Source organism: Lasioglossum baleicum, unplaced genomic scaffold (assembly GCF_051020765.1).
Source record: "Lasioglossum baleicum unplaced genomic scaffold, iyLasBale1 scaffold0027, whole genome shotgun sequence".
NCBI lineage: Eukaryota > Metazoa > Arthropoda > Insecta > Hymenoptera > Halictidae > Lasioglossum > Lasioglossum baleicum.
In genome coordinates this window covers 154,968-299,146 of record NW_027469087.1, presented here as the reverse complement: position 1 = coordinate 299,146, position 144,179 = coordinate 154,968, and positions in this window count along the sequence as shown.

The window sequence follows — 144,179 nt, the reverse complement described above, 5'->3', positions numbered from 1 at the left end:
CCAAGCTGGACATTCTTCCAGCGTATGCCGCGCAGAGTCCTGGGCCTCCTCGCAGTGGTGGCACTGCGATCCTCCCAGTGCCAGTTATGAACACACAGTTTGAGGAAACGGCGGTATGAAGGTAATTTAACTTATGCGCATGCATTGCTGCAACTTGTGCTGTATAATTTAGAATTTTTGTTACCGCGCCATCCGATTTTTATACATGTGCAAATACTCGTACACGCTGCATTGTATTTTTTTCCGCACGCGACAAGGAGGGGACAGAGGCGTGTTCCGGCTCGCGTCTGTCCCCTCCCCCCGTCCCACCCCCCTGGTCGACCCGCATAAAACTTAAAAATATGATAAAATAAAATATAAAATCAATAAATGAAAACGTGTATAGATAAAATAGATAAAATAAAAGCCAATAAATAAATAAATAATAATAAGTAAATAAATACAATGGACAAAAAACAACAAACATAAGAAGGGGGGGCAAAATAAAGGGGAATAAAAGATAAAGATAAAATTTATAATATAGAATAAAATGAAATATCATAAAATAAAAGGAGGGGGGTCGACCGGCAGGTCGCAACTTTGTAGTGGGGGGAGGGGATTATTGCTCCACCTCGCCCCCCGCGACATGCCCACCCCGGGGGCGCCTTAACGGCCAGCCCCCCTTGCCGGCGGTGGAAGTACTAATTCGTCCCACCGTCACCATTACGTCTGCGGCCGCTTACAGGGGGCCGTCGGCCTCGTCGGGGTTGCCCCGTCGATGCTAGCCTCCTGGCGGAGAGGGGGTCGGCTTCCCTCTCCCTCTCCGCAGCCTCCTTCTGCGTTATCACAATCTCGCAGAAGGTGGCAAACGCTGCTCTTGACCTCTCGCTGCCGATCATGTGGTCGACCACGACCGGCAACGGGAGGTCCATCCCAAAAACGCACCTTAGGTCTCTGCGCGGCGCCGACCACGCTGGACATTCTTCCAGCGTATGCCGCGCAGAGTCCTGGGCCTCCTCGCAGTGGTGGCACTGCGATCCTCCCAGTGCCAGTTATGAACATACAGTTTGAGGAAACGGCGGTATGAAGGTAATTTATCTTATGCGCATGCATTGCTGCAACTTGTGCTGTATAATTTAGAATTTTTGTTACCGCGCCATCCGATTTTTATACATGTGCAAATACTCGTACACGCTGCATTGTATTTTTTTCCGCACGCGACAAGGAGGGGACAGAGGCAAGTTCCGGCTCGCGTCTTTCCCCTCCCACCGCCCGCCCCCCTGGTCGACCCGCATAAAACTTAAAAATATGATAAAATAAAATATAAAATCAATAAATGAAAACGTGTATAGATAAAGTAGATAAAATAAAAGTCAATAAATAAATAAATAATAATAAGTAAATAAATACAATGGACAAAAAACAACAAACATAAGAAGGGGGGGCAAAATAAAGGGGAATAAAAGATAAAGATAAAATTTATAATATAGAATAAAATGAAATATCATAAAATAAAAGGAGGGGGGTCGATCGGCAGGTCGCATCTTTGTAGAGGGGGGAGGGGATTATTGCTCCACCTCGCCCCCCGCGACCTGCCCACCTCGGTGGCGCCTTAACGGCCAGCCCCCCTTGGCGGCGGTGGAAGTACTAAGTAGTCCCACCGCCGCCATTACGTCTGCGGCCGCTTACATGGGGCCGTCGGCCTCGTCGGGGTTGCCCCGTCGATGCTAGCCTCCTGGCGGAGAGGGGGTCGGCTTCCCTCTCCCTCTCCGCTGCATCCTTCTGCGTTATCACAATTTCGCAGAAGGAGGCAAACGCTGCTCTTGACCTCTCGCTGCCGATCATGTGGTCGACCACGACCGGCAACGAGAGGTCCATCCCAAAAGCGCCCCTTAGGTCTCTGCGCGATGCCGACCACGCTGGACATTCTTCCAGCGTATGCCGCGCAGAGTCCTGATCCTCCTCGCAGTGGTGGCACTGCGATCCTCCCAGTGCCAGTTATGAACACACAGTTTGAGGAAACGGCGGTATGAAGGTAATTTAACTTATGCGCATGCATTGCTGCAACTTGTGCTGTATAATTTAGAATTTTTGTTACCGCGCCATCCGATTTTTATACATGTGCAAATACTCGTACACGCTGCATTGTATTTTTTTCCGCACGCGACAAGGAGGGGACAGAGGCGAGTTCCGGCTCGCGTCTGTCCCCTCCCACCGTCCCACCCCCCTGGTCGACCCGCATAAAACTTAAAAATATGATAAAATAAAATATAAAATCAATAAATGAAAACGTGTATAGATAAAATAGATAAAATAAAAGTCAATAAATAAATAAATAATAATAAGTAAATAAATACAATGGACAAAAAACAACAAACATAAGAAGGGGGGGCAAAATAAAGGGGAATAAAAGATAAAGATAAAATTTATAATATAGAATAAAATGAAATATCATAAAATAAAAGGAGAGGGGTCGCCCGGTAGGTCGCATCTTTGTAGAGGGGGGAGGGGATTATTGCTCCACCTCGCCCCCGCGACCTGCCCACCTCGGTGGCGCCTTAACGGCCAGCCCCCCTTGGCGGCGGTGGAAGTACTAAGTAGTCCCACCGCCGCCATTACGTCTGCGGCCGCTTACAGGGGGCCGTCGGCCTGGTCGGGGTTGCCTCGTCGATGCTAGCCTCCTGGCGGAGAGGGGGTCGGCTTCCCTCTCCCTCTCCGCTGCCTCCTTCTGCGTTATCACAATTTCGCAGAAGGAGGCAAACGCTGCTCTTGACCTCTCGCTGCCGATCATGTGGTCGACCACGACCGGCAACGAGAGGTCCATCCCAAAAACGCCCCTTAGGTCTCTGCGCGGCGCCGACCACGCTGGACATTCTTCCAGCGTATGCCGCGCAGAGTCCTGGGCCTCCTCGCAGTGGTGGCACTGCGATCCTCCCAGTGCCAGTTATGAACACACAGTTTGAGGAAACGGCGGTATGAAGGTAATTTAACTTATGCGCACGCATTGCTGCAACTTGTGCTGTATAATTTAGAATTTTTGTTACCGCGCCATCCGATTTTTATACATGTGCAAATACTCGTACACGCTGCATTGTATTTTTTTCCGCACGCGACAAGGAGGGGACAGAGGCGAGTTCCGGCTCGCGTCTGTCCCCTCCCACCGTCCCACCCCCCTGGTCGACCCGCATAAAACTTAAAAATATGATAAAATAAAATATAAAATCAATAAATGAAAACGTGTATAGATAAAATAGATAAAATAAAAGTCAATAAATAAATAAATAATAATAAGTAAATAAATACAATGGACAAAAAACAACAAACATAAGAAGGGGGGGCAAAATAAAGGGGAATAAAAGATAAAGATAAAATTTATAATATAGAATAAAATGAAATATCATAAAATAAAAGGAGGGGGGTCGACCGGCAGGTCGCATCTTTGTAGAGGGGGGAGGGGATTATTGCTCCACCTCGCCCCCCGCGACCTGCCCACCTTGGGGGCGCCTTAACGGCCAGCCCCCCTTGGCGGCGGTGGAAGTACTAAGTAGTCCCACCGCCGCCATTACGTCTGCGGCCGCTTACAGGGGGCCGTCGGCCTGGTCGGGGTTGCCTCGTCGATGCTAGCCTCCTGGCGGAGAGGGGGTCGGCTTCCCTCTCCCTCTCCGCTGCCTCCTTCTGCGTTATCACAATTTCGCAGAAGGAGGCAAACGCTGCTCTTGACCTCTCGCTGCCGATCATGTGGTCGACCACGACCGGCAACGAGAGGTCCATCCCAAAAACGCCCCTTAGGTCTCTGCGCGGCGCCGACCAAGCTGGACATTCTTCCAGCGTATGCCGCGCAGAGTCCTGGGCCTCCTCGCAGTGGTGGCACTGCGATCCTCCCAGTGCCAGTTATGAACACACAGTTTGAGGAAACGGCGGTATGAAGGTAATTTAACTTATGCGCATGCATTGCTGCAACTTGTGCTGTATAATTTAAAATTTTTGTTACCGCGCCATCCGATTTTTATACATGTGCAAATACTCGTACACGCTGCATTGTATTTTTTTCCGCACGCGACAAGGAGGGGACAGAGGCGAGTTCCGGCTCGCGTCTTTCCCCTCCCACCGCCCGCCCCCCTGGTCGACCCGCATAAAACTTAAAAATATGATAAAATAAAATATAAAATCAATAAATGAAAACGTGTATAGATAAAGTAGATAAAATAAAAGTCAATAAATAAATAAATAATAATAAGTAAATAAATACAATGGACAAAAAACAACAAACATAAGAAGGGGGGGCAAAATAAAGGGGAATAAAAGATAAAGATAAAATTTATAATATAGAATAAAATGAAATATCTTAAAATAAAAGGAGGGGGGTCGATCGGCAGGTCGCATCTTTGTAGAGGGGGGAGGGGATTATTGCTCCACCTCGCCCCCCGCGACCTGCCCACCTCGGGGGCGCCTTAACGGCCAGCCCCCCTTGGCGGCGGTGGAAGTACTAAGTAGTCCCACCGCCGCCATTACGTCTGCGGCCGCTTACATGGGGCCGTCGGCCTCGTCGGGGTTGCCCCGTCGATGCTAGCCTCCTGGCGGAGAGGGGGTCGGCTTTCCTCTCCCTCTCCGCTGCATCCTTCTGCGTTATCACAATTTCGCAGAAGGAGGCAAACGCTGCTCTTGACCTCTCGCTGCCGATCATGTGGTCGACCACGACCGGCAACGAGAGGTCCTTCCCAAAAACGCCCCTTAGGTCTCTGCGCGGCGCCGACCAAGCTGGACATTCTTCCAGCGTATGCCGCGCAGAGTCCTGGGCCTCCTCGCAGTGGTGGCACTGCGATCCTCCCAGTGCCAGTTATGAACACACAGTTTGAGGAAACGGCGGTATGAAGGTAATTTAACTTATGCGCATGCATTGCTGCAACTTGTGCTGTATAATTTAGAATTTTTGTTACCGCGCCATCCGATTTTTATACATGTGCAAATACTCGTACACGCTGCATTGTATTTTTTTCCGCACGCGACAAGGAGGGGACAGAGGCGAGTTCCGGCTCGCGTCTTTCCCCTCCCACCGCCCGCCCCCCTGGTCGACCCGCATAAAACTTAAAAATATGATAAAATAAAATATAAAATCAATAAATGAAAACGTGTATAGATAAAGTAGATAAAATAAAAGTCAATAAATAAATAAATAATAATAAGTAAATAAATACAATGGACAAAAAACAACAAACATAAGAAGGGGGGGCAAAATAAAGGGGAATAAAAGATAAAGATAAAATTTATAATATAGAATAAAATGAAATATCATAAAATAAAAGGAGGGGGTCGACCGGCAGGTCGCATCTTTGTAGAGGGGGGAGGGGATTATTGCTCCACCTCGCCCCCCGCGACCTGCCCACCTTGGGGGCGCCTTAACGGCCAGCCCCCCTTGGCGGCGGTGGAAGTACTAAGTAGTCCCACCGCCGCCATTACGTCTGCGGCCGCATACAGGGGGCCGTCGGCCTCGTCGGGGTTGCCCCGTCGATGCTAGCCTCCTGGCGGAGAGGGGGTCGGCTTCCCTCTCCCTCTCCGCTGCCTCCTTCTGCGTTATCACAATTTCGCAGAAGGGGGCAAACGCTGCTCTTGACCTCTCGCTGCCGATCATGTGGTCGACCATGACCGGCAACGAGAGGTCCATCCCAAAAACGCCCCTTAGGTCTCTGCGCGGCGCCGACCAAGCTGGACATTCTTCCAGCGTATGCCGCGCAGAGTCCTGGGCCTCCTCGCAGTGGTGGCACTGCGATCCTCCCAGTGCCAGTTATGAACACACAGTTTGAGGAAACGGCGGTATGAAGGTAATTTAACTTATGCGCATGCATTGCTGCAACTTGTGCTGTATAATTTAGAATTTTTGTTACCGCGCCATCCGATTTTTATACATGTGCAAATACTCGTACACGCTGCATTGTATTTTTTTCCGCACGCGACAAGGAGGGGACAGAGGCGTGTTCCGGCTCGCGTCTGTCCCCTCCCCCCGTCCCACCCCCCTGGTCGACCCGCATAAAACTTAAAAATATGATAAAATAAAATATAAAATCAATAAATGAAAACGTGTATAGATAAAATAGATAAAATAAAAGCCAATAAATAAATAAATAATAATAAGTAAATAAATACAATGGACAAAAAACAACAAACATAAGAAGGGGGGGCAAAATAAAGGGGAATAAAAGATAAAGATAAAATTTATAATATAGAATAAAATGAAATATCATAAAATAAAAGGAGGGGGGTCGACCGGCAGGTCGCAACTTTGTAGTGGGGGGAGGGGATTATTGCTCCACCTCGCCCCCCGCGACATGCCCACCCCGGGGGCGCCTTAACGGCCAGCCCCCCTTGCCGGCGGTGGAAGTACTAATTCGTCCCACCGTCACCATTACGTCTGCGGCCGCTTACAGGGGGCCGTCGGCCTCGTCGGGGTTGCCCCGTCGATGCTAGCCTCCTGGCGGAGAGGGGGTCGGCTTCCCTCTCCCTCTCCGCAGCCTCCTTCTGCGTTATCACAATCTCGCAGAAGGTGGCAAACGCTGCTCTTGACCTCTCGCTGCCGATCATGTGGTCGACCACGACCGGCAACGGGAGGTCCATCCCAAAAACGCACCTTAGGTCTCTGCGCGGCGCCGACCACGCTGGACATTCTTCCAGCGTATGCCGCGCAGAGTCCTGGGCCTCCTCGCAGTGGTGGCACTGCGATCCTCCCAGTGCCAGTTATGAACATACAGTTTGAGGAAACGGCGGTATGAAGGTAATTTATCTTATGCGCATGCATTGCTGCAACTTGTGCTGTATAATTTAGAATTTTTGTTACCGCGCCATCCGATTTTTATACATGTGCAAATACTCGTACACGCTGCATTGTATTTTTTTCCGCACGCGACAAGGAGGGGACAGAGGCAAGTTCCGGCTCGCGTCTTTCCCCTCCCACCGCCCGCCCCCCTGGTCGACCCGCATAAAACTTAAAAATATGATAAAATAAAATATAAAATCAATAAATGAAAACGTGTATAGATAAAGTAGATAAAATAAAAGTCAATAAATAAATAAATAATAATAAGTAAATAAATACAATGGACAAAAAACAACAAACATAAGAAGGGGGGGCAAAATAAAGGGGAATAAAAGATAAAGATAAAATTTATAATATAGAATAAAATGAAATATCATAAAATAAAAGGAGGGGGGTCGATCGGCAGGTCGCATCTTTGTAGAGGGAGGAGGGGATTATTGCTCCACCTCGCCCCCCGCGACCTGCCCACCTCGGTGGCGCCTTAACGGCCAGCCCCCCTTGGCGGCGGTGGAAGTACTAAGTAGTCCCACCGCCGCCATTACGTCTGCGGCCGCTTACATGGGGCCGTCGGCCTCGTCGGGGTTGCCCCGTCGATGCTAGCCTCCTGGCGGAGAGGGGGTCGGCTTCCCTCTCCCTCTCCGCTGCATCCTTCTGCGTTATCACAATTTCGCAGAAGGAGGCAAACGCTGCTCTTGACCTCTCGCTGCCGATCATGTGGTCGACCACGACCGGCAACGAGAGGTCCATCCCAAAAGCGCCCCTTAGGTCTCTGCGCGATGCCGACCACGCTGGACATTCTTCCAGCGTATGCCGCGCAGAGTCCTGATCCTCCTCGCAGTGGTGGCACTGCGATCCTCCCAGTGCCAGTTATGAACACACAGTTTGAGGAAACGGCGGTATGAAGGTAATTTAACTTATGCGCATGCATTGCTGCAACTTGTGCTGTATAATTTAGAATTTTTGTTACCGCGCCATCCGATTTTTATACATGTGCAAATACTCGTACACGCTGCATTGTATTTTTTTCCGCACGCGACAAGGAGGGGACAGAGGCGAGTTCCGGCTCGCGTCTGTCCCCTCCCACCGTCCCACCCCCCTGGTCGACCCGCATAAAACTTAAAAATATGATAAAATAAAATATAAAATCAATAAATGAAAACGTGTATAGATAAAATAGATAAAATAAAAGTCAATAAATAAATAAATAATAATAAGTAAATAAATACAATGGACAAAAAACAACAAACATAAGAAGGGGGGGCAAAATAAAGGGGAATAAAAGATAAAGATAAAATTTATAATATAGAATAAAATGAAATATCATAAAATAAAAGGAGAGGGGTCGCCCGGTAGGTCGCATCTTTGTAGAGGGGGGAGGGGATTATTGCTCCACCTCGCCCCCGCGACCTGCCCACCTCGGTGGCGCCTTAACGGCCAGCCCCCCTTGGCGGCGGTGGAAGTACTAAGTAGTCCCACCGCCGCCATTACGTCTGCGGCCGCTTACAGGGGGCCGTCGGCCTGGTCGGGGTTGCCTCGTCGATGCTAGCCTCCTGGCGGAGAGGGGGTCGGCTTCCCTCTCCCTCTCCGCTGCCTCCTTCTGCGTTATCACAATTTCGCAGAAGGAGGCAAACGCTGCTCTTGACCTCTCGCTGCCGATCATGTGGTCGACCACGACCGGCAACGAGAGGTCCATCCCAAAAACGCCCCTTAGGTCTCTGCGCGGCGCCGACCACGCTGGACATTCTTCCAGCGTATGCCGCGCAGAGTCCTGGGCCTCCTCGCAGTGGTGGCACTGCGATCCTCCCAGTGCCAGTTATGAACACACAGTTTGAGGAAACGGCGGTATGAAGGTAATTTAACTTATGCGCACGCATTGCTGCAACTTGTGCTGTATAATTTAGAATTTTTGTTACCGCGCCATCCGATTTTTATACATGTGCAAATACTCGTACACGCTGCATTGTATTTTTTTCCGCACGCGACAAGGAGGGGACAGAGGCGAGTTCCGGCTCGCGTCTGTCCCCTCCCACCGTCCCACCCCCCTGGTCGACCCGCATAAAACTTAAAAATATGATAAAATAAAATATAAAATCAATAAATGAAAACGTGTATAGATAAAATAGATAAAATAAAAGTCAATAAATAAATAAATAATAATAAGTAAATAAATACAATGGACAAAAAACAACAAACATAAGAAGGGGGGGCAAAATAAAGGGGAATAAAAGATAAAGATAAAATTTATAATATAGAATAAAATGAAATATCATAAAATAAAAGGAGGGGGGTCGACCGGCAGGTCGCATCTTTGTAGAGGGGGGAGGGGATTATTGCTCCACCTCGCCCCCCGCGACCTGCCCACCTTGGGGGCGCCTTAACGGCCAGCCCCCCTTGGCGGCGGTGGAAGTACTAAGTAGTCCCACCGCCGCCATTACGTCTGCGGCCGCTTACAGGGGGCCGTCGGCCTGGTCGGGGTTGCCTCGTCGATGCTAGCCTCCTGGCGGAGAGGGGGTCGGCTTCCCTCTCCCTCTCCGCTGCCTCCTTCTGCGTTATCACAATTTCGCAGAAGGAGGCAAACGCTGCTCTTGACCTCTCGCTGCCGATCATGTGGTCGACCACGACCGGCAACGAGAGGTCCATCCCAAAAACGCCCCTTAGGTCTCTGCGCGGCGCCGACCAAGCTGGACATTCTTCCAGCGTATGCCGCGCAGAGTCCTGGGCCTCCTCGCAGTGGTGGCACTGCGATCCTCCCAGTGCCAGTTATGAACACACAGTTTGAGGAAACGGCGGTATGAAGGTAATTTAACTTATGCGCATGCATTGCTGCAACTTGTGCTGTATAATTTAAAATTTTTGTTACCGCGCCATCCGATTTTTATACATGTGCAAATACTCGTACACGCTGCATTGTATTTTTTTCCGCACGCGACAAGGAGGGGACAGAGGCGAGTTCCGGCTCGCGTCTTTCCCCTCCCACCGCCCGCCCCCCTGGTCGACCCGCATAAAACTTAAAAATATGATAAAATAAAATATAAAATCAATAAATGAAAACGTGTATAGATAAAGTAGATAAAATAAAAGTCAATAAATAAATAAATAATAATAAGTAAATAAATACAATGGACAAAAAACAACAAACATAAGAAGGGGGGGCAAAATAAAGGGGAATAAAAGATAAAGATAAAATTTATAATATAGAATAAAATGAAATATCTTAAAATAAAAGGAGGGGGGTCGATCGGCAGGTCGCATCTTTGTAGAGGGGGGAGGGGATTATTGCTCCACCTCGCCCCCCGCGACCTGCCCACCTCGGGGGCGCCTTAACGGCCAGCCCCCCTTGGCGGCGGTGGAAGTACTAAGTAGTCCCACCGCCGCCATTACGTCTGCGGCCGCTTACATGGGGCCGTCGGCCTCGTCGGGGTTGCCCCGTCGATGCTAGCCTCCTGGCGGAGAGGGGGTCGGCTTTCCTCTCCCTCTCCGCTGCATCCTTCTGCGTTATCACAATTTCGCAGAAGGAGGCAAACGCTGCTCTTGACCTCTCGCTGCCGATCATGTGGTCGACCACGACCGGCAACGAGAGGTCCTTCCCAAAAACGCCCCTTAGGTCTCTGCGCGGCGCCGACCAAGCTGGACATTCTTCCAGCGTATGCCGCGCAGAGTCCTGGGCCTCCTCGCAGTGGTGGCACTGCGATCCTCCCAGTGCCAGTTATGAACACACAGTTTGAGGAAACGGCGGTATGAAGGTAATTTAACTTATGCGCATGCATTGCTGCAACTTGTGCTGTATAATTTAGAATTTTTGTTACCGCGCCATCCGATTTTTATACATGTGCAAATACTCGTACACGCTGCATTGTATTTTTTTCCGCACGCGACAAGGAGGGGACAGAGGCGAGTTCCGGCTCGCGTCTTTCCCCTCCCACCGCCCGCCCCCCTGGTCGACCCGCATAAAACTTAAAAATATGATAAAATAAAATATAAAATCAATAAATGAAAACGTGTATAGATAAAGTAGATAAAATAAAAGTCAATAAATAAATAAATAATAATAAGTAAATAAATACAATGGACAAAAAACAACAAACATAAGAAGGGGGGGCAAAATAAAGGGGAATAAAAGATAAAGATAAAATTTATAATATAGAATAAAATGAAATATCATAAAATAAAAGGAGGGGGTCGACCGGCAGGTCGCATCTTTGTAGAGGGGGGAGGGGATTATTGCTCCACCTCGCCCCCCGCGACCTGCCCACCTTGGGGGCGCCTTAACGGCCAGCCCCCCTTGGCGGCGGTGGAAGTACTAAGTAGTCCCACCGCCGCCATTACGTCTGCGGCCGCATACAGGGGGCCGTCGGCCTCGTCGGGGTTGCCCCGTCGATGCTAGCCTCCTGGCGGAGAGGGGGTCGGCTTCCCTCTCCCTCTCCGCTGCCTCCTTCTGCGTTATCACAATTTCGCAGAAGGGGGCAAACGCTGCTCTTGACCTCTCGCTGCCGATCATGTGGTCGACCATGACCGGCAACGAGAGGTCCATCCCAAAAACGCCCCTTAGGTCTCTGCGCGGCGCCGACCAAGCTGGACATTCTTCCAGCGTATGCCGCGCAGAGTCCTGGGCCTCCTCGCAGTGGTGGCACTGCGATCCTCCCAGTGCCAGTTATGAACACACAGTTTGAGGAAACGGCGGTATGAAGGTAATTTAACTTATGCGCATGCATTGCTGCAACTTGTGCTGTATAATTTAGAATTTTTGTTACCGCGCCATCCGATTTTTATACATGTGCAAATACTCGTACACGCTGCATTGTATTTTTTTCCGCACGCGACAAGGAGGGGACAGAGGCGTGTTCCGGCTCGCGTCTGTCCCCTCCCCCCGTCCCACCCCCCTGGTCGACCCGCATAAAACTTAAAAATATGATAAAATAAAATATAAAATCAATAAATGAAAACGTGTATAGATAAAATAGATAAAATAAAAGCCAATAAATAAATAAATAATAATAAGTAAATAAATACAATGGACAAAAAACAACAAACATAAGAAGGGGGGGCAAAATAAAGGGGAATAAAAGATAAAGATAAAATTTATAATATAGAATAAAATGAAATATCATAAAATAAAAGGAGGGGGGTCGACCGGCAGGTCGCAACTTTGTAGTGGGGGGAGGGGATTATTGCTCCACCTCGCCCCCCGCGACATGCCCACCCCGGGGGCGCCTTAACGGCCAGCCCCCCTTGCCGGCGGTGGAAGTACTAATTCGTCCCACCGTCACCATTACGTCTGCGGCCGCTTACAGGGGGCCGTCGGCCTCGTCGGGGTTGCCCCGTCGATGCTAGCCTCCTGGCGGAGAGGGGGTCGGCTTCCCTCTCCCTCTCCGCAGCCTCCTTCTGCGTTATCACAATCTCGCAGAAGGTGGCAAACGCTGCTCTTGACCTCTCGCTGCCGATCATGTGGTCGACCACGACCGGCAACGGGAGGTCCATCCCAAAAACGCACCTTAGGTCTCTGCGCGGCGCCGACCACGCTGGACATTCTTCCAGCGTATGCCGCGCAGAGTCCTGGGCCTCCTCGCAGTGGTGGCACTGCGATCCTCCCAGTGCCAGTTATGAACATACAGTTTGAGGAAACGGCGGTATGAAGGTAATTTATCTTATGCGCATGCATTGCTGCAACTTGTGCTGTATAATTTAGAATTTTTGTTACCGCGCCATCCGATTTTTATACATGTGCAAATACTCGTACACGCTGCATTGTATTTTTTTCCGCACGCGACAAGGAGGGGACAGAGGCAAGTTCCGGCTCGCGTCTTTCCCCTCCCACCGCCCGCCCCCCTGGTCGACCCGCATAAAACTTAAAAATATGATAAAATAAAATATAAAATCAATAAATGAAAACGTGTATAGATAAAGTAGATAAAATAAAAGTCAATAAATAAATAAATAATAATAAGTAAATAAATACAATGGACAAAAAACAACAAACATAAGAAGGGGGGGCAAAATAAAGGGGAATAAAAGATAAAGATAAAATTTATAATATAGAATAAAATGAAATATCATAAAATAAAAGGAGGGGGGTCGATCGGCAGGTCGCATCTTTGTAGAGGGGGGAGGGGATTATTGCTCCACCTCGCCTCCCGCGACCTGCCCACCTCGGTGGCGCCTTAACGGCCAGCCCCCCTTGGCGGCGGTGGAAGTACTAAGTAGTCCCACCGCCGCCATTACGTCTGCGGCCGCTTACATGGGGCCGTCGGCCTCGTCGGGGTTGCCCCGTCGATGCTAGCCTCCTGGCGGAGAGGGGGTCGGCTTCCCTCTCCCTCTCCGCTGCATCCTTCTGCGTTATCACAATTTCGCAGAAGGAGGCAAACGCTGCTCTTGACCTCTCGCTGCCGATCATGTGGTCGACCACGACCGGCAACGAGAGGTCCATCCCAAAAGCGCCCCTTAGGTCTCTGCGCGATGCCGACCACGCTGGACATTCTTCCAGCGTATGCCGCGCAGAGTCCTGATCCTCCTCGCAGTGGTGGCACTGCGATCCTCCCAGTGCCAGTTATGAACACACAGTTTGAGGAAACGGCGGTATGAAGGTAATTTAACTTATGCGCATGCATTGCTGCAACTTGTGCTGTATAATTTAGAATTTTTGTTACCGCGCCATCCGATTTTTATACATGTGCAAATACTCGTACACGCTGCATTGTATTTTTTTCCGCACGCGACAAGGAGGGGACAGAGGCGAGTTCCGGCTCGCGTCTGTCCCCTCCCACCGTCCCACCCCCCTGGTCGACCCGCATAAAACTTAAAAATATGATAAAGTAAAATATAAAATCAATAAATGAAAACGTGTATAGATAAAATAGATAAAATAAAAGTCAATAAATAAATAAATAATAATAAGTAAATAAATACAATGGACAAAAAACAACAAACATAAGAAGGGGGGGCAAAATAAAGGGGAATAAAAGATAAAGATAAAATTTATAATATAGAATAAAATGAAATATCATAAAATAAAAGGAGAGGGGTCGCCCGGTAGGTCGCATCTTTGTAGAGGGGGGAGGGGATTATTGCTCCACCTCGCCCCCGCGACCTGCCCACCTCGGTGGCGCCTTAACGGCCAGCCCCCCTTGGCGGCGGTGGAAGTACTAAGTAGTCCCACCGCCGCCATTACGTCTGCGGCCGCTTACAGGGGGCCGTCGGCCTGGTCGGGGTTGCCTCGTCGATGCTAGCCTCCTGGCGGAGAGGGGGTCGGCTTCCCTCTCCCTCTCCGCTGCCTCCTTCTGCGTTATCACAATTTCGCAGAAGGAGGCAAACGCTGCTCTTGACCTCTCGCTGCCGATCATGTGGTCGACCACGACCGGCAACGAGAGGTCCATCCCAAAAACGCCCCTTAGGTCTCTGCGCGGCGCCGACCACGCTGGACATTCTTCCAGCGTATGCCGCGCAGAGTCCTGGGCCTCCTCGCAGTGGTGGCACTGCGATCCTCCCAGTGCCAGTTATGAACACACAGTTTGAGGAAACGGCGGTATGAAGGTAATTTAACTTATGCGCACGCATTGCTGCAACTTGTGCTGTATAATTTAGAATTTTTGTTACCGCGCCATCCGATTTTTATACATGTGCAAATACTCGTACACGCTGCATTGTATTTTTTTCCGCACGCGACAAGGAGGGGACAGAGGCGAGTTCCGGCTCGCGTCTGTCCCCTCCCACCGTCCCACCCCCCTGGTCGACCCGCATAAAACTTAAAAATATGATAAAATAAAATATAAAATCAATAAATGAAAACGTGTATAGATAAAATAGATAAAATAAAAGTCAATAAATAAATAAATAATAATAAGTAAATAAATACAATGGACAAAAAACAACAAACATAAGAAGGGGGGGCAAAATAAAGGGGAATAAAAGATAAAGATAAAATTTATAATATAGAATAAAATGAAATATCATAAAATAAAAGGAGGGGGGTCGACCGGCAGGTCGCATCTTTGTAGAGGGGGGAGGGGATTATTGCTCCACCTCGCCCCCCGCGACCTGCCCACCTTGGGGGCGCCTTAACGGCCAGCCCCCCTTGGCGGCGGTGGAAGTACTAAGTAGTCCCACCGCCGCCATTACGTCTGCGGCCGCTTACAGGGGGCCGTCGGCCTGGTCGGGGTTGCCTCGTCGATGCTAGCCTCCTGGCGGAGAGGGGGTCGGCTTCCCTCTCCCTCTCCGCTGCCTCCTTCTGCGTTATCACAATTTCGCAGAAGGAGGCAAACGCTGCTCTTGACCTCTCGCTGCCGATCATGTGGTCGACCACGACCGGCAACGAGAGGTCCATCCCAAAAACGCCCCTTAGGTCTCTGCGCGGCGCCGACCAAGCTGGACATTCTTCCAGCGTATGCCGCGCAGAGTCCTGGGCCTCCTCGCAGTGGTGGCACTGCGATCCTCCCAGTGCCAGTTATGAACACACAGTTTGAGGAAACGGCGGTATGAAGGTAATTTAACTTATGCGCATGCATTGCTGCAACTTGTGCTGTATAATTTAAAATTTTTGTTACCGCGCCATCCGATTTTTATACATGTGCAAATACTCGTACACGCTGCATTGTATTTTTTTCCGCACGCGACAAGGAGGGGACAGAGGCGAGTTCCGGCTCGCGTCTTTCCCCTCCCACCGCCCGCCCCCCTGGTCGACCCGCATAAAACTTAAAAATATGATAAAATAAAATATAAAATCAATAAATGAAAACGTGTATAGATAAAGTAGATAAAATAAAAGTCAATAAATAAATAAATAATAATAAGTAAATAAATACAATGGACAAAAAACAACAAACATAAGAAGGGGGGGCAAAATAAAGGGGAATAAAAGATAAAGATAAAATTTATAATATAGAATAAAATGAAATATCTTAAAATAAAAGGAGGGGGGTCGATCGGCAGGTCGCATCTTTGTAGAGGGGGGAGGGGATTATTGCTCCACCTCGCCCCCCGCGACCTGCCCACCTCGGGGGCGCCTTAACGGCCAGCCCCCCTTGGCGGCGGTGGAAGTACTAAGTAGTCCCACCGCCGCCATTACGTCTGCGGCCGCTTACATGGGGCCGTCGGCCTCGTCGGGGTTGCCCCGTCGATGCTAGCCTCCTGGCGGAGAGGGGGTCGGCTTTCCTCTCCCTCTCCGCTGCATCCTTCTGCGTTATCACAATTTCGCAGAAGGAGGCAAACGCTGCTCTTGACCTCTCGCTGCCGATCATGTGGTCGACCACGACCGGCAACGAGAGGTCCTTCCCAAAAACGCCCCTTAGGTCTCTGCGCGGCGCCGACCAAGCTGGACATTCTTCCAGCGTATGCCGCGCAGAGTCCTGGGCCTCCTCGCAGTGGTGGCACTGCGATCCTCCCAGTGCCAGTTATGAACACACAGTTTGAGGAAACGGCGGTATGAAGGTAATTTAACTTATGCGCACGCATTGCTGCAACTTGTGCTGTATAATTTAGAATTTTTGTTACCGCGCCATCCGATTTTTATACATGTGCAAATACTCGTACACGCTGCATTGTATTTTTTTCCGCACGCGACAAGGAGGGGACAGAGGCGAGTTCCGGCTCGCGTCTGTCCCCTCCCACCGTCCCACCCCCCTGGTCGACCCGCATAAAACTTAAAAATATGATAAAATAAAATATAAAATCAATAAATGAAAACGTGTATAGATAAAATAGATAAAATAAAAGTCAATAAATAAATAAATAATAATAAGTAAATAAATACAATGGACAAAAAACAACAAACATAAGAAGGGGGGGCAAAATAAAGGGGAATAAAAGATAAAGATAAAATTTATAATATAGAATAAAATGAAATATCATAAAATAAAAGGAGAGGGGTCGCCCGGTAGGTCGCATCTGTGTAGAGGGGGGAGGGGATTATTGCTCCACCTCGCCCCCGCGACCTGCCCAGCTCGGTGGCGCCTTAACGGCCAGCCCCCCTTGGCGGCGGTGGAAGTACTAAGTAGTCCCACCGCCGCCATTACGTCTGCGGCCGCTTACAGGGGGCCGTCGGCCTGGTCGGGGTTGCCTCGTCGATGCTAGCCTCCTGGCGGAGAGGGGGTCGGCTTCCCTCTCCCTCTCCGCTGCCTCCTTCTGCGTTATCACAATTTCGCAGAAGGAGGCAAACGCTGCTCTTGACCTCTCGCTGCCGATCATGTGGTCGACCACGACCGGCAACGAGAGGTCCATCCCAAAAACGCCCCTTAGGTCTCTGCGCGGCGCCGACCAAGCTGGACATTCTTCCAGCGTATGCCGCGCAGAGTCCTGGGCCTCCTCGCAGTGGTGGCACTGCGATCCTCCCAGTGCCAGTTATGAACACACAGTTTGAGGAAACGGCGGTATGAAGGTTGTAGCAGACCTGTACAGCGGGCTCAGTACAGCTCTGCTACTAACGCGAAGACTCGCGTATTGCCGAAGCACGCCGAACAATCCCGACCGAAACCGAACCCGCAACGCGCGATGTCACGCCTCGAAACCAGGCGCGACATATCGCTACGCACCTTCCCGCGCTTTCGCGCCTCGAGACAGACGCCGCGTAACGCACCGCAACCCGCGCACCCCGCAGTAATCACCGAATTTGCCTATAAAAGGCAGCGCGGAAGGCGACACGCTCTCTCTCCGAGTCCAGCAGGCGAGCCGCTTGGTCGACTGGAACCCTGGTAAGCGCCTTACCCTGACGAGCCGTCCAGACCCTGATCCCGACCGTTCCTGTTCCCCGTGCAACGCGCCGTTGTATCCCCGTCCGTTCAACGTGCCGTCGAACGAATCTTCCGTTTAACTTCGCGCCGAAGTTCCCGTCGCCGTCTCCACGTGCCGTCGAGACACCTTTTGCAACGCGCCGTTGTATCCTCGCCCGTTCCACGTGCCGTCGAACGAATCCGTTAACTTCGCGCCGAAGTTCCTGTCGCCGTCTCCACGTGCCGTCGAGACACCTTTTGCAACGCGCCGTTGTATCCTCGCCCGTTCAACGTGCCGTCGAACGAATCCGTTTAACTTCGCGCCGAAGTTCCCGTCGCCGTCTCCACGAGCCGTCGAGACCTCTTTTGCAACGCGCCGTTGTATCCTCGTCCGTTCAACGTGCCGTCGAACGAATCCGTTAACTTCGCGCCGAAGTTCCCGTCACCGTTCCCACGAACCGTCCTGACCGATTCCGAATACCTGTTGCCGCGAGCCGCCGGTTCCCGTATCCGAGTAAGTCGACGAGCCGTCGCGGGAAATCCGTACCTGCCGCGACGAGCCGTTTTCCGTCGTCGACCGACAGATCCGCGAACCGCGAATCCGCGCGCGTGCACCCGCGAACGCTATCAGCAATCTTCGCGAACCGCGGCCCTGTGAGACGTAAAAGTTACGTCGCGGGTTCCGTTTATTTCATACCTCGCCCGAACTACCGTCTCCCGTCCGCTTCCCTCGCCGCGAACCCTGGCTCGGCGAGCCATTCAGCAACGAGGAAGAGATCCGGTTGTGACGAAAGTACGGACTCGTTACAAGGTAATTTAACTTATGCGCATGCATTGCTGCAACTTGTGCTGTATAATTTAGAATTTTTGTTACCGCGCCATCCGATTTTTATACATGTGCAAATACTCGTACACGCTGCATTGTATTTTTTTCCGCACGCGACAAGGAGGGGACAGAGGCGAGTTCCGGCTCGCGTCTGTCCCCTCCCACCGTCCCGCCCCCCTGGTCGACCCGCATAAAACTTAAAAATATGATAAAATAAAATATAAAATCAATAAATGAAAACGTGTATAGATAAAATAGATAAAATAAAAGTCAATAAATAAATAAATAATAATAAGTAAATAAATACAATGGACAAAAAACAACAAACATAAGAAGGGGGGGCAAAATAAAGGGGAATAAAAGATAAAGATAAAATTTATAATATAGAATAAAATGAAATATCATAAAATAAAAGGAGGGGGGTCGACCGGCAGGTCGCATCTTTGTAGAGGGGGGAGGGGATTATTGCTCCACCTCGCCCCCCGCGACCTGCCCACCTCGGGGGCGCCTTAACGGCCAGCCCCCCTTGGCGGCGGTGGAAGTACTAAGTAGTCCCACCGCCGCCATTACGTCTGCGGCCGCTTACAGGGGGCCGTCGGCCTCGTCGGGGTTGCCCCGTCGATGCTAGCCTCCTGGCGGAGAGGGGGTCGGCTTCCCTCTCCCTCTCCGCAGCCTCCTTCTGCGTTATCACAATCTCGCAGAAGGAGGCAAACGCTGCTCTTGACCTCTCGCTGCCGATCATGTGGTCGACCACGACCGGCAACGAGAGGTCCATACCAAAAACGCCCCTTAGGTCTCTGCGCGGCGCCGACCACGCTGGACATTCTTCCAGCGTATGCCGCGCAGAGTCCTGGGCCTCCTCGCAGTGGTGACACTGCGATCCTCCCAGTGCCAGTTATGAACACACAGTTTGAGGAAACGGCGGTATGAAGGTAATTTAACTTATGCGCATGCATTGCTGCAACTTGTGCTGTATAATTTAGAATTTTTGTTACCGCGCCATCCGATTTTTATACATGTGCAAATACTCGTACACGCTGCATTGTATTTTTTTCCGCACGCGACAAGGAGGGGACAGAGGCGAGTTCCGGCTCGCGTCTGTCCCCTCCCCCCGTCCCACCCCCCTGGTCGACCCTCATAAAACTTAAAAATATGATAAAATAAAATATAAAATCAATAAATGAAAACGTGTATAGATAAAATAGATAAAATAAAAGTCAATAAATAAATAAATAATAATAAGTAAATAAATACAATGGACAAAAAACAACAAACATAAGAAGGGGGGGCAAAATAAAGGGGAATAAAAGATAAAGATAAAATTTATAATATAGAATAAAATGAAATATCATAAAATAAAAGGAGGGGGGTCGACCGGCAGGTCGCATCTTTGTAGAGGGGGGTGGGGATTATTGCTCCACCTCGCCCCCCGCGACCTGCCCACCTCGGGGGCGCCTTAACGGCCAGCCCCCCTTGGCGGCGGTGGAAGTACTAAGTAGTCCCACCGCCGCCATTACGTCTGCGGCCGCTTACAGGGGGCCGTCGGCCTCGTCGGGGTTGCCCCGTCGATGCTAGCCTCCTGGCGGAGAGGGGGTCGGCTTCCCTCTCCCTCTCCGCAGCCTCCTTCTGCGTTATCACAATCTCGCAGAAGGAGGCAAACGCTGCTCTTGACCTCTCGCTGCCGATCATGTGGTCGACCACGACCGGCAACGAGAGGTCCATCCCAAAAACGCCCCTTAGGTCTCTGCGCGGCGCCGACCAAGCTGGACATTCTTCCAGCGTATGCCGCGCAGAGTCCTGGGCCTCCTCGCAGTGGTGGCACTGCGATCCTCCCAGTGCCAGTTATGAACACACAGTTTGAGGAAACGGCGGTATGAAGGTAATTTAACTTATGCGCATGCATTGCTGCAACTTGTGCTGTATAATTTAGAATTTTTGTTACCGCGCCATCCGATTTTTATACATGTGCAAATACTCGTACACGCTGCATTGTATTTTTTTCCGCACGCGACAAGGAGGGGACAGAGGCGAGTTCCGGCTCGCGTCTGTCCCCTCCCACCGTCCCACCCCCCTGGTCGACCCGCATAAAACTTAAAAATATGATAAAATAAAATATAAAATCAATAAATGAAAACGTGTATAGATAAAATAGATAAAATAAAAGTCAATAAATAAATAAATAATAATAAGTAAATAAATACAATGGACAAAAAACAACAAACATAAGAAGGGGGGGCAAAATAAAGGGGAATAAAAGATAAAGATAAAATTTATAATATAGAATAAAATGAAATATCATAAAATAAAAGGAGGGGGGTCGACCGGCAGGTCGCATCTTTGTAGAGGGGGGAGGGGATTATTGCTCCACCTCGCCCCCCGCGACATGCCCACCTCGGGGGCGCCTTAACGGCCAGCCCCCCTTGCCGGCGGTGGAAGTACTAAGTAGTCCCACCGCCGCCATTACGTCTGCGGCCGCTTACAGGGGGCCGTCGGCCTCGTCGGGGTTGCCCCGTCGATGCTAGCCTCCTGGCGGAGAGGGGGTCGGCTTCCCTCTCCCTCTCCGCAGCCTCCTTCTGCGTTATCACAATCTCGCAGAAGGAGGCAAACGCTGCTCTTGACCTCTCGCTGCCGATCATGTGGTCGACCACGACCGGCAACGAGAGGTCCATCCCAAAAACGCCCCTTAGGTCTCTGCGCGGCGCCGACCACGCTGGACATTCTTCCAGCGTATGCCGCGCAGAGTCCTGGGCCTCCTCGCAGTGGTGGCACTGCGATCCTCCCAGTGCCAGTTATGAACACACAGTTTGAGGAAACGGCGGTATGAAGGTAATTTAACTTATGCGCATGCATTGCTGCAACTTGTGCTGTATAATTTAGAATTTTTGTTATCGCGCCATCCGATTTTTATACATGTGCAAATACTCGTACACGCTGCATTGTATTTTTTTCCGCACGCGACAAGGAGGGGACAGAGGCGAGTTCCGGCTCAAGTCTGTCCCCTCCCCCCGTCCCACCCCCCTGGTCGACCCTCATAAAACTTAAAAATATGATAAAATAAAATATAAAATCAATAAATGAAAACGTGTATAGATAAAATAGATAAAATAAAAGTCAATAAATAAATAAATAATAATAAGTAAATAAATACAATGGACAAAAAACAACAAACATAAGAAGGGGGGCAAAATAATGGGGAATAAAAGATAAAGATAAAATTTATAATATAGAATAAAATGAAATATCATAAAATAAAAGGAGGGGGGTCGACCGGCAGGTCGCATCTTTGTAGAGGGGGGTGGGGATTATTGCTCCACCTCGCCCCCCGCGACCTGCCCACCTCGGGGGCGCCTTAACGGCCAGCCCCCCTTGGCGGCGGTGGAAGTACTAAGTAGTCCCACCGCCGCCATTACGTCTGCGGCCGCTTACAGGGGGCCGTCGGCCTCGTCGGGGTTGCCCCGTCGATGCTAGCCTCCTGGCGGAGAGGGGGTCGGCTTCCCTCTCCCTCTCCGCAGCCTCCTTCTGCGTTATCACAATCTCGCAGAAGGAGGCAAACGCTGCTCTTGACCTCTCGCTGCCGATCATGTGGTCGACCACGACCGGCAACGAGAGGTCCATCCCAAAAACGCCCCTTAGGTCTCTGCGCGGCGCCGACCACGCTGGACATTCTTCCAGCGTATGTCGCGCAGAGTCCTGGGCCTCCTCGCAGTGGTGGCACTGCGATCCTCCCAGTGCCAGTTATGAACATACAGTTTGAGGAAACGGCGGTATGAAGGTAATTTAACTTATGCGCATGCATTGCTGCAACTTGTGCTGTATAATTTAGAATTTTTGTTACCGCGCCATCCGATTTTTATACATGTGCAAATACTCGTACACGCTGCATTGTATTTTTTTCCGCACGCGACAAGGAGGGGACAGAGGCGAGTTCCGGCTCGCGTCTTTCCCCTCCCACCGTCCCGCCCCCCTGGTCGACCCGCATGAAACTTAAAAATATGATAAAATAAAATATAAAATCAATAAATGAAAACGTGTATAGATAAAGTAGATAAAATAAAAGTCAATAAATAAATAAATAATAATAAGTAAATAAATACAATGGACAAAAAACAACAAACATAAGAAGGGGGGGCAAAATAAAGGGGAATAAAAGATAAAGATAAAATTTATAATATAGAATAAAATGAAATATCATAAAATAAAAGGAGGGGGGTCGATCGGCAGGTCGCATCTTTGTAGAGGGGGGAGGGGATTATTGCTCCACCTCGCCCCCCGCGACCTGCCCACCTCGGGGGCGCCTTAACGGCCAGCCCCCCTTGGCGGCGGTGGAAGTACTAAGTAGTCCCACCGCCGCCATTACGTCTGCGGCCGCTTACATGGGGCCGTCGGCCTCGTCGGGGTTGCCCCGTCGATGCTAGCCTCCTGGCGGAGAGGGGGTCGGCTTCCCTCTCCCTCTCCGCTGCCTCCTTCTGCGTTATCACAATTTCGCAGAAGGAGGCAAACGCTGCTCTTGACCTCTCGCTGCCGATCATGTGGTCGACCACGACCGGCAACGAGAGGTCCATCCCAAAAACGCCCCTTAGGTCTCTGCGCGGCGCCGACCAAGCTGGACATTCTTCCAGCGTATGCCGCGCAGAGTCCTGGGCCTCCTCGCAGTGGTGGCACTGCGATCCTCCCAGTGCCAGTTATGAACACACAGTTTGAGGAAACGGCGGTATGAAGGTAATTTAACTTATGCGCATGCATTGCTGCAAGTTGTGCTGTATAATTTAGAATTTTTGTTACCGCGCCAACCGATTTTTATACATGTGCAAATACTCGTACACGCTGCATTGTATTTTTTTCCGCACGCGACAAGGAGGGGACAGAGGCGAGTTCCGGCTCGCGTCTGTCCCCTCCCACCGTCCCACCCCCCTGGTCGACCCGCATAAAACTTAAAAATATGATAAAATAAAATATAAAATCAATAAATGAAAACGTGTATAGATAAAATAGATAAAATAAAAGTCAATAAATAAATAAATAATAATAAGTAAATAAATACAATGGACAAAAAACAACAAACATAAGAAGGGGGGGCAAAATAAAGGGGAATAAAAGATAAAGATAAAATTTATAATATAGAATAAAATGAAATATCATAAAATAAAAGGAGAGGGGTCGCCCGGTAGGTCGCATCTTTGTAGAGGGGGGAGGGGATTATTGCTCCACCTCGCCCCCCGCGACCTGCCCACCTCGGGGGCGCCTTAACGGCCAGCCCCCCTTGGCGGCGGTGGAAGTACTAAGTAGTCCCACCGCCGCCATTACGTCTGCGGCCGCTTACAGGGGGCCGTCGGCCTGGTCGGGGTTGCCTCGTCGATGCTAGCCTCCTGGCGGAGAGGGGGTCGGCTTCCCTCTCCCTCTCCGCTGCCTCCTTCTGCGTTATCACAATTTCGCAGAAGGAGGCAAACGCTGCTCTTGACCTCTCGCTGCCGATCATGTGGTCGACCACGACCGGCAACGAGAGGTCCATCCCAAAAACGCCCCTTAGGTCTCTGCGCGGCGCCGACCACGCTGGACATTCTTCCAGCGTATGCCGCGCAGAGTCCTGGGCCTCCTCGCAGTGGTGGCACTGCGATCCTCCCAGTGCCAGTTATGAACACACAGTTTGAGGAAACGGCGGTATGAAGGTAATTTAACTTATGCGCATGCATTGCTGCAACTTGTGCTGTATAATTTAGAATTTTTGTTACCGCGCCATCCGATTTTTATACATGTGCAAATACTCGTACACGCTGCATTGTATTTTTTTCCGCACGCGACAAGGAGGGGACAGAGGCGAGTTCCGGCTCGCGTCTGTCCCCTCCCACCGTCCCACCCCCCTGGTCGACCCGCATAAAACTTAAAAATATGATAAAATAAAATATAAAATCAATAAATGAAAACGTGTATAGATAAAATAGATAAAATAAAAGTCAATAAATAAATAAATAATAATAAGTAAATAAATACAATGGACAAAAAACAACAAACATAAGAAGGGGGGGCAAAATAAAGGGGAATAAAAGATAAAGATAAAATTTATAATATAGAATAAAATGAAATATCATAAAATAAAAGGAGGGGGGTCGACCGGCAGGTCGCATCTTTGTAGAGGGGGGAGGGGATTATTGCTCCACCTCGTCCCCCGCGACATGCCCACCTCGGGGGCGCCTTAACGGCCAGCCCCCCTTGCCGGCGGTGGAAGTACTAAGTAGTCCCACCGCCGCCATTACGTCTGCGGCCGCTTACAGGGGGCCATCGGCCTTGTCGGGGTTGACCCGCCGAAGCTAGCCTCCTGGGGGTGAGGGGGTCGGCTTCCCTCTCTCTCTCCGCTGCCTCCTTCTGCTCTATCACAATCTCGCAGAAGGAGGCAAACGCTGCTCTTGACCTCTCGCTGCCGATCATGTGGTCGACCACGACCGGCAACGAGAGGTCCATCCCAATAACGCCCCTTAGGTCTTTGCGCGGCGCCGACCACGCTGGACATTCTTCCAGCGTATGCCGCGCAGAGACCTGGGCCTCCTCGCAGTGGTGGCACTGCGATCCTCCCAGTGCCAGTTATGAACACACAGTTTGAGGAAACGGCGGTATGAAGGTAATTTAACTTATGCGCATGCATTGCTGCAACTTGTGCTGTATAATTTAGAATTTTTGTTACCGCGCCATCCGGTTTTTATACATGTGCAAATACTCGTACACGCTGCATTGTATTTTTTTCCGCACGCGACAAGGAGGGGACAGAGGCGAGTTCCGGCTCGCGTCTGTCCCCTCCCCCCGTCCCACCCCCCTGGTCGACCCGCATAAAACTTAAAAATATGATAAAATAAAATATAAAATCAATAAATGAAAACGTGTATAGATAAAATAGATAAAATAGAAGTCAATAAATAAATAAATAATAATAAGTAAATAAATACAAAGGACAAAAAACAACAAACATAAGAAGGGGGGCAAAATAAAGGGGAATAAAAGATAAAGATAAAATTTATAATATAGAATAAAATGAAATATCATAAAATAAAAGGAGGGGGGTCGACCGGCAGGTCGCATCTTTGTAGAGGGGGGAGGGGATTATTGCTCCACCTCGCCCCCCGCGACCTGCCCACCTCGGGGGCGCCTTAACGGCCAGCCCCCCTTGGCGGCGGTGGAAGTACTAAGTAGTCCCACCGCCGCCATTACGTCTGCGGCCGCTTACAGGGGGCCGTCGGCCTCGTCGGGGTTGCCCCGTCGATGCTAGCCTCCTGGCGGAGAGGGGGTCGGCTTCCCTCTCCCTCTCCGCAGCCTCCTTCTGCGTTATCACAATCTCGCAGAAGGAGGCAAACGCTGCTCTTGACCTCTCGCTGCCGATCATGTGGTCGACCACGACCGGCAACGAGTGGTCCATCCCAAAAACGCCCCTTAGGTCTCTGCGCGGCGCCGTCCACGCTGGACATTCTTCCAGCGTATGCCGCGCAGAGTCCTGGGCCTCCTCGCAGTTGTGGCACTGCGATCCTCCCAGTGCCAGTTATGAACACACAGTTTGAGGAAACGGCGGTATGAAGGTAATTTAACTTATGCGCATGCATTGCTGCAACTTGTGCTGTATAATTTAGAATTTTTGTTACCGCGCCATCCGATTTTTATACATGTGCAAATACTCGTACACGCTGCATTGTATTTTTTTCCGCACGCGACAAGGAGGGGACAGAGGCGAGTTCCGGCTCGCGTCTGTCCCCTCCCACCGTCCCGCCCCCCTGGTCGACCCGCATAAAACTTAAAAATATGATAAAATAAAATATAAAATCAATAAATGAAAACGTGTATAGATAAAATAGATAAAATAAAAGTCAATAAATAAATAAATAATAATAAGTAAATAAATACAATGGACAAAAAACAACAAACATAAGAAGGGGAGGCAAAATAAAGGGGAATAAAAGATAAAGATAAAATTTATAATATAGAATAAAATGAAATATCATACAATAAAAGGAGGGGGGTCGACCGGCAGGTCGCATCTTTGTAGAGGAGGGTGGGGATTATTGCTCCACCTCGCCCCCCGCGACCTGCCCACCTCGGGGGCGCCTTAACGGCCAGCCCCCCTTGGCGGCGGTGGAAGTACTAAGTAGTCCCACCGCCGCCATTACGTCTGCGGCCGCTTACAGGGGGCCGTCGGCCTCGTCGGGGTTGCCCCGCCGATGCTAGCCTCCTGGGGGTGAGGGGGTCGGCTTCCCTCTCCCTCTCCGCTGCCTCCATCTGCGTTATCACAATCTCGCAGAAGGAGGCAAACGCTGCTCTTGACCTCTCGCTGCCGATCATGTGGTCGACCACGACCGGCAACGAGAGGTCCATCCCAATAACGCCCCTTAGGTCTTTGCGCGGCGCCGACCACGCTGGACATTCTTCCAGCGTATGCCGCGCAGAGACCTGGGCCTCCTCGCAGTGGTGGCACTGCGATCCTCCCAGTGCCAGTTATGAACACACAGTTTGAGGAAACGGCGGTATGAAGGTAATTTAACTTATGCGCATGCATTGCTGCAACTTGTGCTGCATAATTTAGAATTTTTGTTACCGCGCCATCCGATTTTTATACATGTGCAAATACTCGTACACGCTGCATTGTATTTTTTTCCGCACGCGACAAGGAGGGGACAGAGGCGAGTTCCGGCTCGCGTCTGTCCCCTCCCACCGTCCCGCCCCCCTGGTCAACCCGCATAAAACTTAAAAATATGATAAAATAAAATATAAAATCAATAAATGAAAACGTGTATAGATAAAATAGATAAAATAAAAGTCAATAAATAAATAAATAATAATAAGTAAATAAATACAATGGACAAAAAACAACAAACATAAGAAGGGGGGGCAAAATAAAGGGGAATAGAAGATAAAGATAAAATTTATAATATAGAATAAAATGAAATATCATAAAATAAAAGGAGGGGGGTCGACCGGCAGGTCGCATCTTTGTAGAGGGGGGAGGGGATTATTGCTCCACCTCGCCCCCCGCGACATGCCCACCTCGGGGGCGCATTAACGGCCAGCCCCCCTTGCCGGCGGAGGAAGTACTAAGTAGTCCCACCGCCGCCATTACGTCTGCGGCCGCTTACAGGGGGCCGTCGGCCCCGTCGGGGTTGCCCCGCCGATGCTAGCCTCCTGGGGGTGAGGGGGTCGGCTTCCCTCTCCCTCTCCGCTGCCTCCTTCTGCGTTATCACAATCTCGCAGAAGGAGGCAAACGCTGCTCTTGACCTCTCGCTGCCGATCATGTGGTCGACCACGACCGGCAACGAGAGGACCATCCCAATAACGCTCCTTAGGTCTCTGCGCGGCGCCGACCAAGCTGGACATTCTTCCAGCGTATGCCGCGCAGAGTCCTGGGCCTCCTCGCAGTGGTGGCACTGCGATCCTCCCAGTGCCAGTTATGAACACACAGTTTGAGGAAACGGCGGTATGAAGGTAATTTAACTTATGCGCATGCATTGCTGCAACTTGTGCTGTATAATTTAGAATTTTTGTTACCGCGCCATCCGATTTTTATACATGTGCAAATACTCGTACACGCTGCATTGTATTTTTTTCCGCACACGACAAGGAGGGGACAGAGGCGAGTTCCGGCTCGCGTCTGTCCCCTCCCACCGTCCCACCCCCCTGGTCGACCCGCATAAAACTTAAAAATATGATAAAATAAAATATAAAATCAATAAATGAAAACGTGTATAGATAAAATAGATAAAATAAAAGTCAATAAATAAATAAATAATAATAAGTAAATAAATACAATGGACAAAAAACAACAAACATAAGAAGGGGGGGCAAAATAAAGGGAAATAAAAGATAAAGATAAAATTTATAATATAGAATAAAATGAAATATCATAAAATAAAAGGAGAGGGGTCGCCCGGTAGGTCGCATCTTTGTAGAGGGGGGAGGGGATTATTGCTCCACCTCGCCCCCCGCGACCTGCCCACCTCGGGGGCGCCTTAACGGCCAGCCCCCCTTGGCGGCGGTGGAAGTACTAAGTAGTCCCACCGCCGCCATTACGTCTGCGGCCGCTTACAGGGGGCCGTCGGCCTGGTCGGGGTTGCCTCGTCGATGCTAGCCTCCTGGCGGAGAGGGGGTCGGCTTCCCTCTCCCTCTCCGCTGCCTCCTTCTGCGTTATCACAATTTCGCAGAAGGAGGCAAACGCTGCTCTTGACCTCTCGCTGCCGATCATGTGGTCGACCACGACCGGCAACGAGAGGTCCATCCCAAAAACGCCCCTTAGGTCTCTGCGCGGCGCCGACCAAGCTGGACATTCTTCCAGCGTATGCCGCGCAGAGTCCTGGGCCTCCTCGCAGTGGTGGCACTGCGATCGTCCCAGTGCCAGTTATGAACACACAGTTTGAGGAAACGGCGGTATGAAGGTAATTTAACTTATGCGCATGCATTGCTGCAACTTGTGCTGTATAATTTAGAATTTTTGTTACCGCGCCATCCGATTTTTATACATGTGCAAATACTCGTACACGCTGCATTGTATTTTTTTCCGCACGCGACAAGGAGGGGACAGAGGGGAGTTCCGGCTCGCGTCTGTCCCCTCCCACCGTCCCGCCCCCCTGGTCGACCCGCATAAAACTTAAAAATATGATAAAATAAAATATAAAATCAATAAATGAAAACGTGTATAGATAAAATAGATAAAATAAAAGTCAATAAATAAATAAATAATAATAAGTAAATAAATACAATGGACAAAAAACAACAAACATAAGAAGGGGGGGCAAAATAAAGGGGAATAAAAGATAAAGATAAAATTTATAATATAGAATAAAATGAAATATCATAAAATAAAGGGGGGGGGTCGACCGGCAGGTCGCATCTTTGTAGAGGGGGGAGGGGATTATTGCTCCACCTCGCCCCCCGCGACCTGCCCACCTCGGGGGCGCCTTAACGGCCAGCCCCCCTTGGCGGCGGTGGAAGTACTAAGTAATCCCACCGCCGCCATTACGTCTGCGGCCGCTTACAGGGGGCCGTCGGCCTCGTCGGGGTTGCCCCGTCGATGCTAGCCTCCTGGCGGAGAGGGGGTCGGCTTCCCTCTCCCTCTCCGCTGCCTCCTTCTGCGTTATCACAATTTCGCAGAAGGAGGCAAACGCTGCTCTTGACCTCTCGCTGCCGATCATGTGGTCGACCACGACCGGCAACGAGAGGTCCATCCCAAAAACGCCCCTTAGGTCTCTGCGCGGCGCCGACCAAGCTGGACATTCTTCCAGCGTATGCCGCGCAGAGTCCTGGGCCTCCTCGCAGTGGTGGCACTGCGATCCTCCCAGTGCCAGTTATGAACACACAGTTTGAGGAAACGGCGTTATGAAGGTAATTTAACTTATGCGCATGCATTGCTGCAACTTGTGCTGTATAATTTAGAATTTTTGTTACCGCGCCATCCGATTTTTATACATGTGAAAATACTCGTACACGCTGCATTGTATTTTTTTCCGCACGCGACAAGGAGGGGACAGAGGCGAGTTCCGGCTCGCGTCTGTCCCCTCCCACCGTCCCACCCCCCTGGTCGACCCGCATAAAACTTAAAAATATGATAAAATAAAATATAAAATCAATAAATGAAAACGTGTATAGATAAAATAGATAAAATAAAAGTCAATAAATAAATAAATAATAATAAGTAAATAAATACAATGGACAAAAAACAACAAACATAAGAAGGGGGGGCAAAATAACGGGGAATAAAAGATAAAGATAAAATTTATAATATAGAATAAAATGAAATATCATAAAATAAAAGGAGGGGGGTCGACCGGCAGGTCGCATCTTTGTAGAGGGGGGAGGGGATTATTGCTCCACCTCGTCCCCCGCGACATGCCCACCTCGGGGGCGCCTTAACGGCCAGCCCCCCTTGCCGGCGGTGGAAGTACTAAGTAGTCCCACCGCCGCCATTACGTCTGCGGCCGCTTACAGGGGGCCATCGGCCTCGTCGGGTTGCCCCGCCGAAGCTAGCCTCCTGGGGGTGAGGGGGTCGGCTTCCCTCTCCCTTTCCGCTGCCTCCTTCTGCGTTATCACAATCTCGCAGAAGGAGGCAAAAGCTGCTCTTCACCTCTCGCTGCCGATCATGTGGTCGACCACGACCGGCAACGAGAGGTCCATCCCAATAACGCCCCTTAGGTCTTTGCGCGGCGCCGACCACGCTGGACATTCTTCCAGCGTATGCCGCGCAGAGACCTGGGCCTCCTCGCAGTGGTGGCACTGCGATCCTCCCAGTGCCAGTTATGAACACACAGTTTGAGGAAACGGCGGTATGAAGGTAATTTAACTTATGCGCATGCATTGCTGCAACTTGTGCTGCATAATTTAGAATTTTTGTTACCGCGCCATCCGATTTTTATACATGTGCAAATACTCGTACACGCTGCATTGTATTTTTTTCCGCACGCGACAAGGAGGGGACAGAGGCGAGTTCCGGCTCGCGTCTGTCCCCTCCCACCGTCCCGCCCCCCTGGTCAACCCGCATAAAACTTAAAAATATGATAAAATAAAATATAAAATCAATAAATGAAAACGTGTATAGATAAAATAGATAAAATAAAAGTCAATAAATAAATAAATAATAATAAGTAAATAAATACAATGGACAAAAAACAACAAACATAAGAAGGGGGGGCAAAATAAAGGGGAATAGAAGATAAAGATAAAATTTATAATATAGAATAAAATGAAATATCATAAAATAAAAGGAGGGGGGTCGACCGGCAGGTCGCATCTTTGTAGAGGGGGGAGGGGATTATTGCTCCACCTCGCCCCCCGCGACATGCCCACCTCGGGGGCGCATTAACGGCCAGCCCCCCTTGCCGGCGGAGGAAGTACTAAGTAGTCCCACCGCCGCCATTACGTCTGCGGCCGCTTACAGGGGGCCGTCGGCCCCGTCGGGGTTGCCCCGCCGATGCTAGCCTCCTGGGGGTGAGGGGGTCGGCTTCCCTCTCCCTCTCCGCTGCCTCCTTCTGCGTTATCACAATCTCGCAGAAGGAGGCAAACGCTGCTCTTGACCTCTCGCTGCCGATCATGTGGTCGACCACGACCGGCAACGAGAGGACCATCCCAATAACGCTCCTTAGGTCTCTGCGCGGCGCCGACCAAGCTGGACATTCTTCCAGCGTATGCCGCGCAGAGTCCTGGGCCTCCTCGCAGTGGTGGCACTGCGATCCTCCCAGTGCCAGTTATGAACACACAGTTTGAGGAAACGGCGGTATGAAGGTAATTTAACTTATGCGCATGCATTGCTGCAACTTGTGCTGTATAATTTAGAATTTTTGTTACCGCGCCATCCGATTTTTATACATGTGCAAATACTCGTACACGCTGCATTGTATTTTTTTCCGCACACGACAAGGAGGGGACAGAGGCGAGTTCCGGCTCGCGTCTGTCCCCTCCCACCGTCCCACCCCCCTGGTCGACCCGCATAAAACTTAAAAATATGATAAAATAAAATATAAAATCAATAAATGAAAACGTGTATAGATAAAATAGATAAAATAAAAGTCAATAAATAAATAAATAATAATAAGTAAATAAATACAATGGACAAAAAACAACAAACATAAGAAGGGGGGGCAAAATAAAGGGAAATAAAAGATAAAGATAAAATTTATAATATAGAATAAAATGAAATATCATAAAATAAAAGGAGAGGGGTCGCCCGGTAGGTCGCATCTTTGTAGAGGGGGGAGGGGATTATTGCTCCACCTCGCCCCCCGCGACCTGCCCACCTCGGGGGCGTCTTAACGGCCAGCCCCCCTTGGCGGCGGTGGAAGTACTAAGTAGTCCCACCGCCGCCATTACGTCTGCGGCCGCTTACAGGGGGCCGTCGGCCTGGTCGGGGTTGCCTCGTCGATGCTAGCCTCCTGGCGGAGAGGGGGTCGGCTTCCCTCTCCCTCTCCGCTGCCTCCTTCTGCGTTATCACAATTTCGCAGAAGGAGGCAAACGCTGCTCTTGACCTCTCGCTGCCGATCATGTGGTCGACCACGACCGGCAACGAGAGGTCCATCCCAAAAACGCCCCTTAGGTCTCTGCGCGGCGCCGACCAAGCTGGACATTCTTCCAGCGTATGCCGCGCAGAGTCCTGGGCCTCCTCGCAGTGGTGGCACTGCGATCGTCCCAGTGCCAGTTATGAACACACAGTTTGAGGAAACGGCGGTATGAAGGTAATTTAACTTATGCGCATGCATTGCTGCAACTTGTGCTGTATAATTTAGAATTTTTGTTACCGCGCCATCCGATTTTTATACATGTGCAAATACTCGTACACGCTGCATTGTATTTTTTTCCGCACGCGACAAGGAGGGGACAGAGGGGAGTTCCGGCTCGCGTCTGTCCCCTCCCACCGTCCCGCCCCCCTGGTCGACCCGCATAAAACTTAAAAATATGATAAAATAAAATATAAAATCAATAAATGAAAACGTGTATAGATAAAATAGATAAAATAAAAGTCAATAAATAAATAAATAATAATAAGTAAATAAATACAATGGACAAAAAACAACAAACATAAGAAGGGGGGGCAAAATAAAGGGGAATAAAAGATAAAGATAAAATTTATAATATAGAATAAAATGAAATATCATAAAATAAAGGGGGGGGGTCGACCGGCAGGTCGCATCTTTGTAGAGGGGGGAGGGGATTATTGCTCCACCTCGCCCCCCGCGACCTGCCCACCTCGGGGGCGCCTTAACGGCCAGCCCCCCTTGGCGGCGGTGGAAGTACTAAGTAATCCCACCGCCGCCATTACGTCTGCGGCCGCTTACAGGGGGCCGTCGGCCTCGTCGGGGTTGCCCCGTCGATGCTAGCCTCCTGGCGGAGAGGGGGTCGGCTTCCCTCTCCCTCTCCGCTGCCTCCTTCTGCGTTATCACAATTTCGCAGAAGGAGGCAAACGCTGCTCTTGACCTCTCGCTGCCGATCATGTGGTCGACCACGACCGGCAACGAGAGGTCCATCCCAAAAACGCCCCTTAGGTCTCTGCGCGGCGCCGACCAAGCTGGACATTCTTCCAGCGTATGCCGCGCAGAGTCCTGGGCCTCCTCGCAGTGGTGGCACTGCGATCCTCCCAGTGCCAGTTATGAACACACAGTTTGAGGAAACGGCGTTATGAAGGTAATTTAACTTATGCGCATGCATTGCTGCAACTTGTGCTGTATAATTTAGAATTTTTGTTACCGCGCCATCCGATTTTTATACATGTGCAAATACTCGTACACGCTGCATTGTATTTTTTTCCGCACGCGACAAGGAGGGGACAGAGGCGAGTTCCGGCTCGCGTCTGTCCCCTCCCACCGTCCCACCCCCCTGGTCGACCCGCATAAAACTTAAAAATATGATAAAATAAAATATAAAATCAATAAATGAAAACGTGTATAGATAAAATAGATAAAATAAAAGTCAATAAATAAATAAATAATAATAAGTAAATAAATACAATGGACAAAAAACAACAAACATAAGAAGGGGGGGCAAAATAACGGGGAATAAAAGATAAAGATAAAATTTATAATATAGAATAAAATGAAATATCATAAAATAAAAGGAGGGGGGTCGACCGGCAGGTCGCATCTTTGTAGAGGGGGGAGGGGATTATTGCTCCACCTCGTCCCCCGCGACATGCCCACCTCGGGGGCGCCTTAACGGCCAGCCCCCCTTGCCGGCGGTGGAAGTACTAAGTAGTCCCACCGCCGCCATTACGTCTGCGGCCGCTTACAGGGGGCCATCGGCCTCGTCGGGTTGCCCCGCCGAAGCTAGCCTCCTGGGGGTGAGGGGGTCGGCTTCCCTCTCCCTTTCCGCTGCCTCCTTCTGCGTTATCACAATCTCGCAGAAGGAGGCAAAAGCTGCTCTTCACCTCTCGCTGCCGATCATGTGGTCGACCGCGACCGACAACGAGAGGTCCATCCCAATAACGCCCCTTAGGTCTTTGCGCGGCGCCGACCACGCTGGACATTCTTCCAGCGTATGCCGCGCAGAGACCTGGGCCTCCTCGCAGTGGTGGCACTGCGATCCTCCCAGTGCCAGTTATGAACACACAGTTTGAGGAAACGGCGGTATGAAGGTAATTTAACTTATGCGCATGCATTGCTGCAACTTGTGCTGTATAATTTAGAATTTTTGTTACCGCGCCATCCGATTTTTATACATGTGCAAATACTCGTACACGCTGCATTGTATTTTTTTCCGCACGCGACAAGGAGGGGACAGAGGCGAGTTCCGGCTCGCGTCTGTCCCCTCCCCCCGTCCCACCCCCCTGGTCGACCCGCATAAAACTTAAAAATATGATAAAATAAAATATAAAATCAATAAATGAAAACGTGTATAGATAAAATAGATAAAATAAAAGTCAATAAATAAATAAATAATAATAAGTAAATAAATACAATGGACAAAAAACAACAAACATAAGAAGGGGGGGCAAAATAAAGGGGCATAAAAGATAAAGATAAAATTTATAATATAGAATAAAATGAAATATCATAAAATAAAAGGAGGGGGGTCGACCGGCAGGTCGCATCTTTGTAGAGGGGGGAGGGGATTATTGCTCCACCTCGCCCCCCGCGACCTGCCCACCTCGGGGGCGCCTTAACGGCCAGCCCCCCTTGGCGGCGGTGGAAGTACTAAGTAGTCCCACCGCCGCCATTACGTCTGCGGCCGCTTACAGGGGGCCGTCGGCCTCGTCGGGGTTGCCCCGTCGATGCTAGCCTCCTGGCGGAGAGGGGGTCGGCTTCCCTCTCCCTCTCCGCAGCCTCCTTCTGCGTTATCACAATCTCGCAGAAGGAGGCAAACGCTGCTCTTGACCTCTCGCTGCCGATCATGTGGTCGACCACGACCGGCAACGAGAGGTCCATCCCAAAAACGCCCCTTAGGTCTCTGCGCGGCGCCGACCACGCTGGACATTCTTCCAGCGTATGCCGCGCAGAGTCCTGGGCCTCCTCGCAGTGGTGGCACTGCGATCCTCCCAGTGCCAGTTATGAACACACAGTTTGAGGAAACGGCGGTATGAAGGTAATTTAACTTATGCGCATGCATTGCTGCAACTTGTGCTGTATAATTTAGAATTTTTGTTACCGCGCCATCCGATTTTTATACATGTGCAAATACTCGTACACGCTGCATTGTATTTTTTTCCGCACGCGACAAGGAGGGGACAGAGGCGAGTTCCGGCTCGCGTCTGTCCCCTCCCCCCGTCCCACCCACCTGGTCGACCCGCATAAAACTTAAAAATATGATAAAATAAAATATAAAATCAATAAATGAAAACGTGTATAGATAAAATAGATAAAATAAAAGTCAATAAATAAATAAATAATAATAAGTAAATAAATACAATGGACAAAAAACAACAAACATAAGAAGGGGGGGCAAAATAAAGGGGAATAAAAAATAAAGATAAAATTTATAATATAGAATAAAATAAAATATCATAAAATAAAAGGAGGGGGGTCGACCGGCAGGTCGCATCTTTGTAGAGGGGGGTGGGGATTATTGCTCCACCTCGCCCCCCGCGTCCTGCCCACCTCGGGGGCGCCTTAACGGCCAGCCCCCCTTGGCGGCGGTGGAAGTACTAAGTAGTCCCACCGCCGCCATTACGTCTGAGGCCGCTTACAGGGGGCCGTCGGCCTCGTCGGGGTTGCCCCGTCGATGCTAGCCTCCTGGCGGAGAGGGGGTCGGCTTCCCTCTCCCTCTCCGCAGCCTCCTTCTGCGTTATCACAATCTCGCAGAAGGAGGCAAACGCTGCTCTTGACCTCTCGCTGCCGATCATGTGGTCGACCACGACCGGCAACGAGAGGTCCATCCCAAAAACGCCCCTTAGGTCTCTGCGCGGCGCCGACCACGCTGGACATTCTTCCAGCGTATGTCGCGCAGAGTCCTGGGCCTCCTCGCAGTGGTGGCACTGCGATCCTCCCCGTGCCAGTTATGAACATACAGTTTGAGGAAACGGCGGTATGAAGGTAATTTAACTTATGCGCATGCATTGCTGCAACTTGTGCTGTATAATTTAGAATTTTTGTTACCGCGCCATCCGGTTTTTATACATGTGCAAATACTCGTACACGCTGCATTGTATTTTTTTCCGCACGCGACAAGGAGGGGACAGAGGGGAGTTCCGGCTCGCGTCTGTCCCCTCCCACCGTCCCGCCCCCCTGGTCGACCCGCATAAAACTTAAAAATATGATAAAATAAAATATAAAATCAATAAATGAAAACGTGTATAGATAAAATAGATAAAATAAAAGTCAATAAATAAATAAATAATAATAAGTAAATAAATACAATGGACAAAAAACAACAAACATAAGAAGGGGGGGCAAAATAAAGGGGAATAAAAGATAAAGATAAAATTTATAATATAGAATAAAATGAAATATCATAAAATAAAAGGAGGGGGGTCGACCGGCAGGTCGCATCTTTGTAGAGGGGGGAGGGGATTATTGCTCCACCTCGCCCCCCGCGACCTGCCCACCTCGGGGGCGCCTTAACGGCCAGCCCCCCTTGGCGGCGGTGGAAGTACTAAGTAGTCCCACCGCCGCCATTACGTCTGCGGCCGCTTACAGGGGGCCATCGGCCTTGTCGGGGTTGACCCGCCGAAGCTAGCCTCCTGGGGGTGAGGGGGTCGGCTTCCCTCTCCCTCTCCGCTGCCTCCTTCTGCGTTATCACAATTTCGCAGAAGGAGGCAAACGCTGCTCTTGACCTCTCGCTGCCGATCATGTGGTCGACCACGACCGGCAACGAGAGGTCCATCCCAAAAACGCCCCTTAGGTCTCTGCGCGGCGCCGACCAAGCTGGACATTCTTCCAGCGTATGCCGCGCAGAGTCCTGGGCCTCCTCGCAGTGGTGGCACTGCGATCCTCCCAGTGCCAGTTATGAACACACAGTTTGAGGAAACGGCGTTATGAAGGTAATTTAACTTATGCGCATGCATTGCTGCAACTTGTGCTGTATAATTTAGAATTTTTGTTACCGCGCCATCCGATTTTTATACATGTGCAAATACTCGTACACGCTGCATTGTATTGTTTTCCGCACGCGACAAGGAGGGGACAGAGGCGAGTTCCGGCTCGCGTCTGTCCCCTCCCACCGTCCCGCCCCCCTGGTCGACCCGCATAAAACTTAAAAATATGATAAAATAAAATATAAAATCAATAAATGAAAACGTGTATAGATAAAATAGATAAAATAAAAGTCAATAAATAAATAAATAATAATAAGTAAATAAATACAATGGACAAAAAACAACAAACATAAGAAGGGGGGGCAAAATAAAGGGGAATAAAAGATAAAGATAAAATTTATAATATAGAATAAAATGAAATATCATAAAATAAAAGGAGGGGGGTCGACCGGCAGGTCGCATCTTTGTAGAGGGGGGAGGGGATTATTGCTCCACCTCGCCCCCCGCGACCTGCCCACCTCGGGGGCGCCTTAACGGCCAGCCCCCCTTGGCGGCGGTGGAAGTACCAAGTAGTCCCACCGCCGCCATTACGTCTGCGGCCGCTTACAGGGGGCCGTCGGCCTCGTCGGGGTTGCCCCGTCGATGCTAGCCTCCTGGCGGAGAGGGGGTCGGCTTCCCTCTCCCTCTCCGCAGCCTCCTTCTGCGTTATCACAATCTCGCAGAAGGAGGCAAACGCTGCTCTTGACCTCTCGCTGCCGATCATGTGGTCGACCACGACCGGCAACGAGAGGTCCATCCCAAAAACGCCCCTTAGGTCTCTGCGCGGCGCCGACCACGCTGGACATTCTTCCAGCGTATGCCGCGCAGAGTCCTGGGCCTCCTCGCAGTGGTGGCACTGCGATCCTCCCAGTGCCAGTTATGAACACACAGTTTGAGGAAACGGCGGTATGAAGGTAATTTAACTTATGCGCATGCATTGCTGCAACTTGTGCTGTATAATTTAGAATTTTTGTTACCGCGCCATCCGATTTTTATACATGTGCAAATACTCGTACACGCTGCATTGTATTTTTTTCCGCACGCGACAAGGAGGGGACAGAGGCGAGTTCCGGCTCGCGTCTGTCCCCTCCCACCGTCCCACCCCCCTGGTCGACCCGCATAAAACTTAAAAATATGATAAAATAAAATATAAAATCAATAAATGAAAACGTGTATAGATAAAATAGATAAAATAAAAGTCAATAAATAAATAAATAATAATAAGTAAATAAATACAATGGACAAAAAACAACAAACATAAGAAGGGGGGGCAAAATAACGGGGAATAAAAGATAAAGATAAAATTTATAATATAGAATAAAATGAAATATCATAAAATAAAAGGAGGGGGGTCGACCGGCAGGTCGCATCTTTGTAGAGGGGGGAGGGGATTATTGCTCCACCTCGTCCCCCGCGACATGCCCACCTCGGGGGCGCCTTAACGGCCAGCCCCCCTTGCCGGCGGTGGAAGTACTAAGTAGTCCCACCGCCGCCATTACGTCTGCGGCCGCTTACGGGGGGCCATCGGCCTCGTCGGGGTTGCCCCGCCGAAGCTAGCCTCCTGGGGGTGAGGGGGTCGGCTTCCCTCTCCCTTTCCGCTGCCTCCTTCTGCGTTATCACAATCTCGCAGAAGGAGGCAAAAGCTGCTCTTCACCTCTCGCTGCCGATCATGTGGTCGACCGCGACCGACAACGAGAGGTCCATCCCAATAACGCCCCTTAGGTCTTTGCGCGGCGCCGACCACGCTGGACATTCTTCCAGCGTATGCCGCGCAGAGACCTGGGCCTCCTCGCAGTGGTGGCACTGCGATCCTCCCAGTGCCAGTTATGAACACACAGTTTGAGGAAACGGCGGTATGAAGGTAATTTAACTTATGCGCATGCATTGCTGCAACTTGTGCTGTATAATTTAGAATTTTTGTTACCGCGCCATCCGATTTTTATACATGTGCAAATACTCGTACACGCTGCATTGTATTTTTTTCCGCACGCGACAAGGAGGGGACAGAGGCGAGTTCCGGCTCGCGTCTGTCCCCTCCCCCCGTCCCACCCCCCTGGTCGACCCGCATAAAACTTAAAAATATGATAAAATAAAATATAAAATCAATAAATGAAAACGTGTATAGATAAAATAGATAAAATAAAAGTCAATAAATAAATAAATAATAATAAGTAAATAAATACAATGGACAAAAAACAACAAACATAAGAAGGGGGGGCAAAATAAAGGGGCATAAAAGATAAAGATAAAATTTATAATATAGAATAAAATGAAATATCATAAAATAAAAGGAGGGGGGTCGACCGGCAGGTCGCATCTTTGTAGAGGGGGGAGGGGATTATTGCTCCACCTCGCCCCCCGCGACCTGCCCACCTCGGGGGCGCCTTAACGGCCAGCCCCCCTTGGCGGCGGTGGAAGTACTAAGTAGTCCCACCGCCGCCATTACGTCTGCGGCCGCTTACAGGGGGCCGTCGGCCTCGTCGGGGTTGCCCCGTCGATGCTAGCCTCCTGGCGGAGAGGGGGTCGGCTTCCCTCTCCCTCTCCGCAGCCTCCTTCTGCGTTATCACAATCTCGCAGAAGGAGGCAAACGCTGCTCTTGACCTCTCGCTGCCGATCATGTGGTCGACCACGACCGGCAACGAGAGGTCCATCCCAAAAACGCCAATTAGGTCTCTGCGCGGCGCCGACCACGCTGGACATTCTTCCAGCGTCTGCCGCGCAGAGTCCTGGGCCTCCTCGCAGTGGTGGCACTGCGATCCTCCCAGTGCCAGTTATGAACACACAGTTTGAGGAAACGGCGGTATGAAGGTAATTTAACTTATGCGCATGCATTGCTGCAACTTGTGCTGTATAATTTAGAATTTTTGTTACCGCGCCATCCGATTTTTATACATGTGCAAATACTCGTACACGCTGCATTGTATTTTTTTCCGCACGCGACAAGGAGGGGACAGAGGCGAGTTCCGGCTCGCGTCTGTCCCCTCCCCCCGTCCCACCCCCCTGGTCGACCCGCATAAAACTTAAAAATATGATAAAATAAAATATAAAATCAATAAATGAAAACGTGTATAGATAAAATAGATAAAATAAAAGTCAATAAATAAATAAATAATAATAAGTAAATAAATACAATGGACAAAAAACAACAAACATAAGAAGGGGGGGCAAAATAACGGGGAATAAAAGATAAAGATAAAATTTATAATATAGAATAAAATGAAATATCATAAAATAAAAGGAGGGGGGTCGACCGGCAGGTCGCATCTTTGTAGAGGGGGGAGGGGATTATTGCTCCACCTCGTCCCCCGCGACATGCCCACCTCGGGGGCGCCTTAACGGCCAGCCCCCCTTGCCGGCGGTGGAAGTACTAAGTAGTCCCACCGCCGCCATTACGTCTGCGGCCGCTTACAGGGGGCCATCGGCCTCGTCGGGGTTGCCCCGCCGAAGCTAGCCTCCTGGGGGTGAGGGGGTCGGCTTCCCTCTCCCTTTCCGCTGCCTCCTTCTGCGTTATCACAATCTCGCAGAAGGAGGCAAAAGCTGCTCTTCACCTCTCGCTGCCGATCATGTGGTCGACCGCGACCGACAACGAGAGGTCCATCCCAATAACGCCCCTTAGGTCTTTGCGCGGCGCCGACCACGCTGGACATTCTTCCAGCGTATGCCGCGCAGAGACCTGGGCCTCCTCGCAGTGGTGGCACTGCGATCCTCCCAGTGCCAGTTATGAACACACAGTTTGAGGAAACGGCGGTATGAAGGTAATTTAACTTATGCGCATGCATTGCTGCAACTTGTGCTGTATAATTTAGAATTTTTGTTACCGCGCCATCCGATTTTTATACATGTGCAAATACTCGTACACGCTGCATTGTATTTTTTTCCGCACGCGACAAGGAGGGGACAGAGGCGAGTTCCGGCTCGCGTCTGTCCCCTCCCCCCGTCCCACCCCCCTGGTCGACCCGCATAAAACTTAAAAATATGATAAAATAAAATATAAAATCAATAAATGAAAACGTGTATAGATAAAATAGATAAAATAAAAGTCAATAAATAAATAAATAATAATAAGTAAATAAATACAATGGACAAAAAACAACAAACATAAGAAGGGGGGGCAAAATAAAGGGGCATAAAAGATAAAGATAAAATTTATAATATAGAATAAAATGAAATATCATAAAATAAAAGGAGGGGGGTCGACCGGCAGGTCGCATCTTTGTAGAGGGGGGAGGGGATTATTGCTCCACCTCGCCCCCCGCGACCTGCCCACCTCGGGGGCGCCTTAACGGCCAGCCCCCCTTGGCGGCGGTGGAAGTACTAAGTAGTCCCACCGCCGCCATTACGTCTGCGGCCGCTTACAGGGGGCCGTCGGCCTCGTCGGGGTTGCCCCGTCGATGCTAGCCTCCTGGCGGAGAGGGGGTCGGCTTCCCTCTCCCTCTCCGCAGCCTCCTTCTGCGTTATCACAATCTCGCAGAAGGAGGCAAACGCTGCTCTTGACCTCTCGCTGCCGATCATGTGGTCGACCACGACCGGCAACGAGAGGTCCATCCCAAAAACGCCAATTAGGTCTCTGCGCGGCGCCGACCACGCTGGACATTCTTCCAGCGTATGCCGCGCAGAGTCCTGGGCCTCCTCGCAGTGGTGGCACTGCGATCCTCCCAGTGCCAGTTATGAACACACAGTTTGAGGAAACGGCGGTATGAAGGTAATTTAACTTATGCGCATGCATTGCTGCAACTTGTGCTGTATAATTTAGAATTTTTGTTACCGCGCCATCCGATTTTTATACATGTGCAAATACTCGTACACGCTGCATTGTATTTTTTTCCGCACGCGACAAGGAGGGGACAGAGGCGAGTTCCGGCTCGCGTCTGTCCCCTCCCCCCGTCCCACCCCCCTGGTCGACCCGCATAAAACTTAAAAATATGATAAAATAAAATATAAAATCAATAAATGAAAACGTGTATAGATAAAATAGATAAAATAAAAGTCAATAAATAAATAAATAATAATAAGTAAATAAATACAATGGACAAAAAACAACAAACATAAGAAGGGGGGGCAAAATAAAGGGGAATAAAAAATAAAGATAAAATTTGTAATATAGAATAAAATAAAATATCATAAAATAAAAGGAGGGGGGTCGACCGGCAGGTCGCATCTTTGTAGAGGGGGGTGGGGATTATTGCTCCACCTCGCCCCCCGCGTCCTGCCCACCTCGGGGGCGCCTTAACGGCCAGCCCCCCTTGGCGGCGGTGGAAGTACTAAGTAGTCCCACCGCCGCCATTACGTCTGCGGCCGCTTACAGGGGGCCGTCGGCCTCGTCGGGGTTGCCCCGTCGATGCTAGCCTCCTGGCGGAGAGGGGGTCGGCTTCCCTCTCCCTCTCCGCAGCCTCCTTCTGCGTTATCACAATCTCGCAGAAGGAGGCAAACGCTGCTCTTGACCTCTCGCTGCCGATCATGTGGTCGACCACGACCGGCAACGAGAGGTCCATCCCAAAAACGCCCCTTAGGTCTCTGCGCGGCGCCGACCACGCTGGACATTCTTCCAGCGTATGTCGCGCAGAGTCCTGGGCCTCCTCGCAGTGGTGGCACTGCGATCCTCCCAGTGCCAGTTATGAACATACAGTTTGAGGAAACGGCGGTATGAAGGTAATTTAACTTATGCGCATGCATTGCTGCAACTTGTGCTGTATAATTTAGAATTTTTGTTACCGCGCCATCCGATTTTTATACATGTGCAAATACTCGTACACGCTGCATTGTATTTTTTTCCGCACGCGACAAGGAGGGGACAGAGGCGAGTTCCGGCTCACGTCTGTCCCCTCCCACCGTCCCGCCCCCCTGGTCGACCCGCATAAAACTTAAAAATATGATAAAATAAAATATAAAATCAATAAATGAAAACGTGTATAGATAAAATAGATAAAATAAAAGTCAATAAATAAATAATAATAAGTAAATAAATTAATGGACAAAAAACAACAAACATAAGAAGGGGGGGGGGGGCAAAATAAAGGGGAATAAAAGATAAAGATAAAATTTATAATATAGAATAAAATGAAATATCATAAAATAAAAGGAGGGGGGTCGACCGGCAGGTCGCATCTTTGTAGAGGGGGGTGGGGATTATTGCTCCACCTCGCCCCCCGCGACCTGCCCACCTCGGGGGCGCCTTAACGGCCAGCCCCCCTTGGCGGCGGTGGAAGTACTAAGTAGTCCCACCGCCGCCATTACGTCTGCGGCCGCTTACAGGGGGCCGTCGGCCTTGTCGGGGTTGACCCGCCGAAGCTAGCCTCCTGGGGGTGAGGGGGTCGGCTTCCCTCTCCCTCTCCGCTGCCTCCTTCTGCGTTATCACAATCTCGCAGAAGGAGGCAAACGCTGCTCTTGACCTCTCGCTGCCGATCATGTGGTCGACCACGACCGGCAACGAGAGGTCCATCCCAATAACGCCCCTTAGGTCTTTGCGCGGCGCCGACCACGCTGGACATTCTTCCAGCGTATGCCGCGCAGAGACCTGGGCCTCCTCGCAGTGGTGGCACTGCGATCCTCCCAGTGCCAGTTATGAACACACAGTTTGAGGAAACGGCGGTATGAAGGTAATTTAACTTATGCGCATGCATTGCTGCAACTTGTGCTGTATAATTTAGAATTTTTGTTACCGCGCCATCCGGTTTTTATACATGTGCAAATACTCGTACACGCTGCATTGTATTTTTTTCCGCACGCGACAAGGAGGGGACAGAGGCGAGTTCCGGCTCGCGTCTGTCCCCTCCCCCCGTCCCACCCCCCTGGTCGACCCGCATAAAACTTAAAAATATGATAAAATAAAATATAAAATCAATAAATGAAAACGTGTATAGATAAAATAGATAAAATAAAAGTCAATAAATAAATAAATAATAATAAGTAAATAAATACAATGGACAAAAAACAACAAACATAAGAAGGGGTGGCAAAATAAAGGGGAATAAAAGATAAAGATAAAATTTATAATATAGAATAAAATGAAATATCATACAATAAAAGGAGGGGGGTCGACCGGCAGGTCGCATCTTTGTAGAGGAGGGTGGGGATTATTGCTCCACCTCGCCCCCCGCGACCTGCCCACCTCGGGGGCGCCTTAACGGCCAGCCCCCCTTGGCGGCGGTGGAAGTACTAAGTAGTCCCACCGCCGCCATTACGTCTGCGGCCGCTTACAGGGGGCCGTCGGCCTCGTCGGGGTTGCCCCGCCGAAGCTAGCCTCCAGGGGGTCGGCTTCCCTCTCCCTCTCCGCTGCCTCCTTCTGCGTTATCACAATCTCGCAGAAGGAGGCAAACGCTGCTCTTGACCTCTCGCTGCCGATCATGTGGTCGACCACGACCGGCAACGAGAGGTCCATCCCAAAAACGCCCCTTAGGTCTCTGCGCGGCGCCGACCAAGCTGGACATTCTTCCAGCGTATGCCGCGCAGAGTCCTGGGCCTCCTCGCAGTGGTGGCACTGCGATCCTCCCAGTGCCAGTTATGAACACACAGTTTGAGGAAACAGCGGTATGAAGGTAATTTAACTTATGCGCATGCATTGCTGCAACTTGTGCTGTATAATTTAGAATTTTTGTTACCGCGCCATCCGATTTTTATACATGTGCAAATACTCGTACACGCTGCATTGTATTTTTTTCCGCACGCGACAAGGAGGGGACAGAGGCGAGTTCCGGCTCGCGTCTGTCCCCTCCCACCGTCCCGCCCCCCTGGTCGACCCGCATAAAACTTAAAAATATGATAAAATAAAATATAAAATCAATAAATGAAAACGTGTATAGATAAAATAGATAAAATAAAAGTCAATAAATAAATAATAATAAGTAAATAAATACAATGGACAAAAAACAACAAACATAAGAAGGGGGGGGGCAAAATAAAGGGGAATAGAAGATAAAGATAAAATTTATAATATAGAATAAAATGAAATATCATAAAATAAAAGGAGGGGGGTCGACCGGCAGGTCGCATCTTTGTAGAGGGGGGTGGGGATTATTGCTCCACCTCGCCCCCCGCGACCTGCCCACCTCGGGGGCGCCTTAACGGCCAGCCCCCCTTGGCGGCGGTGGAAGTACTAAGTAGTCCCACCGCCGCCATTACGTCTGCGGCCGCTTACAGGGGGCCATCGGCCTTGTCGGGGTTGACCCGCCGAAGCTAGCCTCCTGGGGGTGAGGGGGTCGGCTTCCCTCTCCCTCTCCGCTGCCTCCTTCTGCGTTATCACAATCTCGCAGAAGGAGGCAAACGCTGCTCTTGACCTCTCGCTGCCGATCATGTGGTCGACCACGACCGGCAACGAGAGGTCCATCCCAAAAACGCCCCTTAGGTCTCTGCGCGGCGCCGACCAAGCTGGACATTCTTCCAGCGTATGCCGCGCAGAGTCCTGGGCCTCCTCGCAGTGGTGGCACTGCGATCCTCCCAGTGCCAGTTATGAACACACAGTTTGAGGAAACGGCGGTATGAAGGTAATTTAACTTATGCGCATGCATTGCTGCAACTTGTGCTGTATAATTTAGAATTTTTGTTACCGCGCCATCCGATTTTTATACATGTGCAAATACTCGTACACGCTGCATTGTATTTTTTTCCGCACGCGACAAGGAGGGGACAGAGGCGAGTTCCGGCTCGCGTCTGTCCCCTCCCACCGTCCCGCCCCCCTGGTCGACCCGCATAAAACTTAAAAATATGATAAAATAAAATATAAAATCAATAAATGAAAACGTGTATAGATAAAATAGATAAAATAAAAGTCAATAAATAAATAATAATAAGTAAATAAATACAATGGACAAAAAACAACAAACATAAGAAGGGGGGGGGGCAAAATAAAGGGGAATAGAAGATAAAGATAAAATTTATAATATAGAATAAAATGAAATATCATAAAATAAAAGGAGGGGGGTCGACCGGCAGGTCGCATCTTTGTAGAGGGGGGTGGGGATTATTGCTCCACCTCGCCCCCCGCGACCTGCCCACCTCGGGGGCGCCTTAACGGCCAGCCCCCCTTGGCGGCGGTGGAAGTACTAAGTAGTCCCACCGCCGCCATTACGTCTGCGGCCGCTTACAGGGGGCCATCGGCCTTGTCGGGGTTGACCCGCCGAAGCTAGCCTCCTGGGGGTGAGGGGGTCGGCTTCCCTCTCCCTCTCCGCTGCCTCCTTCTGCGTTATCACAATCTCACAGAAGGAGGCAAACGCTGCTCTTGACCTCTCGCTGCCGATCATGTGGTCGACCACGACCGGCAACGAGAGGTCCATCCCAATAACGCCCCTTAGGTCTTTGCGCGGCGCCGACCACGCTGGACATTCTTCCAGCGTATGCCGCGCAGAGACCTGGGCCTCCTCGCAGTGGTGGCACTGCGATCCTCCCAGTGCCAGTTATGAACACACAGTTTGAGGAAACGGCGGTATGAAGGTAATTTAACTTATGCGCATGCATTGCTGCAACTTGTGCTGTATAATTTAGAATTTTTGTTACCGCGCCATCCGATTTTTATACATGTGCAAATACTCGTACACGCTGCATTGTATTTTTTTCCGCACGCGACAAGGAGGGGACAGAGGCGAGTTCCGGCTCGCGTCTGTCCCCTCCCCCCGTCCCACCCCCCTGGTCGACCCGAATAAAACTTAAAAATATGATAAAATAAAATATAAAATCAATAAATGAAAACGTGTATAGATAAAATAGATAAAATAAAAGTCAATAAATAAATAAATAATAATAAGTAAATAAATACAATGGACAAAAAACAACAAACATAAGAAGGGGAGGCAAAATAAAGGGGAATAAAAGATAAAGATAAAATTTATAATATAGAATAAAATGAAATATCATACAATAAAAGGAGGGGGGTCGACCGGCAGGTCGCATCTTTGTAGAGGAGGGTGGGGATTATTGCTCCACCTCGCCCCCCGCGACCTGCCCACCTCGGGGGCGCCTTAACGGCCAGCCCCCCTTGGCGGCGGTGGAAGTACTAAGTAGTCCCACCGCCGCCATTACGTCTGCGGCCGCTTACAGGGGGCCGTCGGCCTCGTCGGGGTTGCCCCGCCGAAGCTAGCCTCCTGGGGGTGAGGGGGTGAGGGGGTCGGCTTCCCTCTCCCTCTCCGCTGCCTCCATCTGCGTTATCACAATCTCGCAGAAGGAGGCAAACGCTGCTCTTGACCTCTCGCTGCCGATCATGTGGTCGACCACGACCGGCAACGAGAGGTCCATCCCAATAACGCCCCTTAGGTCTTTGCGCGGCGCCGACCACGCTGGACATTCTTCCAGCGTATGCCGCGCAGAGACCTGGGACTCCTCGCAGTGGTGGCACTGCGATCCTCCCAGTGCCAGTTATGAACACACAGTTTGAGGAAACGGCGGTATGAAGGTAATTTAACTTATGCGCATGCATTGCTGCAACTTGTGCTGCATAATTTAGAATTTTTGTTACCGCGCCATCCGATTTTTATACATGTGCAAATACTCGTACACGCTGCATTGTATTTTTTTCCGCACGCGACAAGGAGGGGACAGAGGCGAGTTCCGGCTCGCGTCTGTCCCCTCCCACCGTCCCGCCCCCCTGGTCGACCCGCATAAAACTTAAAAATATGATAAAATAAAATATAAAATCAATAAATGAAAACGTGTATAGATAAAATAGATAAAATAAAAGTCAATAAATAAATAATAATAAGTAAATAAATACAATGGACAAAAAACAACAAACATAAGAAGGGGGGGCAAAATAATGGGGAATAGAAGATAAAGATAAAATTTATAATATAGAATAAAATGAAATATCATAAAATAAAAGGAGGGGGGTCGACCGGCAGGTCGCATCTTTGTAGAGGGGGGAGGGGATTATTGCTCCACCTCGCCCCCCGCGACATGCCCACCTCGGGGGCGCCTTAACGGCCAGCCCCCCTTGCCGGCGGAGGAAGTACTAAGTAGTCCCACCGCCGCCATTACGTCTGCGGCCGCTTACAGGGGGCCGTCGGCCCCGTCGGGGTTGCCCCGCCGATGCTAGCCTCCTGGGGGTGAGGGGGTCGGCTTCCCTCTCCCTCTCCGCTGCCTCCTTCTGCGTTATCACAATCTCGCAGAAGGAGGCAAACGCTGCTCTTGACCTCTCGCTGCCGATCATGTGGTCGACCACGACCGGCAACGAGAGGACCATCCCAATAACGCTCCTTAGGTCTCTGCGCGGCGCCGACCACGCTGGACATTCTTCCAGCGTATGCCGCGCAGAGTCCTGGGCCTCCTCGCAGTGGTGGCACTGCGATCCTCCCAGTGCCAGTTATGAACACACAGTTCGAGGAAACGGCGGTATGAAGGTAATTTAACTTATGCGCATGCATTGCTGCAACTTGTGCTGTATAATTTAGAATTTTTGTTACCGCGCCATCCGATTTTTATACATGTGCAAATACTCGTACACGCTGCATTGTCTTTTTTTCCGCACGCGACAAGGAGGGGACAGAGGCGAGTTCCGGCTCGCGTCTGTCCCCTCCCCCCGTCCCACCCCCCTGGTCGACCCTCATAAAACTTAAAAATATGATAAAATAAAATATAAAATCAATAAATGAAAACGTGTATAGATAAAATAGATAAAATAAAAGTCAATAAATAAATAAATAATAATAAGTAAATAAATACAATGGACAAAAAACAACAAACATGAGAAGGGGGGGCAAAATAAAGGGGAATAAAAGATAAAGATAAAATTTATAATATAGAATATAATGAAATATCATAAAATAAAAGGAGGGGGGTCGACCGGCAGGTCGCATCTTTGTAGAGGGGGGAGGGGATTATTGCTCCACCTCGCCCCCCGCGACCTGCCCACCTCGGGGGCGCCTTAACGGCCAGCCCCCCTTGGCGGCGGTGGAAGTACTAAGTAGTCCCACCGCCGCCATTACGTCTGCGGCCGCTTACAGGGGGCCGTCGGCCTCGTCGGAGTTGCCCCGTCGATGCTAGCCTCCTGGCGGAGAGGGGGTCGGCTTCCCTCTCCCTCTCCGCAGCCTCCTTCTGCGTTATCACAATCTCGCAGAAGGAGGCAAACGCTGCTCTTGACCTCTCGCTGCCGATCATGTGGTCGACCACGACCGGCAACGAGAGGTCTATCCCAAAAACGCCCCTTAGGTCTCTGCGCGGCGCCGACCACGCTGGACATTCTTCCAGCGTATGCCGCGCAGAGTCCTGGGCCTCCTCGCAGTGGTGGCACTGCGATCCTCCCAGTGCCAGTTATGAACACACAGTTCGAGGAAACGGCGGTATGAAGGTAATTTAACTTATGCGCATGCATTGCTGCAACTTGTGCTGTATAATTTAGAATTTTTGTTACCGCGCCATCCGATTTTTATACATGTGCAAATACTCGTACACGCTGCATTGTATTTTTTTCCGCACGCGACAAGGAGGGGACAGAGGCGAGTTCCGGCTCGCGTCTGTCCCCTCCCCCCGTCCCACCCCCCTGGTCGACCCTCATAAAACTTAAAAATATGATAAAATAAAATATAAAATCAATAAATGAAAACGTGTATAGATAAAATAGATAAAATAAAAGTCAATAAATAAATAAATAATAATAAGTAAATAAATACAATGGACAAAAAACAACAAACATGAGAAGGGGGGGCAAAATAAAGGGGAATAAAAGATAAAGATAAAATTTATAATATAGAATATAATGAAATATCATAAAATAAAAGGAGGGGGGTCGACCGGCAGGTCGCATCTTTGTAGAGGGGGGAGGGGATTATTGCTCCACCTCGCCCCCCGCGACCTGCCCACCTCGGGGGCGCCTTAACGGCCAGCCCCCCTTGGCGGCGGTGGAAGTACTAAGTAGTCCCACCGCCGCCATTACGCCTGTCGGCTTCCCTCTCCCTCTCCGCAGCCTCCTTCTGCGTTATCACAATCTCGCAGAAGGAGGCAAACGCTGCTCTTGACCTCTCGCTGCCGATCATGTGGTCGACCACGACCGGCAACGAGAGGTCTATCCCAAAAACGCCCCTCAGGTCTCTGCGCGGCGCCGACCACGCTGGACATTCTTCCAGCGTATGCCGCGCAGAGTCCTGGGCCTCCTCGCAGTGGTGGCACTGCGATCCTCCCAGTGCCAGTTATGAACACACAGTTTGAGGAAACGGCGGTATGAAGGTAATTTAACTTATGCGCATGCATTGCTGCAACTTGTGCTGTATAATTTAGAATTTTTGTTACCGCGCCATCCGATTTTTATACATGTGCAAATACTCGTACACGCTGCATTGTATTTTTTTCCGCACGCGACAAGGAGGGGACAGAGGCGAGTTCCGGCTCGCGTCTGTCCCCTCCCACCGTCCCACCCCCCTGGTCGACCCGCATAAAACTTAAAAATATGATAAAATAAAATATAAAATCAATAAATGAAAACGTGTATAGATAAAATGGATAAAATAAAAGTCAATAAATAAATAAATAATAATAAGTAAATAAATACAATGGACAAAAAACAACAAACATAAGAAGGGGGGGCAAAATAAAGGGGAATAAAAGATAAAGATAAAATTTATAATATAGAATAAAATGAAATATCATAAAATAAAAGGAGGGGGGTCGACCGGCAGGTCGCATCTTTGTAGAGGGGGGAGGGGATTATTGCTCCACCTCGCCCCCCGCGACCTGCCCACCTCGGGGGCGCCTTAACGGCCAGCCCCCCTTGGCGGCGGTGGAAGTACTAAGTAGTCCCACCGCCGCCATTACGTCTGCGGCCGCTTACAGGGGGCCGTCGGCCTCGTCGGGGTTGCCCCGTCGATGCTAGCCTCCTGGCGGAGAGGGGGTCGGCTTCCCTCTCCCTCTCCGCAGCCTCCTTCTGCGTTATCACAATCTCGCAGAAGGAGGCAAACGCTGCTCTTGACCTCTCGCTGCCGATCATGTGGTCGACCACGACCGGCAACGAGAGGTCCATCCCAAAAACGCCCCTTAGGTCTCTGCGCGGCGCCGACCACGCTGGACATTCTTCCAGCGTATGCCGCGCAGAGTCCTGGGCCTCCTCGCAGTGGTGGCACTGCGATCCTCCCAGTGCCAGTTATGAACACACAGTTCGAGGAAACGGCGGTATGAAGGTAATTTAACTTATGCGCATGCATTGCTGCAACTTGTGCTGTATAATTTAGAATTTTTGTTACCGCGCCATCCGATTTTTATACATGTGCAAATACTCGTACACGCTGCATTGTCTTTTTTTCCGCACGCGACAAGGAGGGGACAGAGGCGAGTTCCGGCTCGCGTCTGTCCCCTCCCCCCGTCCCACCCCCCTGGTCGACCCTCATAAAACTTAAAAATATGATAAAATAAAATATAAAATCAATAAATGAAAACGTGTATAGATAAAGTAGATAAAATAAAAGTCAATAAATAAATAAATAATAATAAGTAAATAAATACAATGGACAAAAAACAACAAACATAAGAAGGGGGGGCAAAATAAAGGGGAATAAAAGATAAAGATAAAATTTATAATATAGAATATAATGAAATATCATAAAATAAAAGGAGGGGGGTCGACCGGCAGGTCGCATCTTTGTAGAGGGGGGAGGGGATTATTGCTCCACCTCGCCCCCCGCGACCTGCCCACCTCGGGGGCGCCTTAACGGCCAGCCCCCCTTGGCGGCGGTGGAAGTACTAAGTAGTCCCACCGCCGCCATTACGTCTGCGGCCGCTTACAGGGGGCCGTCGGCCTCGTCGGAGTTGCCCCGTCGATGCTAGCCTCCTGGCGGAGAGGGGGTCGGCTTCCCTCTCCCTCTCCGCAGCCTCCTTCTGCGTTATCACAATCTCGCAGAAGGAGGCAAACGCTGCTCTTGACCTCTCGCTGCCGATCATGTGGTCGACCACGACCGGCAACGAGAGGTCCATCCCAAAAACGCCCCTTAGGTCTCTGCGCGGCGCCGACCAAGCTGGACATTCTTCCAGCGTATGCCGCGCAGAGTCCTGGGCCTCCTCGCAGTGGTGGCACTGCGATCGTCCCAGTGCCAGTTATGAACACACAGTTTGAGGAAACGGCGGTATGAAGGTAATTTAACTTATGCGCATGCATTGCTGCAACTTGTGCTGTATAATTTAGAATTTTTGTTACCGCGCCATCCGATTTTTATACATGTGCAAATACTCGTACACGCTGCATTGTATTTTTTTCCGCACGCGACAAGGAGGGGACAGAGGGGAGTTCCGGCTCGCGTCTGTCCCCTCCCACCGTCCCGCCCCCCTGGTCGACCCGCATAAAACTTAAAAATATGATAAAATAAAATATAAAATCAATAAATGAAAACGTGTATAGATAAAATAGATAAAATAAAAGTCAATAAATAAATAAATAATAATAAGTAAATAAATACAATGGACAAAAAACAACAAACATAAGAAGGGGGGGCAAAATAAAGGGGAATAAAAGATAAAGATAAAATTTATAATATAGAATAAAATGAAATATCATAAAATAAAGGGGGGGGGTCGACCGGCAGGTCGCATCTTTGTAGAGGGGGGAGGGGATTATTGCTCCACCTCGCCCCCCGCGACCTGCCCACCTCGGGGGCGCCTTAACGGCCAGCCCCCCTTGGCGGCGGTGGAAGTACTAAGTAATCCCACCGCCGCCATTACGTCTGCGGCCGCTTACAGGGGGCCGTCGGCCTCGTCGGGGTTGCCCCGTCGATGCTAGCCTCCTGGCGGAGAGGGGGTCGGCTTCCCTCTCCCTCTCCGCTGCCTCCTTCTGCGTTATCACAATTTCGCAGAAGGAGGCAAACGCTGCTCTTGACCTCTCGCTGCCGATCATGTGGTCGACCACGACCGGCAACGAGAGGTCCATCCCAAAAACGCCCCTTAGGTCTCTGCGCGGCGCCGACCAAGCTGGACATTCTTCCAGCGTATGCCGCGCAGAGTCCTGGGCCTCCTCGCAGTGGTGGCACTGCGATCCTCCCAGTGCCAGTTATGAACACACAGTTTGAGGAAACGGCGTTATGAAGGTAATTTAACTTATGCGCATGCATTGCTGCAACTTGTGCTGTATAATTTAGAATTTTTGTTACCGCGCCATCCGATTTTTATACATGTGCAAATACTCGTACACGCTGCATTGTATTTTTTTCCGCACGCGACAAGGAGGGGACAGAGGCGAGTTCCGGCTCGCGTCTGTCCCCTCCCACCGTCCCACCCCCCTGGTCGACCCGCATAAAACTTAAAAATATGATAAAATAAAATATAAAATCAATAAATGAAAACGTGTATAGATAAAATAGATAAAATAAAAGTCAATAAATAAATAAATAATAATAAGTAAATAAATACAATGGACAAAAAACAACAAACATAAGAAGGGGGGGCAAAATAACGGGGAATAAAAGATAAAGATAAAATTTATAATATAGAATAAAATGAAATATCATAAAATAAAAGGAGGGGGGTCGACCGGCAGGTCGCATCTTTGTAGAGGGGGGAGGGGATTATTGCTCCACCTCGTCCCCCGCGACATGCCCACCTCGGGGGCGCCTTAACGGCCAGCCCCCCTTGCCGGCGGTGGAAGTACTAAGTAGTCCCACCGCCGCCATTACGTCTGCGGCCGCTTACAGGGGGCCATCGGCCTCGTCGGGTTGCCCCGCCGAAGCTAGCCTCCTGGGGGTGAGGGGGTCGGCTTCCCTCTCCCTTTCCGCTGCCTCCTTCTGCGTTATCACAATCTCGCAGAAGGAGGCAAAAGCTGCTCTTCACCTCTCGCTGCCGATCATGTGGTCGACCACGACCGGCAACGAGAGGTCCATCCCAATAACGCCCCTTAGGTCTTTGCGCGGCGCCGACCACGCTGGACATTCTTCCAGCGTATGCCGCGCAGAGACCTGGGCCTCCTCGCAGTGGTGGCACTGCGATCCTCCCAGTGCCAGTTATGAACACACAGTTTGAGGAAACGGCGGTATGAAGGTAATTTAACTTATGCGCATGCATTGCTGCAACTTGTGCTGCATAATTTAGAATTTTTGTTACCGCGCCATCCGATTTTTATACATGTGCAAATACTCGTACACGCTGCATTGTATTTTTTTCCGCACGCGACAAGGAGGGGACAGAGGCGAGTTCCGGCTCGCGTCTGTCCCCTCCCACCGTCCCGCCCCCCTGGTCAACCCGCATAAAACTTAAAAATATGATAAAATAAAATATAAAATCAATAAATGAAAACGTGTATAGATAAAATAGATAAAATAAAAGTCAATAAATAAATAAATAATAATAAGTAAATAAATACAATGGACAAAAAACAACAAACATAAGAAGGGGGGGCAAAATAAAGGGGAATAGAAGATAAAGATAAAATTTATAATATAGAATAAAATGAAATATCATAAAATAAAAGGAGGGGGGTCGACCGGCAGGTCGCATCTTTGTAGAGGGGGGAGGGGATTATTGCTCCACCTCGCCCCCCGCGACATGCCCACCTCGGGGGCGCATTAACGGCCAGCCCCCCTTGCCGGCGGAGGAAGTACTAAGTAGTCCCACCGCCGCCATTACGTCTGCGGCCGCTTACAGGGGGCCGTCGGCCCCGTCGGGGTTGCCCCGCCGATGCTAGCCTCCTGGGGGTGAGGGGGTCGGCTTCCCTCTCCCTCTCCGCTGCCTCCTTCTGCGTTATCACAATCTCGCAGAAGGAGGCAAACGCTGCTCTTGACCTCTCGCTGCCGATCATGTGGTCGACCACGACCGGCAACGAGAGGACCATCCCAATAACGCTCCTTAGGTCTCTGCGCGGCGCCGACCAAGCTGGACATTCTTCCAGCGTATGCCGCGCAGAGTCCTGGGCCTCCTCGCAGTGGTGGCACTGCGATCCTCCCAGTGCCAGTTATGAACACACAGTTTGAGGAAACGGCGGTATGAAGGTAATTTAACTTATGCGCATGCATTGCTGCAACTTGTGCTGTATAATTTAGAATTTTTGTTACCGCGCCATCCGATTTTTATACATGTGCAAATACTCGTACACGCTGCATTGTATTTTTTTCCGCACACGACAAGGAGGGGACAGAGGCGAGTTCCGGCTCGCGTCTGTCCCCTCCCACCGTCCCACCCCCCTGGTCGACCCGCATAAAACTTAAAAATATGATAAAATAAAATATAAAATCAATAAATGAAAACGTGTATAGATAAAATAGATAAAATAAAAGTCAATAAATAAATAAATAATAATAAGTAAATAAATACAATGGACAAAAAACAACAAACATAAGAAGGGGGGGCAAAATAAAGGGAAATAAAAGATAAAGATAAAATTTATAATATAGAATAAAATGAAATATCATAAAATAAAAGGAGAGGGGTCGCCCGGTAGGTCGCATCTTTGTAGAGGGGGGAGGGGATTATTGCTCCACCTCGCCCCCCGCGACCTGCCCACCTCGGGGGCGCCTTAACGGCCAGCCCCCCTTGGCGGCGGTGGAAGTACTAAGTAGTCCCACCGCCGCCATTACGTCTGCGGCCGCTTACAGGGGGCCGTCGGCCTGGTCGGGGTTGCCTCGTCGATGCTAGCCTCCTGGCGGAGAGGGGGTCGGCTTCCCTCTCCCTCTCCGCTGCCTCCTTCTGCGTTATCACAATTTCGCAGAAGGAGGCAAACGCTGCTCTTGACCTCTCGCTGCCGATCATGTGGTCGACCACGACCGGCAACGAGAGGTCCATCCCAAAAACGCCCCTTAGGTCTCTGCGCGGCGCCGACCAAGCTGGACATTCTTCCAGCGTATGCCGCGCAGAGTCCTGGGCCTCCTCGCAGTGGTGGCACTGCGATCGTCCCAGTGCCAGTTATGAACACACAGTTTGAGGAAACGGCGGTATGAAGGTAATTTAACTTATGCGCATGCATTGCTGCAACTTGTGCTGTATAATTTAGAATTTTTGTTACCGCGCCATCCGATTTTTATACATGTGCAAATACTCGTACACGCTGCATTGTATTTTTTTCCGCACGCGACAAGGAGGGGACAGAGGGGAGTTCCGGCTCGCGTCTGTCCCCTCCCACCGTCCCGCCCCCCTGGTCGACCCGCATAAAACTTAAAAATATGATAAAATAAAATACAAAATCAATAAATGAAAACGTGTATAGATAAAATAGATAAAATAAAAGTCAATAAATAAATAAATAATAATAAGTAAATAAATACAATGGACAAAAAACAACAAACATAAGAAGGGGGGGCAAAATAAAGGGGAATAAAAGATAAAGATAAAATTTATAATATAGAATAAAATGAAATATCATAAAATAAAGGGGGGGGGTCGACCGGCAGGTCGCATCTTTGTAGAGGGGGGAGGGGATTATTGCTCCACCTCGCCCCCCGCGACCTGCCCACCTCGGGGGCGCCTTAACGGCCAGCCCCCCTTGGCGGCGGTGGAAGTACTAAGTAATCCCACCGCCGCCATTACGTCTGCGGCCGCTTACAGGGGGCCGTCGGCCTCGTCGGGGTTGCCCCGTCGATGCTAGCCTCCTGGCGGAGAGGGGGTCGGCTTCCCTCTCCCTCTCCGCTGCCTCCTTCTGCGTTATCACAATTTCGCAGAAGGAGGCAAACGCTGCTCTTGACCTCTCGCTGCCGATCATGTGGTCGACCACGACCGGCAACGAGAGGTCCATCCCAAAAACGCCCCTTAGGTCTCTGCGCGGCGCCGACCAAGCTGGACATTCTTCCAGCGTATGCCGCGCAGAGTCCTGGGCCTCCTCGCAGTGGTGGCACTGCGATCCTCCCAGTGCCAGTTATGAACACACAGTTTGAGGAAACGGCGTTATGAAGGTAATTTAACTTATGCGCATGCATTGCTGCAACTTGTGCTGTATAATTTAGAATTTTTGTTACCGCGCCATCCGATTTTTATACATGTGCAAATACTCGTACACGCTGCATTGTATTTTTTTCCGCACGCGACAAGGAGGGGACAGAGGCGAGTTCCGGCTCGCGTCTGTCCCCTCCCACCGTCCCACCCCCCTGGTCGACCCGCATAAAACTTAAAAATATGATAAAATAAAATATAAAATCAATAAATGAAAACGTGTATAGATAAAATAGATAAAATAAAAGTCAATAAATAAATAAATAATAATAAGTAAATAAATACAATGGACAAAAAACAACAAACATAAGAAGGGGGGGCAAAATAACGGGGAATAAAAGATAAAGATAAAATTTATAATATAGAATAAAATGAAATATCATAAAATAAAAGGAGGGGGGTCGACCGGCAGGTCGCATCTTTGTAGAGGGGGGAGGGGATTATTGCTCCACCTCGTCCCCCGCGACATGCCCACCTCGGGGGCGCCTTAACGGCCAGCCCCCCTTGCCGGCGGTGGAAGTACTAAGTAGTCCCACCGCCGCCATTACGTCTGCGGCCGCTTACAGGGGGCCATCGGCCTCGTCGGGTTGCCCCGCCGAAGCTAGCCTCCTGGGGGTGAGGGGGTCGGCTTCCCTCTCCCTTTCCGCTGCCTCCTTCTGCGTTATCACAATCTCGCAGAAGGAGGCAAAAGCTGCTCTTCACCTCTCGCTGCCGATCATGTGGTCGACCGCGACCGACAACGAGAGGTCCATCCCAATAACGCCCCTTAGGTCTTTGCGCGGCGCCGACCACGCTGGACATTCTTCCAGCGTATGCCGCGCAGAGACCTGGGCCTCCTCGCAGTGGTGGCACTGCGATCCTCCCAGTGCCAGTTATGAACACACAGTTTGAGGAAACGGCGGTATGAAGGTAATTTAACTTATGCGCATGCATTGCTGCAACTTGTGCTGTATAATTTAGAATTTTTGTTACCGCGCCATCCGATTTTTATACATGTGCAAATACTCGTACACGCTGCATTGTATTTTTTTCCGCACGCGACAAGGAGGGGACAGAGGCGAGTTCCGGCTCGCGTCTGTCCCCTCCCCCCGTCCCACCCCCCTGGTCGACCCGCATAAAACTTAAAAATATGATAAAATAAAATATAAAATCAATAAATGAAAACGTGTATAGATAAAATAGATAAAATAAAAGTCAATAAATAAATAAATAATAATAAGTAAATAAATACAATGGACAAAAAACAACAAACATAAGAAGGGGGGGCAAAATAAAGGGGCATAAAAGATAAAGATAAAATTTATAATATAGAATAAAATGAAATATCATAAAATAAAAGGAGGGGGGTCGACCGGCAGGTCGCATCTTTGTAGAGGGGGGAGGGGATTATTGCTCCACCTCGCCCCCCGCGACCTGCCCACCTCGGGGGCGCCTTAACGGCCAGCCCCCCTTGGCGGCGGTGGAAGTACTAAGTAGTCCCACCGCCGCCATTACGTCTGCGGCCGCTTACAGGGGGCCGTCGGCCTCGTCGGGGTTGCCCCGTCGATGCTAGCCTCCTGGCGGAGAGGGGGTCGGCTTCCCTCTCCCTCTCCGCAGCCTCCTTCTGCGTTATCACAATCTCGCAGAAGGAGGCAAACGCTGCTCTTGACCTCTCGCTGCCGATCATGTGGTCGACCACGACCGGCAACGAGAGGTCCATCCCAAAAACGCCCCTTAGGTCTCTGCGCGGCGCCGACCACGCTGGACATTCTTCCAGCGTATGCCGCGCAGAGTCCTGGGCCTCCTCGCAGTGGTGGCACTGCGATCCTCCCAGTGCCAGTTATGAACACACAGTTTGAGGAAACGGCGGTATGAAGGTAATTTAACTTATGCGCATGCATTGCTGCAACTTGTGCTGTATAATTTAGAATTTTTGTTACCGCGCCATCCGATTTTTATACATGTGCAAATACTCGTACACGCTGCATTGTATTTTTTTCCGCACGCGACAAGGAGGGGACAGAGGCGAGTTCCGGCTCGCGTCTGTCCCCTCCCCCCGTCCCACCCACCTGGTCGACCCGCATAAAACTTAAAAATATGATAAAATAAAATATAAAATCAATAAATGAAAACGTGTATAGATAAAATAGATAAAATAAAAGTCAATAAATAAATAAATAATAATAAGTAAATAAATACAATGGACAAAAAACAACAAACATAAGAAGGGGGGGCAAAATAAAGGGGAATAAAAAATAAAGATAAAATTTATAATATAGAATAAAATAAAATATCATAAAATAAAAGGAGGGGGGTCGACCGGCAGGTCGCATCTTTGTAGAGGGGGGTGGGGATTATTGCTCCACCTCGCCCCCCGCGTCCTGCCCACCTCGGGGGCGCCTTAACGGCCAGCCCCCCTTGGCGGCGGTGGAAGTACTAAGTAGTCCCACCGCCGCCATTACGTCTGAGGCCGCTTACAGGGGGCCGTCGGCCTCGTCGGGGTTGCCCCGTCGATGCTAGCCTCCTGGCGGAGAGGGGGTCGGCTTCCCTCTCCCTCTCCGCAGCCTCCTTCTGCGTTATCACAATCTCGCAGAAGGAGGCAAACGCTGCTCTTGACCTCTCGCTGCCGATCATGTGGTCGACCACGACCGGCAACGAGAGGTCCATCCCAAAAACGCCCCTTAGGTCTCTGCGCGGCGCCGACCACGCTGGACATTCTTCCAGCGTATGTCGCGCAGAGTCCTGGGCCTCCTCGCAGTGGTGGCACTGCGATCCTCCCCGTGCCAGTTATGAACATACAGTTTGAGGAAACGGCGGTATGAAGGTAATTTAACTTATGCGCATGCATTGCTGCAACTTGTGCTGTATAATTTAGAATTTTTGTTACCGCGCCATCCGGTTTTTATACATGTGCAAATACTCGTACACGCTGCATTGTATTTTTTTCCGCACGCGACAAGGAGGGGACAGAGGCGAGTTCCGGCTCGCGTCTGTCCCCTCCCCCCGTCCCACCCCCCTGGTCGACCCGCATAAAACTTAAAAATATGATAAAATAAAATATAAAATCAATAAATGAAAACGTGTATAGATAAAATAGATAAAATAAAAGTCAATAAATAAATAATAATAAGTAAATAAATTAATGGACAAAAAACAACAAACATAAGAAGGGGGGGGGCAAAATAAAGGGGAATAAAAGATAAAGATAAAATTTATAATATAGAATAAAATGAAATATCATAAAATAAAAGGAGGGGGGTCGACCGGCAGGTCGCATCTTTGTAGAGGGGGGTGGGGATTATTGCTCCACCTCGCCCCCCGCGACCTGCCCACCTCGGGGGCGCCTTAACGGCCAGCCCCCCTTGGCGGCGGTGGAAGTACTAAGTAGTCCCACCGCCGCCATTACGTCTGCGGCCGCTTACAGGGGGCCGTCGGCCTTGTCGGGGTTGACCCGCCGAAGCTAGCCTCCTCGGGGTGAGGGGGTCGGCTTCCCTCTCCCTCTCCGCTGCCTCCTTCTGCGTTATCACAATCTCGCAGAAGGAGGCAAACGCTGCTCTTGACCTCTCGCTGCCGATCATGTGGTCGACCACGACCGGCAACGAGAGGTCCATCCCAATAACGCCCCTTAGGTCTTTGCGCGGCGCCGACCACGCTGGACATTCTTCCAGCGTATGCCGCGCAGAGACCTGGGCCTCCTCGCAGTGGTGGCACTGCGATCCTCCCAGTGCCAGTTATGAACACACAGTTTGAGGAAACGGCGGTATGAAGGTAATTTAACTTATGCGCATGCATTGCTGCAACTTGTGCTGTATAATTTAGAATTTTTGTTACCGCGCCATCCGATTTTTATACATGTGCAAATACTCGTACACGCTGCATTGTATTTTTTTCCGCACGCGACAAGGAGGGGACAGAGGGGAGTTCCGGCTCGCGTCTGTCCCCTCCCACCGTCCCGCCCCCCTGGTCGACCCGCATAAAACTTAAAAATATGATAAAATAAAATATAAAATCAATAAATGAAAACGTGTATAGATAAAATAGATAAAATAAAAGTCAATAAATAAATAAATAATAATAAGTAAATAAATACAATGGACAAAAAACAACAAACATAAGAAGGGGGGGCAAAATAAAGGGGAATAAAAGATAAAGATAAAATTTATAATATAGAATAAAATGAAATATCATAAAATAAAAGGAGGGGGGTCGACCGGCAGGTCGCATCTTTGTAGAGGGGGGAGGGGATTATTGCTCCACCTCGCCCCCCGCGACCTGCCCACCTCGGGGGCGCCTTAACGGCCAGCCCCCCTTGGCGGCGGTGGAAGTACTAAGTAGTCCCACCGCCGCCATTACGTCTGCGGCCGCTTACAGGGGGCCATCGGCCTTGTCGGGGTTGACCCGCCGAAGCTAGCCTCCTGGGGGTGAGGGGGTCGGCTTCCCTCTCCCTCTCCGCTGCCTCCTTCTGCGTTATCACAATTTCGCAGAAGGAGGCAAACGCTGCTCTTGACCTCTCGCTGCCGATCATGTGGTCGACCACGACCGGCAACGAGAGGTCCATCCCAAAAACGCCCCTTAGGTCTCTGCGCGGCGCCGACCAAGCTGGACATTCTTCCAGCGTATGCCGCGCAGAGTCCTGGGCCTCCTCGCAGTGGTGGCACTGCGATCCTCCCAGTGCCAGTTATGAACACACAGTTTGAGGAAACGGCGTTATGAAGGTAATTTAACTTATGCGCATGCATTGCTGCAACTTGTGCTGTATAATTTAGAATTTTTGTTACCGCGCCATCCGATTTTTATACATGTGCAAATACTCGTACACGCTGCATTGTATTGTTTTCCGCACGCGACAAGGAGGGGACAGAGGCGAGTTCCGGCTCGCGTCTGTCCCCTCCCACCGTCCCGCCCCCCTGGTCGACCCGCATAAAACTTAAAAATATGATAAAATAAAATATAAAATCAATAAATGAAAACGTGTATAGATAAAATAGATAAAATAAAAGTCAATAAATAAATAAATAATAATAAGTAAATAAATACAATGGACAAAAAACAACAAACATAAGAAGGGGGGGCAAAATAAAGGGGAATAAAAGATAAAGATAAAATTTATAATATAGAATAAAATGAAATATCATAAAATAAAAGGAGGGGGGTCGACCGGCAGGTCGCATCTTTGTAGAGGGGGGAGGGGATTATTGCTCCACCTCGCCCCCCGCGACCTGCCCACCTCGGGGGCGCCTTAACGGCCAGCCCCCCTTGGCGGCGGTGGAAGTACTAAGTAGTCCCACCGCCGCCATTACGTCTGCGGCCGCTTACAGGGGGCCGTCGGCCTCGTCGGGGTTGCCCCGTCGATGCTAGCCTCCTGGCGGAGAGGGGGTCGGCTTCCCTCTCCCTCTCCGCAGCCTCCTTCTGCGTTATCACAATCTCGCAGAAGGAGGCAAACGCTGCTCTTGACCTCTCGCTGCCGATCATGTGGTCGACCACGACCGGCAACGAGAGGTCCATCCCAAAAACGCCCCTTAGGTCTCTGCGCGGCGCCGACCACGCTGGACATTCTTCCAGCGTATGCCGCGCAGAGTCCTGGGCCTCCTCGCAGTGGTGGCACTGCGATCCTCCCAGTGCCAGTTATGAACACACAGTTTGAGGAAACGGCGGTATGAAGGTAATTTAACTTATGCGCATGCATTGCTGCAACTTGTGCTGTATAATTTAGAATTTTTGTTACCGCGCCATCCGATTTTTATACATGTGCAAATACTCGTACACGCTGCATTGTATTTTTTTCCGCACGCGACAAGGAGGGGACAGAGGCGAGTTCCGGCTCGCGTCTGTCCCCTCCCACCGTCCCACCCCCCTGGTCGACCCGCATAAAACTTAAAAATATGATAAAATAAAATATAAAATCAATAAATGAAAACGTGTATAGATAAAATAGATAAAATAAAAGTCAATAAATAAATAAATAATAATAAGTAAATAAATACAATGGACAAAAAACAACAAACATAAGAAGGGGGGGCAAAATAACGGGGAATAAAAGATAAAGATAAAATTTATAATATAGAATAAAATGAAATATCATAAAATAAAAGGAGGGGGGTCGACCGGCAGGTCGCATCTTTGTAGAGGGGGGAGGGGATTATTGCTCCACCTCGTCCCCCGCGACATGCCCACCTCGGGGGCGCCTTAACGGCCAGCCCCCCTTGCCGGCGGTGGAAGTACTAAGTAGTCCCACCGCCGCCATTACGTCTGCGGCCGCTTACGGGGGGCCATCGGCCTCGTCGGGGTTGCCCCGCCGAAGCTAGCCTCCTGGGGGTGAGGGGGTCGGCTTCCCTCTCCCTTTCCGCTGCCTCCTTCTGCGTTATCACAATCTCGCAGAAGGAGGCAAAAGCTGCTCTTCACCTCTCGCTGCCGATCATGTGGTCGACCGCGACCGACAACGAGAGGTCCATCCCAATAACGCCCCTTAGGTCTTTGCGCGGCGCCGACCACGCTGGACATTCTTCCAGCGTATGCCGCGCAGAGACCTGGGCCTCCTCGCAGTGGTGGCACTGCGATCCTCCCAGTGCCAGTTATGAACACACAGTTTGAGGAAACGGCGGTATGAAGGTAATTTAACTTATGCGCATGCATTGCTGCAACTTGTGCTGTATAATTTAGAATTTTTGTTACCGCGCCATCCGATTTTTATACATGTGCAAATACTCGTACACGCTGCATTGTATTTTTTTCCGCACGCGACAAGGAGGGGACAGAGGCGAGTTCCGGCTCGCGTCTGTCCCCTCCCCCCGTCCCACCCCCCTGGTCGACCCGCATAAAACTTAAAAATATGATAAAATAAAATATAAAATCAATAAATGAAAACGTGTATAGATAAAATAGATAAAATAAAAGTCAATAAATAAATAAATAATAATAAGTAAATAAATACAATGGACAAAAAACAACAAACATAAGAAGGGGGGGCAAAATAAAGGGGCATAAAAGATAAAGATAAAATTTATAATATAGAATAAAATGAAATATCATAAAATAAAAGGAGGGGGGTCGACCGGCAGGTCGCATCTTTGTAGAGGGGGGAGGGGATTATTGCTCCACCTCGCCCCCCGCGACCTGCCCACCTCGGGGGCGCCTTAACGGCCAGCCCCCCTTGGCGGCGGTGGAAGTACTAAGTAGTCCCACCGCCGCCATTACGTCTGCGGCCGCTTACAGGGGGCCGTCGGCCTCGTCGGGGTTGCCCCGTCGATGCTAGCCTCCTGGCGGAGAGGGGGTCGGCTTCCCTCTCCCTCTCCGCAGCCTCCTTCTGCGTTATCACAATCTCGCAGAAGGAGGCAAACGCTGCTCTTGACCTCTCGCTGCCGATCATGTGGTCGACCACGACCGGCAACGAGAGGTCCATCCCAAAAACGCCAATTAGGTCTCTGCGCGGCGCCGACCACGCTGGACATTCTTCCAGCGTATGCCGCGCAGAGTCCTGGGCCTCCTCGCAGTGGTGGCACTGCGATCCTCCCAGTGCCAGTTATGAACACACAGTTTGAGGAAACGGCGGTATGAAGGTAATTTAACTTATGCGCATGCATTGCTGCAACTTGTGCTGTATAATTTAGAATTTTTGTTACCGCGCCATCCGATTTTTATACATGTGCAAATACTCGTACACGCTGCATTGTATTTTTTTCCGCACGCGACAAGGAGGGGACAGAGGCGAGTTCCGGCTCGCGTCTGTCCCCTCCCCCCGTCCCACCCCCCTGGTCGACCCGCATAAAACTTAAAAATATGATAAAATAAAATATAAAATCAATAAATGAAAACGTGTATAGATAAAATAGATAAAATAAAAGTCAATAAATAAATAAATAATAATAAGTAAATAAATACAATGGACAAAAAACAACAAACATAAGAAGGGGGGGCAAAATAACGGGGAATAAAAGATAAAGATAAAATTTATAATATAGAATAAAATGAAATATCATAAAATAAAAGGAGGGGGGTCGACCGGCAGGTCGCATCTTTGTAGAGGGGGGAGGGGATTATTGCTCCACCTCGTCCCCCGCGACATGCCCACCTCGGGGGCGCCTTAACGGCCAGCCCCCCTTGCCGGCGGTGGAAGTACTAAGTAGTCCCACCGCCGCCATTACGTCTGCGGCCGCTTACAGGGGGCCATCGGCCTCGTCGGGGTTGCCCCGCCGAAGCTAGCCTCCTGGGGGTGAGGGGGTCGGCTTCCCTCTCCCTTTCCGCTGCCTCCTTCTGCGTTATCACAATCTCGCAGAAGGAGGCAAAAGCTGCTCTTCACCTCTCGCTGCCGATCATGTGGTCGACCGCGACCGACAACGAGAGGTCCATCCCAATAACGCCCCTTAGGTCTTTGCGCGGCGCCGACCACGCTGGACATTCTTCCAGCGTATGCCGCGCAGAGACCTGGGCCTCCTCGCAGTGGTGGCACTGCGATCCTCCCAGTGCCAGTTATGAACACACAGTTTGAGGAAACGGCGGTATGAAGGTAATTTAACTTATGCGCATGCATTGCTGCAACTTGTGCTGTATAATTTAGAATTTTTGTTACCGCGCCATCCGATTTTTATACATGTGCAAATACTCGTACACGCTGCATTGTATTTTTTTCCGCACGCGACAAGGAGGGGACAGAGGCGAGTTCCGGCTCGCGTCTGTCCCCTCCCCCCGTCCCACCCCCCTGGTCGACCCGCATAAAACTTAAAAATATGATAAAATAAAATATAAAATCAATAAATGAAAACGTGTATAGATAAAATAGATAAAATAAAAGTCAATAAATAAATAAATAATAATAAGTAAATAAATACAATGGACAAAAAACAACAAACATAAGAAGGGGGGGCAAAATAAAGGGGCATAAAAGATAAAGATAAAATTTATAATATAGAATAAAATGAAATATCATAAAATAAAAGGAGGGGGGTCGACCGGCAGGTCGCATCTTTGTAGAGGGGGGAGGGGATTATTGCTCCACCTCGCCCCCCGCGACCTGCCCACCTCGGGGGCGCCTTAACGGCCAGCCCCCCTTGGCGGCGGTGGAAGTACTAAGTAGTCCCACCGCCGCCATTACGTCTGCGGCCGCTTACAGGGGGCCGTCGGCCTCGTCGGGGTTGCCCCGTCGATGCTAGCCTCCTGGCGGAGAGGGGGTCGGCTTCCCTCTCCCTCTCCGCAGCCTCCTTCTGCGTTATCACAATCTCGCAGAAGGAGGCAAACGCTGCTCTTGACCTCTCGCTGCCGATCATGTGGTCGACCACGACCGGCAACGAGAGGTCCATCCCAAAAACGCCAATTAGGTCTCTGCGCGGCGCCGACCACGCTGGACATTCTTCCAGCGTATGCCGCGCAGAGTCCTGGGCCTCCTCGCAGTGGTGGCACTGCGATCCTCCCAGTGCCAGTTATGAACACACAGTTTGAGGAAACGGCGGTATGAAGGTAATTTAACTTATGCGCATGCATTGCTGCAACTTGTGCTGTATAATTTAGAATTTTTGTTACCGCGCCATCCGATTTTTATACATGTGCAAATACTCGTACACGCTGCATTGTATTTTTTTCCGCACGCGACAAGGAGGGGACAGAGGCGAGTTCCGGCTCGCGTCTGTCCCCTCCCCCCGTCCCACCCCCCTGGTCGACCCGCATAAAACTTAAAAATATGATAAAATAAAATATAAAATCAATAAATGAAAACGTGTATAGATAAAATAGATAAAATAAAAGTCAATAAATAAATAAATAATAATAAGTAAATAAATACAATGGACAAAAAACAACAAACATAAGAAGGGGGGGCAAAATAAAGGGGAATAAAAAATAAAGATAAAATTTGTAATATAGAATAAAATAAAATATCATAAAATAAAAGGAGGGGGGTCGACCGGCAGGTCGCATCTTTGTAGAGGGGGGTGGGGATTATTGCTCCACCTCGCCCCCCGCGTCCTGCCCACCTCGGGGGCGCCTTAACGGCCAGCCCCCCTTGGCGGCGGTGGAAGTACTAAGTAGTCCCACCGCCGCCATTACGTCTGCGGCCGCTTACAGGGGGCCGTCGGCCTCGTCGGGGTTGCCCCGTCGATGCTAGCCTCCTGGCGGAGAGGGGGTCGGCTTCCCTCTCCCTCTCCGCAGCCTCCTTCTGCGTTATCACAATCTCGCAGAAGGAGGCAAACGCTGCTCTTGACCTCTCGCTGCCGATCATGTGGTCGACCACGACCGGCAACGAGAGGTCCATCCCAAAAACGCCCCTTAGGTCTCTGCGCGGCGCCGACCACGCTGGACATTCTTCCAGCGTATGTCGCGCAGAGTCCTGGGCCTCCTCGCAGTGGTGGCACTGCGATCCTCCCAGTGCCAGTTATGAACATACAGTTTGAGGAAACGGCGGTATGAAGGTAATTTAACTTATGCGCATGCATTGCTGCAACTTGTGCTGTATAATTTAGAATTTTTGTTACCGCGCCATCCGATTTTTATACATGTGCAAATACTCGTACACGCTGCATTGTATTTTTTTCCGCACGCGACAAGGAGGGGACAGAGGCGAGTTCCGGCTCACGTCTGTCCCCTCCCACCGTCCCGCCCCCCTGGTCGACCCGCATAAAACTTAAAAATATGATAAAATAAAATATAAAATCAATAAATGAAAACGTGTATAGATAAAATAGATAAAATAAAAGTCAATAAATAAATAATAATAAGTAAATAAATTAATGGACAAAAAACAACAAACATAAGAAGGGGGGGGGGCAAAATAAAGGGGAATAAAAGATAAAGATAAAATTTATAATATAGAATAAAATGAAATATCATAAAATAAAAGGAGGGGGGTCGACCGGCAGGTCGCATCTTTGTAGAGGGGGGTGGGGATTATTGCTCCACCTCGCCCCCCGCGACCTGCCCACCTCGGGGGCGCCTTAACGGCCAGCCCCCCTTGGCGGCGGTGGAAGTACTAAGTAGTCCCACCGCCGCCATTACGTCTGCGGCCGCTTACAGGGGGCCGTCGGCCTTGTCGGGGTTGACCCGCCGAAGCTAGCCTCCTGGGGGTGAGGGGGTCGGCTTCCCTCTCCCTCTCCGCTGCCTCCTTCTGCGTTATCACAATCTCGCAGAAGGAGGCAAACGCTGCTCTTGACCTCTCGCTGCCGATCATGTGGTCGACCACGACCGGCAACGAGAGGTCCATCCCAATAACGCCCCTTAGGTCTTTGCGCGGCGCCGACCACGCTGGACATTCTTCCAGCGTATGCCGCGCAGAGACCTGGGCCTCCTCGCAGTGGTGGCACTGCGATCCTCCCAGTGCCAGTTATGAACACACAGTTTGAGGAAACGGCGGTATGAAGGTAATTTAACTTATGCGCATGCATTGCTGCAACTTGTGCTGTATAATTTAGAATTTTTGTTACCGCGCCATCCGGTTTTTATACATGTGCAAATACTCGTACACGCTGCATTGTATTTTTTTCCGCACGCGACAAGGAGGGGACAGAGGCGAGTTCCGGCTCGCGTCTGTCCCCTCCCCCCGTCCCACCCCCCTGGTCGACCCGCATAAAACTTAAAAATATGATAAAATAAAATATAAAATCAATAAATGAAAACGTGTATAGATAAAATAGATAAAATAAAAGTCAATAAATAAATAAATAATAATAAGTAAATAAATACAATGGACAAAAAACAACAAACATAAGAAGGGGTGGCAAAATAAAGGGGAATAAAAGATAAAGATAAAATTTATAATATAGAATAAAATGAAATATCATACAATAAAAGGAGGGGGGTCGACCGGCAGGTCGCATCTTTGTAGAGGAGGGTGGGGATTATTGCTCCACCTCGCCCCCCGCGACCTGCCCACCTCGGGGGCGCCTTAACGGCCAGCCCCCCTTGGCGGCGGTGGAAGTACTAAGTAGTCCCACCGCCGCCATTACGTCTGCGGCCGCTTACAGGGGGCCGTCGGCCTCGTCGGGGTTGCCCCGCCGAAGCTAGCCTCCAGGGGGTCGGCTTCCCTCTCCCTCTCCGCTGCCTCCTTCTGCGTTATCACAATCTCGCAGAAGGAGGCAAACGCTGCTCTTGACCTCTCGCTGCCGATCATGTGGTCGACCACGACCGGCAACGAGAGGTCCATCCCAAAAACGCCCCTTAGGTCTCTGCGCGGCGCCGACCAAGCTGGACATTCTTCCAGCGTATGCCGCGCAGAGTCCTGGGCCTCCTCGCAGTGGTGGCACTGCGATCCTCCCAGTGCCAGTTATGAACACACAGTTTGAGGAAACAGCGGTATGAAGGTAATTTAACTTATGCGCATGCATTGCTGCAACTTGTGCTGTATAATTTAGAATTTTTGTTACCGCGCCATCCGATTTTTATACATGTGCAAATACTCGTACACGCTGCATTGTATTTTTTTCCGCACGCGACAAGGAGGGGACAGAGGCGAGTTCCGGCTCGCGTCTGTCCCCTCCCACCGTCCCGCCCCCCTGGTCGACCCGCATAAAACTTAAAAATATGATAAAATAAAATATAAAATCAATAAATGAAAACGTGTATAGATAAAATAGATAAAATAAAAGTCAATAAATAAATAATAATAAGTAAATAAATACAATGGACAAAAAACAACAAACATAAGAAGGGGGGGGGCAAAATAAAGGGGAATAGAAGATAAAGATAAAATTTATAATATAGAATAAAATGAAATATCATAAAATAAAAGGAGGGGGGTCGACCGGCAGGTCGCATCTTTGTAGAGGGGGGTGGGGATTATTGCTCCACCTCGCCCCCCGCGACCTGCCCACCTCGGGGGCGCCTTAACGGCCAGCCCCCCTTGGCGGCGGTGGAAGTACTAAGTAGTCCCACCGCCGCCATTACGTCTGCGGCCGCTTACAGGGGGCCATCGGCCTTGTCGGGGTTGACCCGCCGAAGCTAGCCTCCTGGGGGTGAGGGGGTCGGCTTCCCTCTCCCTCTCCGCTGCCTCCTTCTGCGTTATCACAATCTCGCAGAAGGAGGCAAACGCTGCTCTTGACCTCTCGCTGCCGATCATGTGGTCGACCACGACCGGCAACGAGAGGTCCATCCCAAAAACGCCCCTTAGGTCTCTGCGCGGCGCCGACCAAGCTGGACATTCTTCCAGCGTATGCCGCGCAGAGTCCTGGGCCTCCTCGCAGTGGTGGCACTGCGATCCTCCCAGTGCCAGTTATGAACACACAGTTTGAGGAAACGGCGGTATGAAGGTAATTTAACTTATGCGCATGCATTGCTGCAACTTGTGCTGTATAATTTAGAATTTTTGTTACCGCGCCATCCGATTTTTATACATGTGCAAATACTCGTACACGCTGCATTGTATTTTTTTCCGCACGCGACAAGGAGGGGACAGAGGCGAGTTCCGGCTCGCGTCTGTCCCCTCCCACCGTCCCGCCCCCCTGGTCGACCCGCATAAAACTTAAAAATATGATAAAATAAAATATAAAATCAATAAATGAAAACGTGTATAGATAAAATAGATAAAATAAAAGTCAATAAATAAATAATAATAAGTAAATAAATACAATGGACAAAAAACAACAAACATAAGAAGGGGGGGGGGCAAAATAAAGGGGAATAGAAGATAAAGATAAAATTTATAATATAGAATAAAATGAAATATCATAAAATAAAAGGAGGGGGGTCGACCGGCAGGTCGCATCTTTGTAGAGGGGGGTGGGGATTATTGCTCCACCTCGCCCCCCGCGACCTGCCCACCTCGGGGGCGCCTTAACGGCCAGCCCCCCTTGGCGGCGGTGGAAGTACTAAGTAGTCCCACCGCCGCCATTACGTCTGCGGCCGCTTACAGGGGGCCATCGGCCTTGTCGGGGTTGACCCGCCGAAGCTAGCCTCCTGGGGGTGAGGGGGTCGGCTTCCCTCTCCCTCTCCGCTGCCTCCTTCTGCGTTATCACAATCTCGCAGAAGGAGGCAAACGCTGCTCTTGACCTCTCGCTGCCGATCATGTGGTCGACCACGACCGGCAACGAGTGGTCCATCCCAAAAACGCCCCTTAGGTCTCTGCGCGGCGCCGACCAAGCTGGACATTCTTCCAGCGTATGCCGCGCAGAGTCCTGGGCCTCCTCGCAGTGGTGGCACTGCGATCCTCCCAGTGCCAGTTATGAACACACAGTTTGAGGAAACGGCGGTATGAAGGTAATTTAACTTATGCGCATGCATTGCTGCAACTTGTGCTGTATAATTTAGAATTTTTGTTACCGCGCCATCCGATTTTTATACATGTGCAAATACTCGTACACGCTGCATTGTATTTTTTTCCGCACGCGACAAGGAGGGGACAGAGGCGAGTTCCGGCTCGCGTCTGTCCCCTCCCACCGTCCCGCCCCCCTGGTCGACCCGCATAAAACTTAAAAATATGATAAAATAAAATATAAAATCAATAAATGAAAACGTGTATAGATAAAATAGATAAAATAAAAGTCAATAAATAAATAATAATAAGTAAATAAATACAATGGACAAAAAACAACAAACATAAGAAGGGGGGGGGCAAAATAAAGGGGAATAGAAGATAAAGATAAAATTTATAATATAGAATAAAATGAAATATCATAAAATAAAAGGAGGGGGGTCGACCGGCAGGTCGCATCTTTGTAGAGGGGGGTGGGGATTATTGCTCCACCTCGCCCCCCGCGACCTGCCCACCTCGGGGGCGCCTTAACGGCCAGCCCCCCTTGGCGGCGGTGGAAGTACTAAGTAGTCCCACCGCCGCCATTACGTCTGCGGCCGCTTACAGGGGGCCATCGGCCTTGTCGGGGTTGACCCGCCGAAGCTAGCCTCCTGGGGGTGAGGGGGTCGGCTTCCCTCTCCCTCTCCGCTGCCTCCTTCTGCGTTATCACAATCTCACAGAAGGAGGCAAACGCTGCTCTTGACCTCTCGCTGCCGATCATGTGGTCGACCACGACCGGCAACGAGAGGTCCATCCCAATAACGCCCCTTAGGTCTTTGCGCGGCGCCGACCACGCTGGACATTCTTCCAGCGTATGCCGCGCAGAGACCTGGGCCTCCTCGCAGTGGTGGCACTGCGATCCTCCCAGTGCCAGTTATGAACACACAGTTTGAGGAAACGGCGGTATGAAGGTAATTTAACTTATGCGCATGCATTGCTGCAACTTGTGCTGTATAATTTAGAATTTTTGTTACCGCGCCATCCGATTTTTATACATGTGCAAATACTCGTACACGCTGCATTGTATTTTTTTCCGCACGCGACAAGGAGGGGACAGAGGCGAGTTCCGGCTCGCGTCTGTCCCCTCCCCCCGTCCCACCCCCCTGGTCGACCCGAATAAAACTTAAAAATATGATAAAATAAAATATAAAATCAATAAATGAAAACGTGTATAGATAAAATAGATAAAATAAAAGTCAATAAATAAATAAATAATAATAAGTAAATAAATACAATGGACAAAAAACAACAAACATAAGAAGGGGAGGCAAAATAAAGGGGAATAAAAGATAAAGATAAAATTTATAATATAGAATAAAATGAAATATCATACAATAAAAGGAGGGGGGTCGACCGGCAGGTCGCATCTTTGTAGAGGAGGGTGGGGATTATTGCTCCACCTCGCCCCCCGCGACCTGCCCACCTCGGGGGCGCCTTAACGGCCAGCCCCCCTTGGCGGCGGTGGAAGTACTAAGTAGTCCCACCGCCGCCATTACGTCTGCGGCCGCTTACAGGGGGCCGTCGGCCTCGTCGGGGTTGCCCCGCCGAAGCTAGCCTCCTGGGGGTGAGGGGGTGAGGGGGTCGGCTTCCCTCTCCCTCTCCGCTGCCTCCATCTGCGTTATCACAATCTCGCAGAAGGAGGCAAACGCTGCTCTTGACCTCTCGCTGCCGATCATGTGGTCGACCACGACCGGCAACGAGAGGTCCATCCCAATAACGCCCCTTAGGTCTTTGCGCGGCGCCGACCACGCTGGACATTCTTCCAGCGTATGCCGCGCAGAGACCTGGGACTCCTCGCAGTGGTGGCACTGCGATCCTCCCAGTGCCAGTTATGAACACACAGTTTGAGGAAACGGCGGTATGAAGGTAATTTAACTTATGCGCATGCATTGCTGCAACTTGTGCTGCATAATTTAGAATTTTTGTTACCGCGCCATCCGATTTTTATACATGTGCAAATACTCGTACACGCTGCATTGTATTTTTTTCCGCACGCGACAAGGAGGGGACAGAGGCGAGTTCCGGCTCGCGTCTGTCCCCTCCCACCGTCCCGCCCCCCTGGTCGACCCGCATAAAACTTAAAAATATGATAAAATAAAATATAAAATCAATAAATGAAAACGTGTATAGATAAAATAGATAAAATAAAAGTCAATAAATAAATAATAATAAGTAAATAAATACAATGGACAAAAAACAACAAACATAAGAAGGGGGGGCAAAATAATGGGGAATAGAAGATAAAGATAAAATTTATAATATAGAATAAAATGAAATATCATAAAATAAAAGGAGGGGGGTCGACCGGCAGGTCGCATCTTTGTAGAGGGGGGAGGGGATTATTGCTCCACCTCGCCCCCCGCGACATGCCCACCTCGGGGGCGCCTTAACGGCCAGCCCCCCTTGCCGGCGGAGGAAGTACTAAGTAGTCCCACCGCCGCCATTACGTCTGCGGCCGCTTACAGGGGGCCGTCGGCCCCGTCGGGGTTGCCCCGCCGATGCTAGCCTCCTGGGGGTGAGGGGGTCGGCTTCCCTCTCCCTCTCCGCTGCCTCCTTCTGCGTTATCACAATCTCGCAGAAGGAGGCAAACGCTGCTCTTGACCTCTCGCTGCCGATCATGTGGTCGACCACGACCGGCAACGAGAGGACCATCCCAATAACGCTCCTTAGGTCTCTGCGCGGCGCCGACCACGCTGGACATTCTTCCAGCGTATGCCGCGCAGAGTCCTGGGCCTCCTCGCAGTGGTGGCACTGCGATCCTCCCAGTGCCAGTTATGAACACACAGTTCGAGGAAACGGCGGTATGAAGGTAATTTAACTTATGCGCATGCATTGCTGCAACTTGTGCTGTATAATTTAGAATTTTTGTTACCGCGCCATCCGATTTTTATACATGTGCAAATACTCGTACACGCTGCATTGTCTTTTTTTCCGCACGCGACAAGGAGGGGACAGAGGCGAGTTCCGGCTCGCGTCTGTCCCCTCCCCCCGTCCCACCCCCCTGGTCGACCCTCATAAAACTTAAAAATATGATAAAATAAAATATAAAATCAATAAATGAAAACGTGTATAGATAAAATAGATAAAATAAAAGTCAATAAATAAATAAATAATAATAAGTAAATAAATACAATGGACAAAAAACAACAAACATGAGAAGGGGGGGCAAAATAAAGGGGAATAAAAGATAAAGATAAAATTTATAATATAGAATATAATGAAATATCATAAAATAAAAGGAGGGGGGTCGACCGGCAGGTCGCATCTTTGTAGAGGGGGGAGGGGATTATTGCTCCACCTCGCCCCCCGCGACCTGCCCACCTCGGGGGCGCCTTAACGGCCAGCCCCCCTTGGCGGCGGTGGAAGTACTAAGTAGTCCCACCGCCGCCATTACGTCTGCGGCCGCTTACAGGGGGCCGTCGGCCTCGTCGGAGTTGCCCCGTCGATGCTAGCCTCCTGGCGGAGAGGGGGTCGGCTTCCCTCTCCCTCTCCGCAGCCTCCTTCTGCGTTATCACAATCTCGCAGAAGGAGGCAAACGCTGCTCTTGACCTCTCGCTGCCGATCATGTGGTCGACCACGACCGGCAACGAGAGGTCTATCCCAAAAACGCCCCTTAGGTCTCTGCGCGGCGCCGACCACGCTGGACATTCTTCCAGCGTATGCCGCGCAGAGTCCTGGGCCTCCTCGCAGTGGTGGCACTGCGATCCTCCCAGTGCCAGTTATGAACACACAGTTCGAGGAAACGGCGGTATGAAGGTAATTTAACTTATGCGCATGCATTGCTGCAACTTGTGCTGTATAATTTAGAATTTTTGTTACCGCGCCATCCGATTTTTATACATGTGCAAATACTCGTACACGCTGCATTGTATTTTTTTCCGCACGCGACAAGGAGGGGACAGAGGCGAGTTCCGGCTCGCGTCTGTCCCCTCCCCCCGTCCCACCCCCCTGGTCGACCCTCATAAAACTTAAAAATATGATAAAATAAAATATAAAATCAATAAATGAAAACGTGTATAGATAAAATAGATAAAATAAAAGTCAATAAATAAATAAATAATAATAAGTAAATAAATACAATGGACAAAAAACAACAAACATGAGAAGGGGGGGCAAAATAAAGGGGAATAAAAGATAAAGATAAAATTTATAATATAGAATATAATGAAATATCATAAAATAAAAGGAGGGGGGTCGACCGGCAGGTCGCATCTTTGTAGAGGGGGGAGGGGATTATTGCTCCACCTCGCCCCCCGCGACCTGCCCACCTCGGGGGCGCCTTAACGGCCAGCCCCCCTTGGCGGCGGTGGAAGTACTAAGTAGTCCCACCGCCGCCATTACGCCTGTCGGCTTCCCTCTCCCTCTCCGCAGCCTCCTTCTGCGTTATCACAATCTCGCAGAAGGAGGCAAACGCTGCTCTTGACCTCTCGCTGCCGATCATGTGGTCGACCACGACCGGCAACGAGAGGTCTATCCCAAAAACGCCCCTCAGGTCTCTGCGCGGCGCCGACCACGCTGGACATTCTTCCAGCGTATGCCGCGCAGAGTCCTGGGCCTCCTCGCAGTGGTGGCACTGCGATCCTCCCAGTGCCAGTTATGAACACACAGTTTGAGGAAACGGCGGTATGAAGGTAATTTAACTTATGCGCATGCATTGCTGCAACTTGTGCTGTATAATTTAGAATTTTTGTTACCGCGCCATCCGATTTTTATACATGTGCAAATACTCGTACACGCTGCATTGTATTTTTTTCCGCACGCGACAAGGAGGGGACAGAGGCGAGTTCCGGCTCGCGTCTGTCCCCTCCCACCGTCCCACCCCCCTGGTCGACCCGCATAAAACTTAAAAATATGATAAAATAAAATATAAAATCAATAAATGAAAACGTGTATAGATAAAATGGATAAAATAAAAGTCAATAAATAAATAAATAATAATAAGTAAATAAATACAATGGACAAAAAACAACAAACATAAGAAGGGGGGGCAAAATAAAGGGGAATAAAAGATAAAGATAAAATTTATAATATAGAATAAAATGAAATATCATAAAATAAAAGGAGGGGGGTCGACCGGCAGGTCGCATCTTTGTAGAGGGGGGAGGGGATTATTGCTCCACCTCGCCCCCCGCGACCTGCCCACCTCGGGGGCGCCTTAACGGCCAGCCCCCCTTGGCGGCGGTGGAAGTACTAAGTAGTCCCACCGCCGCCATTACGTCTGCGGCCGCTTACAGGGGGCCGTCGGCCTCGTCGGGGTTGCCCCGTCGATGCTAGCCTCCTGGCGGAGAGGGGGTCGGCTTCCCTCTCCCTCTCCGCAGCCTCCTTCTGCGTTATCACAATCTCGCAGAAGGAGGCAAACGCTGCTCTTGACCTCTCGCTGCCGATCATGTGGTCGACCACGACCGGCAACGAGAGGTCCATCCCAAAAACGCCCCTTAGGTCTCTGCGCGGCGCCGACCACGCTGGACATTCTTCCAGCGTATGCCGCGCAGAGTCCTGGGCCTCCTCGCAGTGGTGGCACTGCGATCCTCCCAGTGCCAGTTATGAACACACAGTTCGAGGAAACGGCGGTATGAAGGTAATTTAACTTATGCGCATGCATTGCTGCAACTTGTGCTGTATAATTTAGAATTTTTGTTACCGCGCCATCCGATTTTTATACATGTGCAAATACTCGTACACGCTGCATTGTCTTTTTTTCCGCACGCGACAAGGAGGGGACAGAGGCGAGTTCCGGCTCGCGTCTGTCCCCTCCCCCCGTCCCACCCCCCTGGTCGACCCTCATAAAACTTAAAAATATGATAAAATAAAATATAAAATCAATAAATGAAAACGTGTATAGATAAAGTAGATAAAATAAAAGTCAATAAATAAATAAATAATAATAAGTAAATAAATACAATGGACAAAAAACAACAAACATAAGAAGGGGGGGCAAAATAAAGGGGAATAAAAGATAAAGATAAAATTTATAATATAGAATATAATGAAATATCATAAAATAAAAGGAGGGGGGTCGACCGGCAGGTCGCATCTTTGTAGAGGGGGGAGGGGATTATTGCTCCACCTCGCCCCCCGCGACCTGCCCACCTCGGGGGCGCCTTAACGGCCAGCCCCCCTTGGCGGCGGTGGAAGTACTAAGTAGTCCCACCGCCGCCATTACGTCTGCGGCCGCTTACAGGGGGCCGTCGGCCTCGTCGGAGTTGCCCCGTCGATGCTAGCCTCCTGGCGGAGAGGGGGTCGGCTTCCCTCTCCCTCTCCGCAGCCTCCTTCTGCGTTATCACAATCTCGCAGAAGGAGGCAAACGCTGCTCTTGACCTCTCGCTGCCGATCATGTGGTCGACCACGACCGGCAACGAGAGGTCTATCCCAAAAACGCCCCTTAGGTCTCTGCGCGGCGCCGACCACGCTGGACATTCTTCCAGCGTATGCCGCGCAGAGTCCTGGGCCTCCTCGCAGTGGTGGCACTGCGATCCTCCCAGTGCCAGTTATGAACACACAGTTCGAGGAAACGGCGGTATGAAGGTAATTTAACTTATGCGCATGCATTGCTGCAACTTGTGCTGTATAATTTAGAATTTTTGTTACCGCGCCATCCGATTTTTATACATGTGCAAATACTCGTACACGCTGCATTGTATTTTTTTCCGCACGCGACAAGGAGGGGACAGAGGCGAGTTCCGGCTCGCGTCTGTCCCCTCCCCCCGTCCCACCCCCCTGGTCGACCCTCATAAAACTTAAAAATATGATAAAATAAAATATAAAATCAATAAATGAAAACGTGTATAGATAAAATAGATAAAATAAAAGTCAATAAATAAATAAATAATAATAAGTAAATAAATACAATGGACAAAAAACAACAAACATGAGAAGGGGGGGCAAAATAAAGGGGAATAAAAGATAAAGATAAAATTTATAATATAGAATATAATGAAATATCATAAAATAAAAGGAGGGGGGTCGACCGGCAGGTCGCATCTTTGTAGAGGGGGGAGGGGATTATTGCTCCACCTCGCCCCCCGCGACCTGCCCACCTCGGGGGCGCCTTAACGGCCAGCCCCCCTTGGCGGCGGTGGAAGTACTAAGTAGTCCCACCGCCGCCATTACGTCTGCGGCCGCTTACAGGGGGCCGTCGGCCTCGTCGGAGTTGCCCCGTCGATGCTAGCCTCCTGGCGGAGAGGGGGTCGGCTTCCCTCTCCCTCTCCGCAGCCTCCTTCTGCGTTATCACAATCTCGCAGAAGGAGGCAAACGCTGCTCTTGACCTCTCGCTGCCGATCATGTGGTCGACCACGACCGGCAACGAGAGGTCTATCCCAAAAACGCCCCTCAGGTCTCTGCGCGGCGCCGACCACGCTGGACATTCTTCCAGCGTATGCCGCGCAGAGTCCTGGGCCTCCTCGCAGTGGTGGCACTGCGATCCTCCCAGTGCCAGTTATGAACACACAGTTTGAGGAAACGGCGGTATGAAGGTAATTTAACTTATGCGCATGCATTGCTGCAACTTGTGCTGTATAATTTAGAATTTTTGTTACCGCGCCATCCGATTTTTATACATGTGCAAATACTCGTACACGCTGCATTGTATTTTTTTCCGCACGCGACAAGGAGGGGACAGAGGCGAGTTCCGGCTCGCGTCTGTCCCCTCCCACCGTCCCACCCCCCTGGTCGACCCGCATAAAACTTAAAAATATGATAAAATAAAATATAAAATCAATAAATGAAAACGTGTATAGATAAAATGGATAAAATAAAAGTCAATAAATAAATAAATAATAATAAGTAAATAAATACAATGGACAAAAAACAACAAACATAAGAAGGGGGGGCAAAATAAAGGGGAATAAAAGATAAAGATAAAATTTATAATATAGAATAAAATGAAATATCATAAAATAAAAGGAGGGGGGTCGACCGGCAGGTCGCATCTTTGTAGAGGGGGGAGGGGATTATTGCTCCACCTCGCCCCCCGCGACCTGCCCACCTCGGGGGCGCCTTAACGGCCAGCCCCCCTTGGCGGCGGTGGAAGTACTAAGTAGTCCCACCGCCGCCATTACGTCTGCGGCCGCTTACAGGGGGCCGTCGGCCTCGTCGGGGTTGCCCCGTCGATGCTAGCCTCCTGGCGGAGAGGGGGTCGGCTTCCCTCTCCCTCTCCGCAGCCTCCTTCTGCGTTATCACAATCTCGCAGAAGGAGGCAAACGCTGCTCTTGACCTCTCGCTGCCGATCATGTGGTCGACCACGACCGGCAACGAGAGGTCCATCCCAAAAACGCCCCTTAGGTCTCTGCGCGGCGCCGACCACGCTGGACATTCTTCCAGCGTATGTCGCGCAGAGTCCTGGGCCTCCTCGCAGTGGTGGCACTGCGATCCTCCCAGTGCCAGTTATGAACATACAGTTTGAGGAAACGGCGGTATGAAGGTAATTTAACTTAGCGCATGCATTGCTGCAACTTGTGCTGTATAATTTAGAATTTTTGTTACCGCGCCATCCGATTTTTATACATGTGCAAATACTCGTACACGCTGCATTGTATTTTTTTCCGCACGCGACAAGGAGGGGACAGAGGCGAGTTCCGGCTCGCGTCTTTCCCCTCCCACCGTCCCGCCCCCCTGGTCGACCCGCATAAAACTTAAAAATATGATAAAATAAAATATAAAATCAATAAATGAAAACGTGTATAGATAAAGTAGATAAAATAAAAGTCAATAAATAAATAAATAATAATAAGTAAATAAATACAATGGACAAAAAACAACAAACATAAGAAGGGGGGGCAAAATAAAGGGGAATAAAAGATAAAGATAAAATTTATAATATAGAATAAAATGAAATATCATAAAATAAAAGGAGGGGGGTCGATCGGCAGGTCGCATCTTTGTAGAGGGGGGAGGGGATTATTGCTCCACCTCGCCCCCCGCGACCTGCCCACCTCGGGGGCGCCTTAACGGCCAGCCCCCCTTGGCGGCGGTGGAAGTACTAAGTAGTCCCACCGCCGCCATTACGTCTGCGGCCGCTTACATGGGGCCGTCGGCCTCGTCGGGGTTGCCCCGTCGATGCTAGCCTCCTGGCGGAGAGGGGGTCGGCTTCCCTCTCCCTCTCCGCTGCCTCCTTCTGCGTTATCACAATTTCGCAGAAGGAGGCAAACGCTGCTCTTGACCTCTCGCTGCCGATCATGTGGTCGACCACGACCGGCAACGAGAGGTCCATCCCAAAAACGCCCCTTAGGTCTCTGCGCGGCGCCGACCAAGCTGGACATTCTTCCAGCGTATGCCGCGCAGAGTCCTGGGCCTCCTCGCAGTGGTGGCACTGCGATCCTCCCAGTGCCAGTTATGAACACACAGTTTGAGGAAACGGCGGTATGAAGGTAATTTAACTTATGCGCATGCATTGCTGCAACTTGTGCTGTATAATTTACAATTTTTGTTACCGCGCCATCCGATTTTTATACATGTGCAAATACTCGTACACGCTGCATTGTATTTTTTTCCGCACGCGACAAGGAGGGGACAGAGGCGAGTTCCGGCTCGCGTCTGTCCCCTCCCACCGTCCCACCCCCCTGGTCGACCAGCATAAAACTTAAAAATATGATAAAATAAAATATAAAATCAATAAATGAAAACGTGTATAGATAAAATGGATAAAATAAAAGTCAATAAATAAATAAATAATAATAAGTAAATAAATACAATGGACAAAAAACAACAAACATAAGAAGGGGGGGCAAAATAAAGGGGAATAAAAGATAAAGATAAAATTTATAATATAGAATAAAATGAAATATCATAAAATAAAAGGAGAGGGGTCGCCCGGTAGGTCGCATCTTTGTAGAGGGGGGAGGGGATTATTGCTCCACCTCGCCCCCCGCGACCTGCCCACCTCGGGGGCGCCTTAACGGCCAGCCCCCCTTGGCGGCGGTGGAAGTACTAAGTAGTCCCACCGCCGCCATTACGTCTGCGGCCGCTTACAGGGGGCCGTCGGCCTGGTCGGCGTTGCCTCGTCGATGCTAGCCTCCTGGCGGAGAGGGGGTCGGCTTCCCTCTCCCTCTCCGCTGCCTCCTTCTGCGTTATCACAATTTCGCAGAAGGAGGCAAACGCTGCTCTTGACCTCTCGCTGCCGATCATGTGGTCGACCACGACCGGCAACGAGAGGTCCATCCCAAAAACGCCCCTTAGGTCTCTGCGCGGCGCCGACCAAGCTGGACATTCTTCCAGCGTATGCCGCGCAGAGTCCTGGGCCTCCTCGCAGTGGTGGCACTGCGATCCTCCCAGTGCCAGTTATGAACACACAGTTTGAGGAAACGGCGTTATGAAGGTAATTTAACTTATGCGCATCCATTGCTGCAACTTGTGCTGTATAATTTAGAATTTTTGTTACCGCGCCATCCGATTTTTATACATGTGCAAATACTCGTACACGCTGCATTGTATTTTTTTCCGCACGCGACAAGGAGGGGACAGAGGCGAGTTCCGGCTCGCGTCTGTCCCCTCCCACCGTCCCGCCCCCCTGGTCGACCCGCATAAAACTTAAAAATATGATAAAATAAAATATAAAATCAATAAATGAAAACGTGTATAGATAAAATAGATAAAATAAAAGTCAATAAATAAATAAATAATAATAAGTAAATAAATACAATGGACAAAAAACAACAAACATAAGAAGGGGGGGCAAAATAAAGGGGAATAAAAGATAAAGATAAAATTTATAATATAGAATAAAATGAAATATCATAAAATAAAAGGAGGGGGGTCGACCGGCAGGTCGCATCTTTGTAGAGGGGGGAGGGGATTATTGCTCCACCTCGCCCCCCGCGACCTGCCCACCTCGGGGGCGCCTTAACGGCCAGCCCCCCTTGGCGGCGGTGGAAGTACTAAGTAGTCCCACCGCCGCCATTACGTCTGCGGCCGCTTACAGGGGGCCGTCGGCCTCGTCGGGGTTGCCCCGTCGATGCTAGCCTCCTGGCGGAGAGGGGGTCGGCTTCCCTCTCCCTCTCCGCAGCCTCCTTCTGCGTTATCACAATCTCGCAGAAGGAGGCAAACGCTGCTCTTGACCTCTCGCTGCCGATCATGTGGTCGACCACGACCGGCAACGAGAGGTCCATCCCAAAAACGCCCCTTAGGTCTCTGCGCGGCGCCGACCACGCTGGACATTCTTCCAGCGTATGCCGCGCAGAGTCCTGGGCCTCCTCGCAGTGGTGGCACTGCGATCCTCCCAGTGCCAGTTATGAACACACAGTTTGAGGAAACGGCGGTATGAAGGTAATTTAACTTATGCGCATGCATTGCTGCAACTTGTGCTGTATAATTTAGAATTTTTGTTACCGCGCCATCCGATTTTTATACATGTGCAAATACTCGTACACGCTGCATTGTATTTTTTTCCGCACGCGACAAGGAGGGGACAGAGGCGAGTTCCGGCTCGCGTCTGTCCCCTCCCACCGTCCCACCCCCCTGGTCGACCCGCATAAAACTTAAAAATATGATAAAATAAAATATAAAATCAATAAATGAAAACGTGTATAGATAAAATGGATAAAATACAAGTCAATAAATAAATAAATAATAATAAGTAAATAAATACAATGGACAAAAAACAACAAACATAAGAAGGGGGGGCAAAATAAAGGGGAATAAAAGATAAAGATAAAATTTATAATATAGAATAAAATGAAATATCATAAAATAAAAGGAGGGGGGTCGACCGGCAGGTCGCATCTTTGTAGAGGGGGGAGGGGATTATTGCTCCACCTCGCCCCCCGCGACCTGCCCACCTCGGGGGCGCCTTAACGGCCAGCCCCCCTTGGCGGCGGTGGAAGTACTAAGTAGTCCCACCGCCGCCATTACGTCTGCGGCCGCTTACAGGGGGCCGTCGGCCTCGTCGGGGTTGCCCCGTCGATGCTAGCCTCCTGGCGGAGAGGGGGTCGGCTTCCCTCTCCCTCTCCGCAGCCTCCTTCTGCGTTATCACAATCTCGCAGAAGGAGGCAAACGCTGCTCTTGACCTCTCGCTGCCGATCATGTGGTCGACCACGACCGGCAACGAGAGGTCCATCCCAAAAACGCCCCTTAGGTCTCTGCGCGGCGCCGACCACGCTGGACATTCTTCCAGCGTATGTCGCGCAGAGTCCTGGGCCTCCTCGCAGTGGTGGCACTGCGATCCTCCCAGTGCCAGTTATGAACATACAGTTTGAGGAAACGGCGGTATGAAGGTAATTTAACTTAGCGCATGCATTGCTGCAACTTGTGCTGTATAATTTAGAATTTTTGTTACCGCGCCATCCGATTTTTATACATGTGCAAATACTCGTACACGCTGCATTGTATTTTTTTCCGCACGCGACAAGGAGGGGACAGAGGCGAGTTCCGGCTCGCGTCTTTCCCCTCCCACCGTCCCGCCCCCCTGGTCGACCCGCATAAAACTTAAAAATATGATAAAATAAAATATAAAATCAATAAATGAAAACGTGTATAGATAAAGTAGATAAAATAAAAGTCAATAAATAAATAAATAATAATAAGTAAATAAATACAATGGACAAAAAACAACAAACATAAGAAGGGGGGGCAAAATAAAGGGGAATAAAAGATAAAGATAAAATTTATAATATAGAATAAAATGAAATATCATAAAATAAAAGGAGGGGGGTCGATCGGCAGGTCGCATCTTTGTAGAGGGGGGAGGGGATTATTGCTCCACCTCGCCCCCCGCGACCTGCCCACCTCGGGGGCGCCTTAACGGCCAGCCCCCCTTGGCGGCGGTGGAAGTACTAAGTAGTCCCACCGCCGCCATTACGTCTGCGGCCGCTTACATGGGGCCGTCGGCCTCGTCGGGGTTGCCCCGTCGATGCTAGCCTCCTGGCGGAGAGGGGGTCGGCTTCCCTCTCCCTCTCCGCTGCCTCCTTCTGCGTTATCACAATTTCGCAGTAGGAGGCAAACGCTGCTCTTGACCTCTCGCTGCCGATCATGTGGTCGACCACGACCGGCAACGAGAGGTCCATCCCAAAAACGCCCCTTAGGTCTCTGCGCGGCGCCGACCAAGCTGGACATTCTTCCAGCGTATGCCGCGCAGAGTCCTGGGCCTCCTCGCAGTGGTGGCACTGCGATCCTCCCAGTGCCAGTTATGAACACACAGTTTGAGGAAACGGCGGTATGAAGGTAATTTAACTTATGCGCATGCATTGCTGCAACTTGTGCTGTATAATTTACAATTTTTGTTACCGCGCCATCCGATTTTTATACATGTGCAAATACTCGTACACGCTGCATTGTATTTTTTTCCGCACGCGACAAGGAGGGGACAGAGGCGAGTTCCGGCTCGCGTCTGTCCCCTCCCACCGTCCCACCCCCCTGGTCGACCAGCATAAAACTTAAAAATATGATAAAATAAAATATAAAATCAATAAATGAAAACGTGTATAGATAAAATGGATAAAATAAAAGTCAATAAATAAATAAATAATAATAAGTAAATAAATACAATGGACAAAAAACAACAAACATAAGAAGGGGGGGCAAAATAAAGGGGAATAAAAGATAAAGATAAAATTTATAATATAGAATAAAATGAAATATCATAAAATAAAAGGAGAGGGGTCGCCCGGTAGGTCGCATCTTTGTAGAGGGGGGAGGGGATTATTGCTCCACCTCGCCCCCCGCGACCTGCCCACCTCGGGGGCGCCTTAACGGCCAGCCCCCCTTGGCGGCGATGGAAGTACTAAGTAGTCCCACCGCCGCCATTACGTCTGCGGCCGCTTACAGGGGGCCGTCGGCCTGGTCGGCGTTGCCTCGTCGATGCTAGCCTCCTGGCGGAGAGGGGGTCGGCTTCCCTCTCCCTCTCCGCTGCCTCCTTCTGCGTTATCACAATTTCGCAGAAGGAGGCAAACGCTGCTCTTGACCTCTCGCTGCCGATCATGTGGTCGACCACGACCGGCAACGAGAGGTCCATCCCAAAAACGCCCCTTAGGTCTCTGCGCGGCGCCGACCAAGCTGGACATTCTTCCATCGTATGCCGCGCAGAGTCCTGGGCCTCCTCGCAGTGGTGGCACTGCGATCCTCCCAGTGCCAGTTATGAACACACAGTTTGAGGAAACGGCGTTATGAAGGTAATTTAACTTATGCGCATCCATTGCTGCAACTTGTGCTGTATAATTTAGAATTTTTGTTACCGCGCCATCCGATTTTTATACATGTGCAAATACTCGTACACGCTGCATTGTATTTTTTTCCGCACGCGACAAGGAGGGGACAGAGGCGAGTTCCGGCTCGCGTCTGTCCCCTCCCACCGTCCCGCCCCCCTGGTCGACCCGCATAAAACTTAAAAATATGATAAAATAAAATATAAAATCAATAAATGAAAACGTGTATAGATAAAATAGATAAAATAAAAGTCAATAAATAAATAAATAATAATAAGTAAATAAATACAATGGACAAAAAACAACAAACATAAGAAGGGGGGGCAAAATAAAGGGGAATAAAAGATAAAGATAAAATTTATAATATAGAATAAAATGAAATATCATAAAATAAAAGGAGGGGGGTCGACCGGCAGGTCGCATCTTTGTAGAGGGGTGAGGGGATTATTGCTCCACCTCGCCCCCCGCGACCTGCTCACCTCGGGGGCGCCTTAACGGCCAGCCCCCCTTGGCGGCGGTGGAAGTACTAAGTAGTCCCACCGCCGCCATTACGTCTGCGGCCGCTTACAGGGGGCCGTCGGCCTCGTCGGGGTTGCCCCGTCGATGCTAGCCTCCTGGCGGAGAGGGGGTCGGCTTCCCTCTCCCTCTCCGCAGCCTCCTTCTGCGTTATCACAATCTCGCAGAAGGAGGCAAACGCTGCTCTTGACCTCTCGCTGCCGATCATGTGGTCGACCACGACCGGCAACGAGAGGTCCATCCCAAAAACGCCCCTTAGGTCTCTGCGCGGCGCCGACCACGCTGGACATTCTTCCAGCGTATGCCGCGCAGAGTCCTGGGCCTCCTCGCAGTGGTGGCACTGCGATCCTCCCAGTGCCAGTTATGAACACACAGTTTGAGGAAACGGCGGTATGAAGGTAATTTAACTTATGCGCATGCATTGCTGCAACTTGTGCTGTATAATTTAGAATTTTTGTTACCGCGCCATCCGATTTTTATACATGTGCAAATACTCGTACACGCTGCATTGTATTTTTTTCCGCACGCGACAAGGAGGGGACAGAGGCGAGTTCCGGCTCGCGTCTGTCCCCTCCCACCGTCCCACCCCCCTGGTCGACCCGCATAAAACTTAAAAATATGATAAAATAAAATATAAAATCAATAAATGAAAACGTGTATAGATAAAATGGATAAAATACAAGTCAATAAATAAATAAATAATAATAAGTAAATAAATACAATGGACAAAAAACAACAAACATAAGAAGGGGGGGCAAAATAAAGGGGAATAAAAGATAAAGATAAAATTTATAATATAGAATAAAATGAAATATCATAAAATAAAAGGAGGGGGGTCGACCGGCAGGTCGCATCTTTGTAGAGGGGGGAGGGGATTATTGCTCCACCTCGCCCCCCGCGACCTGCCCACCTCGGGGGCGCCTTAACGGCCAGCCCCCCTTGGCGGCGGTGGAAGTACTAAGTAGTCCCACCGCCTCCATTACGTCTGCGGCCGCTTACAGGGGGCCGTCGGCCTCGTCGGGGTTGCCCCGTCGATGCTAGCCTCCTGGCGGAGAGGGGGTCGGCTTACCTCTCCCTCTCCGCAGCCTCCTTCTGCGTTATCACAATCTCGCAGAAGGAGGCAAACGCTGCTCTTGACCTCTCGCTGCCGATCATGTGGTCGACCACGACCGGCAACGAGAGGTCCATCCCAAAAACGCCCCTTAGGTCTCTGCGCGGCGCCGACCACGCTGGACATTCTTCCAGCGTATGCCGCGCAGAGTCCTGGGCCTCCTCGCAGTGGTGGCACTGCGATCCTCCCAGTGCCAGTTATGAACACACAGTTTGAGGAAACGGCGGTATGAAGGTAATTTAACTTATGCGCATGCATTGCTGCAACTTGTGCTGTATAATTTACAATTTTTGTTACCGCGCCATCCGATTTTTATACATGTGCAAATACTCGTACACGCTGCATTGTATTTTTTTCCGCACGCGACAAGGAGGGGACAGAGGCGAGTTCCGGCTCGCGTCTGTCCCCTCCCACCGTCCCACCCCCCTGGTCGACCCGCATAAAACTTAAAAATATGATAAAATAAAATATAAAATCAATAAATGAAAACGTGTATAGATAAAATGGATAAAATAAAAGTCAATAAATAAATAAATAATAATAAGTAAATAAATACAATGGACAAAAAACAACAAACATAAGAAGGGGGGGCAAAATAAAGGGGAATAAAAGATAAAGATAATATTTATAATATAGAATAAAATGAAATATCATAAAATAAAAGGAGGGGGGTCGACCGGCAGGTCGCATCTTTGTAGAGGGGGGAGGGGATTATTGCTCCACCTCGCCCCCCGCGACCTGCCCACCTCGGGGGCGCCTTAACGGCCAGCCCCCCTTGGCGGCGGTGGAAGTACTAAGTAGTCCCACCGCCGCCATTACGTCTGCGGCCGCTTACAGGGGGCCGTCGGCCTCGTCGGAGTTGCCCCGTCGATGCTAGCCTCCTGGCGGAGAGGGGGTCGGCTTCCCTCTCCCTCTCCGCAGCCTCCTTCTGCGTTATCACAATCTCGCAGAAGGAGGCAAACGCTGCTCTTGACCTCTCGCTGCCGATCATGTGGTCGACCACGACCGGCAACGAGAGGTCCATCCCAAAAACGCCCCTTAGGTCTCTGCGCGGCGCCGACCACGCTGGACATTCTTCCAGCGTATGCCGCGCAGAGTCCTGGGCCTCCTCGCAGTGGTGGCACTGCGATCCTCCCAGTGCCAGTTATGAACACACAGTTTGAGGAAACGGCGGTATGAAGGTAATTTAACTTATGCGCATGCATTGCTGCAACTTGTGCTGTATAATTTAGAATTTTTGTTACCGCGCCATCCGATTTTTATACATGTGCAAATACTCGTACACGCTGCATTGTATTTTTTTCCGCACGCGACAAGGAGGGGACAGAGGCGAGTTCCGGCTCGCGTCTGTCCCCTCCCCCCGTCCCACCCCCCTGGTCGACCCTCATAAAACTTAAAAATATGATAAAATAAAATATAAAATCAATAAATGAAAACGTGTATAGATAAAATAGATAAAATAAAAGTCAATAAATAAATAAATAATAATAAGTAAATAAATACAATGGACAAAAAACAACAAACATAAGAAGGGGGAGGCAAAATAAAGGGGAATAAAAGATAAAGATAAAATTTATAATATAGAATAAAATGAAATATCATAAAATAAAAGGAGGGGGGTCGACCGGCAGGTCGCATCTTTGTAGAGGGGGGTGGGGATTATTGCTCCACCTCGCCCCCCGCGACCTGCCCACCTCGGGGGCGCCTTAACGGCCAGCCCCCCTTGGCGGCGGTGGAAGTACTAAGTAGTCCCACCGCCGCCATTACGTCTGCGGCCGCTTACAGGGGGCCGTCGGCCTCGTCGGGGTTGCCCCGTCGATGCTAGCCTCCTGGCGGAGAGGGGGTCGGCTTCCCTCTCCCTCTCCGCAGCCTCCTTCTGCGTTATCACAATCTCGCAGAAGGAGGCAAACGCTGCTCTTGACCTCTCGCTGCCGATCATGTGGTCGACCACGACCGGCAACGAGAGGTCCATCCCAAAAACGCCCCTTAGGTCTCTGCGCGGCGCCGACCACGCTGGACATTCTTCCAGCGTATGTCGCGCAGAGTCCTGGGCCTCCTCGCAGTGGTGGCACTGCGATCCTCCCAGTGCCAGTTATGAACATACAGTTTGAGGAAACGGCGGTATGAAGGTAATTTAACTTATGCGCATGCATTGCTGCAACTTGTGCTGTATAATTTAGAATTTTTGTTACCGCGCCATCCGATTTTTATACATGTGCAAATACTCGTACACGCTGCATTGTATTTTTTTCCGCACGCGACAAGGAGGGGACAGAGGCGAGTTCCGGCTCGCGTCTTTCCCCTCCCACCGTCCCGCCCCCCTGGTCGACCCGCATAAAACTTAAAAATATGATAAAATAAAATATAAAATCAATAAATGAAAACGTGTATAGATAAAGTAGATAAAATAAAAGTCAATAAATAAATAAATAATAATAAGTAAATAAATACAATGGACAAAAAACAACAAACATAAGAAGGGGGGGCAAAATAAAGGGGAATAAAAGATAAAGATAAAATTTATAATATAGAATAAAATGAAATATCATAAAATAAAAGGAGGGGGGTCGATCGGCAGGTCGCATCTTTGTAGAGGGGGGAGGGGATTATTGCTCCACCTCGCCCCCCGCGACCTGCCCACCTCGGGGGCGCCTTAACGGCCAGCCCCCCTTGGCGGCGGTGGAAGTACTAAGTAGTCCCACCGCCGCCATTACGTCTGCGGCCGCTTACATGGGGCCGTCGGCCTCGTCGGGGTTGCCCCGTCGATGCTAGCCTCCTGGCGGAGAGGGGGTTGGCTTCCCTCTCCCTCTCCGCTGCCTCCTTCTGCGTTATCACAATTTCGCAGAAGGAGGCAAACGCTGCTCTTGACCTCTCGCTGCCGATCATGTGGTCGACCACGACCGGCAACGAGAGGTCCATCCCAAAAACGCCCCTTAGGTCTCTGCGCGGCGCCGACCAAGCTGGACATTCTTCCAGCGTATGCCGCGCAGAGTCCTGGGCCTCCTCGCAGTGGTGGCACTGCGATCCTCCCAGTGCCAGTTATGAACACACAGTTTGAGGAAACGGCGGTATGAAGGTAATTTAACTTATGCGCATGCATTGCTGCAACTTGTGCTGTATAATTTACAATTTTTGTTACCGCGCCATCCGATTTTTATACATGTGCAAATACTCGTACACGCTGCATTGTATTTTTTTCCGCACGCGACAAGGAGGGGACAGAGGCGAGTTCCGGCTCGCGTCTGTCCCCTCCCACCGTCCCACCCCCCTGGTCGACCCGCATAAAACTTAAAAATATGATAAAATAAAATATAAAATCAATAAATGAAAACGTGTATAGATAAAATAGATAAAATAAAAGTCAATAAATAAATAAATAATAATAAGTAAATAAATACAATGGACAAAAAACAACAAACATAAGAAGGGGGGGCAAAATAAAGGGGAATAAAAGATAAAGATAAAATTTATAATATAGAATAAAATGAAATATCATAAAATAAAAGGAGGGGGGTCGACCGGCAGGTCGCATCTTTGTAGAGGGGGGAGGGGATTATTGCTCCACCTCGCCCCCCGCGACCTGCCCACCTCGGGGGCGCCTTAACGGCCAGCCCCCCTTGGCGGCGGTGGAAGTACTAAGTAGTCCCACCGCCGCCATTACGTCTGCGGCCGCTTACAGGGGGCCGTCGGCCTCGTCGGGGTTGCCCCGTCGATGCTAGCCTCCTGGCGGAGAGGGGGTCGGCTTCCCTCTCCCTCTCCGCAGCCTCCTTCTGCGTTATCACAATCTCGCAGAAGGAGGCAAACGCTGCTCTTGACCTCTCGCTGCCGATCATGTGGTCGACCACGACCGGCAACGAGAGGTCCATCCCAAAAACGCCCCTTAGGTCTCTGCGCGGCGCCGACCACGCTGGACATTCTTCCAGCGTATGCCGCGCAGAGTCCTGGGCCTCCTCGCAGTGGTGGCACTGCGATCCTCCCAGTGCCAGTTATGAACACACAGTTTGAGGAAACGGCGGTATGAAGGTAATTTAACTTATGCGCATGCATTGCTGCAACTTGTGCTGTATAATTTAGAATTTTTGTTACCGCGCCATCCGATTTTTATACATGTGCAAATACTCGTACACGCTGCATTGTATTTTTTTCCGCACGCGACAAGGAGGGGACAGAGGCGAGTTCCGGCTCGCGTCTGTCCCCTCCCCCCGTCCCACCACCCTGGTCGACCCGCATAAAACTTAAAAATATGATAAAATAAAATATAAAATCAATAAATGAAAACGTGTATAGATAAAATGGATAAAATAAAAGTCAATAAATAAATAAATAATAATAAGTAAATAAATACAATGGACAAAAAACAACAAACATAAGAAGGGGGGGCAAAATAAAGGGGAATAAAAGATAAAGATAAAATTTATAATATAGAATAAAATGAAATATCATAAAATAAAAGGAGAGGGGTCGCCCGGTAGGTCGCATCTTTGTAGAGGGGGGAGGGGATTATTGCTCCACCTCGCCCCCCGCGACCTGCCCACCTCGGGGGCGCCTTAACGGCCAGCCCCCCTTGGCGGCGGTGGAAGTACTAAGTAGTCCCACCGCCGCCATTACGTCTGCGGCCGCTTACAGGGGGCCGTCGGCCTGGTCGGGGTTGCCTCGTCGATGCTAGCCTCCTGGCGGAGAGGGGGTCGGCTTCCCTCTCCCTCTCCGCTGCCTCCTTCTGCGTTATCACAATTTCGCAGAAGGAGGCAAACGCTGCTCTTGACCTCTCGCTGCCGATCATGTGGTCGACCACGACCGGCAACGAGAGGTCCATCCCAAAAACGCCCCTTAGGTCTCTGCGCGGCGCCGACCAAGCTGGACATTCTTCCAGCGTATGCCGCGCAGAGTCCTGGGCCTCCTCGCAGTGGTGGCACTGCGATCCTCCCAGTGCCAGTTATGAACACACAGTTTGAGGAAACGGCGTTATGAAGGTAATTTAACTTATGCGCATGCATTGCTGCAACTTGTGCTGTATAATTTAGAATTTTTGTTACCGCGCCATCCGATTTTTATACATGTGCAAATACTCGTACACGCTGCATTGTATTTTTTTCCGCACGCGACAAGGAGGGGACAGAGGCGAGTTCCAGCTCGCGTCTGTCCCCTCCCACCGTCCCGCCCCCCTGGTCGACCCGCATAAAACTTAAAAATATGATAAAATAAAATATAAAATCAATAAATGAAAACGTGTATAGATAAAATAGATAAAATAAAAGTCAATAAATAAATAAATAATAATAAGTAAATAAATACAATGGACAAAAAACAACAAACATAAGAAGGGGGGGCAAAATAAAGGGGAATATAAGATAAAGATAAAATTTATAATATAGAATAAAATGAAATATCATAAAATGAAAGGAGGGGGGTCGACCGGCAGGTCGCATCTTTGTAGAGGGGGGAGGGGATTATTGCTCCACCTCGCCCCCCGCGACCTGCCCACCTCGGGGGCGCCTTAACGGCCAGCCCCCCTTGGCGGCGGTGGAAGTACTAAGTAGTCCCACCGCCGCCATTACGTCTGCGGCCGCTTACAGGGGGCCGTCGGCCTCGTCGGGGTTGCCCCGTCGATGCTAGCCTCCTGGCGGAGAGGGGGTCGGCTTCCCTCTCCCTCTCCGCAGCCTCCTTCTGCGTTATCACAATCTCGCAGAAGGAGGCAAACGCTGCTCTTGACCTCTCGCTGCCGATCATGTGGTCGACCACGACCGGCAACGAGAGGTCCATCCCAAAAACGCCCCTAAGGTCTCTGCGCGGCGCCGACCACGCTGGACATTCTTCCAGCGTATGCCGCGCAGAGTCCTGGGCCTCCTCGCAGTGGTGGCACTGCGATCCTCCCAGTGCCAGTTATGAACACACAGTTTGAGGAAACGGCGGTATGAAGGTAATTTAACTTATGCGCATGCATTGCTGCAACTTGTGCTGTATAATTTAGAATTTTTGTTACCGCGCCATCCGATTTTTATACATGTGCAAATACTCGTACACGCTGCATTGTATTTTTTTCCGCACGCGACAAGGAGGGGACAGAGGCGAGTTCCGGCTCGCGTCTGTCCCCTCCCACCGTCCCACCCCCCTGGTCGACCCGCATAAAACTTAAAAATATGATAAAATAAAATATAAAATCAATAAATGAAAACGTGTATAGATAAAATGGATAAAATACAAGTCAATAAATAAATAAATAATAATAAGTAAATAAATACAATGGACAAAAAACAACAAACATAAGAAGGGGGGGCAAAATAAAGGGGAATAAAAGATAAAGATAAAATTTATAATATAGAATAAAATGAAATATCATAAAATAAATGGAGGGGGGTCGACCGGCAGGTCGCATCTTTGTAGAGGGGGGAGGGGATTATTGCTCCACCTCGCCCCCCGCGACCTGCCCACCTCGGGGGCGCCTTAACGGCCAGCCCCCCTTGGCGGCGGTGGAAGTACTAAGTAGTCCCACCGCCGCCATTACGTCTGCGGCCGCTTACAGGGGGCCGTCGGCCTCGTCGGGGTTGCCCCGTCGATGCTAGCCTCGTGGCGGAGAGGGGGTCGGCTTACCTCTCCCTCTCCGCAGCCTCCTTCTGCGTTATCACAATCTCGCAGAAGGAGGCAAACGCTGCTCTTGACCTCTCGCTGCCGATCATGTGGTCGACCACGACCGGCAACGAGAGGTCCATCCCAAAAACGCCCCTTAGGTCTCTGCGCGGCGCCGACCACGCTGGACATTCTTCCAGCGTATGCCGCGCAGAGACCTGGGCCTCCTCGCAGTGGTGGCACTGCGATCCTCCCAGTGCCAGTTATGAACACACAGTTTGAGGAAACGGCGGCATGAAGGTAATTTAACTTATGCGCATGCATTGCTGCAACTTGTGCTGTATAATTTAGAATTTTTGTTACCGCGCCATCCGATTTTTATACATGTGCAAATACTCGTACACGCTGCATTGTATTTTTTTCCGCACGCGACAAGGAGGGGACAGAGGCGAGTTCCGGCTCGCGTCTGTCCCCTCCCCCCGTCCCACCCCCCTGGTCGACCCGCATAAAACTTAAAAATATGATAAAATAAAATATAAAATCAATAAATGAAAACGTGTATAGATAAAATAGATAAAATAAAAGTCAATAAATAAATAAATAATAATAACTAAATAAATACAATGGACAAAAAACAACAAACATAAGAAGGGGAGGCAAAATAAAGGGGAATAAAAGATAAAGATAAAATTTATAATATAGAATAAAATGAAATATCATACAATAAAAGGAGGGGGGTCGACCGGCAGGTCGCATCTTTGTAGAGGAGGGTGGGGATTATTGCTCCACCTCGCCCCCCGCGACCTGCCCACCTCGGGGGCGCCTTAACGGCCAGCCCCCCTTGGCGGCGGTGGAAGTACTAAGTAGTCCCACCGCCGCCATTACGTCTGCGGCCGCTTACAGGGGGCCGTCGGCCTCGTCGGGGTTGCCCCGCCGAAGCTAGCCTCCTGGGGGTGAGGGGGTGAGGGGGTCGGCTTCCCTCTCCCTCTCCGCTGCCTCCATCTGCGTTATCACAATCTCGCAGAAGGAGGCAAACGCTGCTCTTGACCTCTCGCTGCCGATCATGTGGTCGACCACGACCGGCAACGAGAGGTCCATCCCAATAACGCCCCTTAGGTCTTTGCGCGGCGCCGACCACGCTGGACATTCTTCCAGCGTATGCCGCGCAGAGACCTGGGCCTCCTCGCAGTGGTGGCACTGCGATCCTCCCAGTGCCAGTTATGAACACACAGTTTGAGGAAACGGCGGTATGAAGGTAATTTAACTTATGCGCATGCATTGCTGCATCTTGTGCTGCATAATTTAGAATTTTTGTTACCGCGCCATCCGATTTTTATACATGTGCAAATACTCGTACACGCTGCATTGTATTTTATTCCGCACGCGACAAGGAGGGGACAGAGGCGAGTTCCGGCTCGCGTCTGTCCCCTCCCACCGTCCCGCCCCCCTGGTCGACCCGCATAAAACTTAAAAATATGATAAAATAAAATATAAAATCAATAAATGAAAACGTGTATAGATAAAATAGATAAAATAAAAGTCAATAAATAAATAAATAATAATAAGTAAATAAATACAATGGACAAAAAACAACAAACATAAGAAGGGGGGGCAAAATAAAGGGGAATAGAAGATAAAGATAAAATTTATAATATAGAATAAAATGAAATATCATAAAATAAAAGGAGGGGGGTCGACCGGCAGGTCGCATCTTTGTAGAGGGGGGAGGGGATTATTGCTCCACCTCGCCCCCCGCGACATGCCCACCTCGGGGGCGCCTTAACGGCCAGCCCCCCTTGCCGGCGGAGGAAGTACTAAGTAGTCCCACCGCCGCCATTACGTCTGCGGCCGCTTAAAGGGGGCCGTCGGCCCCGTCGGGGTTGCCCCGCCGATCCTGGGGGTGAGGGGGTCGGCTTCCCTCTCCCTCTCCGCTGCCTCCTTCTGCGTTATCACAATCTCGCAGAAGGAGGCAAACGCTGCTCTTGACCTCTCGCTGCCGATCATGTGGTCGACCACGACCGGCAACGAGAGGACCATCCCAATAACGCTCCTTAGGTCTTTGCGCGGCGCCGACCACGCTGGACATTCTTCCAGCGTATGCCGCGCAGAGTCCTGGGCCTCCTCGCAGTGGTGGCACTGCGATCCTCCCAGTGCCAGTTATGAACACACAGTTCGAGGAAACGGCGGTATGAAGGTAATTTAACTTATGCGCATGCATTGCTGCAACTTGTGCTGTATAATTTAGAATTTTTGTTACCGCGCCATCCGATTTTTATACATGTGCAAATACTCGTACACGCTGCATTGTATTTTTTTCAGCACGCGACAAGGAGGGGACAGAGGCGAGTTCCGGCACGCGTCTGTCCCCTCCCCCCGTCCCACCCCCCTGGTCGACCCGCATAAAACTTAAAAATATGATAAAATAAAATATAAAATCAATAAATGAAAACGTGTATAGATAAAATAGATAAAATAAAAGTCAATAAATAAATAAATAATAATAAGTAAATAAATACAATGGACAAAAAACAACAAACATAAGAAGGGGGGCAAAATAAAGGGGAATAGAAGATAAAGATAAAATTTATAATATAGAATAAAATGAAATATCATAAAATAAAAGGAGGGGGGTCGACCGGCAGGTCGCATCTTTGTAGAGGGGGGAGGGGATTATTGCTCCACCTCGCCCCCCGCGACATGCCCACCTCGGGGGCCCCTTAACGGCCAGCCCCCCTTGCCGGCGGTGGAAGTACTAAGTAGTCCCACCGCCGCCATTACGTCTGCGGCCGCTTACAGGGGGCCGTCGGCCCCGTCGGGGTTGCCCCGCCGATGCTAGCCTCCTGGGGGTGAGGGGGTCGGCTTCCCTCTCCCTCTCCGCTGCCTCCTTCTGCGTTATCACAATCTCGCAGAAGGAGGCAAACGCTGCTCTTGACCTCTCGCTGCCGATCATGTGGTCGACCACGACCGGCAACGAGAGGACCATCCCAATAACGCTCCTTAGGTCTCTGCGCGGCGCCGACCACGCTGGACATTCTTCCAGCGTATGCCGCGCAGAGTCCTGGGCCTCCTCGCAGTGGTGGCACTGCGATCCTCCCAGTGCCAGTTATGAACACACAGTTCGAGGAAACGGCGGTATGAAGGTAATTTAACTTATGCGCATGCATTGCTGCAACTTGTGCTGTATAATTTAGAATTTTTGTTACCGCGCCATCCGATTTTTATACATGTGCAAATACTCGTACACGCTGCATTGTATTTTTTTCCGCACGCGACAAGGAGGGGACAGAGGCGAGTTCCGGCACGCGTCTGTCCCCTCCCCCCGTCACACCCCCCTGGTCGACCCGCATAAAACTTAAAAATATGATAAAATAAAATATAAAATCAAAAAATGAAAACGTGTATAGATAAAATAGATAAAATAAAAGTCAATAAATAAATAAATAAATAATAATAAGTAAATAAATACAATGGACAAAAAACAACAAACATAAGAAGGGTGGGCAAAATAAAGGGGAATAAAAGATAAAGATAAAATTTATAATATAGAATAAAATGAAATATCATAAAATAAAAGGAGGGGTGTCGACCGGCAGGTCGCATCTTTGTAGAGGGGGGAGGGGATTATTGCTCCACCTCGCCCCCCGCGACCTGCCCACCTCGGGGGCGCCTTAACGGCCAGCCCCCCTTGGCGGCGGTGGAAGTACTAAGTAGTCCCACCGCCGCCATTACGTCTGCGGCCGCTAACATGGGGCCGTCGGCCTCGTCGGGGTTGCCCCGTCGATGCTAGCCTCCTGGCGGAGAGGGGGTCGGCTTCCCTCTCCCTCTCCGCTGCCTCCTTCTGCGTTATCACAATTTCGCAGAAGGAGGCAAACGCTGCTCTTGACCTCTCGCTGCCGATCATGTGGTCGACCACGACCGGCAACGAGAGGTCCATCCCAAAAACGCCCCTTAGGTCTCTGCGCGGCGCCGACCAAGCTGGACATTCTTCCAGCGTATGCCGCGCAGAGTCCTGGGCCTCCTCGCAGTGGTGGCACTGCGATCCTCCCAGTGCCAGTTATGAACACACAGTTTGAGGAAACGGCGGTATGAAGGTAATTTAACTTATGCGCATGCATTGCTGCAACTTGTGCTGTATAATTTAGAATTTTTGTTACCGCGCCATCCGATTTTTATACATGTGCAAATACTCGTACACGCTGCATTGTATTTTTTTCCGCACGCGACAAGGAGGGGACAGAGGCGAGTTCCGGCTCACGTCTGTCCCCTCCCACCGTCCCGCCCCCCTGGTCGACCCGCATAAAACTTAAAAATATGATAAAATAAAATATAAAATCAATAAATGAAAACGTGTATAGATAAAATAGATAAAATAAAAGTCAATAAATAAATAATAATAAGTAAATAAATACAATGGACAAAAAACAACAAACATAAGAAGGGGAGGCAAAATAAAGGGGAATAAAAGATAAAGATAAAATTTATAATATAGAATAAAATGAAATATCATAAAATAAAAGGAGGGGGGTCGACCGGCAGGTCGCATCTTTGAAGAGGAGGGTGGGGATTATTGCTCCACCTCGCCCCCCGCGACCTGCCCACCTCGGGGGCGCCTTAACGGCCAGCCCCCCTTGGCGGCGGTGGAAGTACTAAGTAGTCCCACCGCCGCCATTACGTCTGCGGCCGCTTACAGGGGGCCGTTGGCCTCGTCGGGGTTGCCCCGCCGAAGCTAGCCTCCTGGGGGTGAGGGGGTCGGCTTCCCTCTCCCTCTCCGCTGCCTCCTTCTGCGTTATCACAATCTCGCAGAAGGAGGCAAACGCTGCTCTTGACCTCTCGCTGCCGATCATGTGGTCGACCACGACCGGCAACGAGAGGTCCATCCCAATAACGCCCCTTAGGTATTTGCGCGGCGCCGACCACGCTGGACATTCTTCCAGCGTATGCCGCGCAGAGACCTGGGCCTCCTCGCAGTGGTGGCACTGCGATCCTCCCAGTGCCAGTTATGAACACACAGTTTGAGGAAACGGCGGTATGAAGGTAATTTAACTTATACGCATGCATTGCTGCAACTTGTGCTGCATAATTTAGAATTTTTGTTACCGCGCCATCCGATTTTTATACATGTGCAAATACTCGTACACGCTGCATTGTATTTTTTTCCGCACGCGACAAGGAGGGGACAGAGGCGAGTTCCGGCTCTCGTCTGTCCCCTCCCACCGTCCCACCCCCTGGTCGACCCGCATAAAACTTAAAAATATGATAAAATAAAATATAAAATCAATAAATGAAAACGTGTATAGATAAAATAGATAAAATAGAAGTCAATAAATAAATAAATAATAATAAGTAAATAAATACAAAGGACAAAAAACAACAAACATAAGAAGGAGGGCAAAATAAAGGGGAATAAAAGATAAAGATAAAATTTATAATATAGAATAAAATGAAATATCATAAAATAAAAGGAGGGAGGTCGACCGGCAGGTCGCATCTTTGTAGAGGGGGGAGGGGATTATTGCTCCACCTCGCCCCCCGCGACCTGCCCACCTCGGGGGCGCCTTAACGGCCAGCCCCCCTTGGCGGCGGTGGAAGTACTAAGTAGTCCCACCGCCGCCATTACGTCTGCGGCCGCTTACAGGGGGCCGTCGGCCTCGTCGGGGTTGCCCCGTCGATGCTAGCCTCCTGGCGGAGAGGGGGTCGGCTTCCCTCTCCCTCTCCGCAGCCTCCTTCTGCGTTATCACAATCTCGCAGAAGGAGGCAAACGCTGCTCTTGACCTCTCGCTGCCGATCATGTGGTCGACCACGACCGGCAACGAGTGGTCCATCCCAAAAACGCCCCTTAGGTCTCTGCGCGGCGCCGTCCACGCTGGACATTCTTCCAGCGTATGCCGCGCAGAGTCCTGGGCCTCCTCGCAGTTGTGGCACTGCGATCCTCCCAGTGCCAGTTATGAACACACAGTTTGAGGAAACGGCGGTATGAAGGTAATTTAACTTATGCGCATGCATTGCTGCAACTTGTGCTGTATAATTTAGAATTTTTGTTACCGCGCCATCCGATTTTTATACATGTGCAAATACTCGTACACGCTGCATTGTATTTTTTTCCGCACGCGACAAGGAGGGGACAGAGGCGAGTTCCGGCTCGCGTCTGTCCCCTCCCACCGTCCCGCCCCCCTGGTCGACCCGCATAAAACTTAAAAATATGATAAAATAAAATATAAAATCAATAAATGAAAACGTGTATAGATAAAATAGATAAAATAAAAGTCAATAAATAAATAATAATAAGTAAATAAATACAATGGACAAAAAACAACAAACATAAGAAGGGGGGGGCAAAATAAAGGGGAATAGAAGATAAAGATAAAATTTATAATATAGAATAAAATGAAATATCATAAAATAAAAGGAGGGGGGTCGACCGGCAGGTCGCATCTTTGTAGAGGGGGGAGGGGATTATTGCTCCACCTCGCCCCCCGCGACCTGCCCACCTCGGGGGCGCCTTAACGGCCAGCCCCCCTTGGCGGCGGTGGAAGTACTAAGTAGTCCCACCGCCGCCATTACGTCTGCGGCCGTTTACAGGGGGCCGTCGGCCTCGTCGGGGTTGCCCCGTCGATGCTAGCCTCCTGGCGGAGAGGGGGTCGGCTTCCCTCTCCCTCTCCGCAGCCTCCTTCTGCGTTATCACAATCTCGCAGAAGGAGGCAAACGCTGCTCTTGACCTCTCGCTGCCGATCATGTGGTCGACCACGACCGGCAACGAGAGGTCCATCCCAAAAACGCCCCTTAGGTCTCTGCTCGGCGCCGACCACGCTGGACATTCTTCCAGCGTATGCCGCGCAGAGTCCTGGGCCTCCTCGCAGTGGTGGCACTGCGATCCTCCCAGTGCCAGTTATGAACACACAGTTTGAGGAAACGGCGGTATGAAGGTAATTTAACTTATGCGCATGCATTGCTGCAGCTTGTGCTGTATAATTTAGAATTTTTGTTACCGCGCCATCCGATTTTTATACATGTGCAAATACTCGTACACGCTGCATTGTATTTTTTTCCGCACGCGACAAGGAGGGGACAGAGGCGAGTTCCGGCTCGCGTCTGTCCCCTCCCACCGTCCCACCCCCTGGTTGACCCGCATAAAACTTAAAAATATGATAAAATAAAATATAAAATCAATAAATGAAAACGTGTATAGATAAAATAGATAAAATAAAAGTCAATAAATAAATAAATAATAATAAGTAAATAAATACAATGGACAAAAAACAACAAACATAAGAAGGGGGGCAAAATAAAGGGGAATAAAAGATAAAGATAAAATTTATAATATAGAATAAAATGAAATATCATAAAATAAAAGGAGGGGGGTCGACCGGCAGGTCGCATCTTTGTAGAGGGGGGAGGGGATTATTGCTCCACCACGCCCCCTGCGACCTGCCCATCTCGGGGGCGCCTTAACGGCCAGCCCCCCTTGGCGGCGGTAGAAGTACTAAGTAGTCCCACCGCCGCCATTACGTCTGCGGCCGCTTACAGGGGGCCGTCGGCCTCGTCGGGGTTGCCCCGCCGATGCTAGCCTCCTGGCGGAGAGGGGGTCGGCTTCCCTCTCCCTCTCCGCAGCCTCCTTCTGCGTTATCACAATCTCGCAGAAGGAGGCAAACGCTGCTCTTGACCTCTCGCTGCCGATCATGTGGTCGACCACGACCGGCAACGAGAGGTCCATCCCAAAAACGCCCCTTAGGTCTCTGCTCGGCGCCGACCACGCTGGACATTATTCCAACGTATGCCGCGCAGAGTCCTGGGCCTCCTCGCAGTGGTGGCACTGCGATCCTCCCAGTGCCAGTTATGAACACACAGTTTGAGGAAACGGCGGTATGAAGGTAATTTAACTTATGCGCATGCATTGCTGCAACTTGTGCTGTATAATTTAGAATTTTTGTTACCGCGCCATCCGATTTTGATACATGTGCAAATGCTCGTACACGCTGCATTGTATTTTTTTCCGCGCGCGACAAGGAGGGGACAGTGGCGAGTTCCGGCTCGCGTCTGTCCCCTCCCCCCATCCCACCCCCCTGGTCAACCCGCATAAAACTTAAAAATATGATAAAATAAAATATAAAATCAAAAAATGAAAACGTGTATAGATAAAATAGATAAAATAAAAGTCAATAAATAAATAAATAAATAATAATAAGTAAATAAATACAATGGACAAAAAACAACAAACATAAGAAGGGGTGGCAAAATAAAGGGGAATAAAAGATAAAGATAAAATTTATAATATAGAATAAAATGAAATATCATAAAATAAAAGGAGGGGGGTCCACCGGCAGGTCGCATCTTTGTAGTGGGGGGAGGGGATTATTGCTCCACCTCGCCCCCCGCGACCTGCCCACCTCGGGGGCGCCTTAACGGCCAGCCCCCCTTGGCGGCGGTGGAAGTACTAAGTAGTCCCACCGCCGCCATTACGTCTGCGGCCGCTTACAGGGGGCCGTCGGCCTCGTCGGGGTTGCCCCGTCGATGCTAGCCTCCTGGCGGAGAGGGGGTCGGCTTTCCTCTCCCTCTCCGCAGCCTCCTTCTGCGTTATCACAATCTCGCAGAAGGAGGCAAACGCTGCTCTTGACCTCTCGCTGCCGATCATGTGGTCGACTACGACCGGCAACGAGAGGTCCATCCCAAAAACGCCCCTTAGGTCTCTGCTCGGCGCCGACCACGCTGGACATTCTTCCAGCGTATGCCGCGCAGAGTCCTGGGCCTCCTCGCAGTGGTGGCACTGCGATCCTCCCAGTGCCAGTTATGAACACACAGTTTGAGGAAACGGCGGTATGAAGGTAATTTAACTTATGCGCATGCATTGCTGCAACTTGTGCTGTATAATTTAGAATTTTTGTTACCGCGCCATCCGATTTTTATACATGTGCAAATACTCGTACACGCTGCATTGTATTTTTTTCCGCACGCGACAAGGAGGGGACAGAGGCGAGTTCCGGCTCGCGTCTGTCCCCTCCCACCGTCCCACCCCCTGGTTGACCCGCATAAAACTTAAAAATATGATAAAATAAAATATAAAATCAATAAATGAAAACGTGTATAGATAAAATAGATAAAATAAAAGTCAATAAATAAATAAATAATAATAAGTAAATAAATACAATGGACAAAAAACAACAAACATAAGAAGGGGGGCAAAATAAAGGGGAATAAAAGATAAAGATAAAATTTATAATATAGAATAAAATGAAATATCATAAAATAAAAGGAGGGGGGTCGACCGGCAGGTCGCATCTTTGTAGTGGGGGGAGGGGATTATTGCTCCACCTCGCCCCCCGCGACATGCCCACCCCGGGGGCGCCTTAACGGCCAGCCCCCCTTGCCGGCGGTGGAAGTACTAACTCGTCCCACCGCCGCCATTACGTCTGCGGCCGCTTACAGGGGGCCGTCGGCCTCGTCGGGGTTGCCCCGCCGATGCTAGCCTCCTGGCGGAGAGGGGGTCGGCTTCCCTCTCCCTCTCCGCAGCCTCCTTCTGCGTTATCACAATCTCGCAGAAGGAGGCAAACGCTGCTCTTGACCTCTCGCTGCCGATCATGTGGTCGACCACGACCGGCAACGAGAGGTCCATCCCAAAAACGCCCCTTAGGTCTCTGCGCGGAGCCGACCACGCTGGACATTCTTCCAGCGTATGCCGCGCAGAGTCCTGGGCCTCCTCGCAGTGGTGGCACTGCGATCCTCCCAGTGCCAGTTATGAACACACAGTTTGAGGAAACGGCGGTATGAAGGTAATTTAACTTATGCGCATGCATTGCTGCAACTTGTGCTGTATAATTTAGAATTTTTGTTACCGCGCCATCCGATTTTTATACATGTGCAAATACTCGTACACGCTGCATTGTATTTTTTTCCGCACGCGACAAGGAGGGGACAGAGGCGAGTTCCGGCTCGCGTCTGTCCCCTCCCCCCGTCCCACCCCCCTGGTCGACCCGCATAAAACATAAAAATATGATAAAATAAAATATAAAATCAATAAATGAAAACGTGTATAGATAAAATAGATAAAATAAAAGTCAATAAATAAATAAATAATAATAAGTAAATAAATACAATGGACAAAAAACAACAAACATAAGAAGGGGGGCAAAATAAAGGGGAATAAAAGATAAAGATAAAATTTATAATATAGAATAAAATGAAATATCATAAAATAAAAGGAGGGGGGTCGACCGGCAGGTCGCATCTTTGTAGAGGGGGGAGGGGATTATTGCTCCACCACGCCCCCTGCGACCTGCCCATCTCGGGGGCGCCTTAACGGCCAGCCCCCCTTGGCGGCGGTAGAAGTACTAAGTAGTCCCACCGTCGCCATTACGTCTGCGGCCTCTTACAGGGGGCCGTCGGCCTCGTCGGGGTTGCCCCGCCGATGCTAGCCTCCTGGCGGAGAGGGGGTCGGCTTCCCTCTCCCTCTCCGCAGCCTCCTTCTGCGTTATCACAATCTCGCAGAAGGAGGCAAACGCTGCTCTTGACCTCTCGCTGCCGATCATGTGGTCGACCACGACCGGCAACGAGAGGTCCATCCCAAAAACGCCCCTTAGGTCTCTGCTCGGCGCCGACCACGCTGGACATTATTCCAACGTATGCCGCGCAGAGTCCTGGGCCTCCTCGCAGTGGTGGCACTGCGATCCTCCCAGTGCCAGTTATGAACACACAGTTTGAGGAAACGGCGGTATGAAGGTAATTTAACTTATGCGCATGCATTGCTGTAGCTTGTGCTGTATAATTTAGAATTTTTGTTACCGCGCCATCCGATTTTTATACATGTGCAAATACTCGTACACGCTGCATTGTATTTTTTTCCGCACGCGACAACTAGGGGACAGAGGCGAGTTCCGGTTCGCGTCTGTCCCCTCCCACCGTCCCACCCCCCTGGTTGACCCGCATAAAACTTAAAAATATGATAAAATAAAATATAAAATCAATAAATGAAAACGTGTATAAATAAAATAGATAAAATAAAAGTCAATAAATAAATAAATAATAATAAGTAAATAAATACAATGGACAAAAAACAACAAACATAAGAAGGGGTGGCAAAATAAAGGGGAATAAAAGATAAAGATAAAATTTATAATATAGAATAAAATGAAATATCATAAAATAAAAGGAGGGGGGTCCACCGGCAGGTCGCATCTTTGTAGAGGGGGGAGGGGATTATTGCTCCACCTCGCCCCCCGCGACATGCCCACCCCGGGGGCGCCTTAACGGCCAGCCCCCCTTGCCGGCGGTGGAAGTACTAAGTCGTCCCACCGCCGCTATTACGTCTGCGGCCGCTTACAGGGGGCCGTCGGCCTCGTCGGGGTTGCCCCGTCGATGCTAGCCTCCTGGCGGAGAGGGGGTCGGCTTCCCTCTCCCTCTCCGCAGCCTCCTTCTGCGTTATCACAATCTCGCAGAAGGAGGCAAACGCTGCTCTTGACCTCTCGCTGCCGATCATGTGGTCGACCACGACCGGCAACGAGAGGTCCATCCCAAAAACGCCCCTTAGGTCTCTGCGCGGCGCCGACCACGCTGGACATTCTTCCAGCGTATGCCGCGCAGAGTCCTGGGCCTCCTCGCAGTGGTGGCACTGCGATCCTCCCAGTGCCAGTTATGAACACACAGTTTGAGGAAACGGCGGTATGAAGGTAATTTAACTTATGCGCATGCATTGCTGCAACTTGTGCTGTATAATTTAGAATTTTTGTTACCGCGCCATCCGATTTTGATACATGTGCAAATGCTCGTACACGCTGCATTGTATTTTTTTCCGCGCGCGACAAGGAGGGGACAGTGGCGAGTTCCGGCTCGCGTCTGTCCCCTCCCCCCATCCCACCCCCCTGGTCAACCCGCATAAAACTTAAAAATATGATAAAATAAAATATAAAATCAAAAAATGAAAACGTGTATAGATAAAATAGATAAAATAAAAGTCAATAAATAAATAAATAAATAATAATAAGTAAATAAATACAATGGACAAAAAACAACAAACATAAGAAGGGGTGGCAAAATAAAGGGGAATAAAAGATAAAGATAAAATTTATAATATAGAATAAAATGAAATATCATAAAATAAAAGGAGGGGGGTCCACCGGCAGGTCGCATCTTTGTAGTGGGGGGAGGGGATTATTGCTCCACCTCGCCCCCCGCGACCTGCCCACCTCGGGGGCGCCTTAACGGCCAGCCCCCCTTGGCGGCGGTGGAAGTACTAAGTAGTCCCACCGCCGCCATTACGTCTGCGGCCGCTTACAGGGGGCCGTCGGCCTCGTCGGGGTTGCCCCGTCGATGCTAGCCTCCTGGCGGAGAGGGGGTCGGCTTCCCTCTCCCTCTCCGCAGCCTCCTTCTGCGTTATCACAATCTCGCAGAAGGAGGCAAACGCTGCTCTTGACCTCTCGCTGCCGATCATGTGGTCGACCACGACCGGCAACGAGAGGTCCATCCCAAAAACGCCCCTTAGGTCTCTGCTCGGCGCCGACCACGCTGGACATTCTTCCAGCGTATGCCGCGCAGAGTCCTGGGCCTCCTCGCAGTGGTGGCACTGCGATCCTCCCAGTGCCAGTTATGAACACACAGTTTGAGGAAACGGCGGTATGAAGGTAATTTAACTTATGCGCATGCATTGCTGCAACTTGTGCTGTATAATTTAGAATTTTTGTTACCGCGCCATCCGATTTTTATACATGTGCAAATACTCGTACACGCTGCATTGTATTTTTTTCCGCACGCGACAAGGAGGGGACAGAGGCGAGTTCCGACTCGCGTCTGTCCCCTCCCACCGTCCCACCCCCCTGGTTGACCCGCATAAAACTTAAAAATATGATAAAATAAAATATAAAATCAATAAATGAAAACGTGTATAAATAAAATAGATAAAATAAAAGTCAATAAATAAATAAATAATAATAAGTAAATAAATACACAGGACAAAAAACAACAAACATAAGAAGGGGTGGCAAAATAAAGGGGAATAAAAGATAAAGATAAAATTTATAATATAGAATAAAATGAAATATCATAAAATAAAAGGAGGGGGGTCCACCGGCAGGTCGCATCTTTGTAGAGGGGGGAGGGGATTATTGCTCCACCTCGCCCCCCGCGACATGCCCACCCCGGGGGCGCCTTAACGGCCAGCCCCCCTTGCCGGCGGTGGAAGTACTAAGTCGTCCCACCGCCGCCATTACGTCTGCGGCCGCTTACAGGGGGCCGTCGGCCTCGTCGGGGTTGCCCCGTCGATGCTAGCCTCCTGGCGGAGAGGGGGTCGGCTTCCCTCTCCCTCTCCGCAGCCTCCTTCTGCGTTATCACAATCTCGCAGAAGGAGGCAAACGCTGCTCTTGACCTCTCGCTGCCGATCATGTGGTCGACCACGACCGGCAACGAGAGGTCCATCCCAAAAACGCCCCTTAGGTCTCTGCGCGGCGCCGACCACGCTGGACATTCTTCCAGCGTATGCCGCGCAGAGTCCTGGGCCTCCTCGCAGTGGTGGCACTGCGATCCTCCCAGTGCCAGTTATGAACACACAGTTTGAGGAAACGGCGGTATGAAGGTAATTTAACTTATGCGCATGCATTGCTGCAACTTGTGCTGTATAATTTAGAATTTTTGTTACCGCGCCATCCGATTTTGATACATGTGCAAATGCTCGTACACGCTGCATTGTATTTTTTTCCGCGCGCGACAAGGAGGGGACAGTGGCGAGTTCCGGCTCGCGTCTGTCCCCTCCCCCCATCCCACCCCCCTGGTCAACCCGCATAAAACTTAAAAATATGATAAAATAAAATATAAAATCAAAAAATGAAAACGTGTATAGATAAAATAGATAAAATAAAAGTCAATAAATAAATAAATAAATAATAATAAGTAAATAAATACAATGGACAAAAAACAACAAACATAAGAAGGGGTGGCAAAATAAAGGGGAATAAAAGATAAAGATAAAATTTATAATATAGAATAAAATGAAATATCATAAAATAAAACGAGGGGGGTCCACCGGCAGGTCGCATCTTTGTAGTGGGGGGAGGGGATTATTGCTCCACCTCGCCCCCCGCGACCTGCCCACCTCGGGGGCGCCTTAACGGCCAGCCCCCCTTGGCGGCGGTGGAAGTACTAAGTAGTCCCACCGCCGCCATTACGTCTGCGGCCGCTTACAGGGGGCCGTCGGCCTCGTCGGGGTTGCCCCGTCGATGCTAGCCTCCTGGCGGAGAGGGGGTCGGCTTCCCTCTCCCTCTCCGCAGCCTCCTTCTGCGTTATCACAATCTCGCAGAAGGAGGCAAACGCTGCTCTTGACCTCTCGCTGCCGATCATGTGGTCGACCACGACCGGCAACGAGAGGTCCATCCCAAAAACGCCCCTTAGGTCTCTGCTCGGCGCCGACCACGCTGGACATTCTTCCAGCGTATGCCGCGCAGAGTCCTGGGCCTCCTCGCAGTGGTGGCACTGCGATCCTCCCAGTGCCAGTTATGAACACACAGTTTGAGGAAACGGCGGTATGAAGGTAATTTAACTTATGCGCATGCATTGCTGCAACTTGTGCTGTATAATTTAGAATTTTTGTTACCGCGCCATCCGATTTTTATACATGTGCAAATACTCGTACACGCTGCATTGTATTTTTTTCCGCACGCGACAAGGAGGGGACAGAGGCGAGTTCCGACTCGCGTCTGTCCCCTCCCCCCGTCCCACCCCCCTGGTCGACCCTCATAAAACTTAAAAATATGATAAAATAAAATATAAAATCAAAAAATGAAAACGTGTATAGATAAAATAGATAAAATAAAAGTCAATAAATAAATAAATAAATAAGGACTTCCGTTTCCGGTTGTGTGAGAGGCTGCGGTGAGTTACTAGCTGAGCGTGATTTTTGTGTGAAAGAGAGCAGGTAAAGAAGTGTGAGTGGAGAAAGTGGTAGTGAGGGGTTAGTGGGGTGTAGGGATAGGAGTGGGATATAGGGCTACGGGTGAGGGAGCGGGGGAAGGAGCAGTAGGGAAGGACTAAGTAAGTGGAGGTCAGGTTCGCGTGGCGGTTGACAGGCGGGCGCGGGTAAAGGAAGGAGGGAGGTGGCGCTAACTAGTGGGAGAAAGTGTGACTGGGAGATAGATAGAGTAAGAAGCGGGAATTTTTGAAAAGGGTCTTATTAATTGTGGTAAGATAGAAGTATAGGGAAAATGAGCGAGAGAGTAGAGGTAGACAAGGGGATGGGAAAGGAGGAGGGGAAAGAAGGGAAGGGAAGATTGGGGTTGATTCTAAAGGATAGCACTATAGAGAGGTGGTTCAGCACTGAAAGTGTGGACAGTGTGGGGAGAAAAAGGGGAATAGGGGAAGTAGAGGGAGAGGTGGGAGTTGAAAATATAATCTTTAAGAAAAGTGACACGACGAAAAGATCTCCGCAAAAATCTAAAAATGAAGGGGGAGGGGTTTTTAAAGAAATGGAGGAAATGTTCAGAGGGTTAATGGGAGAAGTGAAGAGGATGAGGGAAGAGATTAGGGGGGAAAGGGAGGAAGGAAAAAAGATATTAGAGGAGTGGAGGCAGGAAAGGGAAAAGTGGAGGGAAGAGAGGAGGGAGGAAGATTTAAATAGGGAAAGAATGAAGAAGTGGATAGAAAGCGTAGAGGGAAGGGTAATAAAGATAGAAGGGAGACTAGAGGAATTAGGGAGGGAGGAGAGGGACGAGGGTAGGTGGGAGAATACAGACAAGAGGATAGATAGAGTAGAGGGAAAATTGGGGAAAGTGGAGGACTGGATAGGAAAAAAGGGGGAGGGTAATGAAATAAGGAGAGAAGAGGCTTTAGATGAGAATAGGAGAAGACTTAGGATTTTGGAAATTAGGCAGGACAAACGAGAAAGAGAGGAAAAGAAGAACAACATAATAGTTAGGAGGATAAAGGTGGAGGGAAAAGATTTAAAAGTTGAGATTAGGAGACTGTGGGAAAAGATGGAACTGAATGAAGAGGGAATTAAGGAGATTAGGAAAATAGGGAAGGTAGATAAAGACGGAAGGGGTATGGTACTCGTGAAATTGACCGACAGAGAAAACAAAAGAAGGGTAATGGAGGGCAAGAAAAAGCTTAGGGGGCAAGAAGAATTGATAGCTGACGATCTTACAGAAGAGGAGAGGAGGGCAAGGTGGAAAATAGATAGAGAGGCAGAAAAAGAAAGGATGAATGGTAAAAATGTACAGGTAGGGTATATGAAAATATGGGTAAATGGAAAAATGAGAAAATGGGATGAAATAGAGGAAAAATGGGAGGGGGAACAGGGAAACGAATAAGGGAGGAATCAGGGGGGGGGTTACGTTGGGAAAATAGGAATAATTCAGGTTATAGGATAGGATTCTGGAATGTGGCAGGACTGACTAATAAGGGGGAGGATTTTTGGACAGGGATAGAAGAGTGGGAGGTGATTATATTACTAGAGACGTGGCTAGAGGAAAAGGGATGGAATAGAATAAGATATAGGCTTCCAAAGGGGTACAAGTGGGAGGTGCAGTGGGCGAAGAGGGAGGAAAGTAAGGGAAGGGCTAAGGGGGGATGCTAATGGGAGTGAGGAAGGAGTTAGAGAGGGAAAAAGGGGAAATAAGAATGAAGGAGGGAATGATAGGGACGAAAGTGAAGTTGGAGGGGGGATGGTGGTGGGTGGTTGGGGTATATGTAAACGGAGACCTAGATGCTAAGTTAGACGAATTAGGAGAGTGGACGGACCGGAGAGAAGAAGGAGTAAGGGTGTTAATAGGGGGGGATTTTAACGCGAGAACGGGAAGGGAAGGAGGAGAGATAGAAGAAGGGGAGGAGGAGGGGGGTAGTTGATATAGAAACTCAAAGGATACGAAGTTAAACGGGGATGGGAAGAAATTGTGTAGTTACCTGGGAGAGAAAGGATGGGGAATTATGAATGGGAACAAAAAGGGAGACGAAGAAGGGGAATGGACATATGTTGGGGCAAGAGGAAACTCGGTGATAGATTACATATTGGGGAACGAGGAAACGAGAGAAGGAGTAGAAAAGATGGAAATAGGGGACAAAATAGATTCTGATCATCTTCCCATAACAGTGTGGCTAAAAGGGGAAGCGGGGGAGGAAAGAGGGAGGGAGGGGAAAGGGAAAAAGAAGGGTAGGGGTTGCTGGTCGGAAGAGGGAATACGGGACTTTAGGGAAAAGTTTGGGAAAAGGGCAAACATAGGGGAGGGAAGTCAGACTGATTGGAAGGAATTGAAAGATAAAATAAAGGAAGTACTGGGGAAGGTAGATATAAAAGATAAAGTAAAGAGGAAAGGATGGTGGGATGAAGAATGTAAAGTAGAGAAAAGGAAAGTGAGGGGGGAATTAAGAAATTGGAGAAGGAAGGGAGGGGAGGGATTAGAGTTTAAGAAGTTGAAAAGAGCATACCAGAGATTATGTGAGGAGAAAAAGAATAAGGAGAGGGAAAAATGGGAAAAGGAGGTGGGGGAAATAAAATCAGAAAGTCAGGTTTGGAAGCTTGTGAATAGGGAAAGAAAGAGGGGAACAAGGGTTGACGAAAACATAGGGATGGAAGAATGGGAGGAGCATTTTAGGAAGGTATTGGGAGGGGTGGGATGGAGAGTTAGAAGGGGAGAAATAACGGGAAGAAGAAAGGACGCGGAAAGGGATATAGAGATAGAGGAAATTAGAAGGGTAATTAAGGGGCTGAAAGATGGGAAAGCCGCGGGAGGGGACGGAATCCCGAATGAAGTGTGGAAATATGGAGGTTGCGAGATAGAGGAGTGGTTAATGGGGGTGTGCAATAAGGTTTGGAGGGGGGAGGGATGGCCGGAGGATTGGTCAGAGGGGGTAGTGATACCAGTAGCAAAAAAAGGGGACAGTAGTGTTGTAGAGAACTACAGGGGGATAACTCTGACACAAACTGCTTACAAAATTTACGCGGCGGTGTTAGCGGAAAGGTTAAGACAAGAGGTGGAAGGGAAGAGTTTGTTGCCGGCAAGCCAAACCGGTTTTAGAAAAGGATTAGGATGTATTGATAACATTTACGTGCTTAATTATCTAGTAAATAGACAGGTGAAGAGAAAAGTAAGGAAGTTAGTTATATTGTTTGTGGACTTAAAGGCGGCATTTGACACTGTGAACAGGGATGTACTAATAAGGGCAATGAAGATAAGAGGGGTGAGGGAAGGGTTGGTGGAGAGGTGTGAGGAGGTATTAAGGGAAACTAAAAGTAGGGTGAAAGTGGGGGAGGAAGAAGGTGACAACTTTTGGACTACAAGGGGGGAAGGCAGGGGTGCCCGTTAAGCCCGCTACTATTTACCCTGCTACTAGCGGACTTGGATGAGGAGTTAGAGAAGGGGTGTTGGGGTGGGGTAAAGCTGGGTGATAGAAAAGTTTTCACACTGGCATACGCCGATGACGTGGCCATGCTAGCGGAAAGCGAAGATGATATGAGGGGCATGATCGGGGTATTAGAGAGATATCTGGAAGGGAAGAGACTAGAACTCAACACAGAGAAATCCAAGGTGATGAGATGCAGAAGAGGTGGGGGGAGGTGGAAAAAAATGTCTTGGAGGTGGAAAGGGAAAGTGTTAGAAGAGGTAAAAGAATACAGGTATCTGGGTTACACGATTACAAGAGATGGGGGTCAAAGAGCTCATGTAGAGGAGAGGTTAAGGAAAGGGGCGGCAGCTATGGGACAAATATGGGCGATAGGAAAAAGGAGATTTGCCAAAGATTGGGGTAGGAGATTATGGCTATTCGACAGATTAATATGGGCGGTGATAAGCTATGGGGTAGAAATATGGGGCTGGAAGGAGAGGGCAGGTCTAGAGAGACTTCAAGAAAGATATTTGAGATGGTTGCTAGGAGTAGGTAAATTTACGCCGGGGTACATGGTAAGGGAGGAATTACAAAGGGAACTACTTAGAGGGAGGGCAGGCATAAGGGCATGGGGGTATGAGAATAAATTGGGGCAAGGTAAGGGAGGGGAGTTAGCGCGCCTATGCTGGGAGGAATTGAGAAGAAGAGATAGGAAGGGAGGGCAGAGGGACGGATGGGAAAAAGAGAGATGGGATTTCTTTAGGGAGAGGGGGTGGACGGAAGAGGAGATTTCGAAACTGATAGAGGAAAGGCAAGAGTCCTTAAGCGAAGAAATAATAAGAAGGGAGAAGATAAAACAGAGTGAAGAAAGATGGGAAAGAATTAGGAACGCGAATTTTAATAGTTGGTATGGGAGGGTAAAGGGTGAGGGGCTGCCGGGATATCTAAAGAAAGGGTGGGGGGAGAGTAGATGGAAGAGAATGGCGAAATTTAGACTAGGCAATGGAATGAGGGGGGAGAAGTACTGGGAGGATGAAGAGGAGAAAAAATGTAGAGTGTGTGGTTGGGAGAGGGAAACATGGGAACATGTATGGGAGGTATGTATGAGAGTAGATGAAGAAAAAGGCTGGCAGGAGTGGATAGAGAAAGTGTTAGAAGATGAAGGGGGTGGGGAAGAGTGGCTGAGGAAATTAGAGGAATGGAGAGAAAGAATGGATGGTATGAATGGTAAGAATGGAATGAATGATAAGCAACCGGAAGAGGAGGCCCGTTTTAGCATGTAAGATTAGTATGTAAGATTTAAAGCTTAAGTGATAGGTTAAGGTATGTAAATCTTTGTAAATAGTGTACATAGCGTCTTTTGTATATAGTTTGCTTCTCTCTCTCTCTCGCTATATATATATATATATGTATATATATATATATATATATATATACAGGATGTCCCAAATGTGGTGTACTTAATTGAAATGGGAGGTTCCTGAGACCATTCTAAGAGACATTTTCCTTTGCACCAATGTCAACTGCGGCTTTGTTTAGGAGTTATTAACGAAAACCACGGACCAATCAGAGCGCGCCCTGGGCGGCCGCGCCACACCGCGCCGTCAAGCGAGTGTCGGTGGTACGCCGTGACATCGAAACGAACAAGAGTTTCTCGATTATGTGAATGCTCTCCGATTTCAATGAGCTTTGGATATGTGGTCAAGATCATTATTCTGAACAACATTTCTCTTTAGACTTTTTGGCGATCGGCTTTAGTTTACGAGATTATCGCGAGAAACTTTACTTGTAAATCCATGGGATCGATGTACTACTAGCTCCTATCCGATTTCAATGAGCTTTGGATATGTGGTCAAGACCATTATTCTGAATAACATTTCTCTTTAGACTATTTGGCGGTTGGCTTTAGTTTACGAGATTATCGTGAAAAAAGAGAAGAAGCACAGAAACTGATTGTATTAAAAACTCACGTATTCAGCCGTAAATCCATTTGCTGCTTCGAAATGTGTGTCTTGAAATTTCTCCACACTCACAATCATTGTTCACATTTGTCAACACATAGTTATGCACTAATAATAATTGCCATATCCCTTGTGCTGCTGCACAAATCACAACAATCAGGTAATGCAATCACTAGACCGCGGATTTCATGTATTTGTAGCAAACATGAGTAGTTGCATTTTAATACAGTAGAGAGATTAAAATAATTTCAAAACACCATAGTATTATTTTCAACTTCTTAAAATGATCACAGTGAGAATCAAATATCTGTCTGGCTCTTGTCCCTTGTAATAGCGGCAGCCAACATTAATGTTGCATAAAGATCCGTAGTCTAGTGATTAGTTTAAATATTACTATCAAAAACACAGCTAATAGCAACCATTAGCTGTGAATTGACAAGTCTTTGGAGATGTTCTCTCTACCGCGGCTCGAACGACACTGATTTTCCGCAAGATTTTTCTAAAGAATTTAGGGAGGGCATTTAGAGTGTCGAAATTCGAAATGCACGCTGTAGCACGAGAACGACGGGACGGTTGGATGAAAAACAGGATACGAGAAGGACCGCTGGCAATCACATGTTTAGTTTCTCCTGTAGATTGATACGCAGAGTCGATGGGTAACCGTTCGAAAACGTCGTCTGTCCTTCTTTTAGAAAGTTTCTTAAGGAAGGTATAGGACAATAGGGATTCTACGCTGACCTGACATTTTTACCCCTTGCTGGGTAAAAGGACGGATGACGTTTTCGAACAGTTACCCATCGACTCTGCGTACCAACCTGCAGGAAAAACTAAACATGTGTTTGCCACAAAGCTTACAGCGGTCCTTCTCGCATTCTGTTTTTCGTATAACCGTCCCGTCGTTCTCGTGCTACAGCGTGCACATTTCGAATTTCGACACTCTAAATGCCCTTCCTAAATTCTTTAGAAAAATCTTGCGGAAAATCAGTGTCGTTCGAGCCGCGATAGAGAGAACATCTCCAAAGACTTGTCAATTCAAAGCTAACGGTTGCTATTAGCTGTGTTTTTGATAGTAATATTTAAACTAATCACTAGACTACGGATCTTTATGCAACATTAATGTTGGCTGCCGCTATTACAAGGGACAGGAGCCAGACAGATATTTGATTCTCACTGTGATCATTTTAAGAAGTTGAAAATAATACTATGGTGTTTTGAAATTATTTTAATCTCTCTACTGTCTTAAAATGCACCTACTCATGTTTGCTGCAAATGCATGAAATCCGCAGTCTAGTGATTACATTACCTGATTGTTGTGATTTGTGCAGCAGTACAAGGGATATGGCAATTACTATTAGTGCATAACTATGTGTTGACAAATGTGAACAGTGATTGTGAGTGTGGAAAAATTTCAAGGCATCTGTGTGAAATAAACATACGAATTATTTATCGATTCGAAAGTGAAAGTGAAATTCTGGATCGTCGACTTGACCGCGCATCCCTTAGTCCTTTTACCACCGGCTGTGCAGTTCGTCGACCTGGCCGTACGTCCCTTAGCTTTCGGTACTGTCGTATACCTGAAGACATCTGTGCAGTTCGTCACCGAGTGACCCAGTGACACACATTTCGAAGCAGCAAAAGTGATTTACGGCTGAATAAGTGAGGTTTTAATACAATCAGTTTCTGCTTTTTCCCTCGTTCGGGTAAAGTTGCCGTAAGTCGGGTAAAGAGATCCACCCATATGAATTGACAAGTAAAGTTCTTCCGACCGACAAAAACTGTAAAGGGTAATGTTGGTCAGAATCATGGTCTTGACAACATATCCAAGGCTCATCGAAATCGGAGAGGAGATAGTTCAGATAGTACATCGATCGATTTACAATTACAAGTTACTTATCGCGTAAACTAAAGCCGGCCGACAAAAACTGTAAAGGGAAATGTTGTTCAGAATCATGGTCTTGACAACATATTCAAAGCTCATCCAAATCGGGGAAGATTCACATAATCTCGAGAAACTCTTGTTCGTTACGGCATCGCGGCGTTACACCGCGCTCGTCTCCCGGCGCGCCGGGCTGAACGTGCCATCGCGAGTCTAGGGCGCGCTCTGATTGGTCCGTGTTTTTCGTTAATAACTCCTAAACAAAGCCGCAGTTGACATTGGTGCAAAGGAAAATGTCTCTTAGAATGGTCTCAGGAACCTCCCATTTCAATTAAGTACACCACATTTGGGACACCCTGTATATATAAATATATATAATTTAGATATAAGCATAGATATAAGGTAGGATATAAGTTATTTTAGGAAGACGGGAAACGGGTAAAGTAGGAAATATGGTTGAGGTGAAAATGTAGAAAAATTGTAACCCTAAGGGGAATCAATAAAGTACATACATACATACATACAAATAAATAAATAATAATAAGTAAATAAATACAATGGACAAAAAACAACAAACATAAGAAGGGGGGGCAAAATAAAGGGGAATAAAAGATAAAGATAAAATTTATAATATAGAATAAAATGAAATATCATAAAATAAAAGGAGGGGGGTCGACCGGCAGGTCGCATCTTTGTAGAGGGGGGAGGGGATTATTGCTCCACCTCGCCCCCCGCGACCTGCCCACCTCGGGGGCGCCTTAACGGCCAGCCCCCCTTGGCGGCGGTGGAAGTACTAAGTAGTCCCACCGCCGCCATTACGTCTGCGGCCGCTTACAGGGGGCCGTCGGCCTCGTCGGGGTTGCCCCGTCGATGCTAGCCTCCTGGCGGAGAGGGGGTCGGCTTCCCTCTCCCTCTCCGCAGCCTCCTTCTGCGTTATCACAATCTCGCAGAAGGAGGCAAACGCTGCTCTTGACCTCTCGCTGCCGATCATGTGGTCGACCACGACCGGCAACGAGAGGTCCATCCCAAAAACGGCCCTTAGGTCTCTGCGCGGAGCCGACCACGCTGGACATTCTTCCAGCGTATGCCGCGCAGAGTCCTGGGCCTCCTCGCAGTGGTGGCACTGCGATCCTCCCAGTGCCAGTTATGAACACACAGTTTGAGGAAACGGCGGTATGAAGGTAATTTAACTTATGCGCATGCATTGCTGCAACTTGTGCTGTATAATTTAGAATTTTTGTTACCGCGCCATCCGATTTTTATACATGTGCAAATACTCGTACACGCTGCATTGTATTTTTTTCCGCACGCGACAAGGAGGGGACAGAGGCGAGTTCCGGCTCGCGTCTGTCCCCTCCCCCCGTCCCACCCCCTGGTCGACCCGCATAAAACTTAAAAATATGATAAAATAAAATATAAAATCAATAAATGAAAACGTGTATAGATAAAATAGATAAAATAAAAGTCAAGAAATAAATAAATAAATAATAATAAGTAAATAAATACAATGGACAAAAAACAACAAACATAAGAAGGGGGGGCAAAATAAAGGGGAATAAAAGATAAAGATAAAATTTATAATATAGAATAAAATGAAATATCATAAAATAAAAGCAGGGGGGTCGACCGGCAGGTCGCATCTTTGTAGAGGGGGGAGGTGATTATCGCTCCACCTCGCCCCCCGCGACCTGCCCACCTCGGGGGCGCCTTAACGGCGAGCCCCCCTTGGCGGCGGTGGAAGTACTAAGTAGTCCCACCGCCGCCATTACGTCTGCGGCCGCTTACAGGGGGCCGTCGGCCTCGTCGGAGTTGCCCCGCCGATGCTAGCCTCCTGGGGGTGAGGGGGTCGGCTTCCCTCTCCCTCTCCGCTGCCTCCTTCTGCGTTATCACAATCTCGCAGAAGGAGGCAAACGCTGCTCTTGACCTCTCGCTGCCGATCATGTGGTCGACCACGACCGGCAACGAGAGGTCCATCCCAATAACGCCCCTTAGGTCTCTGCGCGGCGCCGACCACGCTGGACATTCTTCCAGCGTATGCCGCGCAGAGACCTGGGCCTCCTCGCAGTGGTGGCACTGCGATCCTCCCAGTGCCAGTTATGAGCACACAGTTTGAGGAAACGGCGGTATGAAGGTAATTTAACTTATGCGCATGCATTGCTGCAACTTGTGCTGTATAATTTAGAATTTTTGTTACCGCGCCATCCGATTTTTATACATGTGTAAATACTCGTACACGCTGCATTGTATTTTTTTCCGCACGCGACAAGGAGGGGACAGAGGCGAGTTCCGGCTCGCGTCTGTCCCCTCCCACCGTCCCACCCCCCTGGTCGACCCGCATAAAACTTAAAAATATGATAAAATAAAATATAAAATCAATAAATGAAAACGTGTATAGATAAAATAGATAAAATAAAAGTCAATAAATAAATAAATAATAATAAGTAAATAAATACAATGGACAAAAAACAACAAACATAAGAAGGGGGGGCAAAATAAAGGGGAATAAAAGATAAAGATAAAATTTATAATATAGAATAAAATGGAATATCATAAAATAAAAGGAGGGGGGTCGACCGGCAGGTCGCATCTTTGTAGTGGGGGGAGGGGATTATTGCTCCACCTCGCCCCCCGCGACCTGCCCACCTCGGGGGCGCCTTAACGGCCAGCCCCCCTTGGCGGCGGTGGAAGTACTAAGTAGTCCCACCGCCGCCATTACGTCTGCGGCCGCTTACAGGGGGCCGTCGGCCTCGTCGGGGTTGCCCCGTCGATGCTAGCCTCCTGGCGGAGAGGGGGTCGGCTTCCCTCTCCCTCTCCGCAGCCTCCTTCTGCGTTATCACAATCTCGCAGAAGGAGGCAAACGCTGCTCTTGACCTCTCGCTGCCGATCATGTGGTCGACCACGACCGGCAACGAGAGGTCCATCCCAAAAACGCCCCTTAGGTCTCTGCTCGGCGCCGACCACGCTGGACATTCTTCCAGCGTATGCCGCGCAGAGTCCTGGGCCTCCTCGCAGTGGTGGCACTGCGATCCTCCCAGTGCCAGTTATGAACACACAGTTTGAGGAAACGGCGGTATGAAGGTAATTTAACTTATGCGCATGCATTGCTGCAGCTTGTGCTGTATAATTTAGAATTTTTGTTACCGCGCCATCCGATTTTTATACATGTGCTGTGACGTTGCAAGCGTGCGACGTCACTTCGCCGTTTGAACTCGGTCAAACAGCCGAATTACGTGTGGACCGGACCGACCTTTTTCGGTTACGTAAGCCACCCGCAGGCCATAAGAGCACTCCGAGAGGAAAATCTTCCGATTTCGTGCACCGTACTAATGCCATCTGTTGTGCGTACGGAGTACGACGTTTCAGGCAATTATCGACCCTAAAGAAAGCGTACGAGTCCGAAAAGGTGCCGAAGGATCAAATACCGAATAAAAGGATGGCCAACGAACAAATCCGGCGCCGGAAGCAGCAAAACAAGTCATCACACACGGGCGAACAAACCCGGAGGCGCCGTCGTGGGACGAAGAGATCCTATAGCGAACAACAGCATGCCCGAGTCCCGCCGCCGTCTCATCCCGCTCAACTAGGATCTCAGCGTGGGTGGTGTGTCGAATTGGCTGCCGAGGATTATGCGAACCGCTCGCCGAGGGCGAGCGGGAATTCAAAGGTCGCGGTAAATTAAGTGGTCGCGTAAAGTCTGGGGCCCTAGGACTTTTTCGTAGTTGCGATCCTGCGACAACCTAGTTGCGTTGCGTACGGCACCTATCGGAAAATTCGGCAATACGCTCAGAGTGGGGGGAACCAGGATCGATGCGTTCCGTCGATGCGGATCGAGGAACCACTGTCGCACCGAGACTCCTTGAGTACAGTCGTATTTACGCTCCATCAATATCGTTCTTTCCGACTACCGAATCCCGCAAATACCGTAGTTGTATCGCGTCGCGGGTGGCTTTATTCCGGGTTCCTTTCAACGCGGAAATTGTAACGAGAAACGACCTACTACGAGGGTCCAGAAGTCCGGTGAACGGCTCGAACAAATATCTTCAACGGTAAGTCGATTCTGTGATTCCTCGATTCGTTAATCGTGGTGGCTCGTGTTATTCGCGCGAGGACGACACGTGTTCGTCTCGTCCTCGGAGATTTCGTAAGAGCCGAGGCGCAGGGCGCCTCGAGCCTTCGCTCGCGTCCTCCTCAAGGACGCTGTGAGCCTTCGCGACAAGAGTTCCCTTAATTTCGTAAATCGGAAGTCTTCCTCGGGAGTTGTGTCGGTATCGAATAAGTCTCGAATAGTCTTCGGTTCGGATAGTCGGCGACGGTAGAAGCGTAGGCGGAATTACGCGTGAACCGCGGCGGTCTACGCGCCTCGCATCCCGCGTACGGCCGTGGATTATCCATCGCACGTCGGCAATTTCGCTTCGTCTCGGACTCTCGCGACAGTCGTAGGAATCGCGCCGTTCATCCGCGCCTCGCGGAATCTTGTATCGACGAACAAATCGAATATTGTACCGTAGCATCGTACGTCCGCGAGAGAATCACGATAGACTAACGCGCTCAGCGAACGAACATCTTCCGCTAAAGTGTACAAGGAGCGCGGGCTCCCGGTTCGCGGCCTCGTGGCCGCTCGCCTGTATCTTTTACTTTCGTGACCATTAAAGATTAAGAGCCAATTCCGTTTGTTGATTCTTCACCTGCGAGATCCGTCCTGCCGTGAGGGCTGTCCCCGTTATCTCCTGCGCTCGAATCATCTGGCCGTTCGCGTCATTGTTTCAGACCGCGTTTCGTGGAGGCTTGACTCTCGGACTCGGCTTCCCCGAGTTCGAGGTCACCATCGTGTTTCGCGTGGTATTTTCTCAATACCTGGCGCCCGAACTATCGTCGCGTTGTTCGTTCAAGCCTCCACCGAGTTCCGCCTTTGCACCGAGAGGACCGTGTCCGCACGGCCGCGCACGGCCCGGTCTCAGAGCCTATAAAATCTCGGGGTTGACCGTTTTTCGTCGGCCATAAAACCGTTCGAAAAAGGGACAACGTCGCAAATTGGCGCCCGAACAGGGACCTCTCTCTCGCAAGGGTTTTTCCCGACAACGGAGAGAGGCACAGGAAAATAACGGGTGACTCTCGCAGGTAGCGTACGGTACTACCTGATCGTGGTAAATTACGGGAATCTCGAGGTCGTATTCTCGTAGAATCGTGAAATCGCGAACGTTCGAAAGAGACTGTTCGATCCGACCCAGTGAGACACGAGAAACACACTCAATTCGAAAGCGAAAAATTTTGATTTCGATTCGTTGCGAGTCTGGCGAGGAAGATTCCGAAGAGCCAGCACGAAATATTCTGTGTACAAAATTGACGAGCAATTTTATTGCCATGATTTACTGATTTTCGTGTAATAATTGTGAAATTGTAATAAATTGTATTACGGGAGTGTACGTCTTACGGTGCTGGGCCAGAATTTCGTAGCCTAGAATTTCGTCGTACACGTCTTTGTTCGTGAACAGAATATTTACGCGATCGGTTAAATTTTTTTCTCTTCGCGACCTTGTTGAAGCAAGAACGCTTCAAGGTAATAGGAACAATAGGCGTACTGTGTGGCAACGGTTTCAAATTCGAGAGTCAGGGTTATCGAGAACAAAGAGACTTTCGAGAGACAATTTCGAGCCGCGTGGCGACAGAGCGTAACAAGAGATCTCGTACGGGGAGATAGAGCGTCCGGACGCGGAAAGTAAACAACGCGAGCGACCGAAGGCCTTGGCGACGAAGGACCGCGCGCTAGCTATCGTAGGGAAAATAAACATCCGAATTTCGTACCGAATATATCGGGTGACTCGAAAATGGACAGAGACTATCGCTCCGCTTACAGCGATAGCGATTATGATCCGGGAGAAGGGACGTCTCGCGATCCTCCATCGCACGGTCCATTCATACAGGAAGAGACCGTAAACGAAACGAAAGCTAGCGATAATACGAGACTTCGGCCACCACGCCCGTCCCCACGTCAATACGGATCGCGTAAAGTACCGGAGATTCGAGGAGGAAGGACAGACGATAGTTCCGAATCATCAGACGATGAGCGAGATAAATCCTCAGCAGCATTCGACACCATTAGAAAGTGGCGTTTGAATTTTGCCGGGAGAGCGGACGAGGACGCGGAAACGTTTCTCTCCACTCTAGAGGATTTGAGATCGAGTTCGAAAATCGAGGACGAAGACCTCCTCGACTGTCTACCAATTTGTTTTTCGGGAAACGCGGCCTTCTGGTATAAGACTCGCGGAAGATTAACCTCGTGGGCCGAATTCGTCTCCGAGTGGCGACAAAATTTTTTCGATCCCGATTATCAGGAATTATTAGAACACGATTTACGAGTACGGAAACAGGGCGAAGAAGAACCGGTACGAGATTATCTTGCTTGCATGGAAATTATGATGAGCCGATTAGATAAACCGTGGTCGGAGGAAAAGTGCGTAAAGAGAATAATCTGGAACGCGAGGGAAAAGCTTCGAAATGTATTAGGGATCGATAACATCAAAACGATGAAAGAGGTAGAAAAGAAACTACGCGAAGCAGAAAGCAACGTGTCGCCCGGTAGAGCAGATAATTATCGATCGCAGCAGATCGCCAATAAAATTTATGCCTATCAACCGCCGAAGGATAGTAATCAGTCGAAGGAATCTGGTCGCGGTAGATTTTATCGAAATCCGCGTTACGAATCGGTAAACGCCATCGCCGAGACCGAATGTAAGGGAGGTTGCCGAGGAGGGAATCCCCGTCCCCGCGAACAGTCCCGTCCGGTAACACGACACGCGTGCCAGAGAGAAAATCCGAGTAGGCGCGGGAACTCCCGAAATCAGCCGAATAGCAAACGCGTCGAATACGAAACCATCTGCGCTATCTGCTCCTCGGAATTCAAACCGAGAAGCAACGAGCTTTGTTGGAATTGCACTAAACCTGGTCATCGATCCAGGAATTGCAAGGAAAAACCGCGTATTCATTGCTATCGCTGCGGAGAACCGGACGTAACAACTCGCGACTGTCGCAAATGCGATCGGAAGTCGGAAAACTACCGACGGAACCGCTCGTAGGGGTCGGAACGGTTTCCCAAATGATAATCTCGGCCCGAATTTCGGAAACTAACGCGAAGGACGATTCCAAGTCTCGACCGTCTTTATTAATAATCGACGCGCAAATCGGCACGTACAGGGCACGAGCGTTAATAGATTCCGGATCATCCATTTCGTTTGCTAATCGAGCGTTAATACAAGCTGTCGGAAATCACGCGAAGTTAACAATCTCGGAGAGACCTTGCTACTTTCTGTTAGCAACAGGGGCCGTAGATAGAGCTTCGGAACAGGCCGAATTAGATATAACAATACGGAACGAAACTCGAAAAATTTTCGTCCGCGTTCTCGATAACCTTGTGAATCCATTGTTGCTAGGGATTTACGTAATAGCGCAATTCGGTATCGTTGTCGAATACCACCGGGGAAGCTGGTACTTCGCGTCGCGACCGAGAATCGAATTCCCTTTCGGTTCAATTTCGAACGAGCAACTTTGCTGCGGCCTGCAAATATTATCGAGCGGCGAAAAAGAACAATTATGCGAATTCTTGGAAAAGGAACTCAGTGACTTTGCCAAAGTACCGGGATTAACCACTTTGACTACTCACAGAATTGATGTGGGAGAGAATAGGCCTATTAAACAAAGGTACTATCCTGTCTCACCTATGGTACAGGAAGCGATTTACAAGGAGGTAGATTCGTTACTGGCCAACGATATTATTGAACCATCTGAAAGTGAATGGTCCAGTCCGGTAGTAATGGTGAAAAAACCCAACGGCAAATACCGATTTTGTCTAGATTTTCGCAAAGTCAATGCGGTTTCCAAGAAGGACGCGTACCCGCTACCGATAATGACGAGCATTCTCGATAAATTACGCGCCGCGCGCTACATTTCCACTCTCGATCTGAGCCAGGCTTATTTCCAAATACCGCTCGAGAAAGACAGCCGTGAGATTACCGCGTTTACAGTCCCCGGAAAAGAGCTATTTCAATTTAAGCGAATGCCGTACGGACTCACAGGAGCACCGGCAACATTTCAGAGACTGTTGGATCGATTGATCGGTCCAGAAATGGAGCCACATGTTTTTGCGTATCTGGACGATATAATTATCGCAACAACAACTTTCGAAAAGCACCTCGAGTGGCTGCGTCGGGTATTAAATAAAATAAAATCAGCTGGATTAATTATAAATCCCGAAAAATGCGAGTTCTGCAGGGAAGAAGTTCGGTACCTGGGATTTGTAGTGAGTCGCGAAGGGTTAAAAGTTGACGCGGATAAAATTGAACCCGTCTTGTCTTTCCCAGCTCCTAAGAATTTAAAACAGTTACGACGATTTCTCGGAATGGCTTCGTGGTATCGAAGATTTATTCCGGATTTCGCGACTGTAGCGGAGCCCTTAAATATCTTACTACGGAAAGGCAAGACGTGGAAATGGGAGGACGGACAACAAACCGCCTTCGAAAAATTAAGATCGTTAGTGGCAACCGCGCCAACTCTCGCTTGTCCACATTTTGACATCCCATTCGTCCTGCAGACCGACGCAAGCACGGTAGGGCTCGGTGCAGTACTGGTTCAAGAAATCGAGGGAGAGGAAAGAGTAGTCGCGTTCGCGAGCCGCTCGTTGAATTCCGACGAACGAAAGTACTCCGCGACGGAATTAGAGTGTCTCGCTATCGTGTGGGCCGTGGAAAAATTTCGAGCATACCTCGAAGGGTATCATTTTACGATCATTACGGATCATAGTAGTTTGCGTTGGTTACGGCAATTGAAAAACCCTTCGGGAAGGCTCGCGCGGTGGGCATTACAACTGCTAGAGTATGATTTCGACATTACATACCGACAAGGAGCGTTAAATCACGTACCAGACGCACTTTCGCGAATGTTCGAAGGAACAGAAGGAGAAGGGGAACAGATTCCGATAGTAGCCGCGACACAGTTAGACTGGCATGACGAGAGATTCAAAGTAGTAGAATCGAATCCGGAAAAATACCCCGACTGGTCAATTCGCGAGGGTAGGCTATATCACCGTCGTACCGACCCATTGATTTCGGAAATTCTTGGGGGAGATTTAAATGAGTGGAAACTCGTAGTCCCGTTAGCCGAAAGAACCGAGATACTAAGAGAGGCACACGACGAAGTGCAAGCGGCGCACCTAGGGGTAGAGAAAACATATCATCGCATCGCGACCAAGTATTATTGGCCGGGGATGTTTCGAACCGCCGTGGAATACGTGCGACGCTGCCCTACGTGCCAAGCTACGAAGGTGGAACAATCCCTCCCCTCCGGGCTCATGGGAAGGCGTCGCATCGCAGCACCATGGATGGTCGTAGCCACTGATATAATGGGCCCGCTTCCACCCAGTCGTGCTGGATTCTCGTATCTCTTAGTAATGCAAGATTTATTCACGAAATGGGTTGAATGTTGCCCCCTCCGTAGAGCCACGGGACCGAAAATTTCCGAAGTATTAGAAGATCAAATATTTTCGCGATGGGGAACCCCCGACGTATTACTAACAGACAACGGTACCGAATTTGTCAATAAGGCCATTCACGAATTGGCAGAAGATTACGGGATAACAATCGCGACAACTCCGCCGTACCATCCCCAAGCAAATCCCGTCGAACGGGTTAATAGGATATTGAAAACAATGATCGTCGCGTATATCGGAAAAGACCATCGCGATTGGGATGCGAATATCTCGAAATTTCGATTCGCATACAATACCGCACACCACACAGTACTGCAAACATCGCCAGCGTTCCTAAACTTCGGACGAGAGCCGAGACCTGCAAAATGTTGTCGAGCGGAACAGGAACCGCCGGTAGATCTTGAAGTATCGTTCACAGGAGAGTGGAGGGATCGCATGACTCACCTCGCGACCCTACGACATTGGGTAACCGAAAATCTGGATAGGGCGTACGAAACGCAATCGCGGCATTACAATCTCTACGGCATAGGGACACGCGTTTTGAGGTAGGGGACTTAGTGCTGCGACGAAATCGCGTATTGTCATCCGCAGCGCAGAACATAGCTGCGAAATTATGTCCGAAATACGCCGGACCGTTGCGAATTGCGAAAAAACTTTCGACGGTAGTTTACGGCCTGACCACAATGGAAGGCAAAGACGTAGGAAAAGCACACGTGTCAGACCTTAAGACGTACACCCCGCCGAAGCAGAGCGAGGAAGAACAACTCGATACGACAACGGAATCAATTACAGATGCAGAATCTCGAGGTGAATCCGGAGGTGCGGAATCAGTACCGCCAAATCGACTCCGACATCGAGTCGATAGAGAAAACTCTCGAAGGTCTCGAGTTGGCTCTCCGACCGCCAACCAAGGCCGGCGCGGAAGTCCCGGTCGACGACTTACTAGGACCACTAGTCGAAGCGGAAAGTAACTTGGCGTTACTCCTCACTCCCGAACCGGTCACGGTGGAAAAGGTTACCATGACGGAAGTACCACGCGACGAACCCGAAGAAGAGGCCTTGATAATTCGGCCGGAACTGGATAGTTGCTACCAGGCGGTGGCAACCGACTTTGGCAAGGCTCTCCAACACCTGAGGGCCTTGAGGGCATACTTCCGCCAACCTCCAAAAACGGAGCCTAGGTGCCCCGTTTGTGAGGCCAGGCGAGCAGCCCCGTACGGACTCACGGGAACAGCCCCAAGAAGGGAGGAATTGCCAGTCTCGGCCCCCGCACCGTCGGCGCGACCACCGACACCGGATCGACCCCAGCAAGCGGCCGCGGAGGTACCGGAGTACCACAAACCCCGCCGCCAGCTTCCGAACTGGAAGCAGTTCGAAGCGAAAATGGAAGGGACGAGCGCCAGCAGGGCCAAAGATCCGGACGCCTGCTGGAATTGCGGTGAATATGGCCACGTCCGCAGCCAGTGCAATAAGAGAGTGGAGGAACACTGTTTTAAATGCGGCCAGCCCGGCAAGTCGGTGCGCACGTGTCCGACGTGCGGGCCTGCTTGGCGCGTAATGAACGAAGAATACCGCGCGAAAATCGGGGCTCCAAAAAGGGAATACCGCGAAATATAAAATCGGGAGGAACACTACCGACTCCCGGAACCACTTCGGTCTCCTAAAGATTTCGTTATAATACCGCCAAAAAGAGCGAGCACGATTATTTTCCTCAAGGACATTTTTTTTTGTTAGTTCCACGCGTCGGCGAATTGTTGTTTTTTTTGTTGGACCGTCCAGATTGTTAGTTCCGAGGAGATATCGCTAAGTGTAAATCCGCAGTAGCGGAAAGTTGACAGTCCCGACCGTTAGGCGGGAATAAATAAAACTTTATATTTTCGTATGTAACAGGTAGTAACATTCATTGCGAGTTTGCGAACCTTCTCCCTCCGTTTTTGGTGTTGTGAACAGGTCTCGTCCGAAGTAGAAGGAAAAAGCATGAAGAAGATAGCGGTTATCGAAGGGTAAGAATTGGGTATGTGTTTGTCCACTGGTGGAGGCTCTACTGTAAAGGTTGACTTCCGAAGGGAATGCTCTTATTTGGCGAGCCATAGGTCACAGAGTCGACAAGCCACGGGGCAGTCCGGTCCATTTTTAAGGGGGGGGAGTTGTGACGTTGCAAGCGTGCGACGTCACTTCGCCGTTTGAACTCGGCCAAACAGCCGAATTACGTGTGGACCGGACCGACCTTTTTCGGTTACGTAAGCCACCCGCAGGCCATAAGAGCACTCCGAGAGGAAAATCTTCCGATTTCGTGCACCGTACTAATGCCATCTGTTGTGCGTACGGAGTACGACGTTTCAGGCAATTATCGACCCTAAAGAAAGCGTACGAGTCCGAAAAGGTGCCGAAGGATCAAATACCGAATAAAAGGATGGCCAACGAACAAATCCGGCGCCGGAAGCAGCAAAACAAGTCATCACACACGGGCGAACAAACCCGGAGGCGCCGTCGTGGGACGAAGAGATCCTATAGCGAACAACAGCATGCCCGAGTCCCGCCGCCGTCTCATCCCGCTCAACTAGGATCTCAGCGTGGGTGGTGTGTCGAATTGGCTGCCGAGGATTATGCGAACCGCTCGCCGAGGGCGAGCGGGAATTCAAAGGTCGCGGTAAATTAAGTGGTCGCGTAAAGTCTGGGGCCCTAGGACTTTTTCGTAGTTGCGATCCTGCGACAACCTAGTTGCGTTGCGTACGGCACCTATCGGAAAATTCGGCAATACGCTCAGAGTGGGGGGAACCAGGATCGATGCGTTCCGTCGATGCGGATCGAGGAACCACTGTCGCACCGAGACTCCTTGAGTACAGTCGTATTTACGCTCCATCAATATCGTTCTTTCCGACTACCGAATCCCGCAAATACCGTAGTTGTATCGCGTCGCGGGTGGCTTTATTCCGGGTTCCTTTCAACGCGGAAATTGTAACGAGAAACGACCTACTACGAGGGTCCAGAAGTCCGGTGAACGGCTCGAACAAATATCTTCAACGGTAAGTCGATTCTGTGATTCCTCGATTCGTTAATCGTGGTGGCTCGTGTTATTCGCGCGAGGACGACACGTGTTCGTCTCGTCCTCGGAGATTTCGTAAGAGCCGAGGCGCAGGGCGCCTCGAGCCTTCGCTCGCGTCCTCCTCAAGGACGCTGTGAGCCTTCGCGACAAGAGTTCCCTTAATTTCGTAAATCGGAAGTCTTCCTCGGGAGTTGTGTCGGTATCGAATAAGTCTCGAATAGTCTTCGGTTCGGATAGTCGGCGACGGTAGAAGCGTAGGCGGAATTACGCGTGAACCGCGGCGGTCTACGCGCCTCGCATCCCGCGTACGGCCGTGGATTATCCATCGCACGTCGGCAATTTCGCTTCGTCTCGGACTCTCGCGACAGTCGTAGGAATCGCGCCGTTCATCCGCGCCTCGCGGAATCTTGTATCGACGAACAAATCGAATATTGTACCGTAGCATCGTACGTCCGCGAGAGAATCACGATAGACTAACGCGCTCAGCGAACGAACATCTTCCGCTAAAGTGTACAAGGAGCGCGGGCTCCCGGTTCGCGGCCTCGTGGCCGCTCGCCTGTATCTTTTACTTTCGTGACCATTAAAGATTAAGAGCCAATTCCGTTTGTTGATTCTTCACCTGCGAGATCCGTCCTGCCGTGAGGGCTGTCCCCGTTATCTCCTGCGCTCGAATCATCTGGCCGTTCGCGTCATTGTTTCAGACCGCGTTTCGTGGAGGCTTGACTCTCGGACTCGGCTTCCCCGAGTTCGAGGTCACCATCGTGTTTCGCGTGGTATTTTCTCAATACCTGGCGCCCGAACTATCGTCGCGTTGTTCGTTCAAGCCTCCACCGAGTTCCGCCTTTGCACCGAGAGGACCGTGTCCGCACGGCCGCGCACGGCCCGGTCTCAGAGCCTATAAAATCTCGGGGTTGACCGTTTTTCGTCGGCCATAAAACCGTTCGAAAAAGGGACAACGTCGCAAATTGGCGCCCGAACAGGGACCTCTCTCTCGCAAGGGTTTTTCCCGACAACGGAGAGAGGCACAGGAAAATAACGGGTGACTCTCGCAGGTAGCGTACGGTACTACCTGATCGTGGTAAATTACGGGAATCTCGAGGTCGTATTCTCGTAGAATCGTGAAATCGCGAACGTTCGAAAGAGACTGTTCGATCCGACCCAGTGAGACACGAGAAACACACTCAATTCGAAAGCGAAAAATTTTGATTTCGATTCGTTGCGAGTCTGGCGAGGAAGATTCCGAAGAGCCAGCACGAAATATTCTGTGTACAAAATTGACGAGCAATTTTATTGCCATGATTTACTGATTTTCGTGTAATAATTGTGAAATTGTAATAAATTGTATTACGGGAGTGTACGTCTTACGGTGCTGGGCCAGAATTTCGTAGCCTAGAATTTCGTCGTACACGTCTTTGTTCGTGAACAGAATATTTACGCGATCGGTTAAATTTTTTTCTCTTCGCGACCTTGTTGAAGCAAGAACGCTTCAAGGTAATAGGAACAATAGGCGTACTGTGTGGCAACGGTTTCAAATTCGAGAGTCAGGGTTATCGAGAACAAAGAGACTTTCGAGAGACAATTTCGAGCCGCGTGGCGACAGAGCGTAACAAGAGATCTCGTACGGGGAGATAGAGCGTCCGGACGCGGAAAGTAAACAACGCGAGCGACCGAAGGCCTTGGCGACGAAGGACCGCGCGCTAGCTATCGTAGGGAAAATAAACATCCGAATTTCGTACCGAATATATCGGGTGACTCGAAAATGGACAGAGACTATCGCTCCGCTTACAGCGATAGCGATTATGATCCGGGAGAAGGGACGTCTCGCGATCCTCCATCGCACGGTCCATTCATACAGGAAGAGACCGTAAACGAAACGAAAGCTAGCGATAATACGAGACTTCGGCCACCACGCCCGTCCCCACGTCAATACGGATCGCGTAAAGTACCGGAGATTCGAGGAGGAAGGACAGACGATAGTTCCGAATCATCAGACGATGAGCGAGATAAATCCTCAGCAGCATTCGACACCATTAGAAAGTGGCGTTTGAATTTTGCCGGGAGAGCGGACGAGGACGCGGAAACGTTTCTCTCCACTCTAGAGGATTTGAGATCGAGTTCGAAAATCGAGGACGAAGACCTCCTCGACTGTCTACCAATTTGTTTTTCGGGAAACGCGGCCTTCTGGTATAAGACTCGCGGAAGATTAACCTCGTGGGCCGAATTCGTCTCCGAGTGGCGACAAAATTTTTTCGATCCCGATTATCAGGAATTATTAGAACACGATTTACGAGTACGGAAACAGGGCGAAGAAGAACCGGTACGAGATTATCTTGCTTGCATGGAAATTATGATGAGCCGATTAGATAAACCGTGGTCGGAGGAAAAGTGCGTAAAGAGAATAATCTGGAACGCGAGGGAAAAGCTTCGAAATGTATTAGGGATCGATAACATCAAAACGATGAAAGAGGTAGAAAAGAAACTACGCGAAGCAGAAAGCAACGTGTCGCCCGGTAGAGCAGATAATTATCGATCGCAGCAGATCGCCAATAAAATTTATGCCTATCAACCGCCGAAGGATAGTAATCAGTCGAAGGAATCTGGTCGCGGTAGATTTTATCGAAATCCGCGTTACGAATCGGTAAACGCCATCGCCGAGACCGAATGTAAGGGAGGTTGCCGAGGAGGGAATCCCCGTCCCCGCGAACAGTCCCGTCCGGTAACACGACACGCGTGCCAGAGAGAAAATCCGAGTAGGCGCGGGAACTCCCGAAATCAGCCGAATAGCAAACGCGTCGAATACGAAACCATCTGCGCTATCTGCTCCTCGGAATTCAAACCGAGAAGCAACGAGCTTTGTTGGAATTGCACTAAACCTGGTCATCGATCCAGGAATTGCAAGGAAAAACCGCGTATTCATTGCTATCGCTGCGGAGAACCGGACGTAACAACTCGCGACTGTCGCAAATGCGATCGGAAGTCGGAAAACTACCGACGGAACCGCTCGTAGGGGTCGGAACGGTTTCCCAAATGATAATCTCGGCCCGAATTTCGGAAACTAACGCGAAGGACGATTCCAAGTCTCGACCGTCTTTATTAATAATCGACGCGCAAATCGGCACGTACAGGGCACGAGCGTTAATAGATTCCGGATCATCCATTTCGTTTGCTAATCGAGCGTTAATACAAGCTGTCGGAAATCACGCGAAGTTAACAATCTCGGAGAGACCTTGCTACTTTCTGTTAGCAACAGGGGCCGTAGATAGAGCTTCGGAACAGGCCGAATTAGATATAACAATACGGAACGAAACTCGAAAAATTTTCGTCCGCGTTCTCGATAACCTTGTGAATCCATTGTTGCTAGGGATTTACGTAATAGCGCAATTCGGTATCGTTGTCGAATACCACCGGGGAAGCTGGTACTTCGCGTCGCGACCGAGAATCGAATTCCCTTTCGGTTCAATTTCGAACGAGCAACTTTGCTGCGGCCTGCAAATATTATCGAGCGGCGAAAAAGAACAATTATGCGAATTCTTGGAAAAGGAACTCAGTGACTTTGCCAAAGTACCGGGATTAACCACTTTGACTACTCACAGAATTGATGTGGGAGAGAATAGGCCTATTAAACAAAGGTACTATCCTGTCTCACCTATGGTACAGGAAGCGATTTACAAGGAGGTAGATTCGTTACTGGCCAACGATATTATTGAACCATCTGAAAGTGAATGGTCCAGTCCGGTAGTAATGGTGAAAAAACCCAACGGCAAATACCGATTTTGTCTAGATTTTCGCAAAGTCAATGCGGTTTCCAAGAAGGACGCGTACCCGCTACCGATAATGACGAGCATTCTCGATAAATTACGCGCCGCGCGCTACATTTCCACTCTCGATCTGAGCCAGGCTTATTTCCAAATACCGCTCGAGAAAGACAGCCGTGAGATTACCGCGTTTACAGTCCCCGGAAAAGAGCTATTTCAATTTAAGCGAATGCCGTACGGACTCACAGGAGCACCGGCAACATTTCAGAGACTGTTGGATCGATTGATCGGTCCAGAAATGGAGCCACATGTTTTTGCGTATCTGGACGATATAATTATCGCAACAACAACTTTCGAAAAGCACCTCGAGTGGCTGCGTCGGGTATTAAATAAAATAAAATCAGCTGGATTAATTATAAATCCCGAAAAATGCGAGTTCTGCAGGGAAGAAGTTCGGTACCTGGGATTTGTAGTGAGTCGCGAAGGGTTAAAAGTTGACGCGGATAAAATTGAACCCGTCTTGTCTTTCCCAGCTCCTAAGAATTTAAAACAGTTACGACGATTTCTCGGAATGGCTTCGTGGTATCGAAGATTTATTCCGGATTTCGCGACTGTAGCGGAGCCCTTAAATATCTTACTACGGAAAGGCAAGACGTGGAAATGGGAGGACGGACAACAAACCGCCTTCGAAAAATTAAGATCGTTAGTGGCAACCGCGCCAACTCTCGCTTGTCCACATTTTGACATCCCATTCGTCCTGCAGACCGACGCAAGCACGGTAGGGCTCGGTGCAGTACTGGTTCAAGAAATCGAGGGAGAGGAAAGAGTAGTCGCGTTCGCGAGCCGCTCGTTGAATTCCGACGAACGAAAGTACTCCGCGACGGAATTAGAGTGTCTCGCTATCGTGTGGGCCGTGAAAAAATTTCGAGCATACCTCGAAGGGTATCATTTTACGATCATTACGGATCATAGTAGTTTGCGTTGGTTACGGCAATTGAAAAACCCTTCGGGAAGGCTCGCGCGGTGGGCATTACAACTGCTAGAGTATGATTTCGACATTACATACCGACAAGGAGCGTTAAATCACGTACCAGACGCACTTTCGCGAATGTTCGAAGGAACAGAAGGAGAAGGGGAACAGATTCCGATAGTAGCCGCGACACAGTTAGACTGGCATGACGAGAGATTCAAAGTAGTAGAATCGAATCCGGAAAAATACCCCGACTGGTCAATTCGCGAGGGTAGGCTATATCACCGTCGTACCGACCCATTGATTTCGGAAATTCTTGGGGGAGATTTAAATGAGTGGAAACTCGTAGTCCCGTTAGCCGAAAGAACCGAGATACTAAGAGAGGCACACGACGAAGTGCAAGCGGCGCACCTAGGGGTAGAGAAAACATATCATCGCATCGCGACCAAGTATTATTGGCCGGGGATGTTTCGAACCGCCGTGGAATACGTGCGACGCTGCCCTACGTGCCAAGCTACGAAGGTGGAACAATCCCTCCCCTCCGGGCTCATGGGAAGGCGTCGCATCGCAGCACCATGGATGGTCGTAGCCACTGATATAATGGGCCCGCTTCCACCCAGTCGTGCTGGATTCTCGTATCTCTTAGTAATGCAAGATTTATTCACGAAATGGGTTGAATGTTGCCCCCTCCGTAGAGCCACGGGACCGAAAATTTCCGAAGTATTAGAAGATCAAATATTTTCGCGATGGGGAACCCCCGACGTATTACTAACAGACAACGGTACCGAATTTGTCAATAAGGCCATTCACGAATTGGCAGAAGATTACGGGATAACAATCGCGACAACTCCGCCGTACCATCCCCAAGCAAATCCCGTCGAACGGGTTAATAGGATATTGAAAACAATGATCGTCGCGTATATCGGAAAAGACCATCGCGATTGGGATGCGAATATCTCGAAATTTCGATTCGCATACAATACCGCACACCACACAGTACTGCAAACATCGCCAGCGTTCCTAAACTTCGGATGAGAGCCGAGACCTGCAAAATGTTGTCGAGCGGAACAGGAACCGCCGGTAGATCTTGAAGTATCGTTCACAGGAGAGTGGAGGGATCGCATGACTCACCTCGCGACCCTACGACATTGGGTAACCGAAAATCTGGATAGGGCGTACGAAACGCAATCGCGGCATTACAATCTCTACGGCATAGGGACACGCGTTTTGAGGTAGGGGACTTAGTGCTGCGACGAAATCGCGTATTGTCATCCGCAGCGCAGAACATAGCTGCGAAATTATGTCCGAAATACGCCGGACCGTTGCGAATTGCGAAAAAACTTTCGACGGTAGTTTACGGCCTGACCACAATGGAAGGCAAAGACGTAGGAAAAGCACACGTGTCAGACCTTAAGACGTACACCCCGCCGAAGCAGAGCGAGGAAGAACAACTCGATACGACAACGGAATCAATTACAGATGCAGAATCTCGAGGTGAATCCGGAGGTGCGGAATCAGTACCGCCAAATCGACTCCGACATCGAGTCGATAGAGAAAACTCTCGAAGGTCTCGAGTTGGCTCTCCGACCGCCAACCAAGGCCGGCGCGGAAGTCCCGGTCGACGACTTACTAGGACCACTAGTCGAAGCGGAAAGTAACTTGGCGTTACTCCTCACTCCCGAACCGGTCACGGTGGAAAAGGTTACCATGACGGAAGTACCACGCGACGAACCCGAAGAAGAGGCCTTGATAATTCGGCCGGAACTGGATAGTTGCTACCAGGCGGTGGCAACCGACTTTGGCAAGGCTCTCCAACACCTGAGGGCCTTGAGGGCATACTTCCGCCAACCTCCAAAAACGGAGCCTAGGTGCCCCGTTTGTGAGGCCAGGCGAGCAGCCCCGTACGGACTCACGGGAACAGCCCCAAGAAGGGAGGAATTGCCAGTCTCGGCCCCCGCACCGTCGGCGCGACCACCGACACCGGATCGACCCCAGCAAGCGGCCGCGGAGGTACCGGAGTACCACAAACCCCGCCGCCAGCTTCCGAACTGGAAGCAGTTCGAAGCGAAAATGGAAGGGACGAGCGCCAGCAGGGCCAAAGATCCGGACGCCTGCTGGAATTGCGGTGAATATGGCCACGTCCGCAGCCAGTGCAATAAGAGAGTGGAGGAACACTGTTTTAAGTGCGGCCAGCCCGGCAAGTCGGTGCGCACGTGTCCGACGTGCGGGCCTGCTTGGCGCGTAATGAACGAAGAATACCGCGCGAAAATCGGGGCTCCAAAAAGGGAATACCGCGAAATATAAAATCGGGAGGAACACTACCGACTCCCGGAACCACTTCGGTCTCCTAAAGATTTCGTTATAATACCGCCAAAAAGAGCGAGCACGATTATTTTCCTCAAGGACATTTTTTTTTGTTAGTTCCACGCGTCGGCGAATTGTTGTTTTTTTTGTTGGACCGTCCAGATTGTTAGTTCCGAGGAGATATCGCTAAGTGTAAATCCGCAGTAGCGGAAAGTTGACAGTCCCGACCGTTAGGCGGGAATAAATAAAACTTTATATTTTCGTATGTAACAGGTAGTAACATTCATTGCGAGTTTGCGAACCTTCTCCCTCCGTTTTTGGTGTTGTGAACAGGTCTCGTCCGAAGTAGAAGGAAAAAGCATGAAGAAGATAGCGGTTATCGAAGGGTAAGAATTGGGTATGTGTTTGTCCACTGGTGGAGGCTCTACTGTAAAGGTTGACTTCCGAAGGGAATGCTCTTATTTGGCGAGCCATAGGTCACAGAGTCGACAAGCCACGGGGCAGTCCGGTCCATTTTTAAGGGGGGGGGAGTTGTGACGTTGCAAGCGTGCGACGTCACTTCGCCGTTTGAACTCGGCCAAACAGCCGAATTACGTGTGGACCGGACCGACCTTTTTCGGTTACGTAAGCCACCCGCAGGCCATAAGAGCACTCCGAGAGGAAAATCTTCCGATTTCGTGCACCGTACTAATGCCATCTGTTGTGCGTACGGAGTACGACGTTTCAGGCAATTATCGACCCTAAAGAAAGCGTACGAGTCCGAAAAGGTGCCGAAGGATCAAATACCGAATAAAAGGATGGCCAACGAACAAATCCGGCGCCGGAAGCAGCAAAACAAGTCATCACACACGGGCGAACAAACCCGGAGGCGCCGTCGTGGGACGAAGAGATCCTATAGCGAACAACAGCATGCCCGAGTCCCGCCGCCGTCTCATCCCGCTCAACTAGGATCTCAGCGTGGGTGGTGTGTCGAATTGGCTGCCGAGGATTATGCGAACCGCTCGCCGAGGGCGAGCGGGAATTCAAAGGTCGCGGTAAATTAAGTGGTCGCGTAAAGTCTGGGGCCCTAGGACTTTTTCGTAGTTGCGATCCTGCGACAACCTAGTTGCGTTGCGTACGGCACCTATCGGAAAATTCGGCAATACGCTCAGAGTGGGGGGAACCAGGATCGATGCGTTCCGTCGATGCGGATCGAGGAACCACTGTCGCACCGAGACTCCTTGAGTACAGTCGTATTTACGCTCCATCAATATCGTTCTTTCCGACTACCGAATCCCGCAAATACCGTAGTTGTATCGCGTCGCGGGTGGCTTTATTCCGGGTTCCTTTCAACGCGGAAATTGTAACGAGAAACGACCTACTACGAGGGTCCAGAAGTCCGGTGAACGGCTCGAACAAATATCTTCAACGGTAAGTCGATTCTGTGATTCCTCGATTCGTTAATCGTGGTGGCTCGTGTTATTCGCGCGAGGACGACACGTGTTCGTCTCGTCCTCGGAGATTTCGTAAGAGCCGAGGCGCAGGGCGCCTCGAGCCTTCGCTCGCGTCCTCCTCAAGGACGCTGTGAGCCTTCGCGACAAGAGTTCCCTTAATTTCGTAAATCGGAAGTCTTCCTCGGGAGTTGTGTCGGTATCGAATAAGTCTCGAATAGTCTTCGGTTCGGATAGTCGGCGACGGTAGAAGCGTAGGCGGAATTACGCGTGAACCGCGGCGGTCTACGCGCCTCGCATCCCGCGTACGGCCGTGGATTATCCATCGCACGTCGGCAATTTCGCTTCGTCTCGGACTCTCGCGACAGTCGTAGGAATCGCGCCGTTCATCCGCGCCTCGCGGAATCTTGTATCGACGAACAAATCGAATATTGTACCGTAGCATCGTACGTCCGCGAGAGAATCACGATAGACTAACGCGCTCAGCGAACGAACATCTTCCGCTAAAGTGTACAAGGAGCGCGGGCTCCCGGTTCGCGGCCTCGTGGCCGCTCGCCTGTATCTTTTACTTTCGTGACCATTAAAGATTAAGAGCCAATTCCGTTTGTTGATTCTTCACCTGCGAGATCCGTCCTGCCGTGAGGGCTGTCCCCGTTATCTCCTGCGCTCGAATCATCTGGCCGTTCGCGTCATTGTTTCAGACCGCGTTTCGTGGAGGCTTGACTCTCGGACTCGGCTTCCCCGAGTTCGAGGTCACCATCGTGTTTCGCGTGGTATTTTCTCAATACCTGGCGCCCCAACTATCGTCGCGTTGTTCGTTCAAGCCTCCACCGAGTTCCGCTTTTGCACCGAGAGGACCGTGTCCGCACGGCCGCGCACGGCCCGGTCTCAGAGCCTATAAAATCTCGGGGTTGACCGTTTTTCGTCGGCCATAAAACCGTTCGAAAAAGGGACAACGTCGCAGTGCAAATACTCGTACACGCTGCATTGTATTTTTTTCCGCACGCGACAAGGAGGGGACAGAGGCGAGTTCCGGCTCGCGTCTGTCCCCTCCCACCGTCCCACCCCCTGGTTGACCCGCATAAAACTTAAAAATATGATAAAATAAAATATAAAATCAATAAATGAAAACGTGTATAGATAAAATAGATAAAATAAAAGTCAATAAATAAATAAATAATAATAAGTAAATAAATACAATGGACAAAAAACAACAAACATAAGAAGGGGGGGCAAAATAAAGGGGAATAAAAGATAAAGATAAAATTTATAATATAGAATAAAATGAAATATCATAAAATAAAAGGAGGGTGGTCGACCGGCAGGTCGCATCTTTGTAGTGGGGGGAGGGGATTATTGCTCCACCTCGCCCCCCGCGACATGCCCACCCCGGGGGCACCTTAACGGCCAGCCCCCCTTGCCGGCGGTGGAAGTACTAAGTCGTCCCACCGCCGCCATTACGTCTGCGGCCGCTTACAGGGGGCCGTCGGCCTCGTCGGGGTTGCCCCGCCGATGCTAGCCTCCTGGCGGAGAGGGGGTCGGCTTCCCTCTCCCTCTCCGCAGCCTCCTTCTGCGTTATCACAATCTCGCAGAAGGAGGCAAACGCTGCTCTTGACCTCTCGCTGCCGATCATGTGGTCGACCACGACCGGCAACGAGAGGTCCATCCCAAAAACGCCCCTTAGGTCTCTGCGCGGAGCCGACCACACTGGACATTCTTCCAGCGTATGCCGCGCAGAGTCCTGGGCCTCCTCGCAGTGGTGGCACTGCGATCCTCCCAGTGCCAGTTATGAACACACAGTTTGAGGAAACGGCGGTATGAAGGTAATTTAACTTATGCGCATGCATTGCTGCAACTTGTGCTGTATAATTTAGAATTTTTGTTACCGCGCCATCCGATTTTTATACATGTGCAAATACTCGTACACGCTGCATTGTATTTTTTTCCGCACGCGACAAGGAGGGGACAGAGGCGAGTTCCGGCTCGCGTCTGTCCCCTCCCCCCGTCCCACCCCCCTGGTCGACCCGCATAAAACTTAAAAATATGATAAAATAAAATATAAAATCAATAAATGAAAACGTGTATACATAAAATAGATAAAATAAAAGTCAATAAATAAATAAATAAATAATAATAAGTAAATAAATACAATGGACAAAAAACAACAAACATAAGAAGGGGGGGCAAAATAAAGGGGAATAAAAGATAAAGATAAAATTTATAATATAGAATAAAATGAAATATCATAAAATAAAAGGAGGGGGGTCGACCGGCAGGTCGCATCTTTGTAGAGGAGGGAGGGGATTATTGCTCCACCTCGCCCCCCGCGACCTGCCCACCTCGGGGGCGCCTTAACGGCCAGCCCCCCTTGGCGGCGGTGGAAGTACCAAGTAGTCCCACCGCCGCCATTACGTCTGCGGCCGCTTACAGGGGGCCGTCGGCCTCGTCGGGGTTGCCCCGTCGATGCTAGCCTCCTGGCGGAGAGGGGGTCGGCTTCCCTCTCCCTCTCCGCAGCCTCCTTCTGCGTTATCACAATCTCGCAGAAGAAGGCAAACGCTGCTCTTGACCTCTCGCTGCCGATCATGTGGTCGACCACGACCGGCAACGAGAGGTCCATCCCAAAAACGCCCCTTAGGTCTCTGCGCGGCGCCGACCACGCTGGACATTCTTCCAGCGTATGCCGCGCAGAGTCCTGGGCCTCCTCGCAGTGGTGGCACTGCGATCCTCCCAGTGCCAGTTATGAACACACAGTTTGAGGAAACGGCGGTATGAAGGTAATTTAACTTATGCGCATGCATTGCTGCAACTTGTGCTGTATAATTTAGAATTTTTGTTACCGCGCCATCCGATTTTTATACATGTGCAAATACTCGTACACGCTGCATTGTATTTTTTTCCGCACGCGACAAGGAGGGGACAGAGGCGAGTTCCGGCTCGCGTCTGTCCCCTCCCCCCGTCCCACCCCCCTGGTTGACCAGCATAAAACTTAAAAATATGATAAAATAAAATATAAAATCAATAAATGAAAACGTGTATAGATAAAATAGATAAAATAAAAGTCAATAAATAAATAAATAATAATAAGTAAATAAATACAATGGACAAAAAACAACAAACATAAGAAGGGGGGCAAAATAAAGGGGAATAAAAGATAAAGATGAAATTTATAATATAGAATAAAATGAAATATCATAAAATAAAAGGAGGGGGGTCGACCGGCAGGTCGCATCTTTGTAGAGGGGGGAGGGGATTATTGCTACACCTCGCCCCCCGCGACCTGCCCACCTCGGGGGCGCCTTAACGGCCAGCCCCCCTTGGCGGCGGTGGAAGTAGTAAGTAGTCCCACCGTCGCCATTACGTCTGCGGCCTCTTACAGGGGGCCGTCGGCCTCGTCGGGGTTGCCCCGTCGATGCTAGCCTCCTGGCGGAGAGGGGGTCGGCTTCCCTCTCCCTCTCCGCAGCCTCCTTCTGCGTTATCACAATCTCGCAGAAGGAGGCAAACGCTCCTCTTGACCTCTCGCTGCCGATCATGTGGTCGACCACGACCGGCAACGAGAGGTCCATCCCAATAACGCCCCTTAGGTCTCTGCGCGGCGCCGACCACGCTGGACATTCTTCCAGCGTATGCCGCGCAGAGACCTGGGACTCCTCGCAGTGGTGGCACTGCGATCCTCCCAGTGCCAGTTATGAACACACAGTTTGAGGAAACGGCGGTATGAAGGTAATTTAACTTATGCGCATGCATTGCTGCAACTTGTGCTGTATAATTTAGAATTTTTGTTACCGCGCCATCCGATTTTTATACATGTGCAAATACTCGTACACGCTGCATTGTATTTTTTTCCGTACGCGACAAGGAGGGGACAGAGGCGAGTTCCGGCTCGCGTCTGTCCCCTCCCCCCGTCCCACCCCCCTGGTCGACCCGCATAAAACTTAAAAATACGATAAAATAAAATATAAAATCAATTAATGAAAACGTGTATAGATAAAATAGATAAAATAAAAATCAATAAATAAATAAATAATAATAAGTAAATAAATACAATGGACAAACAACAACAAACATAAGAAGGGGGGGCAAAATAAAGGGGAATAAAAGATAAAGATAAAATTTATAATATAGAATAAAATGAAATATCATAAAATAAAAGGAGGGGGGTCGACCGGCAGGTCGCATCTTTGTAGAGGGGGGAGGGGATTATTGCTCCACCTCGCCCCCCGCGACCTGCCCACCTCGGGGGCGCCTTAACGGCCAGCCCCCCTTGGCGGCGGTGGAAGTACTAAGTAGTCCCACCGTCGCCATTACGTCTGCGGCCTCTTACAGGGGGCCGTCGGCCTCGTCGGGGTTGCCCCGTCGATGCTAGCCTCCTGGCGGAGAGGGGGTCAGCTTCCCTCTCCCTCTCCGCAGCCTCCTTCTGCGTTATCACAATCTCGCAGAAGGAGGCAAACGCTCCTCTTGACCTCTCGCTGCCGATCATGTGGTCGACCACGACCGGCAACGAGAGGTCCATCCCAATAACGCCCCTTAGGTCTCTGCGCGGCGCCGACCACGCTGGACATTCTTCCAGCGTATGCCGCGCAGAGACCTGGGACTCCTCGCAGTGGTGGCACTGCGATCCTCCCAGTGCCAGTTATGAACACACAGTTTGAGGAAACGGCGGTATGAAGGTAACTTAACTTATGCGCATGCATTGCTGCTACTTGTGCTGTATAATTTAGAATTTTTGTTACCGCGCCATCCGATTTTTATACATGTGCAAATACTCGTACACGCTGCATTGTATTTTTTTCCGCACGCAACAAGGAGGGGACAGAGGCGAGTTCCGGCTCGCGTCTGTCCCCTCCCCCCGTCCCACCCCCCTGGTCGACCCGCATAAAACTTAAAAATATGATAAAATAAAATATAAAATCAATAAATGAAAACGTGTATAGATAAAATAGATAAAATAAAAGTCAATAAATAAGTAAATAAATACAATGGACAAAAAACAACAAACATAAGAAGGGGGGGCAAAATAAAGGGGAATAAAAAATAAAGATAAAATTTATAATATAGAATAAAATGAACTATCATAAAATAAAAGGAGGGGGGTCGACCGGCAGGTCGCATCTTTGTAGAGGGGGGAGGGGATTATTGCTCCACCTCGCCCCCCGCGACCAGCCCACCTCGGGGGCGCCTTAACAGCCAGCCCCCCTTGGCGGCGGTGGAAGTACTAAGTAGTCCCACCGCCGCCATTACGTCTGCGGCCGCTTACAGGGGGCCGTCGGCCTCGTCGGGGTTGCCCCGTCGATGCTAGCCTCCTGGCGGAGAGGGGGTCGGCTTCCCTCTCCCTCTCCGCAGCCTCCTTCTGCGTTATCACAATCTCGCAGAAGGAGGCAAACGCTGCTCTTGACCTCTCGCTGCCGATCATGTGGTCGACCACGACCGGCAACGAGAGATCCATCCCAATAACGCCCCTTAGGTCTCTGCGCGGCGCCGACCACGCTGGACATTCTTCCAGCGTATGCCGCGCAGAGACCTGGGACTCCTCGCAGTGGTGCACTGCGATCCTCCTAGTGCCAGTTATGAACACACAGTTTGAGGAAACGGCGGTATGAAGGTAATTTAACTTATGCGCATGCATTGCTGCTACTTGTGCTGTATAATTTAGAATTTTTGTTACCGCGCCATCCGATTTTTATACTTGTGCAAATACTCGTACACGCTGCATTGTATTTTTTTCCGCACGCAACAAGGAGGGGACAGAGGCGAGTTCCGGCTCGCGTCTGTCCCCTCCCCCCGTCCCACCCCCCTGGTCGACCCGCATAAAACTTAAAAATATGATAAAATAAAATATAAAATCAATAACTGAAAACGTGTATAGATAAAATAGATAAAATAAAAGTCAATAAATAAGTAAATAAATACAATGGACAAAAAACAACAAACATAAGAAGGGGGGGCAAAATAAAGGGGAATAAAAGATAAAGATAAAATTTATAATATAGAATAAAATGAAATATCATAAAATAAAAGGAGGGGGGTCGACCGGCAGGTCGCATCTTTGTAGAGGGGGGAGGGGATTATTGCTCCACCTCGCCCCCCGCGACCTGCCCACCTCGGGGGCGCCTTAACGGCCAGCCCCCCTTGGCGGCGGTGGAAGTACTAAGTAGTCCCACCGTCGCCATTACGTCTGCGGCCTCTTACAGGGGGCCGTCGGCCTCGTCGGGGTTGCCCCGTCGATGCTAGCCTCCTGGCGGAGAGGGGGTCGGCTTCTCTCTCCCTCTCCGCAGCCTCCTTCTGCGTTATCACAATCTCGCAGAAGGAGGCAAACGCTGCTCTTGACCTCTCGCTGCCGATCATGTGGTCGACCACGACCGGCAACGAGAGATCCATCCCAATAACGCCCCTTAGGTCTCTGCGCGGCGCCGACCACGCTGGACATTCTTCCAGCGTATGCCGCGCAGAGACCTGGGACTCCTCGCAGTGGTGGCACTGCGATCCTCCTAGTGCCAGTTATGAACACACAGTTTGAGGAAACAGCGGTATGAAGGTAATTTAACTTATGCGCATGCATTGCTGCTACTTGTGCTGTATAATTTAGAATTTTTGTTACCGCGCCATCCGATTTTTATACATGTGCAAATACTCGTACACGCTGCATTGTATTTTTTTCCGCACGCAACAAGGAGGGGACAGAGGCGAGTTCCGGCTCGCGTCTGTCCCCTCCCCCCGTCCCACCTCCCTGGTCGACCCGCATAAAACTTAAAAATATGATAAAATAAAATATAAAATCAATAAATGAAAACGTGTATAGATAAAATAGATAAAATAAAAGTCAATAAATAAGTAAATAAATACAATGGACAAAAAACAACAAACATAAGAAGGGGGGGCAAAATAAAGGGGAATAAAAGATAAAGATAAAATTTATAATATAGAATAAAATGAAATATCATAAAATAAAAGGAGGGGGGTCGACCGGCAGGTCGCATCTTTGTAGAGGGGGGAGGGGATTATTGCTCCACCTCGCCCCCCGCGACCTGCCCACCTCGGGGGCGCCTTAACGGCCAGCCCCCCTTGGCGGCGGTGGAAGTACTAAGTAGTCCCACCGCCGCCATTACGTCTGCGGCCGCTTACAGGGGGCCGTCGGCCTCGTCGGGGTTGCCCCGTCGATGCTAGCCTCCTGGCGGAGAGGGGGTCGGCTTCCCTCTCCCTCTCCGCAGCCTCCTTCTGCGTTATCACAATCTCGCAGAAGGAGGCAAACGCTGCTCTTGACCTCTCGCTGCCGATCATGTGGTCGACCACGACCGGCAACGAGAGATCCATCCCAATAACGCCCCTTAGGTCTCTGCGCGGCGCCGACCACGCTGGACATTCTTCCAGCGTATGCCGTGCAGAGACCTGGGACTCCTCGCAGTGGTGGCACTGCGATCCTCCTAGTGCCAGTTATGAACACACAGTTTGAGGAAACGGCGGTATGAAGGTAATTTAACTTATGCGCATGCAT